Genomic DNA, 144,179 nt, shown 5'->3' with positions numbered 1-144,179 from the left:
TATTTTCTCTCAAGCACCAACCTACTCAATTTCAAAGTTCTCTAGACGGTATTCTCATTTCATTGGTCAATATACGCACGTACTTAGGAGTCGTCTTCGATTATAAACTGAGCTTCAACCCCTACATTGACAAGATAGAGAGATGAATGAAGCTTATGGTAATGGGTGGCTTGGTAGGGCGGACACATTCCGGAGTGACCGAACTTTCCTGTGTGAAGTGGTTCCTCCAACAAGACAACGCCAGGCCTCATACGGCTAATACTTTGCACGTAGTGATCCCCTTATTCACCGGACTTAGACCCGTGTGATTTCTACCTGTTTATACGACTAAAGAAAGCTGCGAAAAGCAAGCGTTTCGCGTCTGATACAAAGATGCTTGCAGTGCCAGAACGGAAGCACTTCGCAGTCTTTCGGAAAATGGGTTGCAAGAAGCATTTAATGAGTGGGTACGATGGTGGCGAAACTGTAAAGTTCAAGAGAGAGTATTTCGAGAAGGATAAATCTCCAGAAGAGTCAGATGATGACAATTAAGATAAGATCGAATTAAATGATCACCCCTCGAATAATGTTCTAAAATTTATTTTGCAATTGGCTCTGGGGGATAAATCGGAATTTTAGATGTAGGCCCCATTTCCCAAGGGCATTTTCAAACAACTTGTGTAAAACCCATGGCAATGCTGCTGCTGTGAAGGGTATATTGTATATATATCACTTTTGTGTACAATAAAGATTATGGATGCATCAGTTGCGTGTGTTCTGGGTTTATTTGGCTGTTTGCAGGACGAAAAACCGAGTTTCCAGGATAAAAATCATGCTATTCTTACCGGAGATAAACTATCTCAGCCACGTTTTGAAAAAGTTCCATAAAAATTCGTCACATCATGAACGGGATTCGAGCGTTGATCTTTTCCACCTCGTATAAGGAGGACGGCAATTATACCACATATGGTACACGCGAGAGCCCGCTGAAACCAGAGTGACAAGTAATTTATTCCGATGATCTACAACACTCTACCGGAAAGTGAATTTCCTCTTTCTTCCTCACTTATTTTGCTGATTTCCTTCGGGACCTTATATACCTCTGTCAAGTCCTTTCTAAGATCTATCTGTCTTAGGCTAGGCTGAGACAGATAGATAGATAATGTCCTACAACAACAACTAAGACCTTTAGTTGCTGAGCTTTGCAGTTCGCATGTTCTAAGCTGTTCTTCATATGGCCATCGATTAGCACCCCTACCAGTCTGGTTGTCCTTCTCTGAACCGTTTCTGTTTTTCTACATTGGTGGCCTCCAGAGCTTTACACAATATCCTAAATGCGGTCTTTTTCATATTTTCGCAAGTATGGAAAATATTCTTTTACCTGCCAGTATTAATCGTGGAAAATGGTGCAAGAAACAGACTTAAACAGGATCAGACAAACAAACAAATAAAATAAAATAAAAATACTTTCCACATTACGAAAAGGTGAAGTGGAAAGTGTTTTTAGTTACTCTTCTAACAATTTGTCTAGTTGCTCCTTAAATTTATTTAAAGTACTCACTTCCACAGCACCAGATGGAAATTTGTTCCTACAGTCAACTACCAGCTAGGTGAAAACAAATTTCCGCACACCTATCCTGCACCTATCTTTCACCAATATAAATTAATGCCCCTTATGTGTGTTTTCTGAGGAAAAGGGAGGATGCCATCAGCATTCATAATCCTGGTTTAAAATCAATACCAAGAATCTCTTTATAATTTCAGATCTTTGGGATGTTAAAAATATCAAGAAATTTCAGTTTTGTGGTTATATCATCTATGGTTATATGGTGGCGAATCTATCAAACTAACAGGCAGAACTTTTTGGAAACAATTGTTCAAGAATGGAATTTCCGTATTTACAAAGAGAAAGAAAACGTTGCCGACATTTTATGCCTTCCAGGATTCCGTCTGTGTCTGTATAGGTATGAATGAATTTTTGAAAGAATTGAGATATTCAGACAAGGCAGAAGAGCGGCGGCTACTCATCGATTCATCTGAATTAAGTTTAAAAACAATTTTATTGCATAACTGAAACACAAAGCCTTCAAGGTTTATAGCCGATTCTGTTGGAACGAAGGAAACTTTAGAAAGTTAGTAGTATTAGTGTCAGTCATGACAAATTATGCCAGAAAACAAGCTTATATAGCATCAGCCAAAAAAAAAAAAAAAAAAAAAAAAAAAATCCCATTTCACCTTCCATTCTTTCCAATAATTTGTCTAGTCCTTTCTTGAATTTATTCAAAATATTCACTTCAACAACAACGGGTGGAAGTTTGTCCCAGAAATCAACCACCCGCTGGCTAAAGGCAAAGTTCTGCACATGTATTCTGTAACCATCATTCTTCAATTTGAATTTATGCTCCCTCATGTGTGTAGTCTGTGAGAAAGCGGAAGAATCCCATCAGCTCGCTCAATCCATTCAAACCTCAAACACATCAATCAAATCACCTCGCAGCTTCCAAGTCTCCAGACGCTGCAATTTGCAGAACTGAAACCTTTCTTGGTAAGAGCACCCCTTTGTTCTCCTCATAAAACTCGTTGCCCTAAAGTTTGTCCCAAATATTGAATGCAGCCAAATACAGTATATTGAACATCGTTGGCAGTTATGTGGTAATTTTAAGGTCATCGAGATTTAACTTGGATTTTAGGCTAAAGTTACCAAGTATTGCTGTTTCCTCTTTTTGTGGAATGGTCAAGCAACATTGCAATATTTTGTTGGTCAAAGGTTGACCAAATCGAGAAGAGTTTTTTTTTTTTTTCAGGGAGAATTAACACAAGGTATGCACCATTAAATAAATTTTATGTTTATACTGCAGGACGACCACACAATCAGAGGAGTTCACAAGATAGAGAGAATACAAGAAGCAGTACCATATTTAGCAGTCACATTGCTTGAACCCAGGTCACTCAAGACACATGTACTTATGCTTCCTCGTGTCCGACCACTCGGCTAAGGCAGACGCTAGTGGTACTTCTTCCTTTGTTGTTTATAAAATTGGCCATAATGAAAAAAAATTTATGGTTGTGGACAAATATAGTGAAAGTTGTAATTATTTATAGGAAAAATTTCCGACATCGAACTGAAAGAACTCTTTGTTGGATCTAAAATTAGAAAAACTATTGTATTCACCCCAGGGACTCGCATCTGGTGAGTATGGGCTTCGCACACCCAGGGTCCTGAGTTGGATATCATCATTCTTCTCTCTTTCTCAGGGTAACTCGGGAATTTTTTTTTTTTTTTTTGGCTGATACAGCATAAGCCTCAGGCTTCCTTGCACTATATGGCTAATAATAATAATAATAATAATAATAATGGCAGCAGTTTCGAATAGAAACTAAACCCCATTCAATTAGTTGCATGACTGTCTTTTAAATCCTTAGTTCACTGGGTTTTAGAAAATAAAGGAAGATATGTACTACTGGAGACAGAATTTAGGTCTCTCAAAATACCCTCTATTGGGGAGGGGAGGGAGACTCCAAAATTATCGTTAGTTTTTTTCAAAAAAATAATGATTTTATTTTATTAAATGAAAATAATTTACAATGGAATATGTACTTAGTCAAAGCTTAATAAAAAGACGGCACTCACCTCAATAATCCGTTATGGTTATATGAATTATGAAACAGTGGTATGGGAAATCTTTGATTGAAACTAAAATCGGAAGTTAAGAATCGTGATTAAGAAAGTTTAATTTAAAAAACTTAGCCCAGAGGAGGGGGAGGTGCACCACTTCATCCTCTAGTTATTAATAAAGTATCTTAAAATTATAAATAAATAAAGTATCTTAAAATTATAAAAGGAATAAGAAATAATCTTATTGAGGTGAGCGCCATCTTTTTATTAAGCTTTGACTAAGTACATATTCCTTGTCACGAACTTCAGCATTTTAAGCTTTTGCTAACTCTAATCACACAATAATTTATAATTTAATATTTCTACATACTGTTGGAATATGATGTTTTATTAATGAATGATAGTTTATTCTCTTATTAATATTGCTATTTTTTATTCTATTATTGTATAATGCTATTATTTCAGATTGCATACTAAATATATGCATGCTCGTCTTGCATAAAAATAAAAATAACAGAAAACCTGTGTGCTAGAACTTTCTGGCTATCATTTTTATGATCAGCATATCAGTTTCAGTAACTTATTTTACCCAAGTTATCAAATAAAAAGTTAAAAATTGTTAATGTGTATTATTGAATATGCCATTATTAGATTTTTTACACAATTTCCAAGATATGATACATCTTTTTAGAGTACAACGACATTTTACTAACACGCCCCTAGATAATTCAACTGCGTAATCAGCTAAACTGGTCAAAGATTAATGTCCCATATTAACAATCAATAGGCAGTTTTTTTAATAATAGCATTATAATACACACAAATAGTGAATTCAGTTCTACTATATTTTCTGTTCACATTTCATAATATAATCATACATCCAAGTAGCGAACTCAGCTCTAATAGATATTTGCTATTTTCTGTTCGCATTCCTAAAGAACAAGAACACTCCAGCATGAATGTTTCTTATTTTATCATAAATGAGCATAGTTAAAATATTTCTTACACCACATAAAAAATAATTATTATTTTATGTCAATAAGACGCTTTCGTTTCTATAGTCTTATCATTGGGGTCGTAACAAGTGCCCCCTTCAGTATTTTACATTGAAACATGATTGGCCTCAGAAAAGATGAGTAATGAAATAAATCAAAATCAAATTTCTCAGAATTAGATAAAAATCTGTTAAAATTCATTCATAATTATTAGAATTCCCCCGTAGGTATATTTGTAGGTGGACGAAAGAATTTTTAAATGAGCAGCATAATCAGAAAGTAACAGAAGTTAACAGATCAAGAACTGAATAATCGCAAATATCCATAAGAGACCAATATTGCTGCTACTAACAAACTTATCACGTTTGAGAATCACTGTTGAAAAGATTGCAGATATATTAAAAATATTCATTGAAGACTCTAACGTTCATATGAACTGAAGGCGAATAAAGTTATTGAAAAAGAATTAATGCTTGCTGTGTTTAAAACTGTCAGAGATGCGATTAATGGAATTGCAGGACCATCAGCTAATAGCATGTTCGACCTACGTTGGAACGAATCACTGCTCCGACACTATGTGGCATGGAATTTTGAATGGCCTGATATTAGACAGTTTATGTAACAAAACTGTCCTTAATTTCTGGAGTGATATGGGCAGAGGCTTGCCCTTACGAACATACTTTTCCAGTTCATCTCACTGATGTTCACTGGTATTAACATTTGAAGACTGCAATGGTCAGGGCAAACGCTTGAAGCCTTCCTGTGTTCCTCAAACCATGCTTTCACACATTTGGGGCAGTAGATGAATTGCATTGTCATCTTCAAAGTACCGCTGTCCATAGGGGTACACATTCAACGTAGCTGCGTATATCTGATTTGGAACGATTTTTTGATATGTTCTCGCATTCGGTGCTTGCCAGTGAGTGGGATTGAGAAACCAAGGACATTTATACCATCTTCATCTTCACTCGCCTGTACTATTAGCATTAGCATTAGTAGAGGCATTTGATGCAAGAAAGCAAGCTTATGCAGCATCAGCCAAAAAAAAAAAAAAAAAAACCACTTCCACTTCATCCCTCTGTTCGTTCGAAATACCTGTCCAACTGAGCCTTAAACTTATTTAGGCTATCAACCTCCACGACAAGGGATGGAAGTCTGTTCCACCAACCAACCACCCGCTGGCTAAAGGCAAATTTCCGCACATCTATCCTACATCTGTCTTTCCTCAATTTGAATTTATGCCCTCTCAGGTGATTATTCTGAGCAAGATGAAGAATCCCATCAGCATTGAGCATGCTCAAACCATTCAACATTTTATACACCTCTATCAGATCACCTCGCTGGTGCCTAGTCTCCAGACACTGTAATTTGCAAAACTTAAGCCTTTCTTCGTAAGAGGAACCCTTTGTTCCATTCACTAATCTTGTTGCCCTTCTCTGTACTCGTTCCAGCAGCTCTACATCCTTCTTGAAATGAGGCCTCCAGACCTGTATACAGTACTCTAGGTGTAGCCTGACCATTGCCTTATACAAGGGAATAATCACCTCCTTATCCCTGCTAGAAAAATTCCTATATATCATTGACAATACACCATGAGCTACCCTTGCAGCCCGTCTGCACTGCTCAGAGAACTTCATATCTGCCTGCACAACCACCCCCAGGTCCCTTTCATTCCCTACCACTGTCAGTGTAGTACCACAGAGTTGATACGTTGCTCTGGGGTTGCTGTTTCACATATGTAGTACTTTACATATGTCAATGTTAAACTTCATTTGCCACCTCTCAGTCCATCTGTTCAACCTTTCCAGATCCTGTTGCAGCAGCATAGCGTCAGTAGTGTCCTTAACGACCCTGCCAACCTTTGTATCATCTGCAAACTTAGACATTAAACTTGATTTCCCATCATCAATATCATTCATAAACACCGAAAACAACAATGGACCCAACACTGAACCTTGAGGAACTCCACTAATAACATTAGTCCACGTTGAGCAGTGTCCATTGATTACCACTCTCTGTCTTCTGCCACTCAACCATCCCCTTATCCATAGCAGCAATTTGCCTCCAATGCCACACTGCTCCAATTTGTGCAGCAGTCTTCCATGTGCAACAGTATCAAAAGCCTTTCCAAGATCCAAGTATATAATATCAAAGTTATTCCCTGCATTCAGTTCTTTTCTAACTGCATCATAGTATCCAATCAAATTGGTCAGGCAAGACTTCCCCTTAACAAAATCATGCTGTGTCCGAGCTATAACTGAAGTCTTGTCTAGATGATCCTGCAGTGCTTCTTTAACTAGTGCCTCCATTAATTTTCCTGGAACTTCAGAAGTTAAACTCACAGGTCTATAATTACTTGTGTCAGCCTTTGATCCTCCTTTGTGAATTGGGGTCACATTTGCACATCTCCAGTCTGTGGGTACCTCCCCTGAGTCCAAGGAAGCTCTCATAACTATGGCTAAGGGTTTGCTTACTTCCTTTGCTGCCTCCTTTAATATAACTGGATAGATCCCATCCAACCCAGGTGCCTTTCTTGTGTTTATCTTCAACAATTTCTCCTCCACTTTACTCTCAGTTATTACAAGATTCTCTAGCTTACTGCCAGAGCTGAATACACCTCTGGCATTCCCCTCGCTGAATAACTCCTCATGTGTGAATGTCGATGCAAAATATTCATTTAGTTTGTTAGCTACTTGAGCAGGATCATCAACAGTTGGCCCATCGATATCAAGTGGACCAATCTGATTCATCCTCTTCCTTTTAGAGTTTACATAAGTAAAGAACTCTTTGCTATTTTTCTTTGCATCCCTTGCCAAAGATTTCTCGTAATCGGCCTTCGCCTGCCTAACCTCCTTTGTAACTTGGTTACAGATCAACTTGTATCTATCATAGGCTTCTGTGTCACGTGTTAATTTGTATGTATCGCATGCATTTTTCTTCTCTGCCATATGTCTCATTAGTTCATCTGACATCCATTTAGGCCTAAACCTTGAGCAATATTTCTTAGTTGGTATGTAAAGCCTAGTAGCTTCCAAGATAAGTTCTTTGAATGCTTCCCATTTTGAATTTGCTGTTGGTAACATCATCAGTTGGTCCCACTGTATAGAATTTAAATACTGTCTCAGTCCATTGTAGTCGCCTTTACGAAAGCAATACCCTTCCCTTTACCTCTGATGGTAGTTACCTATTTGAGTAAATCCCACTTCAGCACACTGTGATCACTGCCACCTAGTGGTTCCTTTATCTGCAGATTCTTAATGCATGAAGAATCACTACTGATAATCAGATCAAGAGTATTACTCGCTCTAGTTGCCTCCCGAACATGCTGATGTAGAAAACAATCATCGAATAAATCCACAAAAGCCTTGCTAGTATGTGAGTGACCGACCCACAAATTCCAGCCAATGTCTGGGAAATTAAAATCCCCCATTATAAGACTCTCTGATTTACTGGCCCACTCTATTTCCCTGTACAGTTTCTTATTATACTCATCAGAATCATTAGGCCTATAGCACACTCCAGTCTCAAATTTGATCTCCCAATGCTTATGTCACACCAAACTGACTGGACACTGCACTGTCCGGCGATGTTGACTGGCTTCACTTCCTTGGATTTTATGTGTTTCTTAACTAATAGCATAACCCCTCTTCCCTTCCTATCCTGTCTATCCTTTCTGTAGACATTGTACTCCCCAAATTCCAGTTCTGCATTCCTTATATCTGTGTGACACCACGTCTCTGATATCCCAACAATATCTGCCTTTGATGTTTTGAGCAATACCTCAAAAAAATTCATCAAATTTATTTACTATACTTCTAGCATTGGTGTACACGCAAGTATACAGGTGCATGTATACTTGCGTGTACACCAATGCTAGGAGTTTAGTAAATAAATTTGATGAATTTTTTTGAGGTATTGCTCAAAACATCAAACGCAGATATTGTGGGGATTTCAAAGACATGGTGTCACACAGAAATAAGGAATGCAGAACTGCAATTTGGGGAGTACAAAGTCTACAGAAAGGATAGACAGGATAGGAAGGGAGGAGGGGTTATGCTATTAGTTAAGAAATACATAAAATCCAAGGAAGTGAAGCCAGTCGACATCGCTGGACAGTGTAGTGTCCAGTCAGTTTGGTATGACATAAGCATTGGGAGATCAAATCTGAGAGTAGGAGTGTGCTATAGGCCTAATGATTCTGATGAGTATAATAAGGAACTTTACAGGGAAATAGAGTGGGCCAGTAAATCAGAGAGTCTTATTATGGGGGATTTTAATTTCCCAGATATTGACTGGAATTTGGGGGCTGGTCACTCACACACTAGCAAGGCTTTTGTGGATTTATTGGATGATTCTTTTCTACATCAGCATGTTCGGGAGGCAACTAGAGGGAGTAATGCTCTGGATTTGATTATCAGTAGTGATTCTTCATGCATTAAGAATCTGCAGGAAAATGAACCACTAGGTGGCAGTGATCACAGTGTGATGAAGTGGGATTTACTCAAAGAGGTAACTACCATTAGGGGTAAAGGGAAGGATTATTGCTTTCGTAAAGGCGACTATGATGGACTGAGACAGTATTTAAATTCTATGCAGTGGGACCAACTGATGATGTTACCAACAGCAAATTCAAAATGAGAAGCATTCAAAGAACTTATCTTGGAAGCTACTAGACTTTACATACCAACTAAGAAATATTGTTCAAGGTTTAGGCCAAAATGGATGTCAGATGAACTAATGAGGCATATGGCAGAGAAGAAAAATGCATGGGATACTTACAAATTAACACGTGACACAGAAGCCTATGATAGATGCAAGTTGATCTGTAACCAAGTTACAAAGGAGGTTAGGCAGGCGAAGGCAGATTACGAGAAATATTTGGCAAGGGATGCAAAGAAAAACAGCAAAGAGTTCTTTACTTATGTAAACTCTAGAAGGAAGGGGATGAATTAGATTGATCCACTTGATATCGATGGGTCAACTGTTGATGATCCTGCTCAGGTAGTTAACAAACTGAATGAATATTTTGCATCGAAATTCACACATGAGGAGTTATTCAGCGAGGGTAATGCCAGAGGTGTATTCAACTCTGGCAGTAAGCTAGAGAATCTTGTAATAACTGAGAGTAAAGTGGAGGAGAAATTGTTGAAGATAAATACAAGAAAGGCACCTGGGGTGGATGGGATCTATCCAATTATATTAAAGGAGGCAGCAAAGGAAGTAAGCAAACCCTTAGCCATAATTATGAGAGCTTCTTTGGACTTAGGGGAAGTACCCATGGACTGGAGATGTGCAAATGTGACCCCAATTCACAAAAGAGGATCAAAGGGCGACACAAGTAATTATAGACCTATTAGTTTAACTTCTGTTCCTGGAAAATTAATGGAGGCACTGGTTAAAGAGGCACTGCAGGATCATCTAGACAAGACTTCAGTTATAGCTCGGACACAGCATGATTTTGTTAAAGGGAAGTCTTGCCTGACCAATTTGATTGGATACTATGATGCAGTCAGAAAAGAACTGAATGCAGGGAATAACTTTGATATTATATACTTGGATCTTGGAAAGGCTTTTGATACTGTTGCACATGGAAGACTGCTGCACAAATTGGAGCAGTGTGGCATTGGAGGCAAATTGCTGCTATGGATAAAGAGATGGTTGAGGGGGAGAAGACAGAGAGTAGTAATCAATGGACACTGCTCATCGTGGACTAATGTTATTAGTGGAGTCCCTCATGGTTCAGTATTGGGTCCATTATTGTTTTCTGTATTTATAAATGATATTGATGATGGTATATCAAGCTTAATGTCCATGTTTTCAGACGATACGAAGGTTGGCAGGGTTGTCAAGGACACTACTGACACTATGCTACTGCAACAGGATCTGGAAAGCTTTAGCAGATGGGCTGAGAGGTGGCAAATGAAGTTTAACATTGACAAATGTAAAGTACTACACATGGGAAAAAGCAACCCCAGAGCAACGTATCAACTCTGTGGTACTACACTGACAGTGGTAGAGAATGAAAGGGACCCGGGGGTGGTTGTGCAGGCAGATATGAAGTTTTCTGAGCAGTGCAGACGGGCTGCAAGAGTAGCTCATGGTGTATTGTCGATGATATATAGGAATTTTTCCAGCAGGGATAAGGAGGTGATTATTCCATTGTATAAGGCAATGGTCAGATCACACCTAGAGTACTGTATACAGGTCTGGAGGCCTCATTTCAAGAAGGATGTAGAGATGCTGGAACGAGTACAGAGAAGGGCAACAAGATTAGTGAATGGACAAAGGGGTGCTCTTACGAAGAAAGGCTTAAGTTTTGCAAATTACAGTGTCTGGAGACTAGGCACCGGCGAGGTGATCTGATTGAAGTGTATAAAGCCTTGAATGGTTTGAGCATGCTCAATGCTGATGGGATTCTTCCTCTTGCTCAGAATAATCACCTGAGAGGGCATAAATTCAAATTGAGGAAAGACAGATGTAGGATAGACGTGAGGAAACTTGCCTTTAGCGAGCGGGTGGTTGGTTGGTGGAATAGACTTCCATCCCTTGTCGTGGAAGTTGATAGCCTAAATAAGTTTAAGGCTCAGCTGGACAGGTATTTCGAACGAACAGAGGGGTGAAGCGGAAGTGGTTATTTTTTTTTTATTTATTTTTTTTTATTATTATTTTTTTTTGTCTGATGCTGCATAAGCTTGCTTTCTTGCATCAAATGCCTCTACTAATGCTAATGCTAATGCTAATACATGCACCTGTTTCTATTCTTACCTACCCTAACCCAACCCATGTGTTTTCTTGTACCGCAATGAATCCCAGAAGTCTCTGAAATATCCTGCATCTTGTTTTTCAGGCTTCTGCTTGTATTGGTACCGAATAGGATGGTTAGGTACCTCCAGCAGTTTGCTCTATAAGTGTTCTCTTCCATCAATGCTGAAAAGTATTAATCGGAACTCACCACCCATATGTTCTCAATTCTGCTACGTCCTGTATTTCTGTTCCCGGTACCAAAGCATCTGTATTTTTCAGTTGGTATCCAAGTTCAGTGGCTTCTTTGGTTTCCTGCTTCCGTAATTCATTCTTTATAGGGTTCTACGCATGGTATGAGTATGGATGCCCTGTAATGTTTCCACGTTAAACGCAGAGGATAATTGTTCCGTCATTTGTAGACGATTACACTTTATAATTGGCTTCAGACTTCGAGCACCTTGGTGCATCACTTTGCATTTTCGGCTGCAGGCCTGTTTATAGATGCCTTCCGAGAGTTTTTACATTCGTTAAAGACTTAAATGACAGTAGCGTTTAAACACGCGACAGGTGCAATCGTCCTCTCTGCAGTGGCACCTGATAAACGCTAACAGGCACTCATACTTCCTTGGAAGTCTGCGAGATCCTGTCAGTTTCCCATTGCTGGGAAACTTATTGGGGCACAGGTCACACACACTATATCCTTCTTCGATTTACTTATTTTTGCAAAGACTGTTGCATATAGTCCAAACTTCCAATGTCCAATGTATTATTACGGCAAGGCCCCTCTTTGTAGTCAGCCTTGATTTCAGAAATGAACATTGATTGGAGTTGGACTGGAGACCCATTAAACTCAAACTTTTTCATTTGGTCATATATTTCGTTATTAGATGTGTATAAAGACATATAAGTCACTCTACACTTATAAATCTATTTTACAACTATTGATTTTCCACATATTCGGAAACAAAAAATGAAATTTCCTTTTGCATAGTATAAAAAATTATTACAGCAAAAAAAAATCAGGGTGTTCACAAATGCTTGTGTATGGCTTTGTTAGGTTATAATTATTGTCAATTAAGAGAACTTATTAAGAGAAATGAGATTTATTAAGAAATAAAAGAAACCAATTAAGAGAAATATATATATATTTCTATTTATTATTTATAATAAATATTGTTAATATTGTTATGGTACTGAATTTACTCAACGGTTCATAGACAGATACCAAAACTGCTTCATGTACTATTCAAGGGTAGGAGTAGTTATGGCCTCTATAATACACCTCCTCGCATCCTTGTATAAGTTGTATCCTTTCCTTCATGGCAAGAATAATTCTATTTTGAGTACAACTATAGTTCCCCCTCGAACATTATGAAACGTATTCATTATGGCTTAAAGATGTACACTACTTATATTTAAAACTTAGCGGAAAGATGTGGAAGGGAGAAAGAAGAAATTGAGATCTAAATTTCGATTTTCCCGAAATATTGTATGTGTGTGGCATAGAGAGAGAGAGAGCTGCAGTTTAATTTTCAAGTGTTTCAAGAACAGATTTAAATATGTAACCTTGAGAAAGAGGAAGAGAGTGAGAGTGCCAGGCGTGTCCTTTTGGTACAAGCTCACAACTGAAACAAACAAAAGCGAACGCCTCGTGTGTAGTGAGATAAACGCACACCAGTCGAACGCTATAGCAATAGTTGTTTCTTCGCCAAACAGATTTCAGGTATGAGGAACGTCTAGGTTCAAGGTAACCATGAGTAAGTAGCACATCAGTACTGTTTCTTTTCTCTTATTCTTCTTAGATTTTTAACAGGAAAGCCACTTGTCCCACTATTGGAGGAAAGGAGTGAGACGTGGTTGGGTCGGGCCGGAATGGAGTTCCTATCCAGTGCAGTCAGTGATATCCCATAACAATAAAAGCGAAAGAGACAGAGAGAGAGAGAAAGAGAAATGATGACTGATAGTAATCGTCACAATTTACAAATTTCCATGAAGAAATATTTTTGATTCTGCTACCAAATGTTTATGATATTTTGTGTGATTGCATTGCAAATAATTAACATTTTATAAATTTATATATACTGTAATTGCAAGCAAATATTTCGGGCGCTTTCATTATATTTTAGTGGAATAAATAAATACTAAATGGAATAAATATTTTATGTTTCGTTTTGTGGGAAGCATAAACTTAAAATAGATTTAAAAAATGTCCTGCTCACATCACGTGCTACGTGCATGAATGTGTTTTTAGTATTAGTAGCTGATGCAAGAAAGCAAGCTTATAAAGCATCAGCAAAAAAAAAAAAAAAAAAAAAAACCTTCCCATTTCACATATTCTTCTCCTCCAACAACTGTCTAATTCTTCTTTGAATTTTTTTAAACTACCGACGTCCAGAACAACAGATGGAAGTTTGTTCCAACAATAAACCACTCACTGGCTGAAGACAAATCTCCACTCAGCTATCCTGCAACCATCCTTCCTTAAATTTAATTTATGCTCTCTTATGTATACAGTCGGAGCAAGAGGAAGAATCCCATCAAAATTGAGCCTGTTCAATCCATTCAAAGCCTTAAATACCTTAATCAGATCTCGTTGCAGATGCCTAGTCTCCAGCCACTGCAATTTACAAAACTGAAGGCTTTCTTGGTAAGAGCACCACTTTGGTACCCTTCACCAATCTTTTCGCTCTTCTCAGTATCTGTTCCAGCAGTTCTACATCCTTCATAAAATGAGGCCTCCAGACTGCTAAGCAGTACTCAAAATGCGGTTTAGCCATTGCCTTGTACAACAGGGTTGTCGCCTCCTTATCCCTGCTAGCAAAGTTTCTGTATATCCTTGACAAAACCTCATGAGTTGTCCTGGCAGCCTGTCTGCATTTCTCAGAGAACTTTATATCTGACTGCACATTTATCCCCACGTCCCATGTCTGTTTCATTTCCCACTACCCTCAATATAGTGTTATACAGTTGGTACGTTAACCTGGGATTACCTACCTATATGCAGTACCTTGAATTTGTAAATGTTAAACTGCAACTGCGATTTCTCAGCTCATCTGACTAATTTTTCAGGACCTTGTTGCAGTAGCATACCTTGATTACTGTCGTTAACCACCCTGCCACCCTTTATATCATCTGCAAACTTAGATATTATGCCTGATATGCTTCCATCAATATCATTAATAAATACAGAAAACAACAATGGATCCAGTACGGAACCCTGGAATGGAAACCCAACAATGGATCCAGCACGGAACCCTGGAATGGAAACCCAACAACGGATCCAGCACGGAACCCTGGAATGGAAACCCAACAACGGATCCAGCACGGAACCCTGTAATGGAAACCCAACAATGGATCCAGCACGGAACTCCAATAATAACACTAGTCCATGAAGAGCAGTGTCCATTAATAACCATTCTCTGTCTTCTCCCACTCAACCATCTCTTTATCCACAGCAGTAACTTTTTCTTTTTGCCACACTGCTCCAATTTATACAGTAGTTTTTTATGTGCAACAGTATCGAAAGCTTTCCTGAAATATTTGATATCATACACTTGACATCAAAATATATTTTTTTTTGCATCCAGTTGTTTTGTTACTGCATCATAGTATTCAATCAGATTGATCAGACAAGATTGCCCTTTAACAAATCCATGCTGTTCTTTTAATCAGAATAAGGGTGAGAAAAATGGACGTTTTAATTTCGATAGATGAAGTCAGATGTATGAAGTCAGATGTATGAAATCAGATGTATGGTGTATTAATATGTTGTGTATACGCTCTTGGAAGAAATTAAAAAAAAAAAAAAGAAGTATTATATTAAGAATTAGTGGTTCCACTTCGGTCAAACTTTCTGAACTCATCTATAGGATCTGAAATTTTTACGTGGCAACCGATATCATATAAAATTGAGTTCGGATGATCGAAGAGTGAAGTTGAAACAAGAAATCTCATTTTGTAATTATTCTAACAGGCTACGTTGATTCAAATTGCCACTGGGGAGGGGAAGCAAAGTTGTAATGGTTCTTTTTTATCATGTATAACTTCTACTTGGCTTTTGGTTCATTTTATTTGTGCACGCATTCTATGATAATTTATGGTCTTCTATTGTCTGTAAAGTGCAGTGTCAGTGTTATTATAAACATGGTCTCTCTGCTGCTGTTGGAGTAGGTTCAGAATCCTTTTGGTGGGAGTCACATGTTAAGGTCGGATCATTGTCGGTACAGTTTCACTTACGAAAGCGCCTTGTCTTCGTTGCGGTATCTGATAGGAAAGTTACCCCCTTAAGTCATCTGCGAGCCAAAACCTTCGTTGCTATTTTGGTTAGTATCCGTTTATGCTGGAAGAGACTTGGAAGCTTTACACTAAGACGTATAACAGACACGTACACACACATAAACAAAGACTATTGCATAATTTAATGCACAGTTTAAAAGGTTACTGTACGTGTAATTAGATAAGGCTTTTTATGGGATCTTGAATATTTATGTATTGCGAATTTTTGTCTAAATAAATTTAGATTTTCAACGTAATTCTCAGCTTAGAATGACAATAGCTTTGGTTCTTACTTTTACTTTAAAATTTTCTAATACAATGCTGTTTGGATTTATGCAGCTTTTTTTTAAAATCACTTTTTTATTTACTGATTATTTCAATTATAATATAGACCAAAACGTTAGGAGAAATACTGTAAAATCCTCACTAATTTAGACTTAACAATTCAGATTTAGCATAATTCGGATTTCTTTCTTTATGTATTAATTTTATTTAATTTTATTTTATTTAATTTATGCTGAACGGAGATTTTAACTCAACCAGAAATTAATGATACAATTCCGAACGATTTCAGAATGGACTCGTGCTTTTTAAAAGAAGTATTATATATAAAACGAAAATATTAGGGCATTGTTATTGTCAGACAATGCACTTGCATAAATATCAATGCCTTTTCTACCTTCCAATACCATCACATCGAACAACTGTGGATCAGGGCGTCATATTCAGCTGTAAAGGTTTACATGGAAAGAAAAAAAATATTAAGGAATGTTATTTTGATGATTCTCACAGAGCAGCAATTTTAATGATATGACATAAGAAGATTATGGTCTATGGCCAATATTAAAATAACATAGTTTTGATGGCCTCGCAAGTAACGCAGTAGATATAATCACTGTCCTCATATCTGATGGAAGAGGCCTGAGTTCGAATGACTCTAGGAATTTTTTTGGGCTTTTTTCATACTGTGGCTGAGTTAGGGTTTACAATGAATCATAAATACGTTAATCGTATTTAGTAGTCACGGCTTGAACCACAGTCCACTCAAAAAGCGTGTGCTACTGCATTCTTTCTCCTGACCGCTCGTATACGTCACGCCACTCAAACTGGCAAAATGCCTACATGGACAGAGCACCTAAACTGGTGCTCTGTCCATGTAGTCATTATATTTTTAAATTTTATTAGGGTAACCTGGTAAGTTATTACATATACCCATGTATTATGTCTGTAAATTGCGTGTGTTCTCTGGTCGATTTGCCTGTTTTGCTGGACGAAAAACCCCAGTTTCTTGGGAAAAAGAAAACCTTGCTATCTACGCCTGAGATCGACTAACTCAGCCACGGAGTGAAAAAAGCCCATTAAAGTTCCTAGCGTCATCGACAAGATTCGAACCCAGGCCTTTTCGCCTGGGTATGGGGAGGACAGTGACGATACCACTGTGCTACTCGCGCAGACAGGTAGATAGCACAGTTGATAGGATCGCTGTCCTTCCCCTCCACCGGGTGGAAAAGACCTGAGTTCGAGTTCCATCGATGACGGAAGGAATCTTTATATGCCTTTTTGACAAAGTGGCTGAGTCAGTCGGTCTCAGGCGAGGGTAGATTGGCTTTTTTTTCCCCCCGAAAACTCGCGCTTTCGTTGAACAAACAGAAAATCGACCTCAGAACACCCGCAATTTACAAACAATATGCACGGAGCACTATGGCCACTGAGCAATATGCAACATAGCAGGGTGCATATGGTCTCCTTAGAGCTGTTGGTACACCTTACCAGTGAAGCATTGATCCATACACACTAAAGGGCCTACTTCTTTCCAGCAAAACATGCCTCATATTAAGCAATCGCCGCTACCTGCCTGCATAGTGGGCGCCATGACGGGTGGGTCCGCGGACTCTCGTATTGCTTGCGCCACATGTGAAGGCGTCGGACGGCGTGTTGCACCAGTTATTTGGCTCATCCGACCAGCACACTCGTTTCCAGTCCTTCAGCGTCCAATCAGCATGTTGTTGACACCGCAGCATTCGCCGTTGACGATGACCAGCGGTGAGGAGAGGGTGTCTCTTGAGTTGTTTGCTGTAGAATCCCATATGTCTGAATGTGCAGTGCATCGTCATTTGAGACATTGCTCGTGCATTTCCCATATTGTATTGGGATGTCAACTGTCACACAGTGACCTTCCGTTTAGCCCATACAGCGCGCTTTACTCTTCGCTCACCACGAACAGCCACCTTGCGTAATCCTTTACAGTCCTGTCGACCGGAGGTAGTTTGATCCATTCATTACCATTCTTTGTACACCTTAAGCATTGGTATTGGTATTGTTATTTCTTGCGCAAGGGCTACTAAGGCCATATTGTGCCTCCACCTTAAGTACAGTAGGCCTTGAGCAACCGACAAGATGTGCTGTTTCCGATGTGGAAGCACTCGACGCATGAGCTCCCACAATCATGCCCTTTTTGAAACTCAGTGATATCTTTACTACTGTCTCATAACTGCTACATTATCACTTTACTTGCACGACCAGATGCAAATTACTACTGCCCTAGCGTATGAAGCTGTTCGGCTTTTTATACTGCGAGCTAAGTAGTATAGTCCATTAATGGGGTGATCACAATTCAGTGACCACTCTATATATAATTATATATAATTATATGAGTATAATATATAATCATTTTAAGGTTTATATATATATTTATAAATAAATAAACATATATATATATTTACTTATTTCAATTTTTTCCGTTGTGCTTACCAACAAAACGTTAGAGACAGCGTGGTTAAACACACAAATGCTTTCATACTCAGTTGTCGATGGACTTTAGGTGCATCATCGAGCCGAGTGGTCAAGCGTGAAGTATAGTAGCACAGGCTTTTGAATTGACTGTAGTTCGAGTGCACGTGACTGCTGAGTACGGTTAAATATTGTATTCATTGTTGAATTTTTTGTTATAATCTCCTCTGATCTAGTAGTTGTGCTGGAGTATACACAGAACTTAGGCCATCTTGTCCTGGGTGTATTATATCCGTACAAGTGTATGTTCATGGGCTAATTTGCATGTTATGCGGGCTTTAAAGCTTGAAATAATTCACTGGGTTAAACCCTATTTCCTCCTGCTGAGGTCGCCTGACAACAACTTAGATTGTAGAACCTTTTATTAGGAACCAGTTTCCTGTATGAAAGTTCCAATATTTTGTGACAGTTAATTTTTTTTCTTGAAAATTTTTTTCAAGGAAAAAAAAAAAAGGGGAAATATATTAAAATAAAACAACATAAAAAATAAGAAAAACGAATTATTCTGGCATAATTTACCACGCATAAATTCCTCAAGTATCTATTAAAAATAAAACAACCACAACGCAAAAAATATAACTAGTATGAATGGTAGCTATTTGAACGAGAGTGACTGATTAGGGAAATCGGAAATTCCTGGCCTCTTCCTCCTACCTGTGTCTCAAAATTACAAAAAAAATATTCATTGGCATCTATCAACTGCTCACAAAGGAAGTGTACTAATAGGAAATATCTCCTGGAATTAACTGATCCAGTAGAGTAGCGTTGAGCTAACAGGATGAAAAATTATTTTCTACCATTTCAATTTCTTTACTGAGAGAGAGGTAAATTTTAATAATTATATTGTAAAATTATTACTACTGACATATTTTCATTTAAAATAACTAAGTTCAGTAACAGTGTGGTATTATTTGGCAATTAAATTGGAGTTTGCTTACAGGGGCGAACTGCATCGGCAAAATACGGAACACGAAACTTCCATTGGCGTTCTGGTGAACGCCAATGAGACTACTTCCGAAAGAACATAAAAAAAAGGAATAATAATGAAATAAAGAAAAACTTGTTGACCTTCAGAATCTCCGTGTAAAGGCTATTTCAAGGTATTAACGTTAAAGCCGATCCTTACTGCATTTTACGAAACAAATTACTTCCTTATATAGAACTCTATCTTCTGAATTTTAATCGGTATTAAGACTGTAGTTAATAGACAGTAGCAATAAAAATTAAATTCTACTTTATTATAAATTTATAATAATTATAAAGAAAAAACACAAGAAAGCAACAAATAATAATTGTACTATTAAGATGTGGTTATTTTTTTATTCGAGTATATAGGAGTAGTTGATATATTTGTAAATCTTAACATATAGTATAAGAACGAAAAGCAGTCCTTAATGGAATGATTCACAAATTACATAATGAACTGAAGGTGATTCGGTCAAGCAAAATTTTACGATTATAGTAGGAAATGCTAGAATGTCATGCGATATATTTTTTAACTATCCACGAGCGGAATGGCATGCAAAGGAGACCAAAAATAATATATAAAATACAAAAATATAAAAAATATTAATCAAAAATCTGTTAGGGTAATACAAATATAAAGTTTAGAATTTCTTCGGTTTATTTTTTTGAAAACCCCAAACACGAAAGGTATTAGAACCTATAGTACTTATTACCATTTGTGGATTGAAGGTTGAGAAGACAGATTGGTTGGTCGATTTTGTGTTTAATGGCACATTGGGAGACGACAGAAGATACTTGTCGACATTGGACTTGAATTTCTGTAGGTTGTAGTTTTCAGGAAATGCATGTGAAGGAAAGTTGTTCCAGAATACATAAGCTGAAGAGATAAATGAGGCAAAAGAAATGTTGGTTTTTGAGTTTAAAGTTGGATAGTAAATGGATGCTAAGTGGTTGTTCCACGTGTTCGGAGTAGTTTGAAAGAAAGAGGGGGTTATAGATGCCAATTCAGAAGAACAGTGCACATGAAAGTAACTATAGAAACTGCATGCAGCAGAAACGGAACGTGTGTCTGTGACAAAGATTGGGGAGACTTCGTACCAGATGGATTATTAATTAAACTAAGTGCCCGAGTTGCCTGAGAGAGGTTATGGGTGTGACTACCCCAGATGTGCAAATCATATTCCATGGTAAGACGAATTTGAGATTTATACAGAGCGAGTAGTTGCTTAGAAGAAAAGTAACACTGAGAGCGAAAAACAAAACCCAGTTTTTCAGATCAGAGGAAGCAATATTTGTGATGTGCTTATAATAAGAGAGAGATTAGAAGTAAAGGTAGTCCCTAATAGAAATATGTGACCTTGTCTAGAAATCTGAGTGTCATCGAAGATAAGCATAGGAGAAGAAGACTCCTTTTTTCGAGATATGAGACAGGACTGAGTTTTAGAAATATTGAAATGAACTAAGTTATCTTTGCCCCACTGAAGATCGGCATTTAAGGAATTAGTAGTGGACATTCGAGAAGATGAAGCTGTTTATTCAGGGCAAGATTTCTCAAACTGGTAGGGAGAATACGACGTGCTGTCATCTGCAAAACTATGGATAGGATTTCCAGTCAGTGGAAGAAGGTCATTAAAATACAATAGGAAAAGAGGGGGAGAAAGAACTGAATCTTGGGAAACACCAGCATTAGTTGAAAAGTTAGAAGTCGGAGAGCCAGCTACCATCACACGCAGTGAGTGGTCAGAGAGGAAACTGGTTACCCAATTGCAAAAAACAGTCGGCAATCGATAAGATGGAAGCTTGTTTAGAAGACCTTTATGCCAAACGCGGTCAAAATCCTTAAAAATGTCGAGAACAATGGCTTGAGTTCAACCAAATTTTTCCATTTTTGAATTTGTCAATAGATGGACAACAAGACAGCCTAGATATTAACAGTTGATCAACACTATCGGAATCCATACTGCTGATCATTGATCAGAGGGTTGAGATAGTTTAGGAGTTGGCGGTTAACGAATTTATCCACTGCTGTGAAAAGAGTAAAGTTAAGTGCAATGAGGCGCCACTCTTTTAAGGAACTCGCTGGATATGAGCTATGAGCAAATTTCCGAGCAGTATTACACACCAGTGGAATAAGAGAGTGTAAAAAGTTGTCACAGAACATGAGTAAGCTCAGGAGCAGAGGCTTCAATAACAATTGGAGAAATACCATCAAGACCTGGAGCTTTCTTGGTATCAAGACTGTGCAAAATTCTTCTGACATCCTTTTGACGGAAGACCATAGGAGGTATTGGTTTACTGAACTCAATTCCTCCTATGGTCTTCCGTCAAAAGTATGTATTGAGTGGATGTACTATGCATGGTAGGAGTTGGTTTACCAAGATGTTCAATATAAGAGTTGGAAGAAACGTAGGATGCTAGTTAAGTCGGCTTTATCTTTAGTTGAGGAGGCAACAGAACCATTAGGTTTTAAGAGAGGTAGAAGTATAAATAGGCAAAAATTTCGGCCAATAGCTGGCAAGAGACCAGAATGGTTGACTACCGTTTGGACAAAAAGCAAGTTTTCTACTCTTAGCCTGTTCAAAAGCTATTTTGAATTGATTAATAACTGCTTTACAATGTTGCGAGCTCTATTGTAGGCGGAAAATGAGCCTGGAGATTTAGATGCAAACCGGTTGCGAAATGTTACATTCTTGACTTGAACAGCTTTAGCTTATTCATGAGAAAAGCAAGGTTTAAATTAAGGATAAGATTTTAAGGTGGAGTGCGGAATAAAGGATTTCATCCCAATAAGAATAATTTCACTGATACGATCTGAGCAAACGTTGACATCAGAAGATTTAAAACAGTAATTCAACCAAGTAAAACAAGAATAGAAATATCGCAGATCATTCCATTTCGCATCCTTTTAATGCCAAACAACACGGGGGCTGAGAACGGCCACGATAAAAGGCTCCAGTACAGAAGAGATTATAATCAAGTTGTGATCTGAGGTGCCTAGAGGACTACTCACCTTGACCATGTACTTTAAAGGGTTGTTTGAGAGTTAAAGGTCAAGAGTGTTTAATGTGTGGTTGAGACTGTCTGATATTCTGGTATGTAAATGAATAATCTGTGTAAAGTCATTAGTAAGTACAACAGCCTCAGCATCTCGACCAGCTGAGTCCATGTGATTCAAAAACTGAAGCCAGCTGGAGTTTTGAATGTAACATCACCAAGGAAACTTATCCCACTGTTAGAAAAGTTGGGCTGGAAAAAATAGAGTTTCAAAGAAAGGATGACAAAAATTTACAAGTGATTTGTGGAAGTGGAAGAACGATAGAGGCAGCAGACGAATTTGACAGAGTGGGATATAGAGATTTTAAGTCAGAGAAGATCGAAAAGAGGAGATTCTAAATTACTCACTTTCACAGGGAATATCAGAGAGAACATATGGACAGGTACCAACTGTGAAGCGAAAGGAATTATACAGAAAATAATTAGGACAACTGAGATGAGCAGTGGTTGAGGTAACCGATAATTGGTATTCGGTGAGAAAAAGTGTGACTTGGCAGACTGCAGGTGGAAATGGACATCACTGAGATTGGAACTGAGACTATGTATATTTGCGAAATGAATAAGGAATTATTTGGGAAGTTTAGATCTTTGCGCAAGTACATTTGTTCTGTAATATGACTATTCAAGTTTCATTCAGTATATAAAGTAAAGGTAATGTAATGAAATGTATGTAATGTAAGTAAAGTAATGAAATTATTGGATATGGTGTACTGTACACATAGCAAAAATATACCCAGCTGTTTGGCATATCGTGGCCTCGACAATGCACTCGCATTCACACTGCTTAGACTCCCACCAGTCACTATCTGGCAGAGTAGAGGTAGGGGGACTATATACCAGCTGATCCTGATGCCTCCTACAGAATTACCAATAAGTTCGGTTCGGTGGACTATCTAGCGGCCGGCTTACGAACACCGCTTTAGAGCTGTACCCTCGAAATGTAAAGAAGGTTGGATCTCGATATGACGTCATTCATAACCTAAAAATACATCACTCATAGTGCATGATGGAAGAGATGGTTTTGATTTTTGATCTGCATCAATATTTATATTAGAAATGGAGAAGTATGATCGTAAAAAAAGTAGATAATATGTCTCTCTCTCTCTCTCTCTTTTGAGTTTACAAAGTACTTGGTGTAAATTTTTTTTAAATGTTTCGTTTTAGTAAAAAATTAAAAGTAACTTAATAAAAAATAATTTAAAACTAAATAATAACATTACAAAGTGCATGCGACTGCACTTTGTCATATTTTCAAAAAAGACAAGGCTTTCCAAATAGGTCCTTCAGTTCTAATGGCATTTATTTTCCGAAATACATGATATAAATTTTTCTGTTTATACTCCGGCACGACAACCAAGTCAGTAGAGTTCACAATAAATCGTCAATACAAATATTTATCGTATTTAGTAGTCACGGGCTTGAACCCCGGTCCATTCAAGGAACGCGTATATATAATCAGTACGTGATTGATTTTTCTTATTCAGAAGGCTTGGGAGAATATTCTACCCCCTGAGCAAGACGGTTTGTACTCCTGAACGGATTAAAGTCAGAAGGATAAAGATCGGGACTGTGTTCTGGATGAAAAAGCTGATCCCATGCATAACACTATAACCAATACGTGTGCAGATGACAGTGCGTGAATGTTGCATGATAATACAGTAAAAGCACTTTCCATTTATTTCTTAGTCATTAATGTTGGACAATACTCAATTCGCAGTTGCTAATGGATTTCAGTGGGCGTAGTCGTTTTTAGCTCGTTGAAATCGGGTAGTGTTAACACTTTTTCATTTGCTTATCTTTCAGGTTGGGCATCCGTTTAATAATGTGTTGCCAACAAAGGTGTGTAGCGTTCTGTAACAAGAAAAACAGAAACATTATTCTTTATTTATGCATAGTTTTGCTATTGGTAAGTATTATTTCTCCTTAAGAACTTCTGTTCCTTACTTTTCAAACAGACCTCCTATTGCTCTCAGTTTATATTATTTCGGTTATATGCGATAAAGACTATATATTTCACTAAATCAAATTTATTCTAATTTTATAACTAAATGTATTTATGCAGTCGTGGGTGGGATGGGGGACAACAGAAAAGCTTCACGAGCTGACACATCACTAACATTGTATTATTTTGTGGGGGTGAGAAGAGGCCAAGACTCAAGTCACACCTTTGTTAGTTTTGTTCTGTAACTTTTAAGCAGCTGGCTGTCCACCATTTTCCAATATCCTTGTTAACGATTACAGTGCTAAAGATAAGTGTACTGTCTTGTTTTCTTATCTAACGAGACGAAGGTTTAATACTTTGTTAATGGCAGTTTGTATCACTTCAACCAACGTGAACGCCCACATGATTAGTTACTTTTGATTGTGGCTGCTTTCTTGGACCAAACTTCTGGCAACTGTTACCAAATCTCTGCGATGAGCTGATAGGCACACAGACACGGAAAACTTATGGACCCATTTCGCAACACACACAAACGCTGTTAACATTTGCAGCTAGACTATATAGTTAGAAACACGCATTTAGACTCGCTAGAGTACTGTAACCTAATTGAAATGTTAAAAGAGCTTTTTACTCACGAGCAAGGTTATACACAGAAGATTCTAAAAAACTGAAAGGGATTGTGGACTGTTCATGGGAAGAGTTTCGCCATTGGCGAATTGAATGTCGGGACGATGTCATAACAAGGTTAAACGGATAAGGAACGATCACCGTGAATATTATAAGCTTTACTTACGTTTGCGGTCAAAGAGGGCAGATAGAATCACGTGAAAGGGAAACGAGGTATAGACAGGTTATTGTTTGCAATGTCGTTGTGGGAGTTATGGTGCGAAACTTTACTTTAAGTGGTGTTTCTATGTTGTTCCACCTGTTTAATTTTGCTATCCGTGTAAGTGGGCGTCTGTCATAGATCGCAAATCGTCTTTTTATCTGGATTAGGGGTGGACTAATGTTTTTTACTAGTACGCCATATGAGCGATTGTCAGTTCTTCAGTGAACTACTTAACAAGATGTATTACTTATTTGAAACAGCAAAACGATTTAATTCTGTTGTAGCCTCCACCGTTTCAGGATCGTCCTTGAGACCTGGTTTGTATTGGTTAGTCTTCTAAAAAGTATCGCTCTGGTTAGGAATCATGACAAAAACTAAGATGCAAGACTAAAATTCTGAGTAGCCGTCTCTGAAGCTGATCATGTGCTGTCAAAATAGTCTTAAGTTATCCTGTATAAAATAAATAAGTATTCTGTATCTATTACGGATAGCCCATACACGAGAATACAAGACAAAGAACACAGGAATATTACCTTATTTAGCTGTCACGTGAGCTCGAACCATAGTGAATTAAAACGCCTGAACCACTGCAACCCCACGTTGACTATTGGTTTGTTGATTGATTTGTACAAGCAAGCATGTTGGGAGACTGCGACTACAGGAAAGTCATTTGATAAGAAGTGTTACAGAAGCCTGTAAGCTGTAACGTGAAACGTGTGATGGAAGTTGAATTCGAGATATGAGGTCGCTTTAGGTAACATGCATGTTGCATGTGACTTAAAAGATTTCCGTTGAGTCAATATATTATTAAATTTTTCGAAATGCTGATGTTCAAAATGGTAAACACCGGTCGGGAGGGCTTCCATCGATAACAGTAAATAAAGAGGAGTAGGTACTTGTTTCTGTCAAGATCCCACACAAAATCTCGCAAGAAAATGAGCAAAAAATATCACGATGCTGCAATGGGTGAGAAACGCGCTGGAAACAGCAACTGACTACGGAAAATGCTATTAAGCTTCTTAGAGCTTGGATAGAGCAGATAATAATTATCTGCTCTGTCTAAAAGATCAGATAATAATTATCTGCTCAGTTTATGGATGCTTTTGCCGATTAATAATTCTGAGGAATCGTATTTGCAGCAAATCAAATTTATCTCTAATAATCCCATATTAGTTGGGAGAAAACGATGGTAAAGGACACTATCTGAAACACTAGTCGAAGTCAGAATTCGTTGAGAATTTAAAAAGCACTGGTGGAAGAAAAGACAGTGAGCCATGCAAATGGAAGCTGGAAATGAGTTTCAACTTCTCCATTTCTGCCATTTAGAATTCCTACACGAATATTATTGAGCAATTTTTCTGGAAGCAGTCATGAAACCATGAATAACATAGTTGTCGTCCTCGGCAATTGAATGTGAATGATATAAAATGATTCGCATACAAATCCGGACATCGTTATTACATCATGGCGTGATTCAAAATGTAATTCCAGCACGTGTCAAAGCACATCGCGCCAAAAGCGACCGTTGCCAAAATACTAAAATATACAAATAATTTTACATTAACCTTTTGAAGTACATCAAAATAAAAGTATTTTCATAATTATTGATTCATTTTATTTTCCTGTAGATTTGAACATTTTATTTTTTTATAGGTTGTACATTAGTATATTTTGTTACGTTCGATCAGTATGGATAATAGCAAAAACTAAAGTTTTTAAAAAGTATTCAAATTCGATGTATTCAAACACTGTTCACAGTGTTTGAATACATCGAACAGCTTTTGAATACAGTTTGAACAGCTGCAAGTCACGAATAGGGTGGCAACATTGTTGGATATTTGTTTTTCTTGATTTACAGTCCTTAAAAAACAACAGGGAGACCATTATTGTAATTAATTAATTTTTTACAAATTAAAAATTTCAATGTTAACTTTTCTCCCTTTTATTGTAATACAGAAGAGCGATTAATGAGTCCGTTATTGAGCAGATGATTTCAGCATTAAAAGTACATCATAACTTAATGGATATTATTGCCAGATTGTTTCTTCCTTTATGAGCAAATTCACCATCTATTTTCCGCCTCTTTTCAACATCTTTACTTGTTCTCTTCGTTCCGTTTCTTTATCTCCTACACTGAAATCAGATTTTCTGTTTATCCCTTTCTATTGACACTCTATCTCAATACAAAAGAGCCTATAGAAGATACATACGATTTAAACCAAAACCAATGTAAATAACAGGACTTGAGTCTATTATAAAAATTACAATAGGGTTTTAATGGAAAAGGCAAATAGTTTCTTAACAAAGATATCGAGATCTCATTACTGTAGAGATTGTATCATAAAGGGTTACTTCTGTGAGAGGCCTAACTATACCAGTGCAGTTGCTGTGGACCGAAAACAGGAGAGAGAGAGATCTATTAATATTTGTTTGCTTGTTTGTTTTTATTTGTCTCTTGGCGTTTTGTAAAATATTGACTCTATTTCTTCAGAAAGGCTAATAAATAAACTTTTATGGATAGAAAGATCAGGGTCTTACTTGGTGGACTGATTATCTGAGGGTAGCTCTTTACTGTTCAGAAGTGACATACCTCTCAAAGTTTTGCACTTGAAATTGATGTTCCAAAGAGCTTCTTCCTTGGATCATCACTGTTCCTAATGTATGTCTTATCATCTATTGGGCAGTGATAGAGTTTATATTACAATTATCTGCAGATGGTATCAAACTTTATAAAGTCATTAACTATTTATGAAATACAATGATACGGGAAAACTTTGGGTTGAAAATAATGGTCTGCGATCCTTTTTCGAACATATACAAACAAAATAAGATAAATTTTAATTACAGAATACAATATGTAAAAATATAGCTCGTAGAATCACTTCACTCACCAAGTTGGAAATGCTATTTGCTGAGTTAGCATCATGTGAAGGGCATATACATAAAATAACTAACATTGCTTCCAGGAAACTTACTTTCCTGAAAAGATCCGCTAATACCCAAATAAACAAACAGTTTGCAAAATTCACTCTTAAACCATATGAAAGTATTCATATGGTTTAAGAGTGTATTAAACAGATCGTTTAAAAGTGCTTTTGAAATACTTCTGATGCTTGAAGATGCATTTTTTCATATTCATTTGTGATTTTGGAATTATCTACGAATTCCTTCAATAGCTTTAGATTTGATTTTTTTATCAATTTAAAAGTGAAACTTATGTCAACGTTAAACGGTTGCATCTAATTTGCCCTTCTAGCATGTTACTGTCCTGAGGCACGTATAATGGTATGTTTTTAAACTGAAATAAATAAATAAATGTTTTCTTGCCATTATTTTGGCTGTTATCAGGTTGTATAATTACACGTTAGAGTGACGCCTACAAGAAGTTGAGTATATGAATAAATAGCTGGAATGCAATTATCACAGGAGGAGGAGGACTGAACAAAAATAAAAAAAAATAAAAAAAATTGCCAGCGCCTCCTCTCCTCATCTTGATCAAAACGAGAAAGCAAAAAATGGGAGGGGGGGGAATCATTGCACCTCTCCTCACCTTCCAAAGAAAAATCCTGGGTGGGAGGATATATGTATCATATACCAAGAGATACTTTTAAGATAGAAATAGAAAGCAGCCCTTTTGATCGCTGTGTGCCCTGAATATTAGATCAAAACTGGAACAATGAAACTGTTCTGTGCGTGGTTTTCTTTTCTGGATAGAAAGAATATGGTTTTGTTTTGCAGCCAGAACTAATGCGACTCTTGTTCAAGGCATTACGACACAGTCACCGGTGCTACACACACACACACACACACAGTGGGGTCTCTAGTTGTGAGCTCTGCTCACTCACTGCGCGGTGGGTAATTACCGTCTATAATAACTGGAACTAGAACTACAGAACAAGCTCTTCATAGGTGTAACCTTGGCTATCTGGGTGGTTTCCAAGGTTACACCTAGCGAGGGTGGGGCGCCACTTCTCTGTCAAAAGCCTAACTGTTGCTTTTTAATGCGTGCGGAGAAAGCTGTCTGTGAGGGACTTCATGGTTATAGATAATGTACAACAGATAGTTTAATGAACAGTAGCTGTGTGACGTCATCGGCTATTTTCTACATTGAAAGAAAAAAAAAATGCAGGGTCGTTGTTCATTCCACTCTAGATAAAGTCATCTTTTATGCTCGTTGATATGACGTGCAATGGCTTTTTTTCAAAATGGAATACACGCATATTATTTTTCGTCAAAAGAACTCTTCTGTATTTATTATTTAAGAATTTCTATTGTTATTTGTTAAAGTATATTGCGCGTCAACGATACATTACTACAATATTAATTTAGGCCTACTTAATTTAATAAACTTGTTATCTCTTTATTAACTTTGTAGGTCTTCTGGTGGTATTTGTTGACCTTGGTTCAACACAGAGCCAAACTGTGTTGAATTCAGACCTGTCACGCCGAGAGGAGTTTATAAATTCGCGAAATTATTCTGACCAGTGCGAAGAAGAAAGTAGCGCGACCAAGGCATTTTCTTGGGGTGCAAGGCTGAAAGGGGCGTAGGACTTCAAGGATTATGATATAAGCCCATAATAATAATTAGGTGGCTTCTGCGCCCAAGATATTTCTGCCTTGGGCGTCGAAATACCTCGTCCCAGCTCTGGTATACATAGGCTCATCCAGAGGCAGGTTTATACACAAGCGCATGAGGTGCTACTTGGTTCAGTAAAGGTTAATATTATACAACGCTATTCACAACGCAATTACACAACGCTATTCAAGACATAATTAAGGAGCAGGCACCAGTGATCTTTTGCCCACTTCCATTCTACTCGCAATTATGATCTAACTGTAAACTATGGTTTATTCGAATTGCAGTTTGAACATCGCGACTGTGTAATGATCTTCTGGAGTCCAGATGCACGAATGGTTTCGGGTTCCACTAGGCTTTTTATAACTGTATCATAACCATTTAAGAAATGTCCTCCTCCCTCTCTTCCATGCTGGGTCCGGGTACTTCTCATCCAGCAAGCCTACTTTTGTACAATCCTGTTGAAATTATCAGAAACGTGTATTCACAGGTTCGCCCAAGTTTGTTAACAAGTTGTTATGAGTTTTAACGAACCCTTTTGATATACGAGGGGTGATCATATAATTCGCGGACTGGTGCAAGATCTTTTCTTAATTGTCATCATCTGAATCTTCTGTAGATTTTTCCTTCTCGAAATACTCTCCCTTGAACTCCACTCACTTTCGCCACAGTCGTACCCACGCATTAAATGCTTCTTGCCAGCCATTCGAAAGACTGCGAAGTGCTTCCGTTGTGGCTCTGCGAGCATCGTTGTGTTGGACGCGAAACGCTTGCCATTCAGAGCTTTCTTCAGGCATGGAAACAGGAAGAAATCACACTGGGCTAAGTCTGATAAATAAGGGGGATGTGGCAGAACCTCGACACCCATGACAGTGATCACTGCCTGCACAATATTAGCCGTCCTACCAAGGCACTCATTACCACACCCTTCATTCATCTCTTTAACTGTTTCCACATTTAAACCCCGTCTGACACAATAACGAATCACATATCGCTGTTCAATCTGTATGTCCGACATGATGTTTGCTTCAAAACGATCGTCAGTGACACGCGGCTAAAAAAACTCTCTTCACGCAACACTAGCTGAACAAGTACTGTTATGCGCACAAAGTCTGCTCAGTAGCGATTAGGGAGAGTGCCTCTAAAGGCAGTTATGGAAAGTCGCGCAGTAAACATAAAATCTTGCACCAGTCCGCGAATTAAATGATCACCTCTAGTAAAAGTTGTTACTCAGTACCTTTATTTTTCATAAGTATAAAAAGGTTGATTAATTCTAATCATTCCAAAAAGAAAATGTAAGTTTACAGATGAAATGTGAAAATGTCGATCTAGACAAAAAAAAAAGCTATGTCCACTTCTAGATATCGTTAAACATGAATAGTTGTTCATGACAAAAGCTGTTAGAACATCGAATTATACTTCTAAATAGCAGTTACCAATTACGAAACATAATTAGATCACTTATTTCAGACATAAATTAAAGACATTATATTCCAAGTTTTATTAACGTTTTTTTAGTTAATTAATTCGTAACTTAACGTTTATTAATTATGTATTAATGCAGAAATTAAAATTTAATTAGATTTTTATAATGCACTCTCACTTGCAGATTTCTAGATGAATCTATGGTTAATATAACCTTTTAATCACACTTGGCGTCATACATACGTCATGTGTGACGTCAATTGATTTAGCATTCTGGCATGTTACTCAGAGTTCCTCTGTTCCGGTTTCACGTTTTGAAAATGTGGTAATCCCAGATATACAGGTTACGAACTTTTTTATGTGAACAAATTAATTGCGTATGTATTTTACTGTGTAAAATACTCTGCGGTGATATCTAAAGAAATATTAATACCATCAGCCCCAACCCTCTAGTATATTTTCACGAAAATTGTTTTTACACACGGTGTAATAGAGTGTGGTTCGAATCTTGTGAAAACGGAAGCAATTTTTATGGGTTTCTTTCACATCGTAGCTGAGTTGGTCGGTCTCAGATAGAGGAACCTTGCATTACAGACACAATATACCGATGCCTCACGGTACTCGTTGCCTTGGCGCAAACATTAAACCAGCAAACAACAGTAGAAACTCAGCATATATTAAGTTTAGTTTTTATTAAACAAAGAGAGGTGCCAGGTACTTCAAAGATTTTGTTTGTTTTCACTAGCAGCTGAGTTAATCGAAATCGAGTGACGACTGCATACTTATATCCCCCGGAAGTTTTTCATCCTGCCAAACAGGAAAATTGATCACAAAATACAGGCAATTTACATACGCAATATATTAACACCTTGTGTCGTTGCTGCAATGCAAATCCAGACAACTCCACCGCATTTTCGAATGTTTCTCTTAATTATTATTTGATTGATGTTGAAGGATTGTCGTCGTCTTTGGAACTGATATTTGTTTTAGATGTTATAAATATCTTATTATGTAATAATAAGATAATTATAAGATAAGATAATTGCCGAAAAACTGTGTGAGGATGCAACATACCGGAAAGAGATCTTCCAGGATTCGTACAGACTTACCGAAATATGAATCGGCTGCAAAGTACCAAAGAATTTAGAGTAAAAGAGAAACTTTCTGCTTTCAGAACAATAATAATTTGTTGACTGTAAAAATATACCTTCTGTAACAGTTATGTAAATATGTAATTTATAGATGGAATTATTAGTGAATTGTAAATATATCAGTTGTATAATGTATGTACAGAATCATCAATGTGTATATATATTAAACATAAAATGTGTATATAATATTTCGGGACGAGACTACGTGTTCAGTATATGTAACCCACTGCACGTAGTATCTCGTACCCTGATATGTACTTAGCACCCTCCTGGCACTTTGCCGTCCCGGGGTGGTTTCCTTATGGAAATAAACGGATAATAATAATAATAATAATAATAATAATCTATAGTATGAACTCTAGCTCAAGCTACAGCTGACAAGAAGTTCTTAACGGTGCCGTAGGAACCGGGATTTGAACCTAGCATAAACGCAATAGAAACTACCGTTTACAAAAATTAAAAATACAGTAAATAAATAAATTGTATTAGTGTCAAGAAATACAAGCAAATTACAAATTTTCGTAGCCAGCTACGTTTACAGAGTCTTCTTACAGAGTAAGGAGACCACAGGACTAACCTAACCACAGGCTACCTTCGGAGTACGAAGACCACCGGACACTAACTTTTGTGAAGCCTAATAAGACAGTTATTGTGAGTTCGTTGCTGGATTACACTGATGCTGTTCTGTCTTTGTCACCTTTAATAAACAACCATGGGTAAGAACTAAAAATTTTTAATAATTTTTTTTTAAAATAACATTCTAGACAAAGTGTCCCATTCTCCAACTTAAAAGAGTTTTTCATAAGACCAATTTGATGAATGCGAAAAGATTGTGATGATTTTTAGTGGATTTGATCATGGAACTTCTTTAGCCTTGCCGTCAGAAGACATTTCTCTTATTTTCAACTCATTAGTGCTATTCTTTGAAGATATTTTCAAATAAAAACACTTGTCACCTACAATCATTTATGGTTTAGAAATTTTTACTCAATGTTTTGACAATCGGTTCAAAAATAGGGTAATTATCAACTAACCGAACTGATATTTTTGTGGTTTACCTCAACAGTCATAAATGACAAGATTTCAATTGTACAGTAAAATTATATCATTTTTTTCTTAACTTATTTCGAGCATTCATATTTAGTAGGGAAAGGCAATAGCAGTGAAAAGAATGAGAAGAAAACAGCAAACCGGCACTCCCATGTGATATATCTGGAAAGCGGAACTACATGGCTGATATACAAGTATGCATTATGTACCTAAAATAATCACTTTTAATTATGGGTACCTGGATGGTTGCCAAATAAGGAGAACAAAAGCACATTCGTTTCAGATCAGGTAAGCTTGATTGAGAATGATATATGTACAATATGGACCGACCACAAGGACAGATAGTTTTCAAAAGACTGTTCTTGTATTATTTAATATAAAAAGAAATATATATTATTCAACTGTCTGTGTTGCTATAGCAACCAGTCACTATGGCATCGTTTTCACATTATCATGGTTAACATTGTCACGGTTTACAGATCACATTGTAATATCATCTTTGTTTTTGGTTTACCATTACACTTTTGAAAAGATGTTCGGTTTTCGTTTTGTTTGATATTTAGTTGTTGGATTTCAGGTCAGCTGTTTTGATTAATGATAAGGCAACTCAGACCAATAGGCTCGCAGTCCTTTGAAGTAACTGTGCATAAAATGTAAAAAAATAAATAATATTATATCGTTAAGTGATGTTCTTTGACAGATAGGATAAAACTGCAGGTTTACTCAGTAATTTTTCCCTTTCAGTGGAACACATCTGTACTTGTTAAAGAAAGGAATTATCATTTGAGACATTAAGACAGAAATAACTTCTGATATGTCTTATCACATCTTAGTGAACAGTTTTCTTTTCTTTTTTTAATATTTGAGAAAATTTTCTTATCCTTTCTGTACGTAGAATTCAGATTGATTAATAATATTATATTTTAAGCTTTTTTTACACAATACTTTTTATTCTTTGTTCGATAAAGTATTATTATATTACATCTATCTGTAAGAAGCTTCAAGTCGTTGAAAGTAGGTCTGTCAATAAAAATAGTGGTTACATAAATTTTACTTTCATCATCTCTTTGGAGTTCTTGACTGCCAACGTGGCATCGTTCCCAAAGTGGCATAATTTCACTTTGGAGTGATATGGCGTAGTTTGATGATGACGTCAATGTCGTGACTGGAGTGCATTACGTTAGATAGTGAAAAGATAAAATTTAAAGCGAAAATAGATAACAAAATGATAACTTTTCTTAATTATTTATTGCGTTTATCAATTTCTAAATCTATTGATAAGGGGGGAAAATTACGGAACTGTTTCACAATTTATTTAAATTCGATGTAAACACAAAGTTATTTAGTATTTTGACTCTCTTGATGTATTCGATGAAGGACCGAGTTATTTAGTATCCTTACTTTCTGAAGTATCCGGTGTATAATTTTTATATTAATTTCGTATTTTTATTTTTTTCTAATTTTATATTAATTTCATATTTGCGGTACGCGGCCATGTAGGCAGCATCGTTATATCCCCACAGAGCTTATGACTAATTTGTCAAAAATACAGTTTCACATTGGCTTTTGAAAATGCTGCTTAGTAATATTCGATTTTTTGCATTGCCTTCTTCCTTATAATAAGAATTCTATTAGTATCTTATGATATTTGTGTTGGATTTTCATAATTAATTATTAAATGCAAAAAAATTAAACTATAAATATAAACGTAGCGTTTTATAGATATAAAAGTTCATATATGTAAATATAAATTTATCAAGAAAAATTACATCGTATTTTGAAAAATGCATAATCAGTGGTAAGGAACTGTTCTTGTAGACCACAGCCTATCCTTCTGCATTTTATGTCAGGTGACCACAGCCACCTTCTGCATTTTATTTCTGTTGTCCCCTGTCCGAAAAAAAAAAAAAGTTGAACGCTCCTGCTTTAAGTCATTCTGGGGCAGAAGAACCTTTTTTTTTTTTTTAAATAAAAACAAATGATACTATTAACCATGGCCTTCAACTGTAAGACCATTTCAGAGCGAGAAAATACAGAATACCATGTTATTTCAACCTGTCATCTAGGTTTCTTTATTCATGAGCATCTTCCATGTAAAATTTGCATTTCGTGGATTGGATTGTTGTGCCATGAGTAATTGGTATCAACCTAAAATTTTAAATTTATCATGAAAACAAAATACAAGAATCGCTTTGGGACTGCCAGCGATGTTATTATGCCGACAACATCCCAGTAAAAATAAAACAGCTATGTGAAGAAAAGTTGTTAAAAATCATTCACTGATGAGCTACGGTTGGATATTTGTAATACATAGTCTACAGCTGTATAATAAATGATTACCAATTATTCCAATATGTATTTCGTGATATTTATGTTGAATAATACTTTCTTTATTTAAAATTTATATAAATGGGGTTAATGAAAGGTCATCTTTCTTGGCTCATGGAATAATGGAAACAGTTTCTGTGGAGTGACGAATCGCGTTTAGTAGTCTTACTGTAGAAGAGCGATTATCTGATCCGAAACCAACAATTCTGAGGTCTACATTGACATAATGGATAGTTTTGTGGTGGCCGCACACTCTGGTAGTTCACGGAAACAGGCCCCCTCCATTTCAGTATGATAACACTCCATCACAATCAACAAACATTGTAAAAACCTGGTTTAAGGAAAACGAGGTTCATCGTTTGAATCCCATCTAACCTTTGGGATGACCTGGGATCCACATTAGTTAAGAACAGATAGTCGAGCTCCATAGTATTATTTATTTTCTTTATTGTCTTTAAATTAATTTTTAAAGTTACAATTTTATTGTATAAAAAATAGACTGCCTTGGTAGTACAAAAAAGAATTCAATGCCTTCACAGGTATCTGTTATAAACAGGCTTTTCTAGTAGCTCGTTTCACTCCCATCACGTAAATCAGCTGGCTCTTCCAAGACTGTCACTCCCCTGTTTCGAAAAGACTCCATATAATTTATTAATATTTGCAAAATGAAATTTTAATACATCTGAAGTGCAATTTAAATAAATATTCTGTTTATATTCAGGGACTACCACATCGGAGATCAGAGGAGTTCACGAGATAGAGAATACAATAACATTATCATATTTTTGATACATATGAAATCAACTAGGCGCGCCATGGACTCTGTACTATTTTGAATAATATTATTACAGAATATATTACTACGGAAGATATACATTCGGAAAAATCGTTTTATAAAATATCCCATGCTAGTTTATTCAAGAAATCACTTCTCCTCCATTTTCACATAAGAACAAGGAATGCAAAGAACTGTAATAATAAAATTTGATATGTGAAATATTACTAATAAATAACAAAATTCAGAAAATAGCATAATACAAATTTATTTATAAAGTATAAGGGTTTCAGAGTCACAAAATATGCTTAATCACATTTAATCTTTTGTACAATAGGTAGAACTGAATTTACTAAAGCGACACAAAAAATGACAACACTAAATATAAATATTCAAAATTTTAACGCGATAGTAAATGTTACTAGAATACGGATATTTTTCCTACAGTCATTAACAAATTAGCCTTTCTCATCTTTGAAACTATAATATCATGTACAATGCTGAACTTTCCAATCGGAAACTGTTCGGAATAAGTATTTGTGACCGTTGGCAATGATGGCGTTGCAAACACTCGTGGAAGTCGACTGTCTGTTCCTAACTAATCTGTGGAACTGGAACACAGTGTTAGCATAAGTTCAATACGCCCCTCTTCTACATCTGGTGATTGCACTGAAGGTTCAATGGACACATATTCAGCTGCCTGCTGTATAGAACTATTTGAAAGTGGCCTGCAACTGATCGATACTATCAATAGGAAAAAAGGAGGCCTACACTTTATTAATTTGTTCATTGTGACTGTGTCCAAATACCTTTCTTCGCATACAAGTCCAAGTAGAAGTTCTTGAAGAAATTCGGCTAGTGGGATATAAGCCTAGACATTTCGAAGCAAATCACCATCGGTAGTAAGGCCAATTTGGTTGTTTTGGATTTCCGCTGAGGCAAATAAGGCCTTGTGGCATCAGTATAACGCATGTAAATTATATGGTTCGGTTTGCCTCTTTGTGGGATGGTGTTCATTATATAGCTTGTCTCGTTTTGTGTCAAAAATTCGAGTTTAGGGAAGGGGGACAGGGAAAATCTCTTCGCTTGGCTAACTCGGCCACGGTGTGAAGAATGTCCATAAACGTTCCTCGTGTCCAGACAGGTATCGAACCGATACCCTTTCTCACAGAGTGTGGAAGGACTGCGGTTATAACCACTGTACTAGACGTGGGAGAAATCAAAATCATTATATAGACACGGAAGTTTATATCCGTTAAATGAATATTACTATATTAGGACAGGATATATTTTTCATCTTCAAATGGGACGACAAAAGTTGAGAGTATTGAGGTCAAGCTAAAATTTGACATAAAAAAAGTGAGTGCGAATGTCAACTTCAAAATGTTGTAATAAAGTACTGCAGCGAAGCTTGCAAGATATAACGGGACACCATATTCAGATATTCCAAGTAATCAAACATCATAAATTTTATTAATTTCAAAGAAGAATATTATGATAAATTTATTAGTTTTTTGAGTAAACATTTAATAAAACCAATTCCATAAGTAAGTAATCAAAATGATTAGAATTTTCTTGTAATTTTGGTTTTCGACTTGAAGTTGTTATTCAGACCAACATTCCAGTATTTGTTACTGTGTGGATTTTCCATGATTGCATTCGCCAGTTCGTTTAAAAGTCGTCATCTGACAGTTCTGAATCTTCTTCATCGTCAGCTACACACACATAACACCTTCCCTATTCAAAAAGGAAACCAAATGAATGTTGAAATAAATGCCCAGTTAGTCAAAAGATAATTTTATTATGAAAACCAAGTACTGTAATCTATGGTAAGGACATCTGCTACCAGCCAACAAAGATCATTAGAGTAGTGTAGTGGCGCATCCAGAAAAGGAGGGGCGGGGGATTCATGTTCCATATCAGTAGCTTTTACAGTCATCAAAAATTGACAATTATATAACATAAAACAAAAAATTCCCCGGGGAACTTTAGCTGTCCCTCAGCCCCGTTGTGACCGTTGGCAATGATGGCGCTGCAAACACTCGTGGAAGTGTTTGCAGCGCCATCATTTTTAAAATAAAATTAATTTTATTTTAAAAGAAAAACAATTAAACACAGGAAAGGTCCCACTGGCAGTTTTTATAGCGAATACAAATTTCTGTCGTACTGTAGAACAATGGAAGGATGGAAAAAGAGAAGTAACTTGTAAACACAGGATTTTAATTTTTTGTCAGGCAGAGGAATTAGCCTCGACGAAGAAACTTTAGTTCGATAATTTTGAATTTTAACGCTGAAAGAAAGAAGAGGAATTACCGATGCCAATACACAGTACAGGATGCCCATAAATCGCCTTGAAAGACTACGTTATTTTGTGAATAGGATACATGATACATACCTGAAACCATTTCTAGGTGATAGAGAATCTATTCAAATTTTTATTCAGCAATCGAAAAATGTGCGCACTGTGACATGTAAATGTTGGTATTTTAATCAATTTGGCGGGGATTTCGATGTGGGTATTTTGACCAATTTGGCGTTTTGACTGTAGGAAATTTGATTGTCTTCTGTTCGGAAAAGCGCATATGGAAATATCTATGGAAAAGGCATATAGAAGACAGAAAGAGGTAAAGTAGAAACGTTTTATAGAGGGACACCGCTACAAATATGAAAAGAGAATTTTGTAGAAGGAACTGAAGAATTGACTACGTTATCTCATTGCCACTCCTAAAGCATAAACATCTAGCCGTTAGAATTTCATTATGTGAATAATGAAAAGTGTAGGTAAATAAAGACACCCTTGAGGTGTTCAAACATTGGCCAAGTAGTTTTAAGACAGAGACCCTCCGTTATTATATCTAGTGAATAGTCAGCGATGAAAGTGGGCGATCAATTACCAAAGGTGGAAGACAAGGATCAGAAGACTCTCAGTCAAACCTGATCAAATGTGGCTTAAATGCTTAGAACTACTATTTGATGCTCTTCAAACATTTACATCCAATTTATCCATATATATATATATATATATATATATATATATATGAGTGACTTAACTGAAAAGATCGCCTTGTGATGGACACTGAAAAAACCCATATTGGCAATCATCAATTGGACGGATGGTTTAGAGGTAGTGTAGGACTGGCGGTCAATGTATTTCTACATTACTTTAAGAAGACTGAAGGCCAATACAATGATGACTGAATGGCAGAAAATTGCCTTCCCTTTTTAGCAAGTTGAGAGATATGGGTTAATTTTCTTGCAGAAGGAAAACAATCGAATAAAGGACGCTAAAAGCAACACTAGTAATAAGCTAGCTCTGGGGTACCATTTGAGATATGACATCGGAGCTTGTGACTTGCTGATATAAAGATTATTATAATCTCTTTCTGCCAAAAAAAAAAAAAAAAAGTTAAAAAAAAGGGCGGAATTGACTGGGTTGTGTTCGGTATGTAGGAGGAGATTTATAGAGATCATCAGTAGAAGAATTTGGAGAAAATTAAGTTGCTAAGTCAGCTTTATTTTTATATAAAGGTACAACACAACTCTCACAATTCAAAAGAAATGTAATTAATGATCGACGGAAGCTGCCAATGACATTCGGAATGGAACCGAAAGCGCAAAAATTCAATTTGGACAATAGGTTATTTTTCTACTCTTCAAATTTTCAAATTAGAATTGGATTTATTAATAATAAAATTGATATTTTTATAATTTCATTTTCTTCTCGCTGTTTTCAACGATGGGAGATTAGGAGATGAATTTCGTATAAGAACGAGAGTTTTAAAAGGAATGACGAAACAAGGATTGCATTCCTACCATGACGCCTTACGACAGTTTCTCCAATCTTTAGTGATCTTTAAATCACGAAAGCAATTCCTTTGGGATCAGGGACAGTCAACCTTACCACTGTTCTTCGCCTATGTATATTCTTTTTGTATAAACAGTTGGTGCTAGGTCTTCCGAAATGGCAGCTGCTCGGAATCTGCTATTGCTCCATATTTTTTTGTTTTTTATTAGCTAGACGTATGAAATTGCTTCCATAATGTAATATTTGTTTAATAAAGAACATACAGTTCACCCATCTGGAATCCTCACACAAAGACTTTAACTAACAAAATTGAAGCAGTCCAATAAAACTTTATCCGTTACCTTACGTACCGCAATCCTCTATTCTATCACTCAGTGTATTATGAATCGCTGTGTGATTACTTTCATCTAAGGCCTCTGTGCGCTAGAAGAGTTACTGCTGACATCGCCCTCCTAGCCAAAGTAATCACTGGAATTTATGAAGCATCTGATATCCTGAGTAAAATAAACTTCAATGCTCCCTGTAGACAAGTCAGGAACCTTACACCGTTTCGCCTTGACTCTGCCAACACGGACTTAATGAAGTTCAGTCCACTGAACAGAATCAGCAAATCAGCAAATGACTCTCGCATTGACTTCTTTGACAACTCCCAATCACTGATGAACTCCATCCACAAGTTTGCCTCTTCACTTAAACTGCAAAGTGACTAGCTCACATCTAATTATTGTAGCTTATTATTTGTTATATTATTTTTCTATTCTCTAACGGATTAATTATTACTTGTTTTACCGGTAACTTAACTTAATACAATCCTCTTTTGTACATATGCTTTATTGTTTGAATTTGTATCAATGTTTATCGTCCTGTAGGATTTCACATTATTGTTATTATGTTTATTGATCTGATCTCAGATACACTGTTAATGGTTACCTGTTGTGTATCTTTTTATTAATAAAATAAAATAAAATACTGGCCATTGTCTGAATACGTATACATATTGGCTTGTATGTGATGAACCATTTTATATTATTTTTTGGGTATTAATATATTCGTATTTTGAGAAAATGTTACTTGCTTTTATGATTAACAAAAACATTCATGCGCTGGAAAAACCTTTATCTGGACACTGTGATCTACTTCCAGGTTCAAGAGTTTTTATTTTCTGCAAATTTTCAGTTTTTCCGGAATGTCCAGAAAATTTGCCTCCAAGATTTTTCCTCAATAATAAAATGGGTCTACAACATGCAGGAAGCTACAGGTTTCATCGAAGTCGATTTCTAGCTTTTTAGTATCCTTATCGCCTTAAGCAGCAAGGCTTGGTACGTTTGCAATTTCTTCCTACTCATTTCTTTGAGGAAAACTGAAGACAATAACTTCAACCTTGGACAATAACTTCTTTACTTATAAGTAAAGATTTATTCCTATACATCTAGGCAAAGATGGTTGTTTGGATAAGGTATGATTTCGCTAGTTTCCTCAGGGTGTTCAGTTTGGATAACTGGTTTTAGATATTGGCAAGGCAACTCAATTTGTAAGCCTGTGTTTCGTGCTTATAACTTGCTTGTGTTCTAAGGCTGGTTTGTTTGTCTGCAGAATGAACTGGGTAATAACTGCGAAAAAACCCCTACACCACCGCCAGAAATCGGTTACCTGATTTCGATTGAAAAAGCAGTTTTCTTCACTTCCTCCATGGCGCAGGGCTGCATCAGTTACTTGAGCATTTTCAGCCATAAATCCGCAGTAATTGGACATGAACAGAAGAAAGATGCTACCGAGATTAGCTATCATTAAAAGTCAGTAGCAATCAAAAAAAGAGAGTAAAAGTTCAACAGTATTGTGTGATACCGTCTCTCTTCAAAATTTAATTAAATCTGCTATCGTTCAGTTCTGTGAAGATAAAAAACGGAATTTCTTCGTTGTGTGTGCTATCTAAGACTGTTGCCTTGAAATTAGAAGGAAAAAACCTGATGAGCTGCTAGCATTTCATTGTTTTGTTGAACTAAGGAGGAATTACACTTTCTTGGACATCAAGTGACATAAGCAGCAGTTGTTTTCCACTCTAAGGTTTCTTTAAGTCAGTGAACCCATTGCACGAGAGGCGCTGTGGTATTTTGTATACATCTACTTAATCTCCTTACGGTATGCTCTTCTGAAATTGAGTAATTCTTTTACAATCTGTTACTAATGTTATAACCGTAACGAAAGGACTTTTTTTTTTTTTATTTTACTACGCTGGATTACGTTAGCCTTCACGGCAATTTGTCCTTGTTTTTTCATCCCTTTTTTTTCCTCTTTCTCTCTCGCTTTTTCAATTTAGGGGAATAGGTGATTTTTAACTTCGTGCATTAGCCACAGGTAATTGTTTCCATCACATTAAAAAAACTGTGTAGAAACCAGATCTACTGACACAAAAAATAAATGTGAAAAAAAGCACGCCATTTTCCATCATAATATTAATATCTGTTAAAAGTTTTTTTTGTGTAAGTTTTAACATCAACAAATAAAATTACAATAATTAGTTATATGGAAGTTTTAGTGTAATATCCTCTATCAGAAGAAGGTTTCTGGGACCCCAATCTTCTCTATTTGTTTCATTGGTCTGTTAAAGTAATTTACAACTAATAAATTTATTCCTTATTACCATTTAACAATTTTTGTGCGTGTTCCAATAGGCAAGAAATAACTTTTGAATCGAAAATAGATGCGCTTATGATAAATAAATGCCCCCTGACAACTGAAGAACTCACGAGGGGTGTTCAAAAAGTTCTGATAATTGCGTAAATAAATAAATTTCTCGTGAATAGATTTATTCCAGAGATAGCCGAGGACAAAAGAGCTTTTTCATTCATCATGGATGCATACAAGAACATATTGATTTAAGGGAGTCAAAAATTTCGGAGCCACAGTTCACAACAGCCCTAATATTTTTTGTGGCAGCGTACAGACCGAAACCCACAAGCTCCTTACTTGTGGTTAATCATATTAATGATACAACCAGGATCCCTTTACCAAAAAAAAAAGTTTCCTTTAAATCGTAAGTGGGGTTCGAACTCACGATCACCTCTTTGTTATATAGGCGTAACGTTTTGATCAATTACGCTATATATTTTAAAATCAGAATAATCAAAATAATCCAAGGTCCGGTCGCCATCTAAAGCAAATAATCCTGAAACAATTGTCTTAATGGAATCAAACGTTTCGGAAAGCGAAAGAAGAATGTATCAGAAGTGGACAGAAAAGTCAAAATGTCCGAAATATCCCACCTAAGCATTTTGACAATAATCTATATGTATATGGCAATGTCTAAACTTTTCTAGAGGGCTGCTGTTGTTGTTGTTATTTGGTTTTTAGGGGCATTAGTAACTAAGGCCATATTGCTCCTGGAATATGCGGTGGTCATTCCCTGACCTTTCCGCATCCTTCGTATTTGGTTGTGACGGGCTCGAACCCCGGTCTAATCAAGAAGCGTGTGCTGCTGCTCCTTCCCACCTGACTACGGAGGCGCCTCTAGAAGGCTGCACAGAAATCTTTCTGTTTAGGGCAAACATAAGAGAGTGGACTCAGTAAAGAAAATTTTAAAATTAATTTTTAGTAATATTCTTTGGGCTAAAAAAGTTGCCATGTTTTATCAGTCAAATATAACAGCATTTTTGTGACCCTGAATCTAGGGGCGGTTCCAGGATTTTCAAAAGGGAACTCAAACATTTAAAAGAGGAGATAAAGAAATGTTCCGGGAACTCATTAAGCTTTAATCATCGTGTAGCAGTAAAAAATCTAGATTATTTTGATTGCGGTCCAAATCCAAGTTGCAGGCAATCAAATGGAAGCATAAGTCACCTCCAGCCTTCCAAAATGTCGAACCCTTCTGTTAACCAGAAAAATTTCATGCTTTCGGTTTTCTAGAATCAAAAGAATCAAATTATCAATATCAAATTATTATTACTCATTTTTCAATATTAAAAACTGCAGTTCGAGAGGAAGGAAGTGAAAAGTTAAATCATGAAAACCTCCTTGCTCACAAAGCTCAAGTTGCACATGCTAAAATTGAAGACTGTGGACTAGAAAAACGAAATTGTTATAGTCCCCCTCATATGGCTGATCTAGCGTCTAGTGATTATTTTGTTTGTTTAGAAACCATTGAACTCAATTTAAGGATGATGAGGACATGATCAGAACTGCGAAGACAGTTTGACAACCAATCTTAAAAATAGATAGATTGCATGATTGAGTTCCTTTTAAGCTAAATCCAATTTAAAATTAACTTATATTTCAGGCTGGAAGGTGGCTGCTAAATAAATTATTCACGAACAATGTTTATTGAGCAAAGAGTTGGGTTGTTTTGGTATAAGGACAAAACAATTCAGGGGTCAGTGTGTCATGTTTTTAAATTGGTGTGTTCCACGACCGGATTATCTGTCCGGAGAAGATTAGGACTGAATCTTTCCAACAGGGCAAGGACAAGTGATATAAGCATCAAATACGCTTTTCCTGTTAGAGAATCTAATCCTGAAATTTTGATGATGCCTTCATTATTTACGCTTCTTGTCTAAAACAGAACATATTTGGATTTAAGTTACCCACCTTCATTTCTCTCCAGCAGGCCGGGCAGTTCAGAAAACGGCATCCTAGGTCACATTCACGGAAATCTCTTCTTTCTGGGTCTCCACATAGCAGACAAGAACGTTTACCAAAACCAAGTTTCCTTAGCCAACCTAATGCACGCGGATATTCACGAATAAGTGCTGCGAAAAGTCCCTCGTCTATCTGTTAAAAAAGAAACAAAAAAATAAATAAATCAAACTGAAAAAAAAAAAAAAAACATTATGTAGACGTGTTATCAGACATCTACGAAAACGCTCCCAAGTTACTAGAACGGTGAGGATTGAATATTCTACATTTTATTGCTTTCCTTGAGCATATATACATATACAGTAGGACCTTGATACCAGGAGCAAGGTTATCTGAGAACCTCATCTAACATGTCATTCTTAAACTAGCAGCGAATATTTCTCTGACAACTATCTGCCATAGCAGAATATTTTAGTACACTTATTCAGTTTACGATGTGTCGAGGTTTTACCACAGGCTCTATACGTATGTATGTAGGACAAACATCTGTCTCTTTGATAGAATATGTCGACATAGAAATTTTATATACAAAACGAAGAGATTTACTTTATTTGGGAAGATAATCTGAGGGTTAGAAATTAAGTTTTTTGTTTGAGTTTCTGCGTTAGCTTCTCATGCGTTACAATCTGTAACCATTATTGCTCCTTACTTCAAGGTACAAAACACAATTTGCTCCTAATTGGTTTTTTCTAGTTTCAGCACCCGAATACTAAATAAATACGGGACAGCTTCGATTTTTGTTTGTCAATCTAAAATTTATTATTCTATGTTTCAGTTTCATTATGCACGTTAGAGTGACCAAGTAAGTTAAAACATATATTTCTATCCTTTTAATTAATATATATATATATTTTGTCCTCGCCATTTCCCATTATTATATGGGGTCAGCGTTTTTATTGTTTTGGCATGCAATTTTGACGTCAGGAAGGCCGAATGCCCTTCCTGACGTCAGCCCTCATCCTTTATTCGGGTTGGGAATATGCGGTGGTCATTCCCTGACCTTCCTCATCCGGTGGTCACGGGTTCGAACCCCTGTCTAATCAAGAAGCGTGTGCTGCGCACTACTGCTCCTGCCCACCAGCGACGAAAGCGCCTGTAAATAAGTATCAGTATTGTTCTAAATATACTTTGGTGTTTGCCAAGGTGTGGCTAGGACCACCTAGCACAATAAATAAAAAAAAAAAAAATGTAATAAGTGCACATAAAAATGAGACTATTCTTATTGAGAGGGAATCCGAGATGGAAGAGTAACAAAATGTGTTGCAATTGGTTGAAAAATTGTATCATTTATATTCCATTTTCTTTAAATATAAAGATTTTCAGATTTTTTTTTTTTTTTTCCCTTTCATCATTTGTACTTTGGTGCCATCTTACTTAACAAGTACCACTGGATTACATATTTAATCTTTCATTCTTCTTAATATGGGTTGAGTCTCCTTTGAACGTCTTCTCCATTGCTCTTTGTTGTCTGCCAACCGATATATAGATCCTTGATTATTCAAAATCACATGATTCTGATTTTGAATGAATTGCGTGAATTGCTAAGAACATTCATTTCAAAAAGAGCGAATCACCCTTTTTATGCAGTGCCACATTGCAAATCATGGTTTAATAAATGTTGATAATACACAAAATATTTCATTTAGACTGCTGTCAGATAGGCAAATAAAAACATAGCATTTTTATTTACTCATCTGGCACATCTGGGATTAAATTTGTGAATAAACCATGCACCCTTTTTGATTTCAATTTTTTTAGAAAAAAAAGGCACTGGTTATTTGCACAAAAACAGTAATTAATATATTTAATTATAATATAATCAATCCAACGTTTTTCTGAAATCAAAATCTCTTATAACAAAGTAAAGAAATAGAGAAAAAAAATTATAAAAAATTCCAGGATATTCAGTTCTTAATTGATTAAAAATAATTAATGCCCATGACACTACTGGCAATTTGATTATATTTCAAAGGATACATATGAATTGTTCAGTATTTTTACATCATTTGAAGAGGTTAATGATATTGCTACTTTAGCATTCATTTCTTATCAATGTCATGCAAACATTTTTTGTAAGCCAAGGAACCCTTTTTTCTTTTGATTTTTAGCTTTACCAGATCTCTTAAAATATCACTGTTTCATTGTGATCAATAAATCCACCTTCAAAATGCCCTTACTCATTACAAAGTGCAGATTTATCTAGATTCAATCACTTATCTTGGCTTCCAGAAATTCTGGGGGGGGGGGGAAGCTCATTCAACATACTAATTTTTGCTATGTAAATCATGGTACATTGAACAGGAAGTACACCTTCTTGCAATGCACCCCATGGACTTGTCTGCAGAATACAGTTTTCATACCACTGCTTTATATGATATTGCTCTTGAAGGAATACTTCAAGGGCAATACCTTTTTGTAAATACACACACAAAATATGCCACAGCCAGCTGCTGTGTGTAATTCATATCTTTAAATTTATTATTATTTTTTTTTTTTCAGGGACGACTCATATTAAATATTGGTCTTGTGCAAGAATTGCAGTTGCCAATTCCACCTTCCATCATCAAAGACAAAATTGAAGCAAAACGTTTAAATAAATCATCAACCCTTTTATTAAGACATCCATTGCAATAAAAATAGTCACTTTTAATAAAAAGATGCTTTATTTTACAGCTTATCCAAAGGATACTCTATACTTTATACAATTTATGTTTACATTTATAAGTATAATCTTTCATTCCTCTCATCTTCACAGGACCATCTTCCATTTGAAGTTATGTACAACAATCATTATCAGATCCTCCTTTTAATTAATATGATTCATTTAATTTATATAAAATAATTATTTTAAAAAAGACAATGTTTTAATAAAAGCCAGAAAAATTGTGCTGCTCCTATAATTTTATGACTATGTTATTTGGACAATCAGATCAGATAACATAAAATATCTAGAATCTATATAGAATAATTTTATGAAATTTCTGTTATAAAAACAATATATTCAAATAATGTAAATGTTAATGATCTCTTTAAAAAATGAATCTCATTTGTTATCTTCCGGGAGGCTGCATCAGAAATTGTTTTCTTATTTGAATTAGAAAACGAAATGACTGACTATTCAATGTTATTCATAGATTTTGAATTCTATCTCCCTTTGTACTATTAAAAAACATTCGAAAATAATGCTCGGGATAATTATTATAAATTTAAGTGGATTTACCAAAATATTACTTTTAGGTGATACGCATGAAATAGATGTCTCCCATGAATATAAATAATTTAATTTATTTTATTCAAATAGAAAACAAATACCCGATATTTAATTTAGTAAATTCAGTAAATCGATTGATTTCATATTCAATGTTTTAAATGATGCATGGATTTATAAAATTATTATAAATAATAAACTATAATAAACTTAATTTTACTTAATATTTCAATAAATGAAAGAATTCTATTTTATGGTAAAGGATCAAATAACTGTTCGAAATAAGGTTCATAATTAATTATTTTTAGCAATTAATTGCAAAAGTTTTAACAATAATAAATTGTAAAAGTTTTAAATACAGTTAACTGTAAACTTTTAAAAACAATTAATTCCTGAATGTGTTAAAATAATTAATTGCTAAAAACATCCATCATTTTTACGAATTTTATTATTTTTGCTAAAGGATTAGGAAAATAAATGACCTTTTATTTATTAAAAAAATGCTATTTTAATTTTTAATTGACAAAATTAAAATCAAAACTTTTTATGATTTAAAAATTAAATGCTATATTTTACGTTTTGAAAATCAACTTTTGGAATTTTATTACATGTACACTGTTATTAGAATGGCTATCATGTTATCTATGAATGACCTCAATCATTAAATATATAAATAAAATAAATAAACATTTGGAACTGCCTGGACTCTCGACTCTAATATGAAGAGTACAGAAGACTGAGAGAGAGAGAGAGAGAGAGAGAGAGGGAGGAAGAACTATCAAACACAAAAAAGAAAAAAAAAGAAAAGCAAAGCAACACAATGAGAGAGTGAATGTTTCAGTGTACAGAATGCACAGCCACCACTTGGTTCCACCAATGTTACGTTGCAATGATTGACTTGTATCCTTACACACCGATAACCTTTTAAGGAAAATGATAATGATAATAATCTTTAAGGAAGTTTACCGAAATGGCTCTATCTCGTGCCTGCTTTCGGATACGATGACTCACGTGACGCATGAAGGCTTTGCGTTTCTTTAGTCGTGAATTATACAAAAACAGAGTCCTCTTTTTTTCTCTCTATAGAAAAATAAAATAGACTTTATAAAAGCCGGATAAGGAGCGTACGGGACATCCCTTAATTAAGGGAGTATCGAGAGATAATTGTAATAAATCAGTCATTGTATTCCATTCCATCTCAAAATCTAATATCCTGTTACAGTTCAGATTTTATTAATTTCTATTAAGTAACTGGCAATTTATGAAATACAATTTTTATAGAGATTAGGCAAATAAATGATTCTTTTTTAAAAATGCTATTTTAATTTTTAATTGACAAAATTAAAATCAAAACCTTTCATGATTTAAAAATTAAATGTTAATATTAATTAATATCTAATTTTCAATTAATAAAATACTGTAGGAAAATTTAATTAATTTCAATATTCATTTAACAAAAAATTAAAATATTCAATTTTTAAAATATTTGACATTAATCTCAGTTTTGTTTTAATGTCAACTGGATTTTATAGTAATATTTTAAAATATTAAAGTAAATAAACCTTATAAAAGTTTTAAATTCCGGTTTAAATCTCAATGTACTGTGAATATCCTCCATTATTCTCCTTTTTATTTTTTTCTCTTCTTGGAAACTTAAAACGACTTTCGAAGTGATGAGAGAGAAACCAAAATTTGGCTTTTCCTGTCAGTGTGAATGCACTTTGTTTAATCTCGAAAAGAGCTTCGCTGCAGCATCTGGTATTTTCTTTAGAACGGATGCGGTATTTCTGCTCATAAATTTCAAAATAAATTACTCCTTTAGGAACATGGTATGGCATAACAATAACCAAACTCTCAAAAGTCTTCTAAACTTTTCTAACTAAAGTACAGTGCCTTTGAAAATAGTGTAATTTTAATTCGATGAAACATTATGAAATTAATTGTACTTCACCGAAAGTATAGTCCTCGTGTTACTTGCATATGGAGAACGAATAATGGTAACCATAGAAACTACACCAGCGCCACAATGAAAAGAGGTTAATTTGGCATTACTTTAGGAAATAATATGAAAGTGTATATTTATGTATAATGCATATTAGTATCATTAAGTATTTAGTAATACTGTATACACGGCAAAGGGCGTTTGCGCCGTTATAGTACAATAAAAAAGAAAAAGAAAAAGACAGTTGCTGCGTGCATTACTCACGATGACGAAAATTAGCAGTTATTCATGTGGATTCATCTCTGTTTATCGTTGCTGGACATGAAAGGTTAAAACAACCATCCACACACACTGTAAAAAAAAAAGAAAGGAAAAAAGAATTTCTTTGTTCGATACTTCCATCGTCAGAATGGTGGAGTCATTTTTACGATGGAAAATGCGAATCACAACGAACAAGGCTGAATTGTTTCTGCTCCAGTGGCAGACTGAAGGTTAGTCCACTGAAGATTAAATCACATTCAACTGGATGTGGTTTCACTTCTCCTCAAAAATATTTGGAAAAGATATGATTAATTTGCATAACAATACCTTTGGATAAAAGAAAGAACATATCACTCTTCTTAATCTTAATCCATAAATCTCCAGAATCATCAAAATCCACATGAGAACGTAGATCAAATATATCTTAATGATGTCTTCGATAGGTGTTTTCCGAGGTAAAGGAAGGCATTCTATATGGAAAGAAACGGATGGTTAGATACTTAGCTTTTTTCATTGGGTTTAAATTAATATCATTGTACAGTATATTGGCCAATTAGTAAACGCTAAGAAGAAAACAAATTTCTAAAAAGCAACACGCTGAAAAGCTAACTGGATGAAAGAATAATTTAATTATTCATTTTGATGTGAGGTATGAATTTGAAACTCGTGTGCACCTACCTGCATTGCTGGACACATAATCCATTGAGTGTTTCTTGTCAAACCCTTTCAAGATTGATCTTACTAGATTTCCCACTGCTCCGTTCCCATAGATTGTCATTTTCATTATGTGAATTCCTATAATCAAATAAATTATTCTGTTATTTTTAACATATTTCGGTTAGCTATGGTTAATGTTTTCAGTATCTCGGATACCGTGTGGTTGGTAATATTTTGTTATTGTTAAGCTCCAGTTGCTCTGAATGGAAACAGAAGAAGAATCAAATTATATAACAATCTCATCTATATGTTATTATCATTGCTGAATAATTATGTACAACAAATTATTCAATAATGATATGACTTCTTTTAAACATTTTTTACTATTTTAATTAGAAGCAGACCGGAAATCAGACATCAACAAAAGCAACGTTGTTGTAGCTGGATCGATTTTAATTTCCTGAAGAATTTGAATAAGTTAGGTAATGTATGCAGTGCGTTGCCTTCAGGCGCTTTTGATTTTTATTTCTTAAATTAATTGAAAATTTTTTTCCTGATTAATAGAAGTAAAAAGTAAATGACTAATTATCGCGTAAATTTTTTCAGCTAGCGACAAAGTTTTGTAGCAATATTAATCTAACCTTAAGACAAATAATTCTTCATATACTTTATAAATATATGTATTAAGGTTATTTAGTAATTAGTTATCTAACCTTAATACATTAATTAAGGTTAGATAACTAATTATCTTGTTACCAATGTTAACTAATAATATATAAAAGTAATTTTTTTCACTTCATTGCACATACAAGTATCTCACAATATAATATTTACTAAGTTTTTTGTAATGCTTTGCTTATTACCTTCTGGATTTTTAATAATAAAAAAAAAATTGAAATATAACACGTTTTTTATGGATCCTCTGTGATTTAATAAAATAAAACGAGGGAAAAAAAAGTACCGCATGTCGCAGTATGCAGTCAACATTTTCGTAATATACTTTAAACTTATATCCTCTTGAATTTTAATAACAATTTCTGCTGTGATATAATAAGAAAACAGCAATAATTCGTGAGTTATTTATTTAGCAAACTGATAACAAAAAAACTAGCTCTTAAAAAATTAATCTTTTTCATATATGCACTACTGCCCTCTTTTGAATGGAGTCTAGAAGTCTGAGAGCGGTTTTTTGGGATATTCCATGGTAGGCGAATTTTAGATTTTTACAGTGTGAGTACTTGTTTAGAAGAAAAGTAACACCGAGAGCGAAAAAGAAATGCCAGTTTTTTAATGCAGAGGAAGCAATATTTGTCACTTGCATTTTCTAAGGCTGAGTAGAAGTCAGTGTAATTCCTAATGAGATTTATGATCTTGTATAGAAATCTCAGTGTCACTGAAATGAGTATATACTCATTTTTATGAAATTTAAGACAGGAGAGAGTTTTAGAAGGATTTAACATTTTTTCGCTCATTTGAGATTTAAGTCAATATCGGAATTTAAGAATTTGATGGAGGATATTCAAAAAGTGGGAGAAAGACTTGAATCTTGGGAGACTTCACAGTAGTTGAGACGCTAGAAGATAAAGTGCCATCGACCATCTAAATTAAAATATGGAAATCCATAAGATAAGCGCTTGTTTAAAAGAACTTTTATGCCAAACACAATCAAAAGGGTTGGAAATGTTAAGAATAACTGGATGAGTTCCCCGAATTTTTCCATCGAATTTGCCCAAAGATGAGTAACATAAGTCAATATATCACCAGTGGATCGACACTGCCGGAATCCACATTGGTGATCCTTGATCCGGTGAAAGGTTCCAAGATAGTGTAAGAGTTGTCGGTTGATGGATTTCTTTATTTGTGCAATGGAGAGATAATTGGAAGGGATCTATTTGTTATTCTATTTAGGAAATAGCTGCATGTGAGGAAATTTCCGCCTAGAAGGGAAAAAACACCAGTGGAATAAGAAAGTACAAAAAAAGTGACAAAAAATATAAGCAAACACTGGAGCATATGTTTTGTGAACAAGTGGAGAAATGGCGCCAATGGTGAAGACAACATGAGTTTTACGCGCCTCAATACAAATGCAATCTCTAATTAATATATATAGGTATTTAAAAAAAAAATTGCAATTTTATTAAGAGGCTTAGCCAGATGTCCTGTGCATAGTGTAGAAAAGAAGTGGCCAAAGGCTTCCTGCAGAATGCCGCATTTAAGTTAGAAATGCGTTGCGTGCCACCAAGAAGGGGTAAATCCAAATGCTTCCAGAATCCCACTGATCAGCGCTCGAAGTCACCAAATGTTTTTGCTAACTTCATAAAAGAATTTATGAAGAGAAATTCTTTTATGAAATTCCCATGAGAAACTCGTAATAGTTTTAACACTTTTGAAATACTGTACCTGACTGGCGATATTCTATTTTGGCATGTCGCTGGATTAACATGAGGAATTCACAGAACACCCAGTCGAACATTATAATGATAGAAACAGTTACGGCTTCTCCTACAAGGCGAAAAGTATCTACCACCTATGTATGATAGGAAAATAAAATAATTTTAAAAGAGTCCAAATACATTCCAGTCATAAATAGGAAATTTCCTTAATATACACTTGAATTAAAATTGGAATTTGCAGTGAGTATAAAGAAACAAATATGAAATAATTTTGATAATAATCTATAAAAATAATAAGATATCGTACTGATTTAGATCAAAAATGTGTAAAATAAGTATTTAAAAACTGAAAACAAACCGAAATAACCAGAACCAAAAGGAGAGGAAAAAAAAAAGAAGTAAAACCAAAGAATATAAAAAAAAAACAATCACCTTATATACCCACTATTGTGTTCTAAGCCATATTTACCATTTATATTCACAATTAGCACTCGGTAACGAACACAATGTCCAGCGCTTCAGTTACAATATACGAGTACAGTATGTGGATAAATATCCTGTGTGATATTTATGAATAAAATTTACGTTTCGTCCGATTTTAAACAATTTAACAACCTGGACAAATCTCTCTAAAAGACTCAAACACAAAATTTCGTGAAAATCTCAATGCACCCAAAAATAGTATAAAAATTCCGTGTAACCAATAATGTAAAAACACTAATGTACCGACTTTACAGACTTTACATTTTAATTATCTAAAATATGTAATAATTTAAAGTCAATAAATGGACTGACGTACTCAACAGTTAACAGGTAGTTAAAACAGATATAATAACCCTATGAGATAAATAGTTTTAACACAACGGTGGCATAGTGCTACGAGATTATATGAGCTCTCGTGGATAGTACAGTTGATATAATCAACGTCCTTTCCACCCCCAGGTGGAAAAGACCTGAATTCGAATCCCATCAATGATGCGAGGAATTTTTATGGGCCTTTTTCACAAAGTGACTGAGTCTTAGGCGAGGATATCATAGTTTTTTCTCCCGGAAACTTGTGTTTTTCGTCCAGAAACAGGAAAATCGACCACAGAATACACCCAGTTTACTGACATTATATAAACGGTGCAATATCACCTAAGTTACTGATATGCCTAAGACCCTACTGCAACAACGAGATTACGAAGTATATCTATAGAGAAGCCCTCATGATGCGAGGAGTATCCCATATTACGTTAAAAAAGCAGCTAAATTCATGAGGTGCAGCATATCATGTTAGTAAATGTTAGTAACTTGAGGGATAAAAAGTCAGAGTCTTTGTGCGAAAAACTCCCGGCAGTTCCTTTCATTTTGTCTTTTTCCACTGGGTATCAAAGAAGAGGGGTCATAACTGCCGCCTGCACTTAATTATAACATAATGCCCGTTAGTCATAAAGTCCATCGAACCACATTAAAAGATTCTCAATATAATTATGATCTGGGAAGTCGGTAGGTTAAGGAAGGTGGTTGGAGTCTTTCGAACAAACCATGTCTACATGCAAAATTGGTCTAGTAGCATAGTACATTTGTCTTGCTGAAAGATGGCAAACCATTAAAGAACAAAAAAGGAACGTTGAATGATCTGCATCCACAAAAACGTCCAGATAATCCAAACTGTCAGAAATTGGCGCATTTTCATCAGAAGGCTCAAATGTACCCCTCCCCTCAACAAAAAAAAAAATAATAATAAAATAAATAAATAAAAAAATATATATATATATTGCCAGATCAAGACGCTGCTGTCATCAAAATGCGTGTTATATGGGGGAAACGAAACGCAGACTGCGTGATCGCCTGGGAAACACGATAGAACCCTCAAGACAGCCAATTATGTGGGTTCAGCCGTAGCTGAACATGCCTGGGAAACTGGGCATGGCATTGCAGCTAAAGAAGCCGTGATTGTGGATAGAGCGCATGGCTTTTGGAACCGGAAATGGCTAGAGAGTTTAAGGATATGTTCGTCTGGACGCTATAGTCTTAATAGGGATAAGGGCTGTCGCTTTCATCCACTCTTTGAAGCCCTTATCCTAGGGAAAGACGAACGGTTTAGAGTGGTTCGTTCCATTTCCGGTTCCAAAGCATGAGAAGTGGACCGTGAGCAGGTGTCATAGTTCGTGTCGCGGAACTGCTGCGGCGTATGTGTACATATATAGATTGTCGCATAACTTGCAACCATTATTGCTGATGAAGGCGGCCGCTGCTGTTGAAAGCAACTGTTTTAGTGGTTTTTAGTAATTTTAAATATCTTTTTAGCGGTTTTAATTTTATATTTTATTCTTGTTATGTACCATCTTATTTCATTTTAATTTTATTTTAATATACAGTTTATACAGTCAGTCAGTATGTGTAATTTTGTTTAATAAAGGCATTTTATCGATTTGAGTCAGTATTTTAGTAGCATCATAGTTGACTCATGTTCTGCACTGTGTGCTTCTGGCCGATTGTCTCAAATTGTCTACCATCGGCACTGCTCCAAAGGAAACGTGATTCGTCAGAGCAGAACATCTTTTTACTAATTAAAACCATGCAAATCACAGCTGCTGTAAGTGTAGACTTGGATGCCTGACGTTATACCCTATCTGGATCGCATTCTTTAGTTGGAAGAGGATGTGGACTACTTGGTGTAGTATTCCGAAGTTGCTTTATGTATCCCAACTCTACTTATTTTGCCTGCAATTTCAACTCCGCGTATTCTTTTACAGAACCATCTGCTTTTTAAACTCCGATAGATTTTAGGTTTTTGTTCCTAGTACAATAAATGGAGTTTACAAATGCTGCACTTCTTAGCACGTAGTGACCATTGCTAGCGATGACTCAACTCATCTGCACTTCTTAGCACGTAGTGACCATTGCTAGCGATGACTCAACCCATTGCTAGAATGGTTCAATTGTATTTGTTAATTTTCTATCTCTGTGAGAGAATCACATATCAGTGAGTGTAATTGCATTAAGCAAAATTATATGACTAATACAAGCCCAAATGCTTCATTTTCGAAAACAAAACATTTGAGAGAGTTTTATATTAGCTTTCTTATTAGATTTTCAATTAATTTATTTTTCGCAAAGAGAGGCAATGTAAATTAAAAACAGGAGATTAGAAACAAACATCGTCTGAATATTTATGTATTTGCGAACAGGTTGTCTTTTATACAGAAAATGAACCGTCAAAGCAATTAATGATAAAGGAGACTTACTCTTGTATTACGAATACATAGCATTACGGCAGGGCTCTGTTAAGATGGAAACCTGGAAGGGACTACGTCCACGCGACAACATTCAGGATGCAGCAAAAGGAGAACAAGGTTATTGTGACCTCTTCGTGTTGTGGAGAGGGGCAGAATTTTCTTTTTTACACCAGAGCTTTTAAAAGTGTTGACCCTTTCTTACATTATAGTATTCTTACCCTTTGTGCGAACGAATATTTTATCGAATTAGACCAAAATAGGAAAATTAAACTGAAATATTGAAAAATGGAAAGCCCTTTGCCTGTGAGTGGAAAAATATTACTATTAAAATTGAAGTTTTAAAAAATATATATATATAACTATAACGTTTCATGAAGCTGCTGAAATTCTGCATGAGTTTGCGAAAGGCAGAGGTGTGCAGAATTTTTAAGACTGTGCAAAGAAGAAGTTCTTGTCAAAGTAGCCAAACAGCAATATTCAAGTAAATTAACAAGCAGTATATTGCTCTTAATAATCCACATATTTTTTAAAAGATTTCAATAATTTAGATGATAGAATTTCAAACTAACAGTATTTCTTGAAATTTTATCCCTGAAATTTTTATTTAAATGCTAAAAATCTATTGCGAAAGCGGCAGTATTCAGAATATGGGTTTGGTTTCGACCTTGACTGAGTAACTGCTTGGTGGCCTTTCATTTAGAGCTGTGTGATCATAGGTAGACTGCAGCCATTATCAACCCACTGCAGAATGGAATCCTCCTCAACAACTCATGTTGAAGGAAATGGACCATAATCTGCCACGCTGGTCCAGTGCAAGTTGACAGATCGACCGTATTCAGCAGTCAGGGGCTTGAACCCCGGTCTACTCAAAGAGCGTATGCTGCTGCACTCCTGCTCTGACCACTGGGCAGAAGTATAGACGTTATAAATTTGTCGGTTTTTTTTTTTTTTTTTTTTTTAATGGGTTTAAACACAGAAGTTGTTAAGGGGAGGCAGATACAGCAATCTCAAACATCTGCTTTCCATTTTTGAAAAATAAGCTAATATAATTAGTAGTTTCGTATCGACTTCACAAAATAGAAGATTTTAATTTTCGTTTGCGGTGCTATTCAGAATAAATATTTTGAATTGTCTAAGTGAGTTTTTCTTAAATGCGTATCACGCTAAGTTTAAAAGGCATTGAGAGGCGCGATGCCCAATTCAGGGATAGAAGGGGGAGGCACTCCAAAGGTAGCGCGATGATGACAACAGCTCATATTTCTTAAAAGTTTAACCGTATTGAGTAGGAGTATATAAACATGATGGTTATTTGTTTATTCCCTTATATCAGCGTTTTGTGGGATGAGAACAATGAACAATTAATAATGAATACATGATACAACAGTGCTGTCACATTTCTCTAATCTGAAGGCATTTTCCTCCTTCCTTAAAGAATTTTAAAATCTATGTAGTATTTCACGGTGGCACACAAACTGTAGAACACTGGTCTTAACCACTGTTTCGGATGTGTGTGTGCGTGTAGTCGATATGTTGCGACATCGCTGTTGGGAATCTTTGCATAAGTCACTGATGCCCAGACCTATTGCGACAAAAAATAGAATGTTGTATTTTTAAGAATGAACGGCCTAAATAAAAAAAAAAAAAGAAACAAATGTATTATTATTAACTCCTAATTATATTTTTTCTTTCATTTATTTTATTGTTTATGTTTTGGCTGTCTTGTGAATTTTTATTTTAACTCCGTGGCCGAGTTAACCGGTCTTGGATTTTTCCTGAAATTTTTGCTTTGAAATTTGAGAAGGAAAATCCGTTAATGGTCGTGTGTGGGTGTGTACACACAATAGGTCCAACAGGTCCAACAGTAGGTCAAAAGAGTACAATAGGTCCAACTGTAGAATGAATACATGATAATTATGGGAAGACAGGGGAACTCTCTTTCCCCTAATTAAACATTCATCCAGCCATCCATCTCGAAGGGAAAGTGACGTAGTTTTCTGCTTAGCGCTCTACTGACACCAGCAGTATACGAAGAATATAGGGTGAATGTTAGAACTCACTCAGTTCCTATGTTTAGTGCGCCAGCCAACCTTAATATGTCCTTGTAGCTACACAGAATTTTTGTTGCATATTTTACCTGATGATAGCGTGCATACTTTCAGGGGTTTAGTCATAAGTCACCACTGGTCTAAATGAATCTATTATCGGTATTGCTAATAATGTACAATGTTTCTAGATAAAAATAATCTACAAATGCATGGAAGTAACACTAACAAACAATGGGAAAAATAAGGAAAGGAGAAAAAAAGAATGAAGGAGCTGATTTCATCAGATGATTTTGGTTTACACCCAACGACAGTCATGCGAGCATCAACATGCAAGCAGATAACGACCTCGGGTTAGCCAAGTTATTCGGTGTTTTTCACTTGTTTGTTTATTCCACAAAATACGCTCTACCTCAGTGACACTTCGCTTCGTAATCACGGCGGTTACTCACCAGTTTTCGTTTCTCGTCCGCTGACAGCTTCACAGCAAATGGGTCGTATATTTCCAACTGTTCACACTTTTTCAGAGGCAGGAGTATTCGTTTTCCCTAACATACATAAATAAAATAAGATTAAAATAAAAACGGAAATTCTATCATCAGTATTCAGTATTGAAGCACTTCATCAGACAGTTTCCAAATGCGCAAACATGAAAATATTTCTCGTTTTTAAAATAAAACGGTGTTCGTGGGTGTATGGTGCGCACACAGTAGCTTGAACAAAACTATACTAATTTTGCTAGGGATACTATCTCCGAACAATAATTGCATGATGTTATATAAAATTATTTACAAAAATGAAAGAATAAAAATAATTTATAATGGGGATTCTTATTGGTTGGCAAAAAACCATCTAGGATTCATGGTGTAGGGTTTTAGACGCATCAGCAACTTAGGTCATGTTGCATCATATATATGTCTGTAAATTGTGTGTATTCTATCGTCGATTTGCCGTTAGCTTGAAGAAAAACTCGAGTTTCTAGGAGGACAAACCACGCTACCCTCGCCTGAGACAGACTAACTCAACCACATCAAGAAAAAAATCCATAAAAATTCCTCGCGTCATCGACGGGGATCAAACCCGGGCCTTTTCCACCCGATGTTGGGGGGATGGCGATTATATCAACTGTGCTATCCAAGAGACCTAGATTCATCTTGGACGGTGTTGAAAAAGTTTTTTCGTATCTATCTCTAAGGGCTAAGTCCGCGTGGATAGCATAGTGGTTATAATCACCATCCTCCTCACACTGGGCGGAAAAGGCCCATGCTCGAATTCTGCTAACGACGCGAGGAACTTTTATAGGCCTTTTTCTTTCATGGCTGAGTTAGTTGGTCTCAGAAGTGAACAACAAGGGTTCCTCCCCCACAGGAAACTGGTTTTTCGTCCAGCAAAACAGTCAATCTGTCTAGAGGACGCACACTCAATTTATGGAAATAATACACGTGGGTGGATGCGATTGTTCTTGGCCTAATATAACAATTATCTCTAAGAACAATTTGATATAATTGGTGATGGGCATAATAGAGTGATTAGCAATCGAGAGAATTCAATAATCGAATGATTAGCAGAATTGAGAGAATTCAATAATGGAAATAATCGAATGATTAATGGTTACTAAATAGTAATTGTTTGAATGACATAACCAAATGATTTTTCCCTAATCGAATGATATAATTCTAATGATATAATCGAATGATATAATTCTAATGATATAATCGAATGCTATAATTTTAATGATATAATCGAATGATTTTCCACAATTGAATGAATCATTCGAATGATATGAGTATAATCGAAATAACTGAATGATTTGGCACAATCGAAATAATCGATTATGGCCTCCCGATTATGTCAATCATTAATTTAAATACAGTGGTTGTACACTGATTGTTCGTTGTTCACTTGGTTGTAGTACATTGGGTCCTTAGTACCGAGTTAAGCGATGATTCGTGCATTGAATTCGTGAATTAACTGGGTAACCGGCTCCCCATATTTAAATGATTTCTGAGAGATCACTTTAGTAAATGTGGATGGTGGTTAATAATATAGTACCACAAGATACAGAATAAACGTCTTCCTCTGTGTTATGATGGTGGAACGCCCAATTCTAACCTCAGCGTTTTGTTTTTGATTCTACCATTTTCTTAGTGCAACCAACGTTACCATCAAGTTTACAAGTTTTCCATTGGACAGTAACATCGAGTATACCAGAGAATGTTCAAGATATATTTTACGTTTTCCAGCTTTTCCTTGATGGACTAAGACAGCTTTTTGAATGTTTCACAAGGTTTGTAAATGAGGTTTCTAATAGATCTTAAAGTCACAGCATAATAGGAAACCATCACTTACTTGAGAATATTTATACGCGAGTAATAGTATAATTATGAACATTGAAAATATTCATTCTTACTTTTCCGTTCTTTTCAGATAGACCCAGTTCTTTGAGTGAATAGTTATTTATTTTAACTATACAATTCATCTCCTTTTACAAGACAGAATTTCAATAATTTGATCTCGAAACAATTTCCATTCCACATTCAATGTAGAAGGGAATGTAAACCTGTTCTACGCCATTTTTACCAACATTTTGGAGAATCGGACAAGATTTACAAGTACCTCGTGCCGAAACTAAAATGGAACAGTCGCTCACTCAGTGATACATGGAGATGCGTTTCCCAATAAGCACATTTACATCGCCTCCGATTTTGTCTTTAAGGGGAAAAGCAAACGTCATTATTAAGTTCAAGTACGATTATCGGTTCTTGTGCAGTGAGATCATTCATAAAACCGACTAAAAGGAGTAACATGGATTGTTGCAGGCGTCTTCAGCAATATGGACAAATAAAGCCAGAAGAAGGGCGTGGGTCATGATTCGGACCAACTACTTCTTTCTCCTGGTGTAAACAAAATTGAAAGGGCGAAAATGCGTAAAATCACAGACAGTGCAAGTTGGAATGTAGGCATATCAAACAGAACCACTCAACGGCATACAGTAGCACGGATTCTGAGCAACTGTATTGCGATCTGTAAACTTTGTTTGTGAATGAAACAGATATATCTATATGCTGTGGTGCGTAAATGACATTTGGTCAGATGATTAACCTTTCTTATTCAGAGAATGGACCCAAAGCGGCTATTTCGAGGTGCGCCTGCTCCTCCCAACTAACTATACTGTATAATATAAACTTATACCATTAAATCCTGTAACTCTTGCATCCCTCTTTTAACCATGTGCTCGAGGCAGGTGCGTCAGTTTCTCTATCTAATGGAAACTGATTCGGAATGTGTACTACAGAGAAACCATCATATCTGAAATAAGTCATGCGAAGCAATGAATTCAGAGTGCACCGTATCCTTTGTCCACCATCCGGTGAAGGTGTCATGGTGTTTTAATGGTACAATAGTGATTCTCTCATGATCCTTGCCTGCTTTGTGAACTTTAGGACGAACCTAAGTAATATGAATGCTTCCTAAATTCTTGGCTTTTTATACCCAAAAGATAATGGCATGTTTCACGACAACAGTACAGCTCCTTTAGCAACGATGATAGAATCATTCTCTTTGGCATTAATTCTACAAGTTGTGATCAATTATCCTTTGGAACGCTTGCTCACGCCTGTTAACGTGTGTTATTTGCTACCTTCCCAAAATATTAGAAGGCGCGGTTAATGACGAGTTTGTCTTGTGCACAGGGAAAAGATTGTGCATGGCAAACTCACCATTAACTGCACTTTATATTTTGGGAAGTAGCATATAATATACAGTATATTAACAAGTATTTTTCATCTAAAAAAACATGTGGATTAGATATATTTTTGGAAACGCTGATTCCAAATCTGCTTTCGGTTTTCCCTCAAGCACGTTTTGATGATGCTTTTGTGATGAGATCGATTACATGGATTTGATAAGACGAATTATACCATTTATATATTTGCTCAGCCAACCGACATGAATATAATTATTATTTATTTATTATTATTGTTTATACTTTCATATTTTTTAATTGTTTGCATGTATCTCTATATATATATTTGTGGGGTCTCAACTCAGAGCGTTTCGGCAGGATGAAAGCTATGAAAAAATACCTCGGTGTAACAGAACTAAAAGCATTGTAGGCTTTCATTAGGTTTTGTGGACACCTTTTTTGGATAAACAAGTCTAGCGCATACAAAGGTGGAGTTCAGAAAGTGCTCGATGTTAAAAAGAAATGGTATGTCGGTGAAACTTCATATCTTGCATTCGCATTTAGGCATTGGCACGTTGACTAACGAGCAGGAAAAAAGCTTCCATCAAAACATTAAATCAGTAGTTTTTTCTAGAACGAATGTATGCTGGCAGTAATCTACTGGATGTTATACTGCGACCATCCAAAAAGTGAACCAAAGTGAATCATCCGCTTAAATTTTTAATTGTATATATCTTTTTTCCAATAGTGGACTATAGATCTGTATCTAAACTCGAACCTGATACGTGTATCTAAACCTGATGCCATATAATTTCCTACCATCTTCGAATATACCGTCCTATCGCAAGCCTCACCTGGTTTCGTGGACATATATTCCCCAAATCCACGAAAACAGATAAACGGGCTTCAGACCACTGGTTCCAACCCGCACTGCATTGTGACATAAAAAGCAGCCAACTGAACTGTTGCTTCCTTGCGGTTAATGATTCAAAATTTAAAATGGCCGAAGTCAACCTTGAGTGTATATGTGGGTTATTAGTCATAAGGCATCGTTCAAACAAAAGCAAACGATTTAGATTCGCACTAATCTTCAGTATAAACGACTTACTAAAACATTCACTTATCATCACTCACCCATGAGATCTCGTCTTTTTCACCAAACAAGTGTTAGTTAGTCTGCCTATTGACTGTTGTTGAGGGTTTTAAGGAAACATTATAATTTATATCGAATGGACAAAGCGGAGAGAAACCCATACGTGAACAAAAAAGCAATGCTTTCGTCACGCTTGCAGTCTCCATTCTCAACTTTTTGCAGAAACGTCTAGGGAGTCATATGGATCGCATTTAATTTCGTCGAAGTCACTTAGGCGACTGCGGGAAAAAGGAGTCGAAAAAGCTTTTTGCATTTAAGAAAGTATTAGGCGAATCATGTCTGTAATATTGTTCGATTGCGAATACCACGGATTCACGGAATCAGTGCGTGACCAGTAAAAGGATTCTTTATACCAGATTCGCCAGATAGTATCTCAAAAGATAACAAAAATAACAAATTTCATGTTAATATAATAGTTGGTTTGTGCTAGCCCTAATTAGGAGTGTTAACTTGAGTTGGAACAAATTAAACATTTTCGTTTTTTGTTTGCTTGTTGTTTTTTGACTCGTTATCCTACCAGTGGTGACCACTGTTAAACAAATTCTTCAACTTACTACTTTAATGCTTCTTTCACTAGAATTTTCCTACCTGTTTTTTCCTACGAAGATCGATATGGCGAAAGTAGGTGGTGATGTAGACATTGTCAAAGTCGATTTTCCTTAGATATTTGTCGTTGTACTTGCGAGCCCTGAAGAGAGAGAAGGAACTGTTATGAAAAAGAGGATGCACAACGCATGCCTAAAATCGTTTCAAAAATGTATGCTGCAATGGGACAAATGGGCCGTAACGGTCTGTCAAATTGTACTAACGGAGATTCCTTTCCGTTTTTAGATTCACGTGCCACTGAACACCCTAGCATTAACGCCCATTCTATTGAGGAACGTGTTACACAGAAAAATTTTGCGTTGCTACCACTATTTTGTAGAGTATATCTCAGTCGCCACGCTGAATACCCAATTGGGCGATAAAAAAACCATAATTGCCAACAGGTGTTTCATCTTGAGAAGTTCATCAGCTTAAGGAGAGGAAAAAGTGAGAAAATCTACGCGTATATCCGTGTGGTGTGCATCCGCGAGTGGGAGAATTTATCCAACAAAATCTTCTGGTTCATGAAACAAAATGTCAATATCACTGCAAATTACCGATCATTTGTATAATGGTGGGTGAGCAATCCTTTAATGATAGAAAGCACTAGCCTATCCATAATATTCGTTATTATTTTTATTTATTTTTTATATTGTAAGAGACTTATAATACAAATGTGGATCTATGGTTTGCCGTGGGTGAATTCAGGAATGTCATCCCAATGATCATTATATTATAACTCAATTGGAAAAACGAAAGCTTCTGTGTAGCTAGGTACTTAAGACACCGATAAGTAATGCATTACAGAGTGATACGGATAAGGCAAATGATAACTTGGATGTTATTACTTGCTTTATCCGTAGGGTCACACACCTGTCGGTGTGTAACTTTCAATCAGAAAATGACAGCCGGGTCACCCAAGTGTTAGGTGTTTATCAGAGGGATAGGGACAACTTTTGGTAGTTGAACCAAAGTCTACCAATGGACAGAAAGATCTCAGTGTAATGGCCATTTATTACCCACTGACGAGTAAATAGACTTGCACTCATTTTCAATATCCTAAAAGTTCGTATTTCTAATGGTGACCACCAAACTGGAATGAAAATCATGCAAATCACTCGATAACCAGTCGCCATTTGACGTTGGCAGACTGGAACGGGAATGACAGATATTTTAGATATAGTTTAAACAGATGGGAGTCTAAAGGAGAATCTTGTGAAATATTATACGGTTGTAAAAGCAACCGAAGCTTCATTTTCAACTACAAACAGATAAATGACTTCTAATAGGAAGATTTGGTAAAGATGAGACAAAATAGGTAGATAACAAGTTCATGAGATACATCACGGAATACGTTTACGTTTATCATGATTGGTATGTATAAAATGATTATGCAGAGTTAGATTTCAGAAAGTAGATTTTTTGGAAGAAAACCGTATTGGCAACTATCAAACAAAGGAGGAAGGTACGACTAAGCTTTTTTAAAATTAAAGTTTCAAAAATTTGGCCACACATGATATTGAGGAAGTGTGTAACATATTGTTTGTGAGGGTGGGTGAATGAATAAAATATAATTAACTTATTAACTTAAAATCAATTCACTTAAATCTCTACTGATGTTTTTAACAGCCCCATATACGCAAACCTGACTGCAATTTACAGACAATTCCCAATTCTAGGGTGTATAAAGCGGGTGTTAGCAGAACATTAAAGACACACATTTATTTACAAAAATTTACAAGCCGTTAATGAGAATTATATACAACATTTACATAGAACAAACAAACTACCTATATGCATGTCCAATTCCATATATATAAGCAATACTATAATTCAATACACAATCTCACCCTCAGGCCTAATGCTCGAGGTCGCTCCTTATCCGTTATAAATTATCCACTTTACTTTGTATTAATTGTATTTTACATGTTATAAAACATCAAAGAATATGCAATTACTCTCCTTCTCATCTATTACTAAATTCTTATCGCTTATATCAGTAATACCCGTTACAAATTACTCTTATTATTTTGTTAGATCTCTTACCCTTTAACACATGAAATGATTTTTACAACTGGTATCCTCTTACATCAGTAATATTCACTATACTGATTCACACCTCATTCTACCTTAATTACTCCTTAGTTATCCGCTTAGTCATCCCCTTTACCACCATTACGTTATTTCATAATCATTTACATTCATAACAAACTATCTCAACCTTAGTACTAACTTGCCTATTTCAAATTTAACTTCGTTAGAAAGAACTATCAATCAATTATTACAGGAGTTCAGATTATGAGTCCAATAGTTCGGGGTTCAATAAAAAAACAAGGAACAGACTTACATTCCGAAATGGCAGCTGATCCCACATTCCTTGCGTTCAGGCTTCCTTCTGGCTGACAGGCTTTCTTCAGTTATGTGGCATTCTGGGTTTCTCCGTGGTGAACAGTCCTGCTTCAGTTATGTGGCTCTCTGGGTTTCTCCCTTTTCTTGGGCACTCTGCTTTCCGTAGTGGCGGACAGGACGCACCATCTCAGGTAGGCTATATAGGCATATGTGTACACTCTTGGCTCATTCTCTACGGGTGAGAGCTGGAACCCATGAGCGGTTCCTTCGCGAACCACTCTTCAGACTTTTTCTACAAGTCCTACATTACCAAACTGGCCTACCTCTACTTCAACCCGCAACTCACGACCTTCTCCCCTTAGACCACACCACACAGAAGTCCGATACCGAATGCACATTTCTCTCAAATTTTCTCCCCCCAAACTTTACTCTTTTCCGAAGTTTGGAACGCCTCCCCCAAGGACTCCAACCAATCCTCATATTCTGTTTAATTTTCCATTCCCTTCTATTTGCCAAAACAACTCTCCCCATCTGTCTTCCTAACGCACAAACCAACCCTCTCCAGAAATGTCTTATTTTTTTCACACTGCAGTATGACCTTTTCATGTTTGGTAACCTCCAAAAACACTTATTTTCGTTTTCACACTTTTCTCTCTAAATATATCGAAACACCCAAATATCAGTCAGTTTGACTGACACCGTTTTCTTTTGATGCGAACACTGGACGTCCACTCATTTCCTGTTTACTTTCTAACAGTGGCTTAGATCAAAAGAGATGCTTCCTATAATCCCGTTTCACATCCTATTGTTCTTTCCCTCAGCAACCCTTTCACGCCTGTTCTCAAATGGCACCCCTTCTCTAGTCATTGCGCTGTCTCTTTTTGTTCTCCTGTATTATTTAAATTACTTGTTTACCTTTTAGCCACTATTTTAATTCCCACGCCTAAAACTATCCTTTACTAATTCCAGTGTTCTTCAAACTTTAACCTTATTTACATTAAGACTAAATATAATATTTACTATCTTTAATCAATACTCGGGCATTAATGCTAATCTTCACTTTCCATTGCCCTACCTGGATTTAATTTAGCAAAACAAATATTTCTATTTTAATTTGTAAGATCTACATCTTACAATATTAACCCAGAAGTTATAGAATGTATCGTCCAAGACTGCTTCAGAATTAAAGAAAACCTTTGCAAATGCTGTTATATCAGGTAAAAAACAGATTGCCATATTTAAAAACAAAATTTCGAAAGAAAAGTTGGACTGAAACGGGAAATTTTCAGGAAGGAGTTCTCCCTAGTCTTATCTTTGCGAGTGCATTACCTTTTTGCGACTACCCCAATTTTTATTTAATCTTAGGAATAAGGTTAACAGCTATTAAACTTTAACCTTATTTCTAAGAATTTTGTAATTTTCGTAGTAACATATTTTTGGTGGAGAATTCTTAAAACGTTCTATAAAAAGTTTCTCTTTCTAAGATCAAATCTTTAATTTCCTGATTAATACAACGTTTATCAGGTTTTCTGGAAGAAAGAGTTGTTTGATTGGAATTTTGATTTAAAGGTGAGTTTTTGTTAATAGTTCTACAATTGTTAATAATTTGTATTAATTTATTATACACATTGTTAATATTGTCATAATTATTCATATGATCCTGTACTATAAAGTTAACTCTTTTATAGAACAGTTTTGGCGAAAGATACAGAAATTGGTCAAGTGTCTTTAGGTTTATAAAAATGACTGCATAAGTCAGAATGATGTGCACACATGGTGGCAAAATGATCTAAAAAAGCATTTTTCAAAATGTGAGTAACTTGAGATAAATTAATGTTAGTTGAAATATGATTTGTACATGAGCTTACAAAGCTATTTCACGATTATGTTGTCTTGTTATTGCAAATATTACCTGTTGAAAACCGCAGCCATTCAATCTTAAGCAATAATTATTTATTATTGGATGTGAAGGTGAGTTTTTGAAAAGGTTAATATTAAAATCACCAACAAAAAAGGTACTTGAAGATATCAGCTCATGATCACATATTTATCCAAGAGTTTTTTAAAACTCTTAAATTGCTTCCCCGCGACTGAAGGATTCATGCTGGGCCATCCAAGACCAGGTAATCAACGCCAGGAACTATAGAAAATGCATCACCAAGTAGTCCGGTGCGACAGATGACACATGTCGACGATGCCACCTGGTCTCAGAAACAATTCAACACATCACCGGAGGATGTAGGGTGATCACCCAGACGGAGTACACTCGTAGACACGACCAGGTAGCAAGGATGATGCATCAGAAGCTAGCGAAGAAATACCAGTTAATCAAAGAAAGTGTACCATATTACAAGCATGAACTCCAGGCTGCACCAGAAACCCCAATCCATAAACTCTACTGGAACCGCGCCATGATAACGGACAAGACTATCCCGCACAACAGACAGGATATAACCCTTTTCGATAGGAAGGAAAAGGCTACTTATCTGATCGACATAGCTGTGCCCAACACTGGAAACCCCCAGAAAACTCAAGAGGAAAAGATTAGGAAGTACACTGACCTAAGACAGATGTGGCATCGGCCATCCCGATCATCGTGTCAACCACCGCTATGGTGCCAAAGACCCTATACAAGAGCCTAGTAGAAATGGACCTCGCAGAGAACACCCACAAGGAACTCCAGAAAGTCGCAATCCTGGCACCTGTAGGGTAGTCAGCGAATTCCTCGACCAACAGTAACACTGGACATAACAACCACCCAGTCCACTTCGTGCCAGTACTTGACACGGGTTGTATCCCCCATTACGGAGAAATAATATAACAACAACAACAATAATAATAATAAAAACAACATTATATAAAGGCATCAAATTAGATCCATTTCAAGAATTAAAAAGTCTGGATGAAATCAAAAAAATGCTGCCCATTCTCACTATATGAGATTCCAGTAATACTGAATTGATGCAGCCCCTAAGAGCTTATAATGGACGGGATCACTACCAGGCTGTACGTTAATACGGCCCTACTTCAAATATACATTTGATGAAGTAAAGTCTAAATTAGTGGGTTAATAGAACTCTCATTATTTTTGTATTGACTGATTACCTATGTGGCACTTTGAACTTGCTTTTTGGAATAAATCAGACAGTATTTCAGTTGTGTTTCTGAGGCGTGGTAACATTATCAACTGCGTAAAGTGCTAGTCCCAACTATCTAGTAAAGGAAACAATTAACTTGCAGTATTTCATTCAGACTTTTAAAACAAAGTGCCTGCTCTTACGTTGTAAACAAGGCCAGTCCTTAGGTGGAATTGGGCAACGGATGAAATGCACCTTGAACCCCAATTGAAAATGGCTCCAGATTCCAGCAAAGGACTGCTAAGTTTCGTCAAGAAGGACTGAGTGGACTAAATCCTTAATTCTTGCATCCGAGACCCTCTGAAGTCTAGGATTGGTCTAGGTTGTAAGCAATCACAGGTATTAGGGGTCTACTTAATCACATTTCAATAAACTCTTTGATTTCTGCAGAGTTTAGTGATTTAGTGATTGTATTACTGTGGAAGGAATACTTACAGACTGAACACATGGATAAACATCAGCGTCAAAAGACGGTTCATTAAACTCATCATGAAATCGAAATTCTTTTTACGAACGTTAAACTGGTATTCGATAGCATTCCCAACGTCTTCTGGGGTGACTTGGTCCACTTCTTCCTCCGTCAGAATTAGCTGTGGGATTGCATAAAAATTGTGATTAAAGTAACGAATAGCGTCAAAACTTTTATTAGTGAAATATTTGCTCAAGAATTTGAAAGATATTTAAGCAAGAATTTGAAAATATTTAAATAAGAATTTGAGGTGTTTAAGCTCCATTGCTATTTATTAACCTGCTCTGGAAACATCAGAAGGTAGTGCAAATCGTCAGAGACAGAGCTTGGAACTTTCATTTCGGAATAAACTAAACTTTTTTCGTTTGTTTGTTCCAGATTTTATGCAATAACTAATAAAGATTTTTACGTTAAGTTCTATCAAGACGTAAAGGCCTTCATTGCGTAAACTGTCCACGTTAACTTTAGCTAGAGATAAGCACGAATTAGATATCTGATGAAGAGTCTCTCTCGGCGCTTGGAATATGAGGTGGTAAATGAGGCCATAGTACACTTTCTGCTTTTTTATTTCAGTCAATCTCTTTATCTTTTTCCGTTCTCAATATCAAGGAGAGAGAGAGGCTTTTCATTACAACACATCAAGCCCATAAAATTATTCTCAATAGAGTAGTACTCGTAATTCGTTCCGTAACTGGTGTGTCGAAGCGGAAATAGAGACTGATGACATAACTTTCCGTTCTACTTACCGCAATGATCCAATATTGCTTTGAAAATGATTTCGGAAAGACTTCGAATTACTTTCATTATCACAAATACATAGAATAATTGTTTGGTTCATCGCCAAGAATTAATTAATTAATTAATATAATCGTATTAATTTCTTGCTGGTGTAAAGGGTCGGGTCTTGGCCGTGGTGTCCTCGTTCGACCTTGAAGAGGATGTACAGAGATATGTACAGAATCTGGAAAATTCATTGACTAGTGCTATCAACAAAGCTACTATTACATTGTTCGAAGTGTTAATAAACTTCAAATGTTTCACTTGCAAAAAAAAAATGAAAAACATGTAAAAGTATTCGTTGTTTAGAGATAGTGTATCAAAGTTAAAAATTAAAATATCTTTCATAACCCGGAGGTTCATCAGATTATAGTTATAATTCTCAGACCATTGTTCATTTTTATTTTTTGAGAAATTTGGTACAAATTTCCGAATCGCATCTTTTTTTTTTTTAACAAGTCTGGAATAAATATGGAAATACGACGAGAAAATTTAATTATAAGTAATGAGTAAAAAATTTGCATTATCCAAATACTTGTTATGCGTGGATATTTTACCTTGTACTGCATCTTGACTTGAAAGTTCTTATTGAATTCCTTATCTACAGCATCTGCTGTTTCAACGCTTTCTCCGAATCCGGGATTCATTGCCTTACTGGCATCACACGCCCGACGACCAGCAAAAGCTAGTGAAAGAGAATCGTATTAAATAATTACGAAGAACTAAAAACTATAATAGAATTCAGCGTGATAATTATCGTTGGTCTACATAGATTTTAATGTCTCCAAAGATTCGTGGTGTTTCTGGGTATACTTTTACTGCCAATTTTACTGCTCTGGTTAAAAAGGACATTGTTTTATTAGGAGATTCCATTGTCAGGGAAACGGGGAATATTTTTTGTAATAAAGATAGGTAGAGCAGAACCAGGGTATGTCTGCCGGGAGCAACTATTAATGATGTCACCAAGAGATTGTCAGATTTTAAAGGGGGTAAAGAAAATATTATTATTCATGTGGGGACAAACGATATTAAACGTACACGATCTGACGATTTGTTGGAAAAATACAGGACCATGCTGAGGAAATGTCGCGAGCTAGGCCATAATGTCTATGTGTCTGCAATTCTGCCCAGACACGATTGGAGGATTATATGTTAAAAGCCTTATGGATTAACTCAACACTTGAAGGAATCTGCAAGGCTTTAGGGGGGAAATTTCTATCAGCTTGGCCCACACTTGTAGGCAGAAGGAATTTGTTTTGTAGAGACGGGATACACTTAAACGAAGGTGGTGCAAAAGTTTTTGCCAGTATTATTGAGGATACCTTAAAGGTTCAGGGAAACTGCTAGTTAGGGGGGATGTGGGTAATACCGACACGCGTTTATCTGATAATATTGGTCAATGTAACTCTTGCACATACCTTAAGAGTTCTTATCTGTTACCCCAACTGGACGTATTATCTAGATGTTCTGGGGGCAAAGACGTTTCACGTGAGCAGGTAGCTAATATCAGGGAAGAGAGCCTAAAAAACTTCAAGGGTTGTGTTAGGGTTGTTAAATATACAAGAACAGTAAATCTTAATTGTTTATACAGTAACGTTAGAAGTGTCGTCAATAAAATGAGCGAATTCGAACTGCTGGTTAAAACAAGTAACGTGGACATAATAGGGCTTACAGAGACGTGGTGCCACCCGGAAATTGGGGATGATGAGTTTCAGTACGGCTTGTATAATGTATTTAGGAAGGATAGAGTAGATAGAAGGGGTGGTGGGGTAATGCTTCTTATCAGAATCAGCCTGAGCGCGACGATAGCTTTCCCGGATTCAGACATTTCACATGCTAGTATAGAGTCTGTATGGTGTGAGATAGTTGGAAACAAAGGTATAATGCGAGTAGGAGTAATCTACAGACCTGGTGATTGTGAAGATTATGACAAAAGCCTCTACATGCAAATGGAATGGGCAAGTAAGCGTCAATGCCTTATTATGGGTGATTTCAATTTGCCTCTAATTGATTGGAGTAAATGGGAAGGGAACTCGACATGGGGAACAAAATTTTTAAATCAACTAGATGACTGTTATTTGTATCAACATGTCAGGGAAAGTACCAGAGAAAAGAATATCCTAGACCTCATCATCACCCATGAATCAGATGACATAACAGGGCTGACAGTAGAGGAACCAGTAGCATGAAGTGATCACGGAGTTCTACGGTGGATGATGACGAGAGAGGTAGCAGAAGTAAAAGGCAAAGGAATGGGTTTTAATTTCAGAAAAGGAAATTACGATGCCTTAAGGTGCTACATGGCCTCTATTAACTGGGTAGATATCGCGCTGAGAATGAATACAATTGAACTGTGGTACGCTTTTAAAACATTAATCACAGATGCCTTGAATGCGTATATACCATTAAAAAAATACTCCACGAGAAGGGTTCCAAGTTGGATGAATAGTGAAGTTGCCACATTACTTGAGCAGAAAAAGGTGGCATGAAAAGGTTACAGAGCAATAAAATGTACTGAAGCCTATAACAGCTACAAGATGATCTGTAATAGAGCCACAGAAAAGGTTCGACAGGCAAAGGCAGTTTATGAGAAATCACTAGCAAACAGAGCAAAGAGGGGGGGGATAAAGAATTCTTCACATATATAAATGCCAAGAAGAGCAGGACAAACCAGATCGGACCTTTACGTAAGGGAAAGAGGATAGTATTAAATACACTAGCTGCCGTTGCAGATGAACTCAACAGTTATTTTGCATCGATATTTACAAATGAAAAGCCTTTTGTGGCAATGGGAAATTGTGGGAGCGAAGTTAAAAAATATATAATTAATGATATTGAAATTTCGGAAGATTATTTAATGAAAAAACTTTCGAGCCTACAGACCAGTAAGGCTCCTGGAGTTGATGGAATATACCCTATAATCTTAAGGGATGCGGCAAGCGAGTGCATTGAACCATTGAGGCTAATTATGCGAGCATCACTAGACTCTGGGGAGATTCCCTTGGATTGGAAAAGTGCAAATGTATCTCCCATACATAAGGGTGGCTCCAAAAGTGAAGTTGGAAATTATCGACCTGTCAGTCTGACTTCAGTAGTAGGGAAAATCATGGAGGCAATGATCAAGGGTGGAATTCAGGATCATTTGGATCGAATTTAAATTCTCAAGGATACTCAGCATGGTTTTGTAAAGGGAAAATCATGTTTAACAAATCTAGTTCGCTATTTCGAAAGGGTCACTCACGAGCTGGATTTAGGGAATAATTTCGACATTGTTTATTTAGATTTCAGCAAAGCTTTTGACTCAGTCCCACATGAGCGGTTGCTTTATAAGCTGGAACAGGTTGGAATCACTGGGGAAATCCTTAGATGGATAGAAGGATGGCTTCAGGGCAGGAGGCAGAGGGTTGTGATAAATGGCTATTCCTCAGATTGGGTTGATGTAAGAAGTGGGGTTCCCCAAGGATCAGTATTAGGACCACTGTTGTTTTTAATTTTCATAAACGACATTGATGAAGGGATAGAGGGCGTGATGTCTAAATTTGCAGATGACGTTAAAATTGGTAGAGTAGTTAATGATCACTGTCAAGCTGAGCTTCTTCAGAGAGACCTAGATAGACTTCAAGAATGGTCAGAAAAATGGCAGCTGTGCTTTAATCCAACAAAGTGTAAGGTATTACACCTGGGAAACAGTAATCCCAAAAAAACTTATTCACTTGGTGGAGTTCAACTAAACCCAGTACTGGAGGAAAGGGACTTGGGTGTTACGATACGGTCAGACATGAAATTCTCTGAGCATTGTAAACAGGTTGCAAGGAAGGCCCATGGTGTCCTATCGATGATCTATCGAACTTTTGCGAGTAGAGATAGCTACGTGATAATCCCATTATATAAGGCTTATGTTAGACCACACTTGGAATACTGTGTTCAAGTATGGAGACCGCACCTAAAGAAAGACATCGAGCTTCTTGAAAGGGTGCAAAGAACGGTAACTGGCCTGGTGAGATTGGCAAAAGGGCGTCCTTATGAAGAAAGACTTCGAATATGTGGGTTGCAGAGTTTGGAAACTAGACACCTTAGAGGAGATTTGATTGAGGTGTTTAAGACTCTGAGAGGCATCAGTAAAATGAATGAGGACAAAATTTTCAAGATTATAAATGATGCTAGAACTAGGGGACATCAATTCAAGTTACGGGGGGAAATGTTTAGATTGGATTGCAGGAAGTTCTATTTTAGCCAGCGAGTTATAAATTACTGGAATAAGTTGCCTTCATGGGTGGTAGAGGCCGACAGTTTGGGGAAATTCATAGGTCATCTGGATAGTACTTTCGGGTAAGGGAAGCGCATAGGATGATAGGTTTAATTTCCTTTTTATTTATTTTTTTATTTTTTATTTATTAATTATTATTATTTAGTTATTTATTTTATTTATTTATTTTTTTTTTTGTTTTTATCATTGTTTTGTTCGGATTTTTTTTTTTTTTTTTTTTTTTTTTTGGCTGGTGCAGCATAAGTCATAGGCTTTCTTGCACCATGCGGCCGTTACTAATACTAATACTAATTCGAAAAATCCAAACTGTTTTTTGCTATTATGTACATCTTTTTTGTAAAACAGTAAGAACTTGTTTTTTTAGATACACATTCCATGTATACGCGATATGCGTACTACTTCCATTTTGATTGACAGGTATAGACGTGCCTAGAAATGTTTAGACATGTCGAAACCAGCAAGTCAGGTAGATCTAGAAACCAGCGAAGTGTTTCTTCTGCATTCAGTTGTTTTTTCGTGCAGGTAGGCGTGTTAACCAGTATATGCTTCTAACGCGATTTTCATATTGTGTCTTGGCAATGGCAACTCGTGGTTGTGTGAACAATGTTTTGTCATATGTGCAATAACTATGTTGTGGCGAAACAAAGTCAGGCAGGATATAATATCATTTGGGAAAGATGTATAAATCACATATTTTGGAGTTAAATTAGGCGACAAAAATAAAAAAGTCCCCCCCTACAAAGTGTGCCCTACACGCATAGAGGGTTTGTTGTTCCCATGGTGTAGGAGGGAACCTTGAGATCATATTAACGGCTGCTACTTTTGTTTCGTTATAAGCAGGTTATAAAATGAAGAACAAGAAGAGCATTGTGTACCACAACAGCTGTAAGGCAGTATACAGTGGATCTGAACTACCGGTACTACCTCCACTAGTTGTTATTGAACAGATTCCATCATATCCCGAATGTGACATTTCTGGTCTAGAGGGTGATATTAAAATATTGTGACGATTTAAGACTCTGAACCACAGCTGTTTGCATAAAGTGAATTCGATAAGCTCGTGAGACATTTAAATCTACCCAAAGAGGATAAAGAGCTTTTACGATGAAGAAAATCCAAGAATTTGCTGGCCCCATGAACAGTCTTTTCATGGTATAGACATTGCGAAAAGGAATTCTTCTTCTATTTTTCTGAAGAAGGTGTAGTAATATACTACAACAAAATTCCTGCAGTTATGAACATTTTTAAAATTTTTAAAATGTTCATAACTGAAATTCAAATTTTCAAAATTTTCAAAGTCAGTAAACAAGTCTCCACAGAGTGGAGACTTGTTTACTGACTTCGATGAGTCAGTAAACTTTTGCTTCGATGAGTCAGTAAACAAGTCTCCACAGAGTGGAGACTTGTTTACTGACTCATCGAAGCAAAATCTCAGAGGAGTTCTCCTTCATAATGGAAACAAGTATGCATCAATTCCTGTCGCCCATTCAAGAAAACTACGAAAATGTTAAGCTTCTTTTGAAAAAAAATCAGTACAAAGAACCTTGGCTGGCTAGTGTGTGGAAATTTTAAAGTTATTACTCTGCTACTCGGCCAACAACTTGATTACACAAAAAATGCTTTGCTTTCTGTGCTAGTGGCAGAGTCGAGCAAGAAGTAAACATTGGGAAAGGAAAGTGTGTTAGTCAAGATAGTCTGCGACAACAGATTCAAAGGACATTAAAAGCAACCAGTAGATAGAAACAAAGTACTGGTACCTCCTTTGTATATAAAGTTAATGGAACACTTCGTTGAAGTCCTGAATAAAGAAGGAAATTGTTTCAAGTAGAACTAAATTTCCATCGCTTACATACGAAAATATGAGAGAATTTTTGTTTGAACCTCTAATCTAAAACCTGCTGCATTTAAAGAATACGTGAACCAAGCTAAAAGAGAAGGTTGGACTGGCTTTAAAATATGAACGCAATTTCTGAGAAACAATAAACACCCAGATTATGAAACAGTCGTGATTGACATGCTGGAGAAGTTCAGAAAACTAGGGAACAATACGAGATATACTTCTTGCACTGTCATCGCAACTATTTCTCAGAAAATTTAGGTTTTTTAAGTGAAGAGGAGGGGGAGAATCTATCAGGATATGAAAGAAAAGGAAAAAAGGCACCAAGGGGGATGGAATGTCAGTATAATGGTTGACTACTGCTGGATACCTAAAAGTGAAATAGTCACCGAAACTAGCTGCCCTTAAAAAAGGTGCAAGTTTAACCAGTCTACTGTAAAAGAAATCCAGCTTGCAGCCATCTATGTTTGACAGGAAAACGTAGCTTTTGATGTTCTTTTTTTAACTAATTTTATCGGCCTTTTTATATAAACATAATGTATTTGTAAAATCTGTAGAAATGCAAAATAAACCAGAAGCACTTCCATCAATATTTTCGTTTGTTTTTTTTTTTTATTTGTAAAAACGTCTGACGCGATAGAGAAAATTTCAAATAACTTTCGAAATTCCCATTAAAAATGTAGTCCAGGTTTCTTATCAGCAGTAAAACATCAGAGAACTTTTTCTTAAAATGGAGACCGGTGTTATCGATTGTTACTATTTTTTTAAAATAGAAACTGAGTTTCTTATAACTTTATTTATTTTGTTATAAAACAAACCAGCCAAAGAATTCAGTATAGTATATTCAAAAGTTTATAGGGAAGAAACGTACACTGCCTGTACTCAGCCTCATATCCGCGCATGTGAGGACATGTATAAATAATATATCACTATAGTTAGGCGCATTATGGCCTTGCTGTCCTTGCGCCGTAAAGCCCATAAACAAACAAACAAACAAACAAACAGATAATCTAGACAATAATTTTTTTGAGAGTACTCGCTCAGTAAATTTCTGGTGGCCAGAAAAGATAGGCATGTGTACAATCTTCGTTATAGTGAGTTTTCTCCATATTCTGATGAAGAGTGTATTCATCTTTTTCGGCCTCTATAAACTGTATCTCATATCTGAGTCAATCATACTAAATATGTTTGGTTATGTCGACAAATGCGAGGATATAAAAACGTTCACAAAGCATGCCAATCTTCTGTGGTTATTTCAAAATACAGTATGTAGCTGCTAGAGGACACTTTGTTAACCCATTTGTTTCTTCGTTAAAGATACCTTCCAAACTGTAATGAAATCCTGATGGAATATGATTAAAATTCCACTGTGATCGTGCCTATTTAGGGAAAAAGTTGCCAAATGAATTGATTTATCACTACAAAAAGACGAACTTTTAAGCTTATTGTCTTTTTATAATTTTTGAAGATATGAATACACCCAGAATTGATTATAATAATTTATGGTTTCGTAGAGGATTACTCCAATGTAATTAATTGAAAGCAAAACGTTTGGGAGGATTTTGTAAGTTCTCTCTTGGAGAAATTTACAATATCAGTTAATTTTATAGGACGTCCTCTTAGAATACAATGAACTTATTCATTAGGTTGAATTATTTCATGCTGGATATATAATACAAAGATACCATCTGTCCTAGTTTCGATACTTTAATAACCAAACGGTAGATATTACGTGACTGGGTCAAAAAGAACTGATATTATGAACAAGCTGAATATTCCAGGATGCCAAGAAAATATGGCAGATGCCGAAATAAGGTTCGCACAGATGGTTTTGATTTTCTCATAACTCCAAAGTTAAAAGGATTCGTCACTGATAGGAGTAAGAAATAATGACAGCGAAAAGTACAGAAGAGGAAGAAAGAGACTACTTGCTTTTATTTAATATGGCAAATTTCGGCTCTGATAACCAGAAATAATAAACGTTCTACGCATTCACTTTGATAACAGTCCTACAATTATCTCTGACGTATCCAGTTTCAACAGAAATGGAAGTGAATTAATAACTATCGAACAGGTGAGTGCCATTCACCCTAATAGTAACCTTACAATTGTACAATCTTACGTAACAATTGTGTGAGTCATGTCGGTAGCCACCCCTAACATCCGGTAGTCATACACTATGAACAAGGATGTGAATAAGAATTTTCGTCATTTATTAGGAATAAGTGGTTTCATTTGAGATTCTTTGTAATAGAAACTTTTGGAATAGATGTGTTAGAGATTCTTATATGGAAACCTATTGGCAGTACTTCATTGAACTGTATTTAACACAAATCAACGGTGCATTTCTAATTCATTCAATTCTTATTTATTCTGGACTTAATCAGTTATTTATGAAGCATGCTTCACTTTCGATATGGCTAACATGACCTTGGAAGTTCACACAAATTCGGTGGCTCTATAATAATCTGAAATTTCCTGTTTATCTTCAAGCAGCGTAGATTAATCGAAGTGCCACTGCTGTTGAATTTTAGAAGAGAACAAAGCCTGTTATATTACATGAAGTAGGGTGGAAACCGCATCTGTAATTGATGCTGTGGAGATCAGGGCATGTTTGGATAATCAGTACTCCTTAAAGCAATTTTCCATTGTTCAAGTCTATCCACAACAAATTTATTGTATATATGTGTTAAGTGCTGCCAAAGCGACTAAGGCTATGATGAGACATCAGTATGCCCTGTCTGTAAATTGCGTAAATTCTGTGGTCGATTTGCCTGTTTGCTAGATGAAAAACTCGAGTTAAGGGTTTTTCATCCATGAAATTCTCCTCTGAGACAAATTAACTTAGCCATTATGAAAAAATGCCCATCAAGCTTCCTCACATCATATCCTGTTAACGACGCGATAAATTTTCATGGTCCTTTTTCACAACGTGGCTGAGTTAGTCAGTTTCAGGCGAGGGTAGCGTTGTTTATTCTCCCGGAAACTTGGGTTTTTTTATCCAGCAAACAGAAAAACGACCACAGAACACACGCAATTTACAGACAGTATATACGGAGCAATATGGCCTTAGTTGCTGATGCTCCTAAAACCCCTCTGCATTGCACCACCACCACCACCATCACCAGCTTTCATCACTGACGGGATTCGAACCACAGGCCTTTTCCCACAAATGTAGGGAGGACGACGATTAGTTGCACTGTGCAACATGCAAGAGGCCCTTAGTTTAGTAAAGAAGACTATTGATAGTGTAGTAAACACGCGTGACACCGAATTAACTAGTTTAATTAACACGAAGTGAAAAAATAAATATTTAAATTTCTGCCATATTAATTCAGTCTGTGAATTAATGCAGCCACCTGAAAGACAAAGTTTTAATTTTTCAACAATTTTATTACATTTTATTACAATTTTATCATTTTCCTATTTCACGTTTCGTGGTTTAAAAGTTGGCATAATTCTTTTAAGTGAAGGAGTGGTGACTTCTATTTCCAGGTTACGCCTATGCACAAGTGTTTGCAACGGGGAAGCCATTGCTTGTAACATCTGTCGAAGTTTAATAATATCAACCAGAAAGCGGATTGGTCTTTAGGGGCAGGAAACTTTTTTTTTGGAAGAGGGGAGGCGCAGCATTTTTTTTTCTTAGCTAAAGGCATCCTTCACAGATCGCGTGTGGTAAGTAACTGGAGAACTCTCGCGATATGCAAATACTTAAAGTAATAGGAAAAGGAGGGCAACATTTCAGGAAAGTTGGATAATACAAAAAAAGTCATTTTTAAGGGAAAAAAAACAGGAATAATCAGCTAAGTAAATGATATCTATAAAAATTTGTACGTGTTTAGTGTAATAATAATTGGTATTGGTATTAACGCCCCAAATTATGCACTCAAAACATAAAAGTGTGTTATATAAGTGTATATTAATAAATCCAGACTTTTAATTTTATATATTTTTATCTAGAGATATTCTATGACCATCTTCCACATTAGCTACGAGAGAAAGCAGTGTTCTTGATCTTATCATCAGTAGTGACTTTCATTCACTAAGAATCTGTAGATAAAGGCTTAAGCACAATGGTCTCAGACAATTTTTAAAATCTATCTGATGGTACCAACAGTAACATCAGTTGGGAATGGGGGAGCATTCGGGGAAGTAATTGTAGAAGCTACTAGGCTTTTCACACCAGTCGAGCAGAGCAGGATTACTGGAGGCACGTTGTAGGGGGGGGGGGAATGAATGAATATTAAATAATTAAATTTTTAACTAAACTAATTATTTGCAATTCACTTCCACCCTACTGAAGTTACAAGCCTACCCCACAAACGCAAATCTGACTGCAATTTACAGAAACTCAACTCAAGCGTGTTCAAGGCTTAGACCCAAATGGATGATAGATGAATTGACGAGACTCCTGGTAGAGGAGAAGAAATATGCATGGGATGCCCTTAAATTCATGGATGGTGTTATGCAAGCTAAGGCAGATTGTGAGAAGTTACTGATTTTTGTTCTGTTGTTTGGGTTTTCGGTGCATCGCCGACTTAGGCCCTTATTGGACGTGTATGTTATGTCTGTAAATTGTGTGTGTTCTGTAGTCAAATTTTCCTGTTTGCAGGACGAAAAACCCAAGTTTCTGGTAGAAAAAACCCTGGTATCCTCGCCTGAGACCAATTAACTCAGCCGCGTTGTGAAAAAGGCAAACAAAAATATTCCTCACGTCATCGACGGGATTTGAATCGAGGTCTTTTTCCATTCCCTGTGGGGAGGACGGCGATTCTACCAACTGCGCTACCTACAAGGGATAAATTTCTGCGAAAGAATGCAAAAACAAGCAGCAAACACTTCATTACTTATGTAAACTAGAAGGAAAGGGATGAATGATATTAGTCCAGTAGATATGAATGGATTAACTGTTGATGATCTTGCTCAGGTTGCTGACAAAATAAATATTTTGCATCTACATTCATATATGAGGAATTTTTTAGGGCCGGGAACGCCAGAAGTATATTAAGTTTTAATAGGGAGCTAAATGACTTTGCAATAACTGAGAGAAAAATGGAAGAGAAATTGTTGAAGCTAAATATAAAACAGGCACTATTGCTCCGTGTATATTGTTTGTAAAATTGCGTGTGTTCTGAGATCGATTTTTTGCTTGCTGGACGAAAAACCCAAGTTTCCGGGAGAAAAAACCATGCTACCCTCACCTGAGGCCGACTAACTTAGTCCACGTTATGAAAAAGGTCCATAAAAAATACCTCACATCATCGACGATGACTCAAACTCAGGTCTTTTCCAGCCGGTGTGGGGAATGACGGCGATCCTATCAACTGTGAACAATTACAACACGAAGATTGAAATTTTGTACGTATATATTTAGTTTGTCTTGCTGCCAATGCTGGATTTACATATGGACTGAGCGGGCTGCTGTCCAGGACCTCATAATCTAGGTGGGCCTCGGCCTTCTGCCAAAAAAAAAAAAAAAAAAAAAAAAAATTAAAAAATTGGCCATTAATTTTATTTCATTTGTAACAATAAAAATCAGGGACGTACCTAGGCCAAATTAATGTGTTAGCACAAATCCAAAATTGAGGAACACATTGATGGGAGTATCGAACACACTAGCCCTTGAATCCTTGATTTTACTATCTAGTAAAATCAAGGCCCAGTTGCTTAGTAACATTAAACACTTGACGTATGAGTCTATGACTGTATAACAGTTACACAAGTGCGTACTTACTGTTTAGTAAAGTTCGTGGAGGCTTTAAAGCTACTCAGAATCAAATGGTAAAGTCAGTTTTGAAGCAATACAAGTGTTCAGATCTGGCTATCATTATAGCGTGCGTTTTGAGAACAAGTGAGGATTCTTTTATATCATCGTGAATCACAATAATATTTAATTTTATCCTTTTGTGAAAATAATAACGAGTAAGCGATATGAAAGTGGTGCTACTAAACGAAAGCGGCAAAAATAACAGAAGGAAATACTCAAGCGTTTAAAGTCAATCACGTCATATGGCTTTGTACAGCAGGCAGAAACAGCCCTAATAATCCCTCAGATACAGAACATTCGTGTTTACAAACAGAAGAAAATCAAGTAGACTACACTGAGCAATATGAGCAGACTGAAGAACAACCAGTTTATATACAGAACACAGCCTCCCAAGAACTTCGCGAGAACTGTTGTCAGTAACTACCACTACAAGTACAGAAACTTCTGGAGAAAGTGACAATGAAGTGACAGGACCTACAGCCAAAAATTAACACAAGGCGCTGAAGGAACATGCTACGCGACAGTTACACCAAAAGAAGCAGTTTAAGTTCATTACTGTCTTAAAGACTTGGAAAACAGAGCAAAGTTTATGGACCAATTGAATAACGAGGAAATATCATTCTGGATTGAGAAAGATCCATCGGAATTTCAGCACCTATTACCAACTAGAAGCGAACATACAAAAGCCAAGCCCGGTTCTGCTCAAAGAATTTATTCCATTCCGCCAAAGTAAATGGAGAAACCGACCCTCGAGAATGGCTAGTGTATTCTCCCACAAAACGAAAAGTGTTTTGTGTGCAAACTGTTCTTTAACCAAACTACCTCAACTACAGCTTTAGCTTCTACTGGATTCGATTATTGGCATCACGCTTATCTTGTTCAAACCCACGGAAACTCTAAAAATCATATGAACTCTATGCTAACGGACAAGAAAGCGTGGTCAAACGCTCACATTAAAACTCGAAGAGTAAATAAAAGCAGAGCAGGATTACTGGAGGCACGTTGTAGGGGGGGGGGGAATGAATGAATATTAAATAATTAAATTTTTAACTAAACTAATTATTTGCAATTCACTTCCACCCTACTGAAGTTACAAGCCTACCCCACAAACGCAAATCTGACTGCAATTTACAGAAAATTCCAAATTCTAGGGTGTGTAAAGCAGGTGTCAGCAGAACATTAAAGACACACATTTATTTACAAAAATTTACAAGCCTTTAATGAGCATTATATACAACATTTACATAAAACAAACAAACAAACTACCTATATGCATGTCAATTTCATTACATTTAAATCATACTATAATTCAATACACAATCTCTCCCTCAAGACTAATGCTCGAGGGCGCTCCTTATCCGTTATAATTTATCCACTTTACTTTGTATCAATTGTATCTTACATGTTATAAAACATCAAAAAATATGCAATCATTCTCATTCTTATCTATTACTAAGTTCTTATCGCTTACATCAGATTTTACAACTGGTATCCTCTTACATCAGTAATATTCACTATAAATCGCTCATTCTACCTTAATTACTCCGTAGTTATCTGCTTAGTCATTTCCTTTACTACTCTACGTTATTTCGTAATCATTTATAAACATAACAAACTATCTCAACCTTAGTACTAACTTGCCTATTTCAAATTTAACTTCGTTAGAAAGAACTATCAATCAATTATTACAGGAATTCAGATTATGAGTCCAAGATTTCGGGGTTCAATAAAAAAACAAGGACCCGACTTACATTCCGAAATGGCAGCTGATCCCACATTCCTTGCGTTCAAGCTTCCTTCAGTTATGTGGCATTCTGGGTTTCTCCATATCTTGGGCACTCTGCTTTCCGTAGTGGCGGACAGGACGCACCATCTCAGGTAGGCTATATAGGCATATGTGTACACTCTTGGCTCATTCTCTATGGGTGGGAACTGGAACCCATGAGCGGTTCCTTCGCAAGCCACTCTTCAGACTTTTTCTACAAGTCCTACATTACCAAACTGGCCTACCTCTACTTCAACCCGCAACTCACGACCCTCTTCCCTTAGACCACACCACACAGAAGTCAGATACAGAATGCACACTCTCTCAAAATTTCTCCCCCAGAACTTTACTCTTTCCCTCAAGTTTAGAACGCCTCCCCCAAGGACTCCAATCCATCCCCATTTTCTGTTTAATTTTCTATTTGGCAAAACAACTCTCCCTAGGCCACAAACCAACCCTCTCCAGAGATTTCTTATTTTTTTCACACCTTTCATGTTTGCCAGTAACCCAAAAACCACTCACTTTTCTTTCTAAATATATCGAAACACCCAAATATTAGTCAACTTGACGCCGTTTTCTTTTGACGCGAACACTGGACGCCCACTCATTTCCTGTTTACTTTCTAACAGTGGCTTAGATCAAAAGAGAAGCTTTGTATAATCCCGTTTCACGTCTATTGTTCTTTCCCTCAGCAACCCTTTCACGCCTGTTCTCAAATGGCACCCCTTCTCTAGTCATTGCGCTGTCTCTTTTTGTTCTCCTGTATTATTTAAATTACTTGTTTACCTTTTAGCCACTATTTTAATTCCCACGCCTAAAACTGTCCTTTACTAATTCCAGTGTTCTTCAAACTTTAACCTTATTTGCATTAAAACTAAATATAATATTTACTATCTTTAATCAATACTCGGGCATTAATGCTGATCCTCACTTTCCATTGCCCTACTTGGATTTATTTTAGCAAAATAAATATTTATATATTAATTTTGAAGATCTATATCTTACACGTACTTCAGCGAGTTATTGTAGTGATTTCCCTTTTGGCAGAAGGTGGCTTGGCATTTAGGGGAGATGACGAAACATTTGGTTCACCAAACAATGGTAACTTTCTTGGATTGCTTGAATTAATTGCCAAATTTGATCCTTCCCTGTATGCTCACATAAATCAGTATGGAGGTAAAGGCTCTGTTGAGCTATCATACTTCTCCAAAGCCATATGTGAAGAGGTTATCCAGTTGATTATTATTATTATTAGCCATATGGTGGAAGGAAGCCTGAAGCGTATGCTGCACCAGCCAAACAAAATTCCCAAGTTACCCTGAGAGAGAGAGAGCAAGAGTCAGAAGTAGAAAGGAATCACCAAGAGAGGAATGATGATATCCAGCTCAGGAACCTGGGTGTGCCAAGCCCATACTCACCAGATGTGACCCCCTGGGATTAATGGCTAATAAAATTCGAGAATCGATACTGAGCGACATCAAACAAGCAGAGTTATTTTAGTTTATTAGTCGATTCAACCTCTGATGTTTCCCATGTTGATCAACTTACTGTCATTGTTAGATATGTTTCTCTAGTGATGGATTACCAGTTGAACGCTTTCTGAGTTTTTTTTAACTGAAAGATCACACCGGTGAAAGTATGGCTGAGCTGATACTGAACTACTTCAGTGAACTTGCAATAAATTTCAGTAAATGTAGAGGACAATCATAGACAATGCAGCCAATATGACTGGAAAGTATAACGAACGTTCAACAAAAAATTCTGGAAAGGAACGAGTTTGCAAAGTTTATTCCATGCGCTGTACATTCCCTAAATCTAGTTGGACGAACTGCAATTGATTCGTGTCTGGATGCAGTGAATATTTTTGGCACGATAAATGAGATTTATTGTTTTTTCTCAGCTTCTACAAAAAGATGGGCAGTGCTAAAAAATTTCTTGCCTCCTGAGTCAAAAGTTCCTAAACATTTATCAGACACAAGATGGGAGGCTCACGCCAAAGCTACTGCAGCTACTAGCGAAAGTTATGCTAACATTGTTGAAGCTCAGTCATATTTACTGTGATGAAACTGAAAAAGAAGATACTAGACGACAGGCTGAAAATCTTCTGCAGAAAATGGAAGAATTTTAATTCATTTTCATGCTTCACCTTTGGACACATTTGCTAGATCAATTTCATAAAGTTAACGAGGCACTCCAAAGTACGCAAATTTCATTGAGCATATGTGCAAATATTTACAGCTCACTATTGCAGTTCGTATCAAACACTCGGGCTAATTTTGATGAAATTGAACAGCAAGCAAAATTTACTTTACCGGATGTAGAGTAAAAAACTGTCAAAAGAAGGCAGAGAGTACGAAAAAAAGAAAACAATGATGGGACAGCCATAGACGAACTTTCTCCAAGAGACAAGTTTAGGGTAAATTCATTTATTCCTGTCATGGATGCTCTTGAAGCCAACCAAGACAGAAGTGCAACAGTGTATAGGAGTGTAGCTGGCAGTTTTTCATTTTTGGTGAACCTTCAAGCAACCAAGGAACAGATTCACAATGGCGTTGAGATGTTGATGCAAGAGTATCCAAAGGATGTTGATCTTAGTCTAGTCGATGAACTCTTGCACTTCCACCTGTACATCAGACAAGCTCATCCTGAAAACGAAAATTTCAACCACCAAGATATGTATCAAATAATATTCCAGGAGAAAATTCGGATAGCTTTTCCAAATGTGGAAACAATTTTCAGATTGTTCCTGTGTTTAATGGTTACTATCTGTACTGCGAAAGATCATTCTAGACTAAAAAGGATAAAGAATGATCTACGGTCAACAATGTTCGAAGATCGGTTGTCTGATCTAAGCATTCTCTGCATAGAAAATGATAAACTGCGACTTACTGATTTTAATGATATAATTGATAAGTTTTCATCCAAAAAAGCTCGAAAGAAACTGTTCTCACTTTGTATATAGTGTAATGTTATAACACAGCTATGATTCCCCTATGAATGTTGTGTGAACGTCTTCATTAATTTCATACTTTTGTAAACTTATTAAAGGTTATAATTTTACAAACAATCTTTTTATCAATGCTAAAATTTCAGCAATGTTCTACTTTCATTGAGTAAATAACGAATAGAACGAGGTTTTGTTTCTCATAATCAGATGCTATTAATTTTGGGCCTCCCAAGGTCTCCTAGCCCAGGGCCTCTAGTTGCTTTAATCCGGGACCGCTTGTAAAGCATTAGTAAATTTCTACCCACCGAAAAAATTTTTCAATGTTTGGATGGTCCAATACACTCCAGATATGGTCTTTCCAAGTAGGAAAGTGAATATTATCTTTTCCTCCCAACGCCGGGAGGAAAAGGCCCGAGTTCTAATCGTGTCAGTGACGCTTTCATGGGCTTTTTTTTCCCCCCCACAACTTGGATGATGTTAGTCGGTCTCAGGTTTGGGTTGGCAATCCAATCACAGAACACACGCAAATTGCGGACACAATACCCGGTTGCCTCAAAGCTTTAGTTGCTTTGGCACTTAACACACAAAGATGAAGAAGTGTTCCTGATATCAACTATTAAATTTCTTTTCCCCAGTTGTTTTGAAATGGAATCTGTTTGAATCCTTGAATGAAGGATTCTTTTGCTGGAGAAAAAAGCATATAATTGTGGAAAATGAATTAAAGAGGAGAAAGTGTCGGGGGTTAAGTCTGTTATTCGATGAATATTTGGATTATGCTAATAACGGCGCGTAGTTCAAACTCATTCATATACGACATTGATTGATCGCATAGTTTTCCATCTATCTTGGCAGTGAGACTACTACATTTGAGATATTTATGAAAAAAAACAACATTTATTGTCGAAATCTTCCATGGTTTATTTTAGAATTTTAATTGTTAATAATTTATAAAATTTTATTATTTTAAAAAGTGGAAAGTTTTATTTAAAATGTTTCAGTTGCAGTGAAGTCCGAGATAAGATAGAAGCGTGTACGCGTAAAACAATGTTGCTTTCATAACCATTCGAATTGGGGTGAGTCAAGATATATTTAGAGGCAACTCACAGTTCCAGGAATGATGGAATATTCGAAATTATTATCTCTCGCTTCAAAAACGAGATTCACAGAAAGCTACTGAAGCACGACAGAAGAAAGCCGGCACTCGATATACGCACGTTCTAAAAACTTAGTGTCGTCCCTCAGCACGCGCCACATTTCGGACCTACTAACCAGTACCATCCCCTCCCCCCTCCCCAACAACTTTCTACGGTGCAGTATCGCGCACAATAACGGCACACGCACGTGCATTATGCCGCAGAGATTGTAATGTCGTAAAGCTTCCGGCGATGGGCTTACAGACCGTCACTTTATCTTCGCCAATCCCAACGGCACGAGGCCGTGACTCGCCTGTCGTCGACAACAGGGGGATGGGGGAAAAGGGAAAGGAAAGAGAATGACGTCACGTGACGTCTATCGACTAAACCCTGAACTCGTTTTCTCGCTATTGCCTCAGCCTAAAGCCTCCGGTGTGGGATCGTGTCGCAGAGGCTCCTTGGACGCTACCGCATGCGCATGCATTCGCCGCTTGCTACTAACCTTCGAACTGTGTGCTGCTGCTGTCTTATCTGCGATAACTGACAGGTTGAATAGGCCCCGATAGCACTCTATTAGTGTCAGGTACGCTCAAGCTCCAAATCAGGAAGGATGATGGCGGCGAAGCGACTCTGTTTTCTTTTAAATTAATTCTTTCTTACTCTCTTAGGACACTGTTGGTCACAGCCCCTGTTGCTGCGAATGTATTTCAATTCTGCGATTAATAAACCCTTTGTTTCAGCGCACGTACTAATAAAAAGTTTTTTAACTTAAAAATAAGCTGATGACGTAATCAGCTAGCTGGAGCTTCCTTTGACTAATTTAATCTAATATCGGAACAACAGTTTAAAGTTGCTCCGATGTTAGGTCAATGGTATCTGGTCCTCAGGCCACCAATAAGGTTTCATATTTAAATAGTTTTTTTTATTTCGTGTAGTTTCATGTTGGCTTTTGAAAATATCCATTTTCAGAAATATTCCGATTTTTGCATCGTTTTCTTCTGATGGTTTACATATCTTCCTCAATATGTTGTATTTTTCATATTTAGTTATTGAATATAAAAGAAATTAAACTGTAAATGTTAATCAGAAAAATTAAACCCTATTTTGAAAAATGCGTAAGTAATAAAGAACTGTTTTGTGGTCCAGGAGCGTTGCTTGCAAGAATCCATGCTGCCTGCGACCTTCAGCCTTGGAAAAAGGCATGACTCCCCTATATTAAATTCTTCTTTCCTCTAGGATGCTTGAATGATCGGTACTCAATAAAGTCCTACAATTGTGATACTCCATACTCCATTGCGATATTTGTGAGTAGCTGTTGACCCATGCCTTTCTGATCTACCAATCTGTAAATAGTCCTGGATTGTCTGACCAGTTGCTTAATTAAATCACTTTGGTTTTCACAGAAGTCCCGATGGAAATTTATACTAATCCACCAGACTTGACCATAGATACCAGGGGCTAACTCTGCATCTTTCGGATTAGAAAGGTTTGGATGTTCCAGGTTTGAACAATAAGCTTCAGTCAGAACAATAAACTTATTCAAACGTAAAGTGAAAGTAACGCTGATCATTTCTCCAATTATACATCTCTTTAGCCTTACATAGTGCATAACATAGTCACACAAGGAAATGTTCCAGACAAAAATAACGAACCTCGCCTCTAGTTGCTGAGGCAACGAATGGCTGTGTCAATGACAACTACCTATGGCAACGCCATTGCCCTCTGTTTAAATGTTGCCATAGCATTAAAGACGTGCTATGCGCTTAACTATGTGCCAACATATTGTCCCTGATCTCGTTTTCGTGTTTATGTCGCTTGTTCAGGTGAATACCTGCAAGTCACGATGGTGGGAGGTCGCCTCCTCTACTAACGAAGTCACGGGATTTTACTCATAACGTCACGAATAAGAGAAGCAGTGGTGTGTATCATTCAGCTGTTGGTGACGTCACATTTGGGCACGATCCAACTTCCTTCCGTGAAAATGAGTGACTGGAATCCCAAAGTTAGTACGTATTTTTGCGAAACTGCTTTTAACATTATCGGTGTTCTGCCCACAGGGGTAACAACCGGTTTTTGCAGTCTAAAAGTGTGCTACTGACGCCAGGTGGCGCAACGTGTCTGTATCTATACATATAAGCAAACTTAATCCGCCAGTCATTGTACATACGCACTACTCGCACGAGATATTAACAACTGCGCAACTCTGTGACGTCACAGTGTGTCGAATGAACCTGGTAACAGCTGTTCCGATTGAAAGCAAACGCGCATTAAAGGGTACGTCACGTGCTTTTTCAATGCGATGCATAATATTTTAGAAGTATCCTCTAAGGCCAGATTTATTTTAAGTGCTTTGGTTTTCAAAAACTTCCATTAAGCAGGTTCCATCGAGATTAAACAAGTCATCGTCTTTTGGCTTTTTTTTAAGCAGACGAACGAAATAATATAAATTGCAGTCACTTTTTTCTGTTACTTTTCCTCTGTCAGTAAACTTAGTTTTTTGGAGTAACTGCCCTAGCAGTTTATAAAAGGAAACACAGGCTTAAAACATAGTCCAATAACCGGATGATAGTATTTTTACCTGCTGAAGAAAGCATGATAAGTGTGATGGTAAGAAACTCTGGGTATTTAAAAAAATATATTTTTTCTTCCCTCTCTTTAAAGCTTGGCATATATCCAAAATGTTGCATAGCCAAAGGTAAAAGACTGCCTAACAATTCTTTGTTATCCCACTAGTCTATTTTAAATAAAAATTCCTTCCATCCATGTCCAGCTGCCACTAGAGGGTTCTGAAACAAGCTCATAGACATATTTAAAACATCTATATCGCCATACCATACACAAAAATATATTTATTTTTTGTATTTTAATAATTACAGGACCAAAGAACCTTGTTTTTATTCCCCACTCACTGCGCATGATTGATTTCAATCATTAATGGTTCATTATACTAAAATAAACTTATCGAAGTTATAAAGCTCACTAGAACCTTAAATAATAAATGGTTCAAAAATTCTGCATTTAAATATTACTACATGATCTTAGTCTTAAAAAGCTAATACTCTTTCAAATTCAACTAACTCAGCTTTCTCTTTCCAACAAATTATTTTTATGTTAGTAAAAGAAGGTTAGGTTACCTAAAATTTGAAAGAGTATTGTCTTTTAAAACTATGATCACCCGCTACTTAAGCACCAAAAATTCGAATAGTAGTTCAAAAATATATTATTATATATAAATAATAAATCACTATCATAATTACAAATAGGAACTATTAACAAATTACGAATGAAATTTTAAAAAATTTTGAAACCCCTTCTTAGCCGGTTGGGAATACATCAACACGCTGTTACTTAAGAAATACTTCAATTTAAGTCACATTATTTATTTTTATGAAAAAATCAAGTAATATTTCGTTCGATTCTATCCCCAGTAATGCATAATAACATCCTCTCTGACCTGGGCTTAACTTTTTGCTTTATATAATTTGTGAAAAGTCTTAAAATTTACTTCAGGGAAGGAGGTGACTATCTATCGTGTTGGTCAGATGGATAAGCGCAGATTGGGAGATTTCCTAAAAAGTGATGTTATTAGTTCATTTTTTTTATAATTTTGGTACAGGTGTACCTCGCTTAAAGATATCATTAAGTTCCTTGAAAAGGGGTCATTATTGGTTTATTAAAACCAATAATGAGTGGAGCCATCCCTGCCAGGCATATATTCAGGGAAGAAAGAAAAATTGTAGACTACAAAAAAATGAATTTTTTTTTATCAAATTCGGTGACAGACAATGAAGCTGTTTTTGTTGTAGGTGAATTAAGGTGTATAAAATATGAGCCCATTCGCATCTACGTACTCCTCTCTTAGTACAACGGCTGGTACCGATCGTATGCTTCTTCATGCACTTGTGCTTGATTGTTGTTGGATTTTAGGGGCATCGGCGACTAGGGGCACGTTGCTCCGTGTATATTGTCTTTAAATTTCGTGTGTTCTGAGGTCGATTGTCTGTTTACTGGACGAAAAACCCCAGTTTCCTGGAGAAAACACCATGCTACCCTCTCCTGACACCGACTAACTCAGCCAAGTTGTGAAAAAAGACCCATAAAGATATCTACCGTCATCTGGATTCGAATTCAGCTCTTTACCACCCGGTGTGGGAAGGACATCGATCCTACGAACTGTGCTATATACGAGGGAAATTGTGTTTGAATTCTGCTGTTTCTTTGAGTGTCGTCATGTTTCTCAGTTGGAGTTTATAAATATGCAAATCTTTTGAAATGTCTTCGGTTGTTATTAATTTCGTGGGCTGTAGTATTAGCATTTTTTCACATTTGCCTTACATTCTTTGGTCTTCATGTTCATCTGCACTGTATTTCCTTGTACATCATATACTGGCTCGCCCAATTCAAGGACCCTCTTGGGTAGCACAGTTGGTAGGATCACCGTCCTCCTCACACCAGGTGGAAAAGATCTAAGTAGGAGTCCCGTTCCCGTTTGCAATAGTATTCGGGTGAATGGTTGTGGGTCCACTTCTTTTGGTGCCTAACAGTAACACTACCGGGTTTTTATTCGGGAGGGGATTTAGCTGTTTATTTATTCGTTTTTATCGAGTCTTTTTGAAGAGGACAGATGGAATGCAGCATCTCTTCATTGTTATATAAAGTTCATTTTGGTTCCTTTGTCTTTTAGAAGTTGGCTCCTAGTGGAGCATGCTCCTACGAACTGTTTAACAAGAATGGCACTAAAAATGTAAAAAAATAAAAGAAACAGTGACGATTTTTATTATATGTATTTGTTAATATACAATTTAACTGGTCAGGAACAAATATATATCGATAATTCTTTGTGTTTGATTAAAATATGCTTACTCAGTGACTCCAGTGACAAAAATGTGATGTCATCCACAAACAAGAAACAGCGCAAATTTTTCCCATTGTATTAGTCACCCGTTATTCATAGATGACGCTATACTCCCTCCCCACTTCAGTGCTGTTTGCTATTCTGTTGCCATCTAGCGACAAAAATAGAAATTACTCACCTTTAACGAGATCGCAAATAAAATTTAATTTCATTGGCCAACACAGAAGATATCCGATAATCCACAGTTTCGAGAGGCATCTGTCATAGGATTTTTGAAACTTATCTCTGCATGACTTTGCTCCCTCAGTGAACACCTCTGAAAATTAAAAATGAATTCATTCCCTTTAAGGAGAAAATTCTCTCATTTAAAGTATTTTTATACAGAAATACATTCAGACTGCGCACAATTTTTATTTTTATTCGCACAAAATCTAGACGAAAGATAAAATGAAACTAGTTAAAGTTTAGTTTCTGCTCAGATGTAAAACAAAAATTGGTATTCGTCAGTGTTTTTTTAATTTTTGAAGTTTGAAACTGTTTCGTCAGTATCTCTCTGTTTACGTGTTTGATTCTTTTGTTACGTCTTTCCTGTTATTACGTGCTGTTTCCTCGTATTGTGAAATTTCACTGGAAAAATGATTTCTGAACTTTGAACTGAAACTTGATAACAGGAAAGAGCAAATAATAGGATTAAATCCCATAATGGGAAAACTAGACAAAAACAAAAAGTCCAATTTAATAATGCATTAAAGGCACAGAGTCACGTATCACAAAATAGAGTTTCGTGAAAATAAAAAAAAATAATAATAAATATATTAATAAGATCTGGCGCGGGGAAGTTTGCAGAAAACGGTTACGTTAATTCAATTACTTATCGTATCTGGATGACTATTTCAAAGAAGGGATATTTAGCCAAACTTTAACTTAAAATTACCCTGACGAGAAGTGATATCAGATCAGTTTCTTTTACAGAAACATGCAGTGCTCGGTCCCTTGATCTGCTGTAGATTTAGATTCACAGAATGGAATTATGGTCGTAGTTCCACACGTCAGCGATCACTGCTCATCTCTGCCATGTGATTTTCCATTCTCTTGCTGGTTTCACCGATGCAAAAGTTATTGCGCTTCTGACACAACTTCCTGTAAGTAACGCTCCCATTTTCTTGATTTTCATCGTCTAGAAACAACATCTGAAGAATATCTATCACTGTCTTTCAGCTAAGCGTCCCTTTCGAGCCAACCCGTACAGAGTACTGAACTTTCTCAATCTTTAATCTCTCCATTATTATTTTATAGGGTAACCCCCCAAGGGTCCCTGTTTCTTTCTAATTGTACAAAATCTCTTCATGACTGCCGTTTACTTTTCCTTATTTCTTGTACATAATTTCTAATTCTATGTTTCTGCATATCGTCAGTCTTTAACCTTTTGGCTATTTGGAAACGCCATCTTTCCTTATTAACATCCTTTCGCAGTCTTGTTAATCCTGCATGCCACCAAGGCACTGATCTCTTTCTTTTACCCCCTCTCCTCACAGATTCACAGGATGCCTCATACAAAATTTTTGCTAAAAACTTTGCCCTACTGCTGTTCCAATACTTCTCATTTCAATTATTTAACTTCATTCTTATTATATTTTAAAATTTACTCCAGTCCGTCTACTTTACCACAAACCTATTTATATCCATTCTCTTTTACTTCCATCTATTCAATTCTCTCAAACTCTTTTACCTCATATGTTATTGCTCTATGGTCACTAGTTGACCGTCCATCTCTAACATACAAATTCTTAACTATTTTCACTAATGATTTACTACAAAGAGTTACATCAACATTTGAATATCCTAATGAGGACGAGGAAGTACCCAACTGACCACCTTTTCACTATATATAATCTATTTGACATAAAACAATCTTCAACATCTTCAAATAACATTCCATTATTATCTGTCCGTGCACTACCCCACAATACTGACTTAGTATTTTTGTATCTATTCCTATAATCACATTCTCGGATCTTAAAATATAACACACTTTATCTATATATTTCGGATAGGCTTGAGGCTCATCTCTGAACAGGTGATAAATACTTATTAAACATACTTTTTCAAAATCATCTATGATCTCGACGCAACGCCCATGTGAAAAGGTGAAAAGGTCAATTTCTGAATCTGAGTTATTACTAAAGCCTTGTTACCCACAATAACAGCAGCCTGATAGATTTGGTCATGTTGTGCTGTAAGATGTCTTACAAATATGGAGGGTTAGAGTTTATGGGAAATTTTTGTGATTTGGGAATAAATTATTCTTTGATATGGAAAAGCAGTTTTTGACATTTAAGAGAAGAATATATGGGAAGAATACTAGATTTAGAAATAAGCGATTACAGATGTGTAAATTGAATAGCAGTCAAATGAAGAGAAAGTAACATATACATGTGAATGCCTGGGAAAAAGGGGGATATTGACGGTAAACAAAAACAGCCGCCCCATACTAGGGAAGCAGTGGTCATTAGTGAACGAGCATAAAAGGGTTACTGGAAACAGAACAATGGGTCAGTGAAATGCAAGTCATTAAGAAACGTTTGATCTATGCGGCAGCTGGACATAAGTCCCGATGGGCTAGCGTTTGGGTCGGAAACGACCAGGTCACTGTGGCGACTTTTTGGTAAGTGGCAACATTTTCGCGAATGTGAAAAGACGAAAATGGCTATCCTTGGAGACAACGGCAGACATGAAAGGTTTGTGCTACTCTGAGAACTAGATATGAAAATTACTGGAACAAGCCTTGGTTTGCACACGGAGCAAAAGGGTTATGGTAAATTTTTTTAACGAATAGAAAAGGGGGAAAGTTAGAATTCTTGGAATTGGTGGAGAGTCCTATGAGAAGAGGTTTAAACGACGGAGAAAAAAGAAGGGATCGTGAGTGTGAAGAGAAGAGGGAGTGTGGAAAAAAGAGTGATCGTGGAGACAAGAGTGAAAAAAGTAAGTCGGGCACTGCAGAAATGTAGGGAGTGCAAAAAGGGCCCTAGACAGTAAGGGGAAAAATAGTTAAGAGTAGAAAAGTAACGGGAAGGCTAAGGAAGATAAGCAAAAAAAGTTATGAAAGACGATTAAGTGAACCAGGAAAGGTAACGACCTCTTGGAGAAAGATACATCTGAGTGATCCGTAGTAAAGGAGGAGTTGTGTATTCAAGGCAGCGGATCAAGGATGCCAGACCTAAGCGGCCAAGAGTTCCAGAAAACTATCTGAAGCAGATTCAGGAGAAAGTAGATGAAGGAAAGTCTTAGAAGATAGCCTGGAGAGCCTAAGATGGAAGCCTGAAACCTCCCTGGAGAAGAAAAGAAAAAGATAGAAGTAGGTGAGCGATATATTAAGTACATTAAGTTAACAAGAAGGACTGTTAGTGAAATAGTAGGGTAATTAATGAAAAGGGGGTAGTCCTAGAAAGTAAAGTGAAAGATAAATTATCTCTGAGGTACACATACTAACGGACTTTATTATGTTAAAAAGGGTTAGTGTATAATGCAAGGGAAACGAAGGGATGAGTAATAGACGAAATTGATACAAATATCTATAATGTGTTAGAAAGGTAGTAAAGTGTATAAAGAAGGATTCTGAATATGTTTTAAAATGATAGGTAATTAAGTTATATGAGCAACTCTGAATATAGTATTTTAAATAATGAAGAGTTGCTGGGTTATCTGAATGACTAGTAACGAGTAGGGACATTAGTGCGGTGAGAACAAAGAGCTGAATGATGAATGTAGCATATTGGATTATTACTATATGAAACAGTATTTTATCCAGGAGTAAAGAAAATAGATACAGTGAATGTACAAGTGCTAGGAGTTAGTTAGGGAATAAGAAAAGAAGAATGAATCAGGTGTTTTTTTTTATTTGTAAATCAGAATAACTAGTGAAGGGAAACTGTAATAAGAATAATATTTGCAGGCTATCTCTGAGTCAGCTTTGTATATTATGATCATATGCTATTTAGTTAAATTGTATATTGTGTTGTATGTAATAAATTTCATGTTTTATTTTCACTTTGAGTCCTGTTATTCTATATAACACGCCTTGCTTGCCTAGTTAAGAGTTTGCTCTCACACAATTTGACGAGAGAATCCTGACTAACGGGAAACAAAGAAAATTACCCTCATGATCCTGAGAATCTTCTGTAAGATATAATAAAAAATAATAACTTTATATTATTCTCTCCCCCTCAAGAGGATACTCTCCCACCTCCCCACCAACAACACAGTAGGGCTCTAGTACAAGGAGACAGTCTATTTCTTCCCTACACATTCTCTCCTATCCCGCCTCTTTCAGTTAGCACATTTTAAAGAATTCCCAGTTATAAAATGCTTTTTACAGAATTTCCTGTATTTTCTGCTTAAATATGCATCGCCATCCCTTTAAATGACCTTCCATTCCCCTCCAGGAAGGTTTTCAAGCTATGTTAGCATCATTGTTAAGGCTGCAGGCATTTTTTAAAACCACATACTATAGTAGTACTTTAGCAAAATGGTTTAGAAATGAGTGGGTTAAAGAAACACCAGGAATCATAGAACTCTGGATAATAAACAAACGGAATTCATCATAAAAAAAGGGCAATGACATCATCTTATCAGCGGTGTTGACAACGAAGAATTAAATGATAATGGCAACGATAAGACTTTCGTCACCTGTTGACGTGAGGAATTTATAATTAGATAATCATAATAAAAACGTTTGTCGTTGTTAGTATGCAGTGGAGTGTCAGTTCTATCAGTTTTTTTTTTTTTTTAATTTAACTGATATTTCAAATTCAGACTTGTTTAAAAAAGAAAACAGATATCACAAACTATATTGATAAATTAGTGGATTATAAGCGAATATTTTATTAGTGTAATAGATATTAAATATTTTAATTATAAATAGAATAAAGGAGAGAAAAGTAATTGTATGAACGGTACTCTTATATTAGGTTCATATATGTGACAGTAGATGGCAGCACAATCCACAGTAATATTTGAACGAATAAATTCTTTTAATTTTTACAGAGAATAATTTTACTAAACACCTTTTAATCTAAAAGTTCATTAATTTACTTTAATATACTGTCATTGCATTTTATTTATATTTATGTTTTTCGAGTTACAGAACAATCAACTTTCTGATTTGTAAGAAAGGAAAAGAAAGAGAATTATAGCGATCAAGCTCCAAAGAACGAATTGAATATTTTAAATGCTAAGAATGAGAAAATAATTATCCACACCTTCGCATCTGTAATCCATTTTCCTGTTATACAGAGCTTCTGCTTTTTGTCCGAAAAGATCTGTTTTAAATGTTTTGAATTTATCCTCTATCTGCCGAGTCCGGGAAGGGCTTTTACTCTTTTTGTCTAGAGAATCTATATTTTGCTTAAACGATTCGGTTTCTTCTTGATTTTCCACCTGCAGCACAAACCAAAACGGATTATCTCTGACAAACAAAACAGGTTATCTCTGTGTAATAACAAATCTCCGTTTATCGAGATAAGTTTAAGATACGTTGAGACGTACACTGTGTTACCAGAAGTACTGGATCACTGACTGATAAATATATTTCGTGCAAATTGTTAATTATGTGATAATTGAAGATTATGTGGTAGCACAAACATAAAAAATGAAGCTACAAAAGTAGACTTTCATTTATAATTTACGTGTCAACAGGATACAAGCTTGGTGAATTTGAAGTTGTGCAGGTTGAGATATACCATAAGGCAAGACTTAACGTACGACGGATATCGAAGCCTCTCAAGACTTCCGTTTGGAAAACAACTGTATGCAAGCGGAAGACAGTTAGACTTAGCAAAGTTGAACGTGGAATATGGGAGACCGTGTTTTGATAAAATATCTCCAAATAGTTCGTTGTTGTCCAGAAAAACAGTACTCAAAGTTATAAAAGTTCCTGAAACGTACAGGAGGAGTTTTTAGAGAGAATACTGCAAAAAGAGACTCCTGTAAACAGAGTTTACATGGAAAAGTTTCCTTCTTCAAACCTTTCATTATGAAGGTTAATACACACGACAGTGTCATGTTCAGAGGAATTAGTCTTAAGGAGTATAAAAGGATTTTCTGTAGCAACAAATCTTGATATGCGGTGGTTTCATCACACAGAATAATTTGAGTTGGGCCAAGACCAGATTTATCGGGGTGCAATGAAGTGGTTTCTTCAGTCCCTCAAGGTCACTAGAACGCTGGGAATAACACAGTTACTCTTTGTTTAGGATCCTCTTGACCTTATTTTTAAGCCTCTAAAAATATGTACCCCAGGAATCTGCGAGCTTTGAAAAGCTTTGAAAACTAACACGTTCAAGCTGGGAAGTGTGGCGACTTGTGTGCCGAGGTTTGTAGCTTGCACGTTGCAGAAAGAACGATCTTTGGCATCCTCGATAATATCATTTTTAAAACATGGAAATTTTAATAATTATTGACGCATTCTCTGTTATAAATCTCCTTGAGTTTCGGTTTCGTTTGGCAAGAATAACATGACATTGGTGGTCTCTCTTTATCAAGGCTCCCATGTGAAGTCGACAAAGCTATTTCGAATATAAAATTCGAATTTAGAATAGCGAATTCAAAGATATGAGGGACTTGTTGATGCAATCCAAATTTACATGTCCAATGATAAACTCTTCTGTTGAAGAATAACTGAAAGTATGTGAATACAGCCGCGTTCGGAAACACACCAGTTTAAATAACAGGTGTTTTTGAGAATAATCCAAATTAATATGGTCTAGACTCACTTTTCATTTAGTTACATTATCGATCTATAGCGGAACCCTTTTTTAACAGTTCCCTGTAACATGCACCAAGAATCTGTGCTAATTTCCTTTTCAGTACAATCTCCCTTCAGCTGTAGAAGAGGGATTTATTGGACTGGCGTGTTTCGGCATTCCAATTCTGGACATGTCCATTTCCTTATAAATTCGGGCACTGGGGAATTACCCAAGATGTGATTTCTTTTTCTGTTCCAATATTTCTAGCATTACAGTGTATATAATCAACTATTAGATAATTTTGATTATGTGATTAATGGCTATGTTACAACCAGCAACGTTAACCACTTCTTTTGTAAATAAATCTGCACTCTTACTTAACGTATACACTACGCTCCAATAAAATATCCGGATACACGTCAGTTTCACATTGGCGTCGCTAACACTCAATATAATGACATGTCGGCTTCCCATAATCACCATGGGTAGCACAGTCGATACCACTGTGCTATCCATGGTGATTATGGCATACTACGCTCTCATGAGTAGGCTTTCCATCGACAAACATTAGACGATAGCGGGTATAATCCTTCATTCCTCCTGCGGAACAGTGACACTTGAGCTGCTGGTGTGGGACTCCTTGGTCTGGCTTATAAGGTTTTCCCCCTGGCTATCTACGCCTGAGATCGACTAACTGAGCCACAGAGTGAAAAAAGCCCATTAAAGTTCCTCTCGTCATCGACGGGATTCGAACCCAGACCTTTTTCACCCGGTGTGGGGAGGACGGTGACGATACCAGCCATTGTGCTACCCAGGCAGACAGTGTTTTCATACATCATCAAATTTAAATTATTTTATTAGAGTCACCCAAAATTTCTTCTATATAGCCATTTTTGTGTAATGTGTCTGTAAATTTCGTGTGTTCTCTGGTCGATTTGTCTGTTTTGCTGGACAAAAAAACCACAATTTCTTGGGGAAAAACCTTGCTATATACAGAGACCGATTAACTCAGCCACGGAGTGAAAAAAGGCCATTAATGTTCCTCGCATCGTCGACGGGATTCGAATCCGGGCCTTTTCCACCCGGTGTGGGCAGGGCGGTGACGATACCATGTGCTACCCATGCAGACAGTGTGTGCAAACAGACTTCACCTATGTTAATGCCTTAAATTCCTGGCTGATGTTTTGCAGGGATATTTGATGATTTGAGATTGTCGTACCATACTGAGTAACCGCTGATCACTTGGAGTGAGTTCCGTGATATTCTTGGGTGTCGATGGAGTGTGGTGGTACCGTCGTGCTTCCATTTCAAGAAAATTTGTCGCTATTCGCAAATAGCGCCCTGAGGCGCTAACTTCTATGCCTGACCTTTGGCTCTACCTTTGCTAAATTGTTATTAATGTTCTGTCATCTATTTTGGCCACTTCCTTAGCTGAGTGGTGAGGAGCGGGAGTGCAGTAGCACACGCTCTTTGAGTAGACCGGGGTTCAAGCCCCTGACTGCTAAATACGGTCGATCTGCCAACCCGCACTGGACCAGCGTCGCAGATTATGGTCCATTTCCCTCACATGAATTATTGAGGAGGCTTCCATCCTGCAATGGGTTGATAATGGCTGCAGTTTACCTTTACCATCTATTTGTGGGCTTGAAGAAAAATTATAATAAACAAATGATAGTTCTAATGTCATGTAAATTGGACAGTATGCAGATCAATAATTAGTCCTATTACAATTAAGTTTAAGAAATCAATAAAAAAAAACATATTATAGTAGGTCACCCGAATATTTAAATTCATACCTTGCTGTGTGTCTTATGTCTGTTAATTTCGTGTGTTCTATGGTCGATTCGTCTGTTTTGCTGGACGATTCGAATCCGGGCCTTTTCCACCGTCCAGTGTGATAAAACAATAATGTTATTAAATTAAAGACTTCAGTCGTAATTGTAATTTTTAGAAATTTTCGTTTCTTTCTGATTGAATCTTCATTTTCATTCATATTAATATGGGCATCTGCAAGTAATTGGGGGGGGGGGCGATCGACTGATTTGTCTATCCTCTCTCCCAGCGAGAAAATCTTCACGCCTATCACCTCAGATACGAGTAATTACAATTTTTTAAATGTTAACTTTATCAATATTCTAAAATACATGGCGATATTAATATAGAACTCCAAACATTAATACAATCCAACGTAATATGGCTATAAAAGTAAATTTTGATAGTTTAGTTCAATACTAGATGTGGTCTCGAACTGAACTAGTATAGGAAATACATCAATGCAACTGCATCCTTTATCAAGTGAAAGTACATCCTTAGCGAGACATCGATATTAATTGGACTAGACATGTAGATGTTATTGTTGCAGGATTTTAGGAGCATCGGCGATTAACAGCATATTGCTCCGTGTATATGTTTGTAAATTGCGTATGTTCTGTTTGCTGTACGAAAAATCAGTGTTTCCGGGAGAAAAAACCATACTACCCTCTCCCGAGAACGACTAACTCAGTCACGTTGTGAAAAAGGCCCATAAAAATTCCTCCTGTCATTGATGGAACTCGAATATTTTCCACTCGGCGTGGGGAGGACGGCATCCTACCAACTGTGCTACCCACGAATAGACATGTATAGTATCTTATGTAGGGCTACACCTGAACGTCAATTCAACTCCGCCAAATATTAATTGGACTAATTAAATGTTTCACATTTCTTTCAGCTATCAGGAGGAGACAGTAAGGGTTTATCCGTGTGAGTTATTCAGGACTTTTCATCCGCACAACATGCAATTGGTCTGTGAACATACACTTGTACCCGTAAAATATTTATTTATTTAAAATAGATTAATACACGGGATGAACCAAAATACAATGTTTTTAATGATACATTCTGATAAACAAAATATCATTGAAATCATAAATATTGAACATTTTTAAAAATTAAAAATGACCTTCTTTGGATGTTGGGGTAGTTTATTTTATTCATTTTTTTGATTGATAAAATAAATATTTTTAGACTGGATAGTATATTAGTATTAGTGGCAATTCATACAAGGTAGTAAGCTTAACAGCATCAGCAAAACAAACAACTACCCAACTCATCTGTCCATCTCCTCCAATAATTTGTCAAATTCTTCCTTAAATTTATTCAAACTACCCACTTCCACAAGGCCAGTTAGTACTTTGTTCCAAAAATCATCGTTACTCTCAGTCTGAAAGCAAATATCTGCACAGCTGCCCTACGACCATCCTTTTTCAATTTATGTCCCCTTATGTACGTTGTCTGAAAAAGAGTAAACATGCCATCAGCATTTAACTTCCTCAATCCATTCAGAGTCTTAAACACCTCAATCAGATCACCTCGGAAGTGCTAATCTTCAGACACAATTTGCAGAACCTTTCTTGACACGAGCATCCTTTTGTTTCACTAACTAATCTCGTTGCTCTTCTCTGCACCCTTTCAAGCAGATCCGCATCCTTCTTAAAATGGGACTCCCAGATCTGTATGCAGTACTCAAAATGTAACCTACCCATTGCCCTGTGTACAACGGGACAATCACCTCCTTGTCCCTGCTGGCAAAATTCCTGTATATCATTGACAAAACCCAACTGACCGCCTTAGCAGTTTGTGTGCACTACTCAGAAACTAAACTTTATATTCTGTTTATTTAAGACACTAAAAGTTAATTTAGTTATTAAGATTTTTCAAAAGGATGGTCAAAAGGATGGTCTTGCCAGTTTAAAAAAGAACAATCATTGATAACTTAATTTTAACTTAATTAGAGGTAATACTAATTTTGATCGCTTAAAATTTTATTATTAAAAAAATAAATAAAAATTTTATGGAATAACAGGATCCATAGAAATGAATATCTATCAATAATAAATTATTAATTAATTTTTCAAATAGAATTCTTTCGGAGGTACAAAACTTTAAATTAATTACAAATGCGTATTTATTTTGAGAAACAGTTTCTTTAAATATTATATAACAACAGTTACTTAAGAATATAGAATATTTAAATAAAATAAAGAAATAATCTGATTTATAAAATTAAATTTACAAAACCGATTTCTATTAAAAAGGCAAATTCCACCTTGCCTTAATGCGTTACAAAGTTGTCGTTCAAGTTTTGATTATCAACTTCACCGATAGATGGCACCAGGCATCTACATGTTTTGCCAAGCTTTAGAAAATAGAGTTAATTCCACTGACTATAAGTTAACGTATTAAAATTGGAAGAAAATAACATTTATAAAAAAAATTGCAGTCAACAAAGTATATTTTTTAAAAGAAATAACTTCCTGTATTATTATTTTATTATAATACAGGAATTTTATTATTATAATAAAAAATAATACTATATTAATAATAATAACAATATTATTATTATTATTATTATTATTAATACAGGAATACATGATACATGATCTGTTTTTCTTATTCTCCTTCCTTCCCCCCCCCCCCCCCTTTTTTTTTTCAGGAAGTGGGATCGAGAACTGTATAGTCAAATTTGTGTTTTAGCAATATTGTATAACAATAACTCGTTGATAAGGATTCTACAATCCCTAATGAGTTTGTGATGTAAGTACTTGATGAAGACTAATAAATATTGTATTATTATTATTATTATTTTGGGAGGGAATAAATAATAAAAAATTATTTCAAGCTGTGATGGAGGTACCTGTGACAAAAAAAAGTGTCTTTTTTTTTTTTTTGGAATATTTTTCGAAAAATAAAATTAAAATTGCGATATTAGGAATTTATTAAATGGAGGAAATAAACATTAATTCATTACCTCGTTGTCTATAGGTTCCACACTTTCACTTACATGCGTGGCTCCTTCTTTGACAGTCTCTCCTTGCCCCTGAAACAAAGGAATATTTATTACAAGCGAAAAAGTGATTCAAAATAATATTTATTTCAACTTACCACCCACCAATAAACAAACTTTGTAATAGGAACCAGTTCAATATTAATTAATCAAATAGTCAATGCAGTTAAAGTATAATTAGAAACATAGAAGGAAGAAGTGTCAGATCTTTAGAGTACATAGTGCTAAATCTGTAGATGATGTTCAATAAACATAAATATCAATATTTAATTAAAACGGTCGAGGTTCAATTACGACAGGGTAACCAGGATCGATGACCAGAAAATTGACTCCAGCTTAATCTCAAATCACGATGAGATATTATTCACTTTATAGACACGCTGTTAATTACTCAAAAGTACTGAGTTTGTAGGTGTTGAGGGCTATGTAGGAATGCTTTGGAAAAATGTTTGAAGCACTTGGAAAAAATTGGGGGACGGGGAAATAATGAACTGGGAATAACTTGGGGGAAGGACACTTGACAGTGCTAAAAAAAGATTAACCAACTTAAAATTTTCTCAGGTTAATTTTTAATTATAAAATACGTTACGTGCACGTGTTCCTAATTATGTTCAACTTACGAAGAGACATTTTATTTGCATTTTTAGATCCATTTTTGAATTTTTTATGGCTAAATAACGCAAGGAAGAGGAGTCTGTCAAAAAAAAAAAAAAACTTAAGTCACGCATGCTTTTCCCATTGCCATTTTTTAAATATTTTTTTTATTTTAATTATTTTAATTTCAGTTTCACTATTTCAATTATTCATGAAATTTTTTTTTATTAAATTATTAGGATTAAATTATCGCTCGCCAATAGTGAAACCATTCCCTAAAATTAAAAAGGGAGTCGCTTTGAATGAAGGATACAATAAAATTAATGATATTTTCTGCTTTTCTTTTTCTTTTTTTTTTAATTATCAGATTCAACCTTTCGTTATTGTTTCGAAAAATACACAAACCTTGATAAAAACAAAATGTGAAAAAAATGTTGTGGAAGAATATCTCTTAACTTGGACTCTTCTGGTCTAACCTAATTGTTAATGCCACGCTAGATAAACAAAGTAATTATTAACAGTTCAATAAACTCAACGTTATGTGTGTAAGAACAAACTGTAAACGTCAAAATATGCTTTAAACTGATAAAACTATGATAGATGGAGTTTTTTTTAGAAGAAAAAAAAATGTCATTTAGAAATCATTATTACAATACTGGGAAGAGAAGAACCCAACATATTTTACAAGAGGAAACAAAACTGGCTAAATCAATATTCTGCGTGATGACAAAGGATTCAGACCTTCTCAAAAAGAACTAATGAGACAACCGATATGGCAAAAATAAAAGGAAACAAAAGAGCGGGAGCTTGGATTTTGTAGAAATAGTCCAGCAGCAAATACGAACTCAGGGATTTTCTCTACCCAATTCAGGGATTTGTGAATAGGTTTAGATAGGAATGGATTACGTCATCTATATAAGCTCTTTCTGCTCCCTTACAACAATACAAGATAAACGAGAAGACAAGTAAGTGGATATCCGATTTAAGGAAATTTTGCACTGTAATATCTTTTCAATGTATCTGTGTTCGCACGACTTCCTACACATCCAGCGGATTCTGAAATCTCATTCCATATTCTGACGATGGAGGCTGTTTTCCTAAACACTGGAAAAACATCACGAAAAGCTTCTTATTAAATAAGCAAATGCGTAAATGGAATGTACCTGTGAACGCTTTGACCGTACAGGGGCAGAGGAGAAATAGGGTAGGCAGACTTAAAAAAAACAAAACAAAGGCACAGCGGGTTCCAGATTATGCATTATGTTCCATTACTGATTTCCAAATGCCAATTTATTTCTATTTTACACATTTTCTAAAGGGTATGATGTTTTACCAAGCTTATATACGAGGGGGTATCAAAACGTTCGTACCCTTACCTAGAAATAATAGCTCTAGAAAGGTGAAATTTCACATGAACTTTAATTCTTTTCTATGTATTCTCCATGTATAGTAACACATTTCTCCCATCTATGGATCAGTTGTTTAATGCCCTGATCATAGAAGTCCTCGCTTTTTGCGTGAAACCACGGTTCCACTTCATTGATGACTTCCTGAAACGAATCAAAGAAACCATGCATCCATGCAATGGTTTCTTCATTTCTCGAAACAGGAAGTCTGACGGTGCTAGGTCAGGAGAATAGGGTGGGTGCTGCAGTAGTTTGAAGCTGCATGGGGCAACAAAGTTGGTGGTGGCAACGGCCGTATGAGCCGGCGCATTGTCTGACAGAAGACGGACACATTTGGTTAATTCCACACCTTTTCACCTTTAAAGCATCGCGTAACTTTTTCAAAAGATTTCTGTAGTATTCTCCGGTAAGTGTGGAACGACAATATCACCTTCTTTGTAGATGGAGTGGCCTTTGCCTTTTTGGGAGGTAGGGAGGAGGTGTGCTTCCATTGCTCTGACACATATTTAGTCTCCGGATCATACTGGTACACCCAGCATTCGTCATTTGTTACCAACTGATCAAAAAATTTCTCAACATCTTCATTACACAAATTCAACAGTTGGCGAGAACATTGCATTGGACATTGCTTCTGGAAGGCGTCAGCAATCTTGGAACCCATAGTGCGGAGACCTTAGACACGTGCAGATGGTCATGTAAAATGCTGTGGGCAGACCCATAACTAATTCCCACTGCATTTGCGATGAAATGAATTGTCACACGTCTGTCACTCAGCACCAGCTACTCCACCTTTGCAACCGTCTCACTGTCTGTGGATGTTGGTGGCCTTCCTTCTCTTGACTCGTCAAAGACACTTGTACGGCCGCACTGGAACTCCCGTTTCCACTCTTTTTTACAGTGGTATAGGGTGGACAATTCTGCCCATACGCAGCTTTAATTTCTTCGTCAATTTCCTGAGCATTCTTGCCCTGCAAATGCAGGAATTCGATCACTGCTCGATACTCCACTTTGTCAACAATAGCGTCCTTCCTCAGATTCCGGGCTCCATCTCTTGTGTACGATCACCTACGGGAATGAAATTTCACATGTTAGTTATTGAATATGTAGACAACTTATATTAAAAACGGCACCTTCCTACTGATGTTTTATTTAGGTCAGGTTACGAACTTTTTGATATCCCCTCGTACTATAGTATCACACAGTCGATAAGTTACTTTCGGATTACTGCTACCCATATGCAGTACCTTGCATTTTTCAATGCTAAACTTCAATTTCAATTTCTCAGCCCATCGACCTAATTTTTCTAGATCTTATTGTAGCAGCATACCGCCATTATTGTAGTTAAACCCTGCTAACCTTTGTATCATCTGCAAACTTAGACATTAAGGTTTAATCAGTATCATTAATAAATATTGAAAACAACAATGAGCCCAGCATTGAACCGTGGACTCCTTTAATAACTTTAGTCGAAGAAGAGCAGTGCCTATTGATAACCACTCTGTTTTTTTCCCACTTAAACACCCCTTTTTTCCATTGCAGTAACTTGTCCTTAATGCTCGTACATTGCTCCAGTTTGTACAGCAGTCTTTTATGTGCAACAGTATCAAAAGTCTTCTTTAAATCCAAGTATATGATATCAAAATTAATTTTTGCATCCAGTTCCTTGGTCACTGCATCATAGTAACCTATCAGATTAGTTAGACAAGACAGCCTATTAACAAATCCATGCTGTGATTGCAGTATACTTGCATTTCTGTTCAGTTGGTCCAGCATTACTTCTTTAACCAGCGATCCATTATTTTTCCTGCACCAGACGTTAAGCTAATAGGTCTGTAATTACTCATGTCACCTTTTGATCCTCCTTTATGAAATGGTGATACATTCGCACATCTCTCGTCCATTGGGATCTTCCCTGAATCCAAGGATGCTCTCATAATTATGGATAAGGGTTTGCTTACTTCCTTCTCCGCCTCCATTATATAATTGGATAGATTACATCCACCACTTTGTAATAACCTGGAGTTATCACAGCTCCCCGTTACAGTTTCATAACTTCTAACATCTTCTCCCTTAAAGAACTCCCTTGTGTGAATGTATATGCAAAATATCTATTCAATTTGTCAACAACCTGAGCAGGGTCATTAACAGTTAACCTACTGACATCAAGTGGTCCAATATTATTCACCCCTTTCCTTCTACTGTTAATATAAGCATGGAAGTCTTTGTTGCTTTTCTTTGCATTGTTTACCAGAGACTTCTCATAATCTGTCTTAGCTTGCTTAACCTCCTTTTGACTTGATTACTGACTAATACATATATACTGTGTTGCCACTTTATTAGGTACACCTACCTAGTAGCGTGTTGAGCCTCCTTTAGCCTACAAAACAGCCTGAATTCGTCTAGGCATGGATTGAACAAGATGCTGAAAACGTTGTGTAGGAATGGAGTACCATGCAGACACGAGTGTGTCACGCAGTTCCTTGAGATTCGACGGAGGTGTAGCGACGGAGGCCTGCAGCGAACAACCCTTTCCAGCTCATCCCAAAGATGTTCAATAGGATTGAGATCCGTCGACTGAGCGAGCCACTGCAGCAAAGAAATGTCATTGTCATGTATGTTCCTGGAACCATTCCATAGTGATTCGATCTTTGTGCACCGGCGCAAGACACCCGAGCACCGAGAACTAATGTGACGACTTGCTAAGCAACTGATAGGACAACTGACTGAAGACAAATTGAGATAACCTGACCCAGCCAAACAACGATGGTGGACGCAGCGCCTGGCTGACAAATAAGGAGCTGATCCCCCCCTAAGAAAATACAGGGAGGGGGCTAGCTCCATAAATGATTCAACTAGAAATGACGAAACAAAGTGCAGCTTAGCTGCCAAATGACATATGGCGACCTGAAGAGGACACCCTAGTCCTCTTCATCTTTGAATTACATTTCCCTGGGGGGAGGGGAGGGGTTTTTTCCGTCTCTTCCCCTCCTCGCCACCCCCACTTTTCCTCTCTGGTGGGGCATGGGCCTGCCCACTGAAACCTGGGGCCACCTTCTCTATTGGCCCCATACTTCTGCCTTTCTCCCTCCAGTCTTCAGTCTCCCTACCCTGTCCATCTATACGCTAGCGAAAGCCCCATACACTTAAATTTAAACATGTCCAAAAAAAATTAAAATTTTTTTTTAGGTCCTAGCCGCCGAAATCTCAGGAAATTACACGGCAGGACCTGCCAGAGTAACTAAGTCTACTGGGTTCCTGGTCTGCCTCCATGGGGCGAAAGTGGGGCAACGTTGGGCCCTAGAAGGGGTTCAGCGGCTAAACGACCAGATGAACAACGGTACACGACACCACACAAATACAAACCCCACAAACTTTTAAATCTCTGGCATTCACAGTGAACTGGTACACCCGCAGAGACGGGGGAAACTCCTGGTGCCACTAGACATCAACACACTTTCCCTTTCTATTTCCTGTATAGCTGTTTGGTATACGCATCACAGAAATTAGGCCTATAACACTACTCTCAATTTTATTTTCCCAGTGCTTAGATCATGCCAACTTGACTCAACATTGCAGTGGTCATCCGTGTCGACCGAATGCGCTGCCTTAGATTTAATATGCTTCTTAACTAAGAGCGTAACCCCTCCATCCCTCTTCTCCTGTCCTGTCTGTACTTTCTGTACACACTGTACTCCCCACGTTCAAATTCAGCATCGCTTATGTCTGAGTGCCCTCACAATGTCTGCTGTTTAATACAATCTGTAATATTTTATTTCACAGAAGACATGTGAAACAGGTGTGTGGCACTTCTTCTTGATTTTGAACTGAATGTTTATTGGATATCAATTTTATACGTTGATAATACCTAGTCGGCCATTTTGTTTCGATTGACATAAAATGGAGACACGAATGTGAATAATTGAGAACGATCATTAAAATGAAAAACAAATGTGTAACTAGAAAGGTAACACTTACCGCAAAGTCCTTAATAATACCTTTGATGGGTTTGAACATGAGTCGGAATCTTTCTACTGTGTGATTGACAGAGAGAGCAGTGATGCAGCTCAGTACTCGGACTGATTCGTGGGCATTATACATGATGCTTTCAAAAGGACCTGAAGGGATATAACAGATGACGCACGCTAAAATGTCTCGAAGATAACAGAAGAATTAAAATTCTACAATAGGAATTGCACGAAATGAACAGAAGTTCCAGAATAGAACTGCACTAATACCAGTAATACTGAATAGCTACTGAAACGAAGCCTTACCTGATATGATCAATGCCAAAGCGAAGGTACCAATGTAAGCTCTACCTGATCTTCCGAAAAAGGTGGGTAGCACGAGCCAGCAGATACACCGTACTTGAACCGAAGCAGCATAGCCAAGGCTCAAGAAAAGACACAGAAGCAAGGCCAGAACAGTTTGAACGAATTCAGTCAGCTGAAGTCGGTCCAGCAGAAGTTTGTTAAGGCCTGCCAAACGAGAAATAGTTAAAATTAGTTAAATTCGATCCACTTTTAATAGATACTTTATGAAAAGCGCTCTTGAAAGCGAACAAACTCACAATATCCGAGAAAGAGTCCAAATGGAAATCCAAACAGCGCTTTGACTCCACGCATCTCGCCTCGTTTGCTGAACAGAAATTGACGAATCATCGGACAAAACCAACGGAAACAGTCCCCGAAACCTGAACCAAAAGAAACCATTGTCGTTTTTATTAACGAAACGAATTATATACATATAAAGTTTAAAAAGGAATGAGAAGCATTCAAATTTGAACTAGAATTTAAAATTTTTTTTTATGTACAGAACGATACGGATCGGTGTCATTTTTTCCCCATCAGTTTACATTCCTCTCCTTCTCTTCACATTAACCATACTTGTGCGCATGCCCTTAGTCAAACCCCAAGATGGCATTGTAGAAGTTAGGAAGAAGGTGGACTAGTTAATTGATCTCCAGAGAGGTTAGAACGGTTTTTCCTGTTTTTTTTGGAGATACTAGATTTATATCCCACAAAACATGAGAAAAGACCATAGAATACACGCAACTTATATATTTATAAAAACAGTGCACTGATGCCTCACAAAAGAAAGAGAAACGGTGGAGCAGCGACGCGTAATCAAATTTTTGGCATCGAAGATTTTCAGGAGTGATGCACTGCTGAAAACGCAGGTGTACGAGTGATGTACTGAATTCAAGAGTTGAATGAGAAATATCCCTCGTGCTGCACAATCTCAAACAGCAATCAATTACTTGAGCATAACGAAAAAGTTATGAAACTTATTCTGGACAGCCGCCGAATATCCATGCGTGAAATGTCACAAGAAGTGAACACAAATATTAGCAGAGGGAGACGAGCACCGCTCCCAAAAGCGAGTGCACGATGAGTTCCAAAGGTGCTGATGTTCAATCAGGAAGCACAGGCAATTGAGCCTCCTCTAATAATCTAGAACGTTCCAAAAGGAACAAAAATGCAGAACGTGAAGTGCGATGAAATATGATCCCTCACTGTGCAGCTTTTTTTCTTTTACTGGTTCTAAACTCTTCAGTTAAATTAAGAACATTTCGGGTATGAACACCTGTTCACAAAGTTGTTCACTGCAAAGTAACTGTGCAATTGGTAGGCGAATTTAGAGGACCATCTCATTTGTCTTGCAGAAATTAGCTTAATGTCGGAAGCTTGTGCGTAACACGTACCCGAAATCGTTTAGCGCTGTTGGGTCTCACAAAATCAAATAAGACCTTCTAGAAATGAAACCACTCTTATTTGTAGTCTGCAGTCATCCTCTGTAAGATCCAGGGTTTGTTAATGAACCCATCAAGAAGGCAATCAATGTCCAATTAACAAAAACAATCAATCCCCGATTGTAATTAACTACCACAGATTACAACTTCAGTTGTATGGCTAAAAGTTCTAATTTACTGGAATGCTTAGGTTAGTTGATCTTCAATAGGATCGTGATTTCTTTTTCACTTTCAGATATCTTGGTCTAGAGTTTAGTGTCTCTGAAGATATCAGCGTTATGGCATCGCTGTAATAGTAATTTTGTAATTGTAAATGTTAAGTTCATCTCGCGTCAAATAAATTTAATTTTAAAATTCCATAAAGCAAATTTAGTCTTAGCTAATCTGGTACTCCCACTTTCATTTTATTATTTCTATTTGCTTCAATACTTACATTGTTTTAAAGAGTTGTAAACTTTTTGCTGAAAAGAACCACTTGCCGAATACCGCTTTATCTTCTTCATGTTGCCGATTGCCAAATGATTCTCCTTAGAAGAAATAAAGTACTGTGTTAGGAGTCAAATGATTAGGAGAAAAAGAAAGATTTGAAAAATGAGGTCACACTCAAAATTCGATTTCAAATTGGATAATTTTACGAAGGAATCTGGCTTACCTATTCGTCTTAGGAAGTACTCGACTGTCTATCAAAGACCTAATCCAAACAATGTAACTTTTAGATGATGACGTCATATCAACGATTTTTGCAAGAAAATTGAAAATTGTTGAAAGTTTGGTAATGAATAACAATACATACAACAAATACTGAACTGATTGTTTCAAACCAATCAGTGTTTTTTTTGTTTGTCTGTTTTCCAAGTGTTATTGGCTTGCCCCTATCTTCCACCTTAAGTTTATTTATATATAAACTGTTTCAGTTTATCCTGCACAAACAATCGAATCTTCCAGTTTGAGAAACCTTGCCCTGCACAAACAGTTTAAACTTCCTGAATATCCACTACCAATTATTTAAATGCTGATCTTCCTTAAATTCTGAAATTCTCCAGAGTGGTAATAATAACTTAGTTCATTTCAACCCTTCTAAAACTCAGTCTTGTCTTATATCTCGCAAAAAGGATTCTTCTACTCCTATGCTTATCTTTGGTGACGCTCCAATTTCTTGGCAAGATGATTATCTCTTTTGGGGATTACTCTGACTTCTAATCTCTCTTGGCACAAGCACATTACAAATATTGCTTCCTCTGCATCAAAAAACAAATCGTTGGTTTTCTCTTTCGCTCTCGGCGTTACTTTTCTTCCAAACAGCCGCTCACTCTGTATAAATCGCAAATCCGCCCTGCCATGGAATATTGTTCCCACATCTGGGGTGGTGCCCCCAAAACCTCTCTCAGGCTTCTTGATTCCATTCAGAAGAGGGTAGTTAGGTTAATTAAAGATTCATCTCTAACAGAGTCTCTCCACTTGCTTTCTCATAGACGTACTGTTTCTGCTGCATGCCTCTTCTGCAGATACTTCCATGGGCACTGTTCTTCTCAGTTGGCTTCTATAATTCCCACTCTCTCTTTCAAAGCAGTCCGAACACGTGCCGCCACCAGCTAACATCCATTTACTGTCCAACTTCAAACCCACAGAACCAACTTTTCATCTTCCTCATTTCTTCATTAAAATTCCGTTTTTTGAAGCAACCTTCCTTCGTACGTATTTCCTGAAAATTACAATCTACAGAAGTTCAAGTCCAATGTCAACAAATATCTTCTTTCGTCTTCTCAACCCATGCATGGTACTAAGTACTGTAGGTTCTATTACTACTCGTGTTTAAGTTTTCATTAAAAATATATATCAATCGAAACCTCTCAAAATTTCGCCCTTCCCGCTCTTAAATGCTAATTTTCGGACTACTTTCCAATTGTACATAAACCAACTTCAACACATTCGCTTTTTATTCAAATTTTCTTTAGCTGAGCAATAATTAAACAAAGTACAAGTGTATAATGACATATAGTTTAGGCTACCATATCCAGAATCTGTGGATGTTGTTTCCTTAGGCTCCGAAGATGACTTCGAAATCCATCGTGATCTTGGCAGTCCGGAGTTTGTGTGTCAGTGGAGGGACTCTTCTGCATGCTTGTGTTATTGAGAGTAGAACTGTTTCGAGCTGTTGAATGATGCAGTGTCCGTGTGGATAGTACAGTGGTTATAATAATCGTACTCTCGATACCGGGTGGAAAAGGTCCGGGTTCGAATCCCGTCAGTGACGCAAGGAACTTTTACAAGTTTTTTCACTCCGTGGCTGATTAAGCCCATCTCAGGAGTGGACAGCAAGGTTCCCCTCCCCCCCGAGAAGCTCTGGTTTTTCGTCCAGCAAACAGGAACTTCGACCAGAGGACACAAGCAATTTACGGATATAATGCACGTGGGAAATGAATTAGTTTTCAGTTGGCCCTACAATTTTATGATCCATCAGAATCAGATACTGGATCTAGGTGATGATGGGTAGAAAGACTTAGAGTTACAGAAGGCTGAAAGCTCACGTCCTTTCTCTTTATCTCTTCGTTTATGTGTTTTATGTCTTTGCTGAAGGACAGATTTACTTCCAAGATAATTGCCAATTTTTGTATTATGTCATTGGGACTGTTTAATTGGAACTCTGTTATCGGGTTTTGTGATAGTTCAGCCGTTCCTTTAAATTCATCCCTCTCTTATTTCACTCATTATAGTACCACTCTATTATGTACAATACATAGCGTGTATTCTGTGGTCGGTTTGCCTTTTTTGCTTGACGAAAATCCCGAGTATCCAGGAGAAAAAGCCTTACTGTCTTCGCATAAGACCAAATAACTCAGCCACTGAGTGTAAAGGTCCATAACAGTTCCTCTCGTCATTGACGGGATTCGAACCGAGGGACTTTTGCACCCTGTGTGGGGAGGGCGGTGTTTATAATCACTGTGCAATCAACCAGGACTAACTAGAGTAAAAGTATAGAGTTAGTGGCGTGTTCATATCTAAGTGGCACAACAAAAAACGGAAATATTCTTTTAGTCTATTTTTAAAATTCCGTGATTTTGGCCACACGAATTATAAACAAAAAAATTATTTATTTGCTACATTAAAAAGATTGTTTTGCCTATGTTTACCTCCTGCAATACCATAATATCTAGACAGTCATGATCAAAGTTCACTGCTTAAAGTAACCTTAACAATCACATCTATCTCTCCTCCCCATCAAGAAGATTGGTGGTCCTCTTTAACTTCTGGGTTTGCGCTTCTTGTAAGTCCTTTTGGGGTGTCTCAAACCTTATAAAAAAGATGTGGGATGATTTCTTTTGCTTGCCCTTAAGGTATTCTTCCCATAGGAACAGAAGGAACTTTTATGAAGTCTTTATTATTATTTTTTTTTTCAGAGTTAATATTTTTTCACCATGTTTTCCCAATGGCCGAGTTAATCGATATCGGGCGAGGATTGGGACTGTATAAATTTCTCCCAATAAACGGGATTTTCATCCAAGGAAATAGATAAATCGATCATAGAATACAATAATTTACAGACATTATATATTGACGTCTCATGGCCTTAATTACCTCGGCGCCATTTCTAAACAGCAACGCTCTTTTATCTCATTTCTCAGCAGTCTCACGATACTGAAGAGACGCACAAATCTTCTTATTGTGGAACGGCCATCAGAAACGTTCTTATGATACAATCACGGAATGAAATATGCTAATACGAGTATTTGGTAGTAAACTAAACTGAAGACAACATTTTGCAACTGCGTTTGCAAAAAAAAATCGATAAGATTTGGGTATTGTAAGAAAGCTCTAACTCCCATTTACTCGCGTGTGAGATGGAGGAGTTGAATTAAAATTAGTTCATCTGGATGGGTTGGAATTTCTCTAAACTCTAAACAGTATTATGTAGAAAGACTCCAAAAATAGATCAATCTGAAACTCAAATATTAGTTTAACATTACTTATCTTGCAGAAAAATACAGGTGGTGGCATATCTTACTGCGTTCAGTTCATATAAATTCAGGATATTCTGTCTCACTGACACGAATATCATTAGAAGAGAACTTTGGTTCAGCCAATGAAACATGATTTCCCTTGGGAGTTTAAAGAAGTAGAAATGATAAATATAACAAAATTAATATTTATCTACTGCATCGCTTTAGTGGATTCTTGAAATGAGTTTTTAATACTGTGTGCTTATAAACGCCTCATTGATATTGCAGTGGAAGCCAGATTTGTTTCAGATATTACTATTTAGAATTTAGAAACATACTTATGATATAAGCTTTTGTAGTGATGAGTATAATCGAATGATTTAGAAATCAGCAGAATTAGATAATCGAACTGCTAATCATTCGATTGTATCATTCGAATGATACGTCCAGCAAAACAATAAATCGACCACAGAACACGCAATTTACAGACATTTTATATACGGTGCAATATGGTCTAAGTTGCTGATGCGCCTAAAAACCTACAACAATTAACCAACCACCATTCAGCTTTGATTTTAACAGGCTCCTCATTCTCTGATGGTATTTCTCAGTCAAGTGGGCCTGCATCATCCCCAGATATTTGTAGATCTCTCCCTCTGTCATGGCTTCAATTCTTCACTGGTCTTCTACTGATAGTTTCGGCCCACTGGATTTCCCTGCTGCAATCCATGGGTTTTGCATTTGCCTGTGCTGAACTCATTGGTGATCCGGAGTAGCTGTTGGAGTTGATTTGCGGTTGCATCATAGAGTTTAATGTCATCCATGCATATCAGGTGAGAGAAGGTGTATTGGTTCTTCTTCTCTTCTTTTAGGGTATATCCTACTTGTTGCTTTTGAGCATGGTGAACAGTGGGATGATTGTTACACAGAACCGTAGTAGGCTCAAGGCATCTCTCTGGAAGATTCCTCTTCTGATGGGAATCGGAATAGTTGCGTCTAGGAAGTATGTTAGTATCGAGTTGACTTCGTAGACCTTCAGTTTTTTTTATCTACCAGCTATGGGTAGATAGAAAAATGGGGTACTGAGTCGATGACCTTGAGATAGTCGATGTAGAACGAGTACAAGTTGCGGTGGTTCTTGTTGGCTTGCTCCATAACTGCCGCGTCAATGGTAAATTGTTCCTTGCATCCTTTGCACAACTGCTGAAATCCCTTCTGCTGCTCAGCCAGGATGTTCTGGCTCTCCAAGTGATCTGATATCTTCTTAGTTATATAGCTGGTCAGGACCTTGTACATTGTTGGGAGACAGGCGATCGGTCTGTACTTCACCGGGATTATGGTGTCTATGTCATCTACCTTAGCCTTTAGGTAGGTGATTCATTGAATCAGAGACCCTGGGATTGTGTCAAACAGGCTACCTTATCATTTGGGTGAACTGCTCTTTTTGCCTGTGTGCTGTTGAATTTCTTGTACCAGTAGTTGTGGACGTTATCTATCCTCGGGGTTCGTCAGGGATAGATAACATCTGCAATAAATGAATCTGAATCCTGAAAGAACTCGAATCTCTCGTTCTGTCATCTCTTGTTATGTTCTTGGTTTTCTTTCGTTCTAAGTCTATCCAAGGGAACACGGCCGTTATGGCTAACTTCGCTACTCCACTGGTTGCCCTATAACTCCTCGAATGCCTTCTGATCTGGGGTTTGTTCCCTCCTACCTTCTCATCTTGTCCAATGTTTCTGTAGAAGGCTGTCTAGTTTTCATCAAACATTTGGTTGTCTGTTTTTCTCTTGGCACTCTGCCTGTGTCGGCGAAGTCTTTTGCTGCGTGCAGAAATTCTGCTTGAGAGTGTCCATTATTTTTCGATCCACTGATTATTGGACTCATGTTTGCTGTGGGCTGTTGCTCTCGAGGTTGATCTTCACTTTTCTGATCAGTATCTTCTGTTATTCTGTTGGCTGGGTCAGTTCGCCTATCTTCACCCTCAGCTCTTCTTTCTGCTGTAGCATTCGTCCGCAGGCTAGTAGTTCCTTGTTTTGTTTTCTGTTGGTTTCTGGTTTCTCTTCCGTTCATCCTGGTGGCAGCTACAGGGGATCAGTAAATGGCTGTGCGGATGGTGTCTAGTGTTACTTTGTTGTTTTTGAGATTATCCGGTGTTATCCTCTTCTAATTGGGATCAGAAGAGGATAACACCGGATCTGAATTATCGCCTTTTTATCGCTTATTGAAGTGGTCTATGACTTGCCACAGGATTCTGTTGGGTTCCTGTTTCGCTATGGTGTGGGTATTTGTGGGCCCATTCTTTCAAATTCTGCTAGCGCTTTCTTTCACTCGTTTTCTATTCTGGATATCGCGATCTTGTCTTTTTCCACTCCGACTGCTCCGAGTTGCAGTTCTTGTATTTGTTGTTTCTCCTGCAGTTTCCGTTCCGTTGTGTCCGTATTTCGTTTTGTTTGTCGTTGGTCGCTCACATTCTGCTTGATTTTTTTCAAGATTGCAGGAGCTATCAGGTTCTTCATGACAACGGTGTCTTTTGTGTGCTGTTCGGTGACCGGAAACAGCCAGGAACCGTTCCAACCATTTGGTGTGTTGTTTCATCCTGTTCATTGTTATGTCTGTCTCTAGCTTGGTTACTTCGTAGTATGTCCGCATGATGAACTTATTCATTTCGATGCTCTACTTTCGACGCGTTGGCTTTTGGAAATTTTTTTCAATCGCGAGTTTTTTTTTTTTTTTTCGCGGAAGAATTCGAACTTGTGTCCATGATATTGGTGGTTTGGTGTCATAACCGGGTTAATCGCCCCAGATATGCATTTTCAAAGTCAAACCTGTTTTAGAAGAACAAAATCAGCAGCAAAAAAACACCATATTGGGAGCAACAATTGTTAAGGGCCGAAAACCTTCTGCCGATAAGGATTATTCCTTAGAAATGCTGAAGTTTCAATCTCCAAAGCGGACGGATTCCATTGTTACATTTTCATGTAGATAAAATAGCTAAAAATAGCTACGATCTCATTGAACTCGACGCAATTCAAGTAAAGAGGACCCCAATTCTGTGATGTATAAATTTCTTAAAGCCAACAGCAACTGCGTGTTCTCAGATGACTGAACAAAAGGACTTAAATATGAAGGTCTTCCATCTCATCTCTCTCTTCAAATTTCTGGAGAAAGCTGATCTATCGGCTATTTCAAACCAAATAATCCCTCAGCCTCATGACAGTGTCACTATGCTTTGTCGAAAAGATCAACGGCGACAAATTTACCCATTGTGATGGACTACACTCCGGATGTACTGACCCACAGAGCGGAACATGTCGGGATCTATGTCGACTTGCATGCTGCGTTTGGTAGCGTAGACGTCAATGCTCTAATTTCATTCTTAGAAACCTATTATAACAGCTTTATAGAATGCTCGCATTCCTAAAATCTCTTCGTGCACATGGAGTGATATTCCCGCAAGAGAGAGAAGCATTCACTAAAGAGATAAAAGCAGGAATGCCCGAAGGCGTAATATTATCTGATCTGTTGTTCATGGCAACACTGATCCCATTTATTCACGGAAGAGAAGATGTGCTTACTTTTGCGGATCAATAAAGATATTGAGAAAATCCCTTCCCCGAAGCAAACCCGCCCCTCGCCATTTCTTCAGCGGTAAATTACAAAATACAGGACCTGGTAGAGTAACCAAAGTATTTCGATTTAGAAATAAAGCCTGATAAATCGGAATCGATGGGTATACTCATGGAAACAAACGCCAAACAGAATCCAGTTATCATTAACAGAATCATGGTTTCGGCCGTTAACACTCAAACGAATTTCTCAGTAACATTTGGTATTAACATTCCAAATACGATTAAGATTTTGTTAACTAAGATAACAAAAAGATAAATAAAAATAAATAAATATATATACTAAGTATATATATATATATATATATTTATTTATTTATTTTTTGTTATCTTAGTTATTATTATTATTATCAATTTATTTCTTTGTTGAAGAGACATCCCTGGGACAGCCATTGTCTAGAAGGGTGAGAGTTACATTCTAAGGTGTGAAGCGGACCCATGAGCAAAAGGTTACAAAGTCCATGGGAAGTTCGCCCTGAAAGGTTGAGTACAGAATTTTGGAATACACGAGTAATCATGATTTTATAATAGAATATTTACCTCTTTGGCATCTTTGAACATCATAAAATATTTAAAATTTTTACATCATCTTAGGTTGGCATCTAGAGTACCGAGAATATATAGTTTTTTGAGCCGAGTGGCTGTGCACCAGTTACAGGAGACGATAGGAGTCGGCAAAGACTTGCAATCTGTAGGCTTTATCGTTACAGAGCTTTTCCGGTTCAATTCTTAGTTGATTGAAGAGTTCTATTGTGTTTGCTGGAAAAAAGCGACTTAGGCTGTCCAGGTTTTTTAAGTTGCTTCGAAGAGGTTGTCTTGTTTCAGCATTCCTGGTGGCTTCTCGACGAGAGTGAAACAAGCCGTCAATACTGGGAGCGTCTAATCTTCCTGTTAGCAGTTGGGCTAATGTGAAAATGTTTCTTGTGTTGATTGTCTGTTTCCAGGGAGGAATGCTGAGATTGGAAAGTTGGATGACTCTAGAGATAGTAAATGGGTGGTTTGAGATTCTGTTCAGCCATCTCAAAGCCAGTATTCAATACTAAGGAACGCTTTCAGGTTGCTAGGTGGGGCAAAGGACCAAATCTGTGACGCATACAGTGAGATAGGAAGTATACGTTTCAAGATATACAAGATCTGGGTTTCTTATACCAATTAACTCCTGTTTGGCAGCCCAGAGCGCTGCATATGTTTTAGCTTTGATGTAATCAAAGTGCTCGGAGAATGTTAGTCCCTCATCCCATTTTAGGCCAAGGTCTACGTGCGTTTAACCTTTGGAACTTCGCATTCGCTTACCAGCATATATTTATTGTTCCTGCTCTTTTTTTTTTTGTGATTGTCATCTGGGCGGATTTGCTTGGGTTTAAATGTAGTCCAAGACAATCGAAGTAATGCTCCAGTTCATTTATTGTGTTATTAATTATTTTTATTCTTTTCTTTCTCTTCTTCTCGGGTCCCCCCTCTGGAGTGGGCCACAGAGAAGGAAATTCTTATTTATTATTTTTTTTTTTTGTTGTCTCTTTCTCATACTTGAGACCATAGGAGTCTCATCTACTGGAACTGGCCCACCTTCCCGTGGTGTGGACGAGTACCCAGAATCATCTGTCCAGGTGACTGATGCTTCTGGGTAGCCAAGTGGCCAGAACAGAACAACAGAACACACACAATACACACAAACCTCCGTCACATACATATTTGGCCCATTTGTAGTGATACTGTTCTTCACCTTCACAGAGATACTAGGCGGAGTTGAACTGACGTTCTAGGAGCCGCCCCTTACATAAACACATGTTCACATGTCACAAGTACAGTCTGCGCGAGTAGCACAGTGGTATCGTCACTGTCCTCCCCACACCGGGTGGAAAAGGCCCGGGTTCGAATCCCGTCGATGACGCGAAGAACTTTAATGGGCTATTTTCACTCCGTGCCTGAGTTAGTCGGTCTTAGGCGTAGATAGCAATGTTTTCCCCCAGAAAACTGGGGTTTTTTCGTTCAGCAAACAGACAAATCGACCAGAGAACACACACTCAATTAACTGACATAAGACACAGCACGGCAGATGAATTTAATTATTTGGATGGCCTAAATATAATACAGTAGTTTGGTTTTTTGTCACAAATATAGTCTATGGAGTCTTACAGAAAAACAGTAACCGTATATCTTATGACAGCGGTAGATCAAAAACAGTATAAATGGACAAGGAGAGTTAGCATTAGTGGAGGCATGTGATGCAAGCTCAAACAGCACCAGCTAAAAAAAATACCTACCTATTTCATCTGTTCATTCGCTCCAAAAGTTTGTCAACTCCTTCCTTGAATTTATTTAAGCTGTCAACTTCCACATCAACAGATAGAAATTGGTTCGAGGAATCAACCACCCCATCGCTAAAGGAAAATTTCCGCACATCTATTCTGCAACTGTCTTCCCTCGATTTGAATTTATGACCCCTCAGGTGCATAATCTGAGCAAGACGAAGAATCCTATCAGCATTGAGCTTGCTCAAACCATTCAAGGCTCAGCTGGTCTCAGGCGAGGCTGGCATGGTTTGTTCTTCCGAAAACTCGTATTTTTCGTCTAGCAAACAGAAAATCGACCTTCAGAAAACACGCAATTTACAGGCGGGCAATATACACGGAGCAATGGCCTTATGCTCTGATGCTCCTAAAACCCTACAACAACAACAGATATATCCATCACATATCAATGTTGAAGTCATAATCAAGAATAACACTTCTGAGGAAATGGAAAGGAAGTCATAAATAAGTCCATGCGGTCATGGAATATACAGGGCATGTAGCCTCCTTTCATTAACTGCTAAGGAATACGCAATTCAATAATAGACACGTTTGAACCAACATCTTCAAGAAACAAAGCAAGCAATGATTCGTTATGCAACCGTCGCCCTTGCAAGCGGTAGACTCCTAGTGGTGGTCTAATCCTCCATAAGAGCCTTCAGTTTCTTCGACATGAGTTCAGCCACCCAGAAACCGGGAGTGCTTCAAGGGTGAGAGATCACAAATTCAAAATGAAGTCTGGTCCCTAAGCACTGCTCTCTACTTCTACGCGAGATCAATTTCACAGTTGGCTCATAAGTTCACATAGTTGATATACCACTGAATGAGATATTCCCCAGCTGTAGACATCTTCCGATCTTCTATCTGAATTGTCCCAAGGCAGCCTCCACTCACTTGTTCAAATGTAGTGCTATTCACGTTGTAAGCTAACTAATGCAGGATCAAAACCACTCATTCGTCAGGGTAACCCAAAGTTGTTGTTTTTGTTGTTATTGGGTATTTTAGGAGCATCGGCGCTAATGCCATATTTCCCCTTGTGTATATCTATAAATTGCACGTGTTCTGTGGTAGATTTTCTGTTTTCTGGACGAAAAACGCGAGTTTCCAGGAGAAAAAAAAAACCATGCTGACCTTGCCTGCCTGACACTGACTAACTCAGCCAAGTTGTGAAAAAGGCCGATAAAAATTCTTCACGTCATCGACGGGACTCAAATCCAGGTCTTTTCTACCCGCTGTGGGACGACTGCGATTCTACCAACTGTGCTACCACGAGGGACCCCAAAGTTATGTGACCAGAAGCCAGATCTGCATCATCAAATAGCGTTAAGCTCCGATTTTCGCAAGAAGTCGAGTCGCTGAGAGCATTCCCAGTTGGAACAAAGATCTCACAATTCAATTAGAATGCCATCAATTAGAAAGCTTCGTTGTAACACACACCTGGGTGTGTATTCCACCGGAGCGTATCAGACAAAACAAAAAGTCAAAGCGACAGGATGACAAAGTTGTGCAGCAGCCAAATGAAAGAAAATGTTAGGTCAACTGCAATTGTTTATTGGGGTATATAGCGGCTGGAGTGAACCTATTTAATTTTAGAATGGCTTCACCTGTTTCGTTTCTCGCTGATGAGGTCATGTTTTGCTTCACTAGAGATAGTAATGAGAAGTTTCATGCGTATGGACCACAGAAACACTCCCCCCGACTCCCGCCATATCTTTCACGAGGAGTTGTGCTGCACTTGAAGAAAGGATGAACAATCTAGCATTTGCAGATAATTATCTTCAGAGAACCATCACTTTTGAAAGCTGGGTCGGCATATTCTTCAAAATTTGTTGTTGAGCCAGATAACAAGAAGGCATAGAAAGTTTTTACAACAGTATGTTGGAGTAGTGTGGCATTTAGGGGCAGTTACTGCTATGAATAAAAGGAATGGTTGAGTGGCAGGAGTCAAACAGTGGTTATTAGTGGCCACTGCTCTTCATAGACTAATTTATTAGTCGAGTCCATCAATGTTCGGTGATGGGCCCCTTATTGTTTTTAATATTTATTACCGGTATTGATGAAGGCATATCAAGTTCATTATCTAAGTTAACACGTAATACAAAAGTTGGTAGGTTAGTTAATGAAGGGTATTAGGGTATGCTAGTCCAATAGGACACCAAGAGAAATTATGCAGATGGACTGAGGAGCGGCAATTGGATTTAACATTGGCAAATGCAAGGTACTGCGTGTGGTAGCTGTAATCAATTGGGTCTTTATATACAGTGGTATTCTCCACCTTGTCGCAGTGGTGGGGGGGGGGGAGGCTTGCGTGTCCCGATGACCCGGAGAGCTAAGTCGGCGGTAGCTTAGCTACTGGTAGGGCCTCCCAAGCCGGATAGGTCAAAGGGTAGGGGCTAGACTAAAAGAGATACCCCGGCCCTCCAGGTTGGAGGTTGCTGCAACGGGCTAGCTCCTCGTTCAGTGTAAAAAATACACAAATGCTAAACGACCTGCAAGCGAAAATGAAAATGGACTGCACTTTCGGAAACGACTCGGCAAACGGAAAAGGACTATGATTTTGGGATGCTGGAATATTCAAGGCCTTTCAACTAAAAGAAACTTTCTTTCGGATGAACTGTAAAAATTCAAGTTAGACATCGTCGTGTTATCAGAGACAAAGAAAAAGGGATGTGGAGAGGAAATAATGGGAGAATACTACAGGAGTGGAGTTGATGAGAGTGGAAGAGCAAGAGCAGGAGTTTCTATTGCTGTTAAAAAGAAATTGAGGCACAACATCAAAAACTGGCAATTTATTAATGAAAGAATGATCTCATTGGAACTGAAAATATACGGGAGGTAAATATGTATTTTGGGAATATATGCCCCGACTAACGACACCGCCGATACCCTGAAGGATGAATTTTGGGAGGATCTGAGAGAACTAATAGAAAAAATTCCCAAGAACAAAGAGATATTTCTAATGTGAGATTTCAATGCAAGAGTAGGAACTGAACAAAATAGCAAAGTTATTGGAAGATTTGGAGAGAAAGAGAGGAATGACAATAGTGATAGACTATGCAATCTTTGTGCACAGTTCGACTTGAGAATAAACAACACATTTTTCCAACACAAGGATATCCATAAATATATTTGGTCACGGGAGACAAGACAAATTAGATCAATTATAGATTACATTATTTCAAAACATTCAGGGACATATGTGTTGAAAGATGTCAGAGTTTATAGAGGAGCTGAATGTGGATCTCACCATTTTCTTGTTAAAATAACACTGAGGTGGAACTGTATTAAGAAAATATGTGTAGACAACCAATGCAGGGAAGGAGAAATGCTACAAGTGGATCAATTTAACATTGACGTACTCCAGGACGACAGCATTAGAAACAACTTCACCCAGAGACTGAATGCTACAGTTAACATAGAGATAAAAGGTAATACTGAAGAAATTTACGAATATTTAAAAAATACTGTTAAAAAATAGCTCATGAAATCCTAGGCAAAAAAGAAGAGCCAAGGACCAAAAAAGACCTGGATTACAGAGAAAGTAAGAGCTGCTGTAGAGGAAAAGAAACTGGCATATCAGAAATGGCTGGGTAATAGGAATGATGCATATAGGAACATTTATGTTGAAAAAAAAGAAAATAGCCAATCGGTTGGTAGTAGAAGCGAAAAATGAAGAATGGGAAAGGAAATGCGCAACTATTAATAGCAAATTGGGCTTCAAGCAATCAGCGGAATCGTGGAAGGTCCTTAAAGACTTGAGAAAACATAATAAACTGCTGGTTTGCAATTAATACCTTTGAAAGACTGGACGGAGTACTATGAAGGACTTTTAAAAGAAGACCGGGAAGAGTTGAAAACGATGGAGGATTTTGGTGTAGAAGACTCGGCTTAAAAGTTTCTGTTAGGGAAGTGGAACTCCTGCTAAAGGAAGGAAGGAATGGCAAATCACCTGGACCTGGAGGAGTTTACATGGAACTTCTGAAATATGGAGGAAGAGAGGTGGCTGTTCTGATAGAAAAACTGTTAAATAGTATACTGAGAGGAGAAGAAATACCGAAAGAAATGATAACAGGATATATTACATCAATTTATAAGAAGGGCGATCGGAAAAGCTGTTCAAATTACAGAGGAATATGCGTCCTGAACCCGCTTTTAAAGATCCTTGGAAAATGGATCAGGAACCATTTAGAAGCTCGAATCGAGGTATCAGAAGAACAAAGTGGTTTCTCAGCTGGGAAGTCATGTATAGATCATATCTCAACAGTAAGACAGATCCATGAAAAATGCCAATCAAAAGGAAAAAAAATCTTTATGATTTTCATTGACCTTGAAAAGGCATATGACAGTGTTCCAAGAAAACTCTTATGGGAAGCACTGAAAGAGGCAAATATTGATGGACAACTGATTAACATTATTAAGACAATTTACAGGAATAATAGATGCAGAATTAAAGTGGGATCAGCTTTGTCACCTGAATTCCACACTTCAAAAGGCTTATTACAATGTCACCAACACTTTTCAAAATTTATATCGACATCTGCCTAAGATCCTGGTCAAAAAAATGTAATAAAATGGGATTGCTGATTAATAAGAACACCTATATTCACAATTTACTTTTGCAGATGATCAGGTGGTGATAACGCAAGACTTAGAAGATGCAAAGTATGCATGTCATCAACTGTTTGAGGAATATAAACAATGGGGTGTAAAAATCAATTTTAGCAAGACTGAAATGTTGTCTTCAGGTCCAGGACACGTTCTAAATATTGCAGGTTTTAAAATCAAACAAGTCGATAAATTCAAATATTTGGGATCGATCTTACAAAGTGATGGATTATCCCAAGCAGAGATCAATAAGAGAATTACAGACGGCAGAAAGGCTATCGGCAAAAAAATCCTAAATAAAACAAAGAAACTTATATTTCAAACGATTGTACAAAGTCTTCTGTTGTACGGAGCGAAAACCTGGACATTGAATAGGCGAGAGAAAAACAAATTACTCTCCACAGAAATGGATTTTTGGAGACGCTCAGCAGGAACTTCTAGAAGAGACAGAAAACGGAATGAAGACATAAGGGAAAAAATGGAAGTGAAAAAGACTATTATTGACACGATCAAAGAAAAGCGTCTAATATGGTATGGACATGTAAAACGGATGCAAGAAAACAGATATCCAAAGGCTATCCTGGAATGGATACCTCCTGGAAGAAGGAGAAGAGGAAGACCTAGGAGGACATGAATGGATGGAGTACGGGAGTGCATGACAGCCCGAGGCTTAACCGACCAAGACACCTTGAACCGCACTTTATGGCCGGAAAAACATTCCTAATAAGAAATAACTTGTAGGCTGAGGAAACCCATTGTAAATGGAAACAGTCCTCTTGATGATGATGATGATGATGATGATGATATACAAATGGTGGTGGTAGAGAACGAAAAACACCCTGGGTAATTGTACAGTCCCACATGAAGTTCTTTAAGCAGTGCAGACAGACTACCAGGACAGCTTATGGGGTCTGTTAATGATGTACACGAATTTTGTCAGCAGTGACAAGAAGGTGATTATCTCGTTATATAAAGATACACCACATCTTGAATAATACATACAGATTTGGAAACAATTTTTGGAAAGATGTGGTTCTGCTAAAAAAAAAGACAGAGCAACGCGATGAGTTGAGAGTATAAAATGATATTTTACCATGAAAAAGTGAAATATTTTATATTATAAAAGGATATTTTACCATGAAAAACTGAGGTGCTGTATATCGGAATGTCTAGAAACTAGGCTCCTGCAAGGATACCTGATTGAAGTGCCAAAGACTTTAAGTGGATTGAGTGAACTAAATGCTGATAGCACCTTTACGCTTTCTAAGATGACAATATACCCAAGGGGGTCATAAATTTAAATTGTAAAAGGATGTTCGCCATCACTCAAAGAGTAATTGATTATTGGAATAATCTTAAACCCGATGTTGTGGAAAGGGATAGTTTGAATGGATTCAAAGAAAGTATGGAGAAATTTTTGAAGGGAATGGGTAAATTGCGCGGTAAATTGGATGGGTAAAATGCATAAGATAAAATTATTAAAATGCACGTAGAAAAGTCTCATAAACACCACGTTTACTAAGGTGAAACCAGTTTCTTTTTCTTTTTTTTTTTTTTTTTGTAATCTCGAGATTGAGAGAAAAGAAAAGGTTCGGTACTATTTCATTGAGAAATTATTGATTTCTCAATAATCTGTAATTAAAATTAAACCCATATTCAACAAACTAAGTGAATTATATCACCATCTGCCACGTGCCAGTTTATATCAGTGTATACTTATTTGCTATTCTGCTGTAGCCCAACAAATTCCCAATTTGTATCCGGCTAACTGAGGGATTTGAGCAGCAATAATGTAATTTAGAGCCACACACACATGACTCGTTTGAAAGCTCTCTTTGTTGGTTTTACGGGTGCTCCTTGAATATCGAGAAAACTATAACACTGCATTGAACATGCGACAGTTCCATGCTCAATTGTTGGGTATCTTGTAATTTAACTCGACGAATAGCCGACAGTAAAAAGGGTCTTTTCGATGGCTTTCAAGCGGCATGCGATTGACAAGTCAAAGAAAGGAAGAAAAACAAAAATGACACGATAGAAGTCTCCTTTAAAAATTGTTATTTTGCTCTTGTGTGTTGAATATGACATCCACTTTGTACGGGCTCGCGATATTACGAACGACTGCGAACAAAATTGTGGATCTTTTGACAGTACGGCTTCTGACCTTGGCTCTTTATAGAGGACACTTTACAGCAGCCCTCGCAGGGAAATGCTTAACTGATCTGTCAGATTGGTTCGTGTCCAGCCGTGTTGACAAGGAAGTGTCACAACTGCTGTTTAAGATTCGCCGAATATAAAGAAGTATTGAGGTCTACAGAGCCTCCCGTTTCTATCCTCCTTTAGTGTGGGCATCTGATAGAGGCTGCCACTTTCCTTGTCAATATATTCCATAGGATACACTGGGCTTAAAAGGCTATTCTAGAAGTGCGTTAGGTGAAGATGACTAGAACGCATGCCATGGATCTCTGGAGGTGTCGCTAAGGTTCGCTTGTCGGTATGCAGTGACAGCGACGAATAAATTTCCCTTTGATGTATTGTTCACGCTGCCTGCTAATCTTCAGTCTCATAATTCTGCAGTAGAGGAAGGTAAGGTGAGGTGATGAATAACTTACCAGAGACACCTACCTGTTTTATTAATATCACCGTGTCACGCTCACCTGAAACACGCGGCAGTGTTGTCTAAGAGATAATTGATTCTGAAGGGCTAATGATGTAATTAAAGAACTCATTATGTTATCTATTTATAGTAACGCAAGCGAATGTGGTAAGCTATAGGCGTGTGAATAAATAGAGATCAATTAGAGTTGATAAGCTGGTGCTGTCGCGGATAACCCATCTCTGGTGACTTTTATTCTATTCAAAATTATCTCTCTTTTTTACCTCTTGCTTTTCTTAACTGCACAACATGCAATTAAAAGTAAATCACGTTTTATTCGTATGGCGTTTTTGGGCTAAGATTTTTTTATTAATTAAACGCGCAATAGTTTTTATTTCGCATGCGCAATGCGGCTATCAGCTACGAACCAAACTTATATAAGCAATTGTGGGCTAAAAATAGGTAATTTCGTTCTCAATTTGTTAGTTGATATTTGAGAATAAATGCAAATTTGTTTTTCCCTTAAATTATGATATTTGCTTCATTCAGAAAATATCCGAGAGAGGCCGTTGTCCTCAAATACAGCATTTACATATTACTGTAGATGCATTGTAGTACGCTGTACTTTTGGCTGACCACGTATGTCTAATGATATAATTATGTAAGCGTTATTAGAGTTAAATGATCCAGGATATACTGTTTTGATTGTTTTCATTTATCAACCTACGTAATCGCAGTTAGCTGTGAACGGTTAGCAAAGGTTAATATTAATGGTGGGTGTTGTCGACGATTATTTCTCAATTAATTACCTAGTGCGTAGAATACAAATCATTCATAAAATTCTGTTTACCATAAATCGATGGGAAACCATTACTAAACAGAAATTTATTGCCCATTCATCTAGAAAGATGAGTTAAGAGTTTAAAGAGCAAGGGCCCTTTGTTCTAATGTGGTTTCTGATTTAGACTCTAATGAAGACAGATCCTTGAGCGCGTTAATCACAACTTTGATCCTTATACATCAACTTGATAAACACATTTTATTTTATTTTATTTTTCATAATTTCATAAATTAATTATATAATATTTATTTCTAATTTTAATATATTTTAAAAAATATGGAATATTTGAAAATATGTAGAACGTTGAATAAACATTCTAAATCAAACTACTGCATATATATTTATCTTTTGAAGATAAAATTTCGTCAATGTTTATAATGTAGCCATGTCACGTACTAGTAAATTAGATCCGTGTTGATGTTTGACTTGGTAAGTGACATTATGGAAAATAGTAGACGTATGTAGGTGGAAAAATACGCTAAATGACCAAAATATTACAGTCCATAAACCTAATATGGTAGGAACACTTGTGGCCTCTATGAAAACCCGAACCCTCCTCGGCATACTTTCTACCAACTTCCGGTAGGTGTTGCCCTCTCCTCCGTGCTCTGAGCTGGCTAGCCCAACTCTTCGATGTCATTTTCCACGAACTAGTCTTACATGATCTGCGCTGTATGACATGGAGTGTACCGTGTTGAGGGGGCTCATTTCCATAGTTCTGCCAGAGTACAGAAAGTGCATAATTGTTCAAAATGTTCAAATAGGTCATGGACTTCGTGATTTCAGACACTACCACCAACGGGCCAATTCCAAAATCACACTCCTCCTCCTCCGCAAAATTTCATGGTCGAAACGACACACTCCGATAGGAAACGATCTCCGGACAATCTCTACACCAAAAAGTGTCCATCTCAACAAAACATTATGTAGTGAGATTTGTCACTAGATAGCACCTTCTGCCATTATTATAGAGTCCACGAATGTTGGGAACGACACCATTCCAATTGCTGTTTCATATTGGTGACCATGATATTGGGTTTATGTGCAGCTGCCCTACCGTTGAACCCAAGGCTATGCGAACCTACGGTTTTTTGATGTACTGAAGAACGTTCCTCTGCCCTCTTGGACTTGTTCCGTGATTTTATGCATCAGAAACAAACTAACTACTTTAGAAATCATTTGAAGGAATGCTGGACATTTCAGCAAATGATCAGTCACCTGGCTGCTTGGACTTTAATCCTTGTGACTTCTAGTTACAGGGATATCTCAAGAACAGGGTTTATCAAGGCAATATTCTGCCTCTGGATGAGCTGAAAGAATGCATCACAGGACACATTGACAATATTCCTCGTAATATTCTTTGGGCAATAATTCACCATGCTGTACTCGGCTTCCACCACAGCTGGGGTACAATCATCACATCGAGAAATTTTATCTTCACAGCCTGTGGCTTCCGTGCACTGTGTTGTTAATGAAATAAAATTGTGATGAGTGTTGGCTGAGTTGCTGCATGCGTCGCTTAACGCATTCTGGTGTCATAATCTTCAATTTTTATGCATTTTTTGTGAGAATTACTACGTTAATAGTGGTAAAAGGAGAACACAAACAGAAAGTTTCTCATCTGAAAATTCTTTCCCGTTATTGAAAAAGGCAATAAAATAGAACTCGCCGATTTCAGGAATTCTATCCCTTAAGATCGCAATTCACAAGTTTAAACGCTTGGGGAGAATTAGAAAAGTTCTTAACTCTCAAGACTTCGTACAAAAGTGTATTTTAGTATTAAATGTGTTTTTCTAGTGTATTGATTAAAAATGTAGAGATAATCTCTCTTCGTATATTTCTACTGCCGGTAGACACAGTGGCTAAATGCAATATAACGAAGAAAACCATGAAAATCCAATTTCAGTGGAAAGGTTTGGTAGATTTTTGCAGTTTGGCCCTAAAATGTAGACACGAGTAAAATTGCATCAGGTGAATCTTATTACCCATGGTGCTATAAACTGAAGAACACTCATCTCCCGGAACTCATTATCTTCAGAACCGTTAGTACTAGTTGAACCTTCTGCGAACGTATTCATCTCTCAATTATGCTCAGCGATATTTGTTTAAGTTCAACGTTCAATTACCAACTCTAACGCCTCATTTCGGAAACACTGCTGCTAAACCTGTATAACCATGGTGTTTGGATCTCTTATTCCAAAAGGTTTCATTGCTTAAGTATCGTTAATAGTTGAGATTACTTCGCAGTAAATCATCAAATTTACCTTCCTTCGTTTTTTCCCCTTCTCGATTAACCTAGAACTCATGTCAGTGAAATTCTTGTCAGGCTTGTTTGCGAAATGCATTCCCAATGTCCCAAAAGTCTTATAATTACACCAGCTTTCCTTCTTCCCTAAAGTAATCATAATCCTGAAGATTTATATCTACATACACGTGATGATTTTGCTTCTAGTCTTTCAGAGCGTTCCATTCCTCAAAAGGGTTGCGAAGAGCTTATAAACTGTTAGTACTGTAGTTTTATTGGTAGTTTCTAGGCCGATTGTCTCTTCCGGTGCTGGAGGAGTTCTTTTTCAATAAATTTTCCTGACAGTTTCAGTAAGTAAGTATGACAACTGTCAGCTTTGATCTGGAAGAAAATCCTTTATATATTTTACAGGGGAAAAGAATTTGTCATATGGGGTGTGGTATGCGGAAATAAGTAAAGACATATTTGGATCTTTCTGCTGTACTTTATGCGTCTCTTAGCGATGCGAGGTTTTAATCTGCAGAGGGTTTTAAGAACCACCGCAGTTTGCAGATTCAGAGCAAGTATATATATTGGTATCTTCGCTACCATAAATGGATTCATCATTTAGTATGTCTACACATATTAAGTCTCTCTCTCTCTCTCTCTCTCTCTCTCTCTCTCTTTTTCTTTCTTTCTTTCTTCCTGCATTTCTGATGTCAACATTTTTTTAAAAAATCCTTCCATCCTTAATTTATTCATGTTTATATCATCTATATTCGTACTCATCTCCATGAGTACAAATGTTCTTATGCTGGTTAGTGAGTTTTTTTGCCTTTGGCATCACTTTAAATAGGCGAGAATACTTTCCACTTGAGAAAACTTCACAGTAAATCATCAAACGTATCGTCCCTTTTTCTTCTTTCTCTATTAACCTACCTAGAACTCATCTTTCTGAAAGTTCCTGTTGGTTTTGTTTGAATCTTGCATTCGAATTTCTGTTTCTATTTTTTCTGTTTCAAGATTAATGGTAAATAATGACAATTCTTTTGATTCTCGAATTAAGACAGAGATTTCAAACACACAGTTTCGAAGAAAAAAAGAAATTGCGGTGTCTGAGATATTATCTGACAGATTTACACTAATACCAGCCTTTTTTTAAAATTAAAATCTTAAGGATCTCTCGGAATATGTTTTTCGCTTAGCAAAAATTAGGGATGGTCCTTCAAATCTGAATCATGCTGTTGAGTGTAAATAATTTGTTAATGAATCCTTGTTTTTTTTGACAAAGATTCAGTGGCCGTAAGCATCAGTCTATCAAAACAATAGGGCAGACTTAGGTCAGTTTTAAAAGTTCAAATTTTCCGCCTGCTTTAATTGCTCTAGAGGTCAAGAGATGTCTAAACTGTGTACCATCGTGTTGTGAACTATAGAACGGAAGGGATTTGTTTTCAATTGAAAGCAAATCCCTTCCCTTCCATAAAGCAGTTCCACTCGATGTTGTCAAACTGCAACATAAGAGACAGATTTTTTAGATGTAGTATAAACAGAGGGAAACCTAAAGAAGAACCTTATGGGACGTCGTGTGATGCAGTTAACGGAATTGGAAAATCTAAATTTAAGTGATAAACAAAAGTTTACGCAGATTGCATAAACGGAAACATAAAATATAGAGGTAGCTTAACGAATATCAGGATATCAGGGTATAAATATCAAGATATAAAGAATATCAGGATGAACGAAATTAAATGCATGAAGTGCATCAAGGAATATGTGTATTTATCATGAGTGGTCGTATAAAGCGGATAAGTACAGTGAGATCGCAGAGATGGACGAAGTTCAGCTAAGATACCTTAACGTTTCAAAGATATCGATGACACCGTTGAATAAAGTGATAGGATAGTCAATGAGACATAATTTCTATCTTCCATTTTTTTTGTAAATCGGAACTATGAGGGCCCTTCAAATAAGATTTTGCATGTCTTACCCCGTTAGCATCAGTGGTTTGTAACATATGCTCTTATAATTCCAATACAAATCGGAATCATGTGATTATCTGTAGCTGTTTCTTTTCCTCAATTAAACTCTTAACCTCTCCTGTCATTGATTTTGCACCTTTTGTTTACGGAACTTGACCATTGATTATTATTATTATTTATTTTTTTAACCATCCCCGAGCGTTATCAAATTCGTGTGTAGGACTGTTCTCGAGCGGATTTACTCGAGGTGTGAACTGAAAAACACGGAATAATTCACGGGGAAAACCCTACTCCCTTTGCTTGATTTTGGTTAACTGCGCCTACATTGAGGAGGACTTCAGAAATTCCCACAGTCGTATACGGGACTCGAACCCAGACCTCTCCAAACGAATAAGTGGTGAAGCCACTATAATGTCACGGGGGACATACCATACATTAAAAAAAAAACAAACAAACAAAACCCATTATATTAGGCCACCTGAATATTTTTTATTCATATGCCGTGCATTGTGTCTTATGTCCGTAAATTGCGTGTGTTCTATGGTTGATTTTCCTGTTTTGCTGGACGAAAAACCCGAGTTGTCGTGGGGGGGGGGGAGGAAACCTTTCTATCTACGCCTGAGACCGAGTAATTCAGCCACGGTGTAAAAATAGCCCATTAAAGTTCCTCGTGTCATCGAAGGGATTCGAACCCGGGCCTTTTTCACCCGGTGCGGGGAGGACAGTGATGATACCACTGTCTACCCGCGCAGACCATACCATACAGTAGTCTCTGCAGTTAATCGAGCACAAGAAACATCTCATTCCAGTATAGTTTCCTTTTTTGAAACTGAACTGAAGCCCTCGTCTTTATCGTTCGCCACGTAGGTTTATTTAGATACAATCCATTTTGTGGTACTATAGTCAGCCACGCTGTCAAGTTTTTTATACAGTTCGGCTCTCACTATACATTCGTTAGTGAGAATACGATCTAAGATATTAATTGCTCTAAGATATTACATGATTGGATGAGTAGACTCATCCAATTTGTTCAAATTCGTTACCATATAGTGTATTTTCTGTTCCATGTATTTCAGTCTGTGAGAAGTTGGTTGAAGTTTCTCACAATGAGATTTTTGCCATGCTCCACAGAGTAATTTGGCCTCTAATGTACCCAAACTGTCATCTTCCCTTTGCTACAAGTCATTTCAAAACAAATTGAGTCAACATCCGCATTGCCTTGACTTGACTCAGGGAATTCATTTGCTACCTTTAAGCAGTTTTCGATGAGAAGCATTCACCCACCCCTCCGTCCTTCCTGAACGTATAATAGTCACCGAAATAAAATTCTTCATATGGTATCTCTGTGTGCCACCATGTCTCAGTAATCTAACGAGATCAGCATTACTTGATTTGATCAAAAACTTAGATTCATTTAATTTGTTTACAATACTTCTGTTAATACTGAGGAGATATCAGGTTTCTCATGATCTAGACAAATAATTCGAAACAAACAATAATTTTGCATTGGGAGTGAGGCTCCAGCCTGTGAGCCTACCGGTGCGAGCAAACGGTCGGGGAAGATATAAGCATCACCCAGAACAGAACGGTGGAATGATTTATGATTGCATTATGAGCCGTGAGTCCTGTATAACAAGCGCGAGCAACACTGTACTTCATAAATAAAAGCTGTCGAAATATCAGTCGTAGATGGCGACTGCGTAACTGTCCAATGACCTTAGGTTAGATGATTTGTTTTGTTCGCAGTTTCATGCTAACTGACCAAAGCATCTTTTGGACAGTGATTTTGTTTCGAAAGAAGAAAACCAATGTCCAGTTTCCACATTGGAATATGAAGCCTGTGTTGGAATTTTTATTCCAACTCAGCGTGAGTGCATGTGCATCTGTTTGTGTGTTTGTGATTATGGTCAACTTATTACACATTAATTGGTTTAACAACAGTCATAACAGATCATTCAAAATCTAGCAACTCGGGTCTAATTGAGCCCTTAGCAGCACACCGAAGTTTGTAGTCTACTGAAAATTTGGTTCAACTTTATTGTGCTGTTCTGGTATTCAATAGAGAAATGTAATGTTCCTTATTGAATACCAATTAATTAAAATATTAAAATTTCACGTCGACAAGTGTTCTCTTTATTGATTCTTTTCAGTATTACTACCTATAAGTCTTCTACTTTTCTTCTAAATCTGTCAGAACACGTGCCAAAACCGACCAACGTCTTTTGAACTACACACTTACAGACCTAAATTTTCTTCGTCTTCACTTATTCATTGTACTTCCTTCTGTTGTCTGGAACAATCTTTCTACATATGTGTACGTAAACCCGTATCCTTCCGAAATCCGAATCCCCAGTAATTCAAATCCGACGTCAGTAAATGCTTCGCTTTCTTCCCAGTTCTATACCTATACGCAATACTAAAAGTACCATAAATATATAAAAAAACTTTTCTTGATTAGGGTTGCTGTAAGGAGATGAAAAAGAGATAAAAGCAGGGAAACTGTTTGGATACTTAAAAAAACGCACCACAGAGATCGATACGAAGATGGTGATGAAAATGTGGTTGTGTGTGTGTGTGTGTGTGTGTGTGTGTGTGTGTGTGTGTGTGTGTGTGTGTGTGTATGTGTGTGTGTGTGTGTGTGTGTGTGTGTGTGTGTGTGTGTGAGTGAGAGAGAGAGAGAGGACGAAGTTACAGTAGAAGGAAAGAATGAGCTAAAAATACATAAAAATGTCTAAAATAGAAGCAAACAGAAAGAGAGCGATATGTTGAGAGAAGGAATTATTTGCTATTTTAAGAATAATCTTTCTCAAGCTGCTTTCCAACGAAAGGCAGAGAGGTGATTTAGATGTCAGCATAGTCTTTACATGAATCCACCTCACTGTGATTGTGTTGTCATACTCCCCCCTCGTCATCCCATGTCCACTGGGAAATGAAAACAGTTGCAACATTTTCTGGAATACGAAAGAAACTTATTCTCTAGGGATTTCTTTCATAAGAGCAGAGTACAGCATCTTATAATAAACATGTTATGTCGTGCTTTGTTTTAGAAACTTTTACCATCACAATAGCAGACTACCTTGAAAACGGATTATGATCTTCTTTATTGAACCATAGATTTACTAGTATTATAAGAAAATGTGCAGTATCAATTCTCTCCCTCTCTTTAATGAACACCTTAAGACATGGACTTCAGTTTAGTCAATTTTTCCTTCTACTCTTATGCAAAAGTAATAAGTACCACTGTGGTACTCATACCAGATTGCAAATCGCTGTCTTAGATCTGCTTAGATCAATGAAATTATGTCTTAGATCAATGAAATTATGTCTTAGATCAATGAAATTATGAATCACACTTTGAACTTCCACTTCCAGATCAATGAAATTATGTCTTAGATCAATGAAATTATGAATCACACTTTGAACTTCCACATCATCCACTTGCACTCCTTAATTACATCTTTTAGTTGTGCGATGAGCATGATCAGAACTTTATGAAGTGTTGTACGATCTGAAATCCCAATGATTGTTGGATTTGTCTCATGGAAGTGAACACTGTCCTACCGTTACTCCTGTTCTTAGGGACCCTACTTCTTTGACCAAATTGTTGGATGATGTTCAATTTATTGATTCTCTGTAGTGGTTATTTTAATAACCACTACAGAGAATCCCCTTACCAGATCTTGTTTTCTGAGAAAAAAAATATTGTTCAAAAGTCATCTTTCAAAGATACTGACAAGTGAAAGTTGCTGCTGCTACTCAGGCACTAAAGATAACAGCCTAAAATAGCTTATTCTCATGGATAATTTTGCCAAAATCTTTTGAGAATTTAAATTCATGGACAAGAAATATTTTTGTGAGTGCAAATTAAGTTAATGCTGCCAATTTGCCATGTGGAACGAAAAGTACACTGATCGACAAAATTAACTGAACAAAATGTTTTTTCATAAATATTTTATTGTGAACAGTGTCTTTGGCGACACTGTTCAGTAGGAGTTCCGTTTTAGCCTAATTCTAGACGTTATTTCATGCGGAGACAACGAGGAATGCGGTACACCCTCCGACGTCAGAGAAAGGGACACTTATGGTGGAGGCGGCTTTCTCGCGTGGGCTGAATAATGAGCAACGGCTGCATCTATCTTTATGTTTTTAATAGGAGTACTGTAACAGCGCAGAGGTACCGAGAACAGAACCTAGAACTCTATGTACGACGTTTTAGGGGTGAAGTTGGCCCAAATTTTCTTTTCATGCACGACAAGGCCACTGCACAGAGCTCAAGTGGTGGAGGAATATCTTGAAGCTGAATATATCCAATGACTGCCGTGGCCAGCGCGATCACAGACTTGAATCCAATGGGACGCCCTTGGGCGTCGCATTGCACACCGACAGCCAATTCCTTGGTCACTTGGTGAGTTAAGGTCTGCGCTGGTGGAAAGAGTGGGATTTGTTGCCACAGAGTCTTATAGACACCCTTATATCGAGCATGGTTCAACGCTGTAATGCGACCTTTTTTGATAATTCTTATACAACCTCTATAAATGTCCCTTAAACCTGTCCAAAGTTTCTTACTGTCTCGTCATTTCATCGTTATTCTATGACACACTACCACCATACCAAATTTTGTCCCTCTTCATCGCAAGCTGTACGAGTTACACCACGTTTTCTACGTGTTCTGTTAATTTTGTCGAGCAGTGTAGTTTTAGAATTTCGTTAATGTACTGCTTACTTGTTGGTTGGTTAATTCAGAGGCGTCTTGGCTCGTTTTACTATAGTGACTATAGTGCACCAAATCTAATAGTGGTAGTACACGGGCGCACTTGTGTTTTCGGATCGATTTATACGTTGTGTGGGATGAAAAATCCAGGATAATTCACAGAGAAATCTAACCCTCTACCTGAGATCGTCTAACTACAGCCCAGATTGAAGCGCCTTCAAGAATTCCTTCAGTTTCCGACAGGATTTAAGCCCGCATCTCTCCAACGAGCGACAAGTGACTTATTGTAATAGTTGAATGGAAACTAAGGTAAAACAAACTTATCTGGCTATATGACGTTCGTTCACTACTCCCGAGCGCGTGCGATTGCTTCACACTACTAAATTTGTACACTATTTAAATGGTCATTGTGTGTTATACAACGGACTGTACTTTTGGGCGATCTGGGCTAAGCTTTCAGTAGGGTCCTTCTAAATACTTTGAATATTCAAACTGGGTTGGTTTGTTGGTTTAACTGAATGACATTCTCTCTCTCTCTCTCTTTTGGTAGAGTAATTATATACTTCACCGGATCTCTTACGCCAATCTGTACTTGCTGCAAAGTAATCCCTAATACCTGCAGATTTGTCATTGATCTGTCCTTTCATATTGACACTGGCTGTTGCAAATACATCCCACATCAATTCAGAATATTCAATGTTGCGCGCTGTTTAGACAGTCGCATCTTGCAACAAGTAATATCCTGCTTGTATTCTGAATACATTCATTGTGTAAATAATTTCGATGAAATAGTGACTACAACGTCATGGTGCCATTTAATCAATAACGTAGTGAAGAGATGAAGGGAAATTGTTCGTCCTTTCTGTTCTCCCCATTTTCGTGAAGCCAGTAATTCAAATAAGAGCAACTCTTGCGCACACACACACACACTCACTCACTCACGTAAACACGTCAGAGTGATCCGTTCTGAAACTGATGCTCCCTCTGTGGTTGTGCAAGTAGATGTATCAGCTAATGGCCTGATTACAAAGGTCCATATTGTTAAAGATGGCACTTTTAGCACTCAGCAAGTTGTAAGAGCATTCTATAACATGCAGACTGTCTCCAACTGATGGCTGTATTTCATTATAAGCAACGACTGCTCCTATTAATAGTAAAACTGTTTAACATGCACTTTATTCTTTGTTCTTTTCCACTGAGTCGGACTAAGGATTAAAGGCTTATTGATTATGCGCAGATCCACGCTTCTCTAATATGGTCTAATAATAATAATAGTTCTCAAACAGATACGAAAGATATGTGAGCTCGACAGTCTTATTCTCTATCCAGTTCTTCTGTAGAAAAACAGAAGAACCAACAAATGAGTTGGTTCTCCTGTCAAGAATCAACTCATTGAAGAATGAGTTGGTTCTTGACATTTCGCACCATCTGAGAGAATTAATAATTAACCGGACTTCGGTATTTTTTCTGTTTTTTTTAAGTGGGATTTTTCTTGCCTATTCTTAAAAAGAAATATTGAAATTTTAAAGACAGGTGGTGCATTTAAAAGGAAGTTTCATATCGATAGATTACCCCACTTTTACTATACATGTACCAGTTTTCCCTTAAAAAGACTGTTACTCAAATTTGGCCTCACGGACACCCATCAGTTGAACACTAGATGGTGAAGTTTTAGTAAATATGTCTACGCTGTCCTCCAGAAAACTCATGGAATTTTCCCAATGACATACATGATTTCTGCTAGCGTGAGTACTGCGTACAGGTCTGGAGGCATCATTTTAGGAAGCATGTAGATCTGCTGGAACGGGTGCAGAGAAGGGAAAGAAAGTGTTGTCTTACCAAGAAAGGCTTCAGTTCTACAAATTGCAGCGTCTAGAGACTAGACACCTGCTAGGTGATCTGAATTTGGTGTTTTAGGCTTTGAATGGATTGAGCAAGCTCAATACTGATAACACTCTTCCTCTTGATCGGACTTTATACAGGAGGGAGTATAAATTCATGAGGAAGGTTGGTTGCTGCAGGATAGATGTGCAGGGATTTGTCTTCAGCCAGTAGATGGTTGATTGTTGGAAAAAACTTCCATATGTTGTTGTTGAAGTGGGTAAGTTTAATAAATTCAAGGAAGAACTAGACAAATTCTTAGAGAGGATGGACAGGTAATGTGGGAAGGTTTTTTTTTTTTTTTTTTTGGTTCATATTTTATAAGCTTTCTTTCATCATTTGCCACCACTACTACTACTACGCTCTTGTGGGTAGCACAGTTAGTATAATCACCATCCTCCCAACGCCGGATGGAATAGACCTGAGTTCGAATCCCGTCAATGACGCGAGGCATTTTTATGAGCCTTTTTCATAACGTGGCTGAATTAGTCTGAGGCGAGGGAATCATGGTTTTTTTTTTCCGGATTCTTCGGTTTTTCGTCCAGCAAACAGCAAATCGACCACAGAATACACATACATGCAATTTACAGATATATTATATACGGTGCAATATGGCCTAATTTACTGATGCGCTAAAACCCAGCAATAACACTACTACTTAATAATAATAATATTAATAATAATAACCCGAGTTTCCGGAGGAACCTTGTTATCCATGCCTTTGACAGACTAACTCAGTGAAAAAAATTCATAAAATTTCCTGATGTCGTTGACGAAATTCGGATGTAGGCTTTTCCATCCTGTGTGGAGAGACCAGTGATTATATCCACTATGCTATCCACGCGTACTACAAAAAATAGACTTCATATTGACATCACTTCCGCTCTCACTTTAATAGTGTATCGGTTTCTCTTTAGTCGATATGGCGCACTCCGCCTTCCTGGATAAGCTTTCCAACAACAAACGATGGAGTGCAGTGGGTTCATTCCTCCATTTCTCCTTCAGAACAGTAACTCATTGAACTAGTGATGTGAGGCACGTTTGTCCGGCCCTCGCCCGACGTTCTAGTTAATACCATAGCTGTTCCACAGGGTTAAAATCGGTACTCTGACCAGGCCATTTCAACGTTTGTACATTCATGTCCATTAATTCCACGAATTCATGAAGTCAACCATCCTTGAATTAGCACCGGCAGTGTGGAACGAGGCATTATCCTGTTGAAAGAAAGGTAGGTCTGTACCAAAGAAATGACACATCGTAGAGAGCATGGAATTGTCTAAAATGTTAAGGCAGACATTGGCATTTATGGTTCCCCTCACATCCATTCGTAGTCGTGGCGCACCATAGCCTTTTTGCGCCAATAAAATCGAAATCCCACGAACCAATCACAACCATTCAAGTTCCTAGGCCATACCATAAGAAACAGATCTACACCATAAGCTCATCTCCTGCCAACTTTCCTTGTTGGCACAATGCGCTGTGGCAGTAAATATTCTATAGGCGTCCTGTTCCGATTAGATGGGCCGGTGTGGGTGTGCACCCGTACCAGCTGATCGAAATAGTGTAACCATATTTATCACTTTATAAAAACCGATCTCTACTGCTCTAAGGACCATTTATTTGTGGCATTCGTTGTACCATGAAAAGCGAGACTGCTGATTTTTGACGTTTGGTAGGGATGGCTAAGGAGTCTATCGTACTACCTCTCCAAGTACGTACCCACTAGTTGCATAAAATGAGCTTCTGTGGTGGTAGCGTCACGGTTGGCTTTGGATGTGTAAGCTGTCAACAATTGCATGAAGCGAAACGTCCAGAAACGTGACACGAAACAACAACACCACTCTCGAAATTAGTCAGCTGTGCTCTACGTGCCATGAGGAGAATAACTAAGTTTTGTGGCTCGTCCGCCACCCTTATATACACTCGTCTGAGTTACTTTTTTATCCGGAAAGTTTCAATGATCTATGAAAACAGGGGTGTCCGGATACTTTTTGTAGCTTAGCGTATATTTCATTATGATAGGTTGTTTGGTTGTGTAGGAGTTTAGGTGAGTCAGCAACTTAGGCCACATTAGCCCAAAGAACACATACACGACACTTACAAACTCGGCGCACTGACACCTCGTGACTTTAGTTGCCTCAGATATCATCCAAAATAGCTAACCAGTCAACCGGTATCGATGCTTTAAGTGTGGTAAATGATCTTTTCATTTCGTCAGGCAGTTTGGATGTCAATGTTCTGCCTTCCTTAATAATACTGCGTTGAAAGAGATACTGTTGGCTCCCAGCTTTCTGCTAATGGTTGTTTAAATGACACGCATTGTGATGTAGAAGGACGCAGTGGAACAGTGACATCAACGGTCATATGATCGTGCTTTGACACGCGTTACTGTCTCCATCTAATGAGTTATATTAAACATCTAACGACCTCATTACTCTCACTATTGCAATACCATCTGTTCTTGCAGATAGACAAAGAGGCAATCCGAGCATAGCCTACACACAGTCTGCAGATACGATATTTGGACTCCTTACTGCTTTAATTGCCTGGGAGCTTATCCGAAAACAATCCCACCTAAACCTGCCCATTCTTTCGCTCTTTATTCTTCTAAAAGCTTCTTCCATTTAAATGTACTTTATTGTTCACAGCGGGTAAGTTTATTTTTAGTTTAGCATAGCCTTCTACTTTTATTTTGTTAAATTTTGTTAATTCAAACGATTTATTCATCTGCGCTAAAAACTGAAGGGAATACGCATTCCTTCGCTATTTTATACCCATCTCGAGAGGA

The 144,179-nt window shown here is 37.0% G+C and overlaps 1 protein-coding gene across 1 annotated transcript; it reads right to left on the bottom strand.

Annotated features, from left to right (window-relative positions):
- Positions 1-38,166: 38,166 nt before the first annotated feature.
- Positions 38,167-118,707, bottom strand: snky (ubiquitin protein ligase sneaky). The gene is made up of 11 exons (XM_090380714.1): positions 118,352-118,707; positions 93,981-94,093; positions 93,561-93,698; positions 71,369-71,496; positions 70,001-70,048; positions 53,398-53,524; positions 51,019-51,135; positions 50,668-50,810; positions 49,104-49,217; positions 44,882-45,064; positions 38,167-38,232 (listed from the first exon to the last, which is right to left on the bottom strand). Exons 1-11 carry the CDS (start codon positions 118,705-118,707, stop codon positions 38,167-38,169), a joined length of 1,533 nt encoding a protein of 510 aa, XP_090236840.1.
- Between the last annotated feature and the right edge of the window lie 25,472 nt (positions 118,708-144,179).

Source organism: Mastigoproctus giganteus, chromosome 9 (assembly GCF_048544385.1).
Source record: "Mastigoproctus giganteus isolate SK-2022 chromosome 9, ASM4854438v1, whole genome shotgun sequence".
NCBI lineage: Eukaryota > Metazoa > Arthropoda > Arachnida > Uropygi > Thelyphonidae > Mastigoproctus > Mastigoproctus giganteus.
Note: the sequence above shows the minus strand (reverse complement) of the source record. Positions and strands in the feature narration are given on the sequence as shown.

Coding starts and splice junctions, on each gene's coding strand:
- snky (XM_090380714.1), bottom strand. CDS start 118,707: ATGAACGGAAGAGAAACCAGAAACCAACAGAAAACAAAACAAGGAACT. Junction 70,049..71,368: donor AAGTCAAGATGCAGTACAAG/GTAAAATATCCA, acceptor TTTCATGATGAG/TTTAATGAACCGTCTTTTGA. Junction 51,136..53,397: donor AATAGAATATCGCCAGTCAG/GTACAGTATTTC, acceptor ATTTGATTATAG/GAATTCACATAATGAAAATG.